This window comes from Oryctolagus cuniculus, chromosome 8, assembly GCF_051225735.1.
Source record: "Oryctolagus cuniculus isolate XC-2025 breed Fujian yellow rabbit chromosome 8, ASM5122573v1, whole genome shotgun sequence".
In the NCBI taxonomy this organism is placed as follows: domain Eukaryota; kingdom Metazoa; phylum Chordata; class Mammalia; order Lagomorpha; family Leporidae; genus Oryctolagus; species Oryctolagus cuniculus.
Genome location: NC_142874.1, coordinates 136,587,999 through 136,732,177, shown reverse-complemented (window position 1 = coordinate 136,732,177; position 144,179 = coordinate 136,587,999). Strand labels below are relative to the sequence as shown.

Sequence of the window (144,179 nt, the reverse complement as noted above, 5' to 3'; positions counted from 1 at the left end):
TTTGGGAAGCAGAAGCAAGAGATATCCCCAGGATGTAGAGTGATTTCATCATTCATATTTGCTTCCAGAAGAGATTCTTGAAGGTCTCAGCATTAAAACTAAGGTATATTTATTATAACCCCATTTTTAATTTGCATACCATTTTCAAAAGTATGTGCTCTGGAAACTAGGTCTGTGAGACATTTCTTTGAGAAAACTGTTCAATAATTACATAAATTTGAGAAAGAAAACAATACCATCATTGGATGTAAGAATTATTAAATAATCTACTATGCTGTTATAACATATACAGATTTGCTGTGTTTAAGCAATCAGCAGTTTCTAATTCAGTCATATATATGTCTGTATGTATGTGTGTTTGCTTTAAAAATTTCTAATGCCAGAGATCAGAAATGCGATATAAGGGCTGGCAGTCAGTGAAGTCTCTGTTGAAGATGCCTACATTCCATATCAGGGTGCTAGCTGGAGTTTGGAATACTCTACTTCTGTTCCAGCTTCCTGAGAATGCACCTGGGAATACAGTGGATGATGGCTGAAGTGCTGGGGTCCTTGCCATCCAGGTAGGAGACCCAGATATGGAGTTCTGGGCTCCTGACTTCTGACTGGCCCAGCCTTGTTGTTGAGGACATATGGGGCATGAACCAGAGGATCAGAGGATGGAAGAACCCTCTCTCTCTCCCCCCCACCATTCCCCCCCACCCTGTATATCCCTGCTACTCTGCCTTTCAAATAAATAAAAAATACTGTTCAAAAAGAAATGTGATACAAAGAGTGACAGTCTTCTGAGACAGCAGGATATGAGAAGGGAGAACAAAGGGGAAGGCAAACAATGGTGAGCCATGGGTTTGGGAACTGACCCAACCATAAACATTAATATTGGAGCGCCCCTGGCCATGCCAGGGAGTGTCCATGGGAAGCCACGCTTCCTGTGCTGATTAACGTTGGTTTTCCTGAGGGGAAGAGCACACAGCAGCCGAGAATCTGGAGATCAGTTTACTACTGTTTTCTGTCGGGTGGGAATAGACTCAGTGACTGTGAGTTATGAAAAGTCGGATCCTGGATTTTGCTCATGGTCCCCAATTCAGGGGGTTGAATCTGCGTGAATGAAGAGTGGCAGGAAGCTCTTCCTCCAGTTGGAAATCCAATCTGAGCCTCCAGATCTGGCACTAGATCTGCACTAGGCAGACTGAGAGGGCAGACCTGTGGACAGAGGCCTGGGACAAAGCCAAGGCAAACAAGAAAAGAAGGGAACCAAAGCAAAGGAAGAACAGGAAAGAGAGAAGACAGAAAGAGAGAAAGAAAGAAAATAACGTTTTCTTAAGCACTCAGCTTCTGCTGTTGAAAATGATGACTTTCAACATTATTGTCCCCATTAAAAATTTATGAGTCTGCAGAAGAGCTTGAAAACCATGAATTTCACTAACTTTCCTTCTGCATTAAATCCTAAAGCAAGGGCATCCTGTACAGACAACCACTGTGGCTGTTTGAATGGGGGGGTTAATGTTAAAAGGATTTAAAACAGGAACAAAACAACCAACAACATACATCAATATCAAAGTAGTTCTCTGCTAGATAAGGACTAGAGCTAAAGCACGTAATCCAACGCTAAATAAGTACTGTGGGAACAGTGGCTGTAATTGCAACGTATTCATCCTTGTTGGTGAGATTTTTGAATGAATTTTGACAGTAAACTTTGCCTTGGATCAAGGTTACATCCTCCTGATGATTTGCAATGTTGAGCTGATGACTGGAGGACATTTGTGTGCTGTGAGTAACACATCTGGATTGATGTATTTTGTCAGAAAATGGACACTCTTTTTTTTTTTTTGACAGGCAGAGTGGACAGTGAGAGAGAGAGAGAGAGAGAGAGAAAGGTCTTCCTTTTGCCGTTGGTTCACCCTCCAATGGCCACCGCGGCCGGCGCGCTGCTGCCAGCATACTGCACTGATCCGATGGCAGGAGCCAGGTACTTCTCCTGGTCTCCCATGGGGTGCAGGGCCCAAGCACTTGGGCCATCCTCCACTGCACTCCCTGGCCACAGCAGAGAGCTGGCCTGGAAGAGGGGCAACCGGGACAGAATCCGGCGCCCCGACCGGGACTAGAACCCGGTGTGCTGGTGCCGCAAGGCGGAGCATTAGCCTAGTGAGCCGCGGCACCGGCACTCTGTTCTTATAAAACAAAAGGACCCCCAGTGCTCACGCGTCTGGATGTGGTGATTTATATGTAAACATCATACTCAGAACCATCATTTTAAGCCAAATATCCACAATGTATGGTTAGTTATGCTTAGTTTATCAGCAATTTAAATTATCCTTTTGTAAAGAGAATACAACTGTGCCCAACTTCTCCTCAACTAAATGGAACCCAGGTGGCCCCTAAGAGGCAAAGAGTATGCTGGCTGGAGGTATAAGCCCTGTGATCGGAGAACTGTGGGTTCAAAACCTAACTCTGCTGTGCACCAGCTGTGTCTAATCCTCAACTCAATGTCTCACCTGCAAACAAGGATAAATAAGACTTAGTGTGGGGAATACCTGACGTTAGCAGTAAAGCATTTGCTGCAGTGTGACACACAGTAGGCTCACAGAGTCAACCATTGTTGTTCATCACTCCACTCTTATATGTATAGCCAGTCCACCAGGCTCTTCTTTAATTAAAAAAAAAATCATACTGTCTTTTCTGGCCATCTGCTACTATTTTCTAATTGTCATGGAGTTCTTCTTTCCTGTTGAGAGAGCAGCACTTGGTCTCTCCCGGATAGGCCATCCTCATTGGATCAGTAGCAGAAATTCACTGCCATTCTTGTGGGACATCATTTTCAGGGCCATACCTGAGTATCTGTAAGGACTCCTGTGGCAAGGAGTTAGGCCAAGGCTGGTGCTGATGGCACTTGTGTTACTGGTGTTGGCTTGTTTCTAGAACCATTCCCAATACCGCACTGGCTGCCCCTTCCTGGCACAGTTCTCTGTGATCACACAGCTGCCGGAGAGTGCAGGTTCTCCAAAAACCTCTTTGCTGAATTATCTTTCTCAAATGGTAGACACTGCACACTCTTTGTTTGCATTGTGGCCTCTCATTACTTCATTAGAATGATTGAAACTTGCCTTTTATAGTCTGGCTAGTATTTTTAAATCTTTTTTAAAAAAGGAGTCTTTCCCTTGCTTCAATCATTTAAAGAAAATCAGACAAAACAAATAAACCAGCAGGAATAGTTATATATAGCATTTCTAATGCATTCTGACAAGGAGAGGAGTGGCTACTGAAGACAGTGCCTAAGTTTACAATTTTTTGATTACATTTTTATTCTAGGGGGACCTATTCTTTGACCTTTAAACTAACGTAGGTCTTGGGACAATTAATCAAATGAAGAACAAAAATAGCCCAATAATTCAAGCTTTTGATAGGTACACAGCATTGCTGTTCTTATGAACTTAGAATTAGGATTCCCCACTTATATTTGATATTGTGTAGTTCTATGTTCATCACAGATGTTGTGTAGTTCTATGTGTAATGATTTGTCAGAAACAGTGATTCAGAAGTAGTTGTTCTAGCTGATGTATGTAAAACAAGAACCAATTTTCATCCCACAAAGCGATTCATGCAAGGAGAATACTTTTGTGTATGGAACGCTTGTTTATGTCAAAATGACCTCTAGATGAGAACTAAGTTTGTAGAGGTGTGAAGAGGTACTGAGCTATCCCAGTTTGATTAGAGTTAGACAGCCTCTCCTACCCCTATATCACCTAATTATACCACGTTTTAGAGGAGAAAAATCAAAGTAAAGAGAACATAGAGTATAAGGTTAAGATTCAAGTTGAGGGGCTGGCATCATGGCACAGTAGGTTAATCCTCCGCCTGCTGTGCCAGCATCCCTATGGGTGCCAGTTCTAGTCCCAGGGGCTCCTATTCCAATCCAGCTCTCTGCTGTGGCCTGGGAAAGCAGTAGAAGATGGCCCAAGCACTTGGGCCCCAGTACCCATGTGGGAGACCAGGAAGAAGCATCTGGCTCCTGGCTTCGGATTGGCACAGCTCTGGCCATTGTGGCCCTTGCGGCCATTTGAGGGGTGAACCAACGGAAGGAAGACTTTTCTCTCTGTCTCTTCCTCTGAATGTCTGTAACTCTAGCTCTCAAATAAATATATAAAATCTTTAAAAAAAAGATTCAAGTCGAGTTCAAAATCTGCTTCAGCGTTTACCAGCTAGATTATTTTGGAAAAACCACTTGATGTCTGTGATAATTTGGCTGCAAAGTATCTTCTGCTATTACTTTCCTTCTGTGTATGTGGCATTGAGGCATGGATCATAAAAAGACAGTATGTATTCCCTCAGCCCTTCACCGTGGCTCTGGCCTTTGAAATCGTTTGGCCTTGTAATCGTTGAGCTAGCCAACCTAATGGGTGGCTGTTTGGCACCTAAGAGCAGACCTCCCACCACATGTAGCAAGTGACCGCATGAAAGACAGGTGTCCCCAGCTGACAGCCAACTCCCCAAGAAGCAACACCCTCCTGGTTGAGGTAAAACAATAGAAGAGGTTGAAGGAGAATCTCTCAGCTGAACTCAGCCTCCATTACTGATTTTTTGAACAGCAAAATATATAAACAATTGTTATTTTAAATCACTAAATTGATCTAGTGAATCTGAAATTCAGTTACTCTATCTGTGAAATGGAGATCATTATACCTGCTCCAAAGACTGTTGGTGTTATGAGTGCTTCATTACGTAAGGAATGTTAAGAGCCCATCACCATGGCTGGCACACAGCAGGTGTCTAATTAATCTCAGTTCCCTTTACACCCCTCTCATCAACTCCACCATCCCTTTTCTCACCTTCCCTCCTTACAACTTTTTCCCTTGGATCAAAAAAGCAAATAGTCAACCTTTTGAATAATTTGATTGCCACATAGATGACTAAGGTGCCGAGAGTATGCAATTAAAATGATGAATGCTCAGCTCCCATTAAAATAACAGGCATGGTAAGTGCACCCGAACACATCTTGATTAAGCTTGATCCACGTGCTTTCTCACTGGCTGCAGACCAAATACTGAGTGGGGCTCTGCAAGGCTGACTGGCAGGTTCTGTGTTACCCAGGGAAGGATGATCCTGGAGGGGCTGGTTTCATTAAATGCCCTGCAATCACATTTGGTATTTCTGGATCTATTAATTATTGACCTTGAGTTTAGAGGACAGCTTTTATTTGAATAGGTAAGTATTATATGTTCTACATAACTTGGGTATGTTTTCAAAGTGAATCAACATTAGTTGATGCAAACAATCAATATGTATTGAGAACCTAGTATGTATCATGGCTAAGGAGATAGGATGGACACATAACTTGTCCCCAGGAATTCTATGTTCCATAATCGCTTTGCAAATGCAAGTCTCAAAAAACCCTGGGGATGCTGGGATCAATCTTTTGTTTGAAAGGAGAGACAGAAGTTCATTGATTCACCACTGGCTCAGTCTGGTTGTTAGATCAGTTATAACTATATAACAAAGGTCGAATGTAATTGGGCCTAATCTTCTTGGGACTAAATTGCAATGAAATTGAATAATACCTCCAGGGTCTGGATAATATGTATTGTCCAATGACTGTATTATGTTGATATCTGTTGTTAGACAATACATCTCTCTGCACTGCTGATTGCCTGATGTTTGGAATTTTCTCAGATGCCCTGAATCTTTTATTTATTTCCATTCATTTCTTTCTGTCGTCATTTATTTACTCATTCATCGATTTATCAAACACACATGCCTTCTGTGAGCCAGACACATGGTCCACACTCTAAGGAACTTCTGGTGTAGTGAATTAAGGCAGACACGCAGACGAGATACCAGAACAAATTGGTACATGATTTAGAGGTTTTACAGGGTACTCAGAGACAGCCACGGGAAGTCAAGGTGACTGTAACACAGGACGGCTTGTTTTGATCTGAGGCAGGCTCTTCTCTGCCTGAGAAAAGTTACCCTTGCTCCAGGAAGCACACGCTATCATCTTTTCCTTATTTCTATATTCCAATCATGTGGCACTCTGCCTGGGGTTCCTAATGTACCACTGTGTCCCCTGGAGGCTCCATTGTACCTCTGAAAGTATGAAACACTGCCAGACTTAGGAAGAAGACTCAAGCACAACCATAGAATTTGTTAGCTTTATTTTGTAAGAAATTCTGTCAGCAATACTCCCATTAGGGTTACAGGAGATGTTTATGTGAGTATTACCAGCATTTGTATCTAAGAGTGCTTATTGTCCTGAACGAAGGAAGCGAGTTACATTGATTTGTTATAACAAAGAGACACACACTGGGTGACTTAAAATTTATTTTCTCACAAGTCTGGTGTCTGCAGAGTTAACTTTCTCCTGAGGCCTCTGTCTTTGACTTGCAAACAGCTGGCTTCTTAGGTCTTTCCATTCCTGTTAGCTCTGTCCTAACCTCTTAAGGACATTGATCATGTTGGATGACACTGGACTCTAATGACTCTGTTGCCAAGCATAGTCACTTTAAGAGGTACTAGAGATTAGGAGAGGTCAACATACAAAATTGGGAAAATACAATCTGGCCTAAAACAGTACTTTCCACCCAAAGAATTCATTGAAACCTAACCATTCATGTGCAGCAAATACGTGTCATTTATTTTTACGTATTTGTAAAGTGCATGCATCTCTTTTAAAGCATAAGGACCTGTTATTTCATGGTAGTTGGTCTATATTTATATACAAATTTGATTGGTTCTGGTGGCTGAAATTTTAGAAGGTTCCAGGAAAAAAAATGAAATTATTCAAGCTACTCTGCGCTTCTGTGGATTCACTGGTTAAGTGTAGTATGAAGAGTTATGGTACAGATTTGAAAATAATTAGCTAAAAACTCTTTGCAGAGTTGTCACTTAGTTTCCTTTTTTTGTGTACTGTCAAGAGCACTTCATCTTCTCTTTTCTCTGCTTTATGAATTCTCCGTCTGATTTCTACTCTACTAATGCATCTGTTAGCTAACGTTATTTCTCTGCATGCATTTGTGTGTGTGTGTGCAATAGAGATTTTTATACACACACACACACACACACACACGGGGTGGGGAGAGAGAGAGAGAGAGACAGAGAGAGAGGGAGATGAACTTGAGTAGAGCAGAGAGAACACATTTGCTTGTGATTAACATATGTCAACTGTTGTTATCCGGCTGGAAATTCAGAGAGAATTATCAAAGGGAAGAAAAAAGAGGATTTATTCATTGAATTTACATACAGGATAAAGAATATTTGTGCGATGCCCTTTTAACATTTGATATTATGTTCACACACTACTATTTAGAAGAAACTAGCAGAACTGTAGTCAAAGGCAAAACTGATACAAATTCATCTCCTGTAGAGAGTTAGCTGTATCTTATATCACAAAGTAATAGAATATTAGAGAAACCATTATTTTAGATTGGGTACAGATACATGTCTATTCTTGAAACTGACCTCTTCTTACTATTATTATAGCTTTTAAAACAAATATGATATCATACATCGGATGTTTCATTATCAATTCAAACTGTTTTGAAAGACATTTATCTCTATTTTATAGTCCTATTCCCAATTTATTGACCATTCTTGTTATTGTTTTGCCCTCCAGAGAGCCTTGTGGATCCAAACTTCTTTCTTCTCATGCTTATTGCATTGGGTCATCTGATGTCATGGAATCATGAAATGGTCCTGTTCTCTATCTGGATCTATGATGTTTTAGACAAGGCAGCACCACTGTACATGAACTTTATTCAGGTAACATGACCTACACTGAAGAGAAGTTCTTTGAAAAGACTTCAGCAATGCCCTTATTTTGTATCTACATTGATACTTGTTTTTTTGTGTGTGTGCCTCCAAGAGTTTTCCTGGGAAAAGAAACAAAATTTCATGAATGTGATTTGCCACTTTTTCAGAGGATTATCAATTTTTTCTGCCTTTATCAGTTTCATTCTATTTATATATAATCAGTATTTTATACTTCAAAATACTTGTCAAGTTTTAATCATCATTTTATATTTCAAAATACCTTTCTAACCATAATTTGCAGCATCAAAAATGTGCTTTAATGTACACATTACTGTTGATATTTCCACATTAAATCGTATCTTTTTTTTCCATTGTTTAAGCCGCTCACATGTGGTCCTTTATTCTGGCAATCCTAGCAAACCAATATAGGTTCTTTCGACCCCAAATATCATCTTTTATTGGTCATTCAAACAACAAACAATCAAATTCTACAGCCCTCACATGATTTTTTTAACTTTTATTTAATGAATATAAATTTCCAAAGTACAGCTTATGGATTACAATGGCTCCCCCCCCATAACTTCCCTCACACCCACAACCCTCCCCTTTCCCACTCCGTCTCCCCTTCCATTCACATCAAGATTCATTTTCAATTCTCTTTATATACAGAAGATCAGTTTAGCATACATTAAGTAAAGATTTCAACAGTTTGTACCCACATAGAAACACAAAGTGAAAAATACTGTTTGAGTACTAGTTATAGCATTAAATCACAATGTACAGCACATTAAGGACAGAGATCCTACATGAGGAGTAAGTGCACAGTGACTCCTGTTGTTGACTTAACAAATTGACACTCTTGTTTATGGCATCAGTAACCTGCCTAGGCTCTTGTCATGAGTTGCCAAGGCTATGGAAGTCCCCTGAGTTCACTGACTCTGATGATATTTAGACAAGGCCATGGTCAAAGTGGAAGTTCTCTCCTCCCTTCAGAGAGAGGTACCTCCTTCTCTGATGACCTGTTCTTTCCACTGGGATCTCACTGGTGGAGATCTTTCATTTAGGTGTGTTTTTTTTTTCCCCAGAGTGTTTTGGCTTTCCACGCCTGAAGTACTCTCAGGGGCTTTTCAGCCAGATTCGCATGCCTTAAGGGCTGATTCTGAGGCCAGAGTGCTGTTTAGGACATCTGCCATTCTATGAGTCTGCTGTGTATCTTGCTTCCCATGTTGGATCGTTCTCTCCCTTTTTGATTCTATCAGCTAGTATCTGCAGGCACTAGTCTTGTTTATGTGATCCCTTTGGTTCTTAGTCCTATCATTATGATCAATTGTGAACAGAAATTGATCACCGGGACTAGTGAGATGGCATTGGTACATGCCACCTTGATGGGATTGAATTCGAATCCCCTGGTATGTTTCTAACTCTAACGTTTGAGGTAAGTCAGCTTGAGCATGTCTGGAATTACACATCTCTTCCCTCTCTTACTCCCACTCTTATATTTAACAGTGATCACTTTTCAGTTAAGTTTCAACACTTGAGAATAACTGTGTATTGATTACAGTATTCAACCAAAAGTATTAAGTAGAACAAATAAACAAAAAAAATACTAAGAGGGATAACGTATTAAGTCGTTCATCAACAGTCAGGGCAAGGGCTGATCAAGTCACCGTTTCTCACAGTGTTCATTTCACTTCAACAGGTTTCCTTTTTGGTGCTCGGTTAGTTGTCACTGATCAGGGAGAGCATACGATATTTGTCCCTTTGGGACTGGCTTATTTCACCCAGCATAATGTTTTCTAAATTCCTAACAGGGATCACTTTTCAGTTAAAATTTAAACACCTAAGAACAATTGTGTGTTAATTACAGAGTTCAGCCAATAGTACTAAAACAAAATACACCAAATAAATCGTATCTAAATGATGGTGCATCCTAAAAATCTGGCATTGCAATGACCTCGTCATTTCCTGGACTACAAGTACTCTCAACTTGGGCAATTGACTATGAACTTTTCTTGTAAATTGAGAGTAGGTTAAGTCCAAGCATCCTCAAGCCAAACAGTGGGTTACCAGCTTGACACGGACGTATTCCATTCAGAATTCTCACCTTAGAACTTCAGAATTGATGACTGAAACCTTCCCGTTTTTCACTTCAGTCATAAGAGGAGGGATTCAGTTGTTCATATAGCAGACATTTATTGGGATTCTTTTTTGTGTCAGGCACTATACAAGCTCTAGAGACACAATCATGAGTAAGACGTGGCACTGGGTTCAGACTAGTGAGAGGTACAGGAATGTAAGGGGCCTTACTCCGCACCTTCGCTAGGAGTCCTGCAGCCAGGCCGGCGATGGAACCATGTTTTGTAACCAGTATGACAATGATGTCACTGTTTGGAGTCCTCAGGACAGGATTCATCAAATTGAATACGCAATGGAAGCTGTTAAGCAAGGTTCAGCGACAGTTGGTCTGAAATCAAAAACCCAGGCAGTGTTGGTTGCATTGAAGAGGACACAGTCAGAGCTTGCAGGATACACAGCAGACTCATAGAATGGCAGATGTCCTAAATAGCACTCTGGCCTCAGAATCAGCCCTTAAGGCACGTGGATCTGGCTGAAAAACCCATGAGAGTATTACAGGCATGGAAAGCCAAAACACTCCGGCAAAAAAACAAAAAACAAAAAACAAACAAACAAAAAACCCTACATGAAAAATCTCCGCGAGTGAGATCCCAGTGAAAAGAACAGGTCATCAAAGAAGGAGGTATCCTTCTCTGAAGGGAGGAGAGAACTTCCACTTTGACTATGACCTTATCTAAATATGATCAGAGTTGGTGAACTCAAAAGGCTTCCATAGCCTTGGCGACTCATGACAAGAGCCTAGGGTGATTACTGATGAAATCCGGTCATTTGCAACAAAATGGAGGAATCTAGAAAACATTCTGCTGAGTGAAATAAGCCAGTCCCAAAGGGACAAATATCGTATGCTCTCCCTGATCAGTGACAACTAACCGAGCACCAAAAAGGAAACCTGTTGAAGTGAAATGAACACTGTGAGAAACGGTGACTTGATCAGCCCTTGCCCTGACTGTTGATGAACGACTTAATACGTTATCCCTCTTAGTATTTTTTTTGTTTATTTGTTCTACTTAATACTTTTGGTTGAATACTGTAATCAATACACAGTTATTCTCAAGTGTTGAAACTTAACTGAAAAGTGATCACTGTTAAATATAAGAGTGGGAGTAAGAGAGGGAAGAGATGTGTAATTCCAGACATGCTCAAGCTGACTTACCTCAAACGTTAGAGTTAGAAACATACCAGGGGATTCGAATTCAATCCCATCAAGGTGGCATGTACCAATGCCATCTCACTAGTCCCGGTGATCAATTTCTGTTCACAATTGATCATAATGATAGGACTAAGAACCAAAGGGATCACATAAACAAGACTAGTGCCTGCAGATACTAGCTGATAGAATCAAAAAGGGAGAGAACGATCCAACATGGGAAGCAAGATACACAGCAGACTCATAGAATGGCAGATGTCCTAAACAGCACTCTGGAGTTTACAATTTATGATGATGATGATGTATCTCCATTCCTGGAAGGTCTTGAATAAAGACCACAGAGGAAGGCACAGCCTGCTCTGCCTGCCGATGAACCTGCAGAGAAGGCTGATGAGCCATTGGAACACTGAGTGACAAAACAGTCTATATGTGTGTTTTCAAATATGTAAGAGTACAGGAACACATACTGATGAAAATAATCTATACTTTGAAGCAAAAGATGAAAGTGGTAGGAGTGTATGTTTAGGAATCAGACCAAATGTGAGTTTTTTCTGGGCAACCTCATTGAAAGCATTTAATGGGTGCATTTTTCTTTAAGGGGGTCTATATAATCATTTTGTAGACAGTGTAGGTATCTATACTAATGTTTTTATATGAAGAAAATAGTGTCTTTACAATTTTAAAGACAACTGTGAAATAAAATTATTTCACAGCCCAAAAAAAAAAAAAAAAAAAGGAAAGTAAGGGACAATCATTATGACGCACGTTAGTGCTCCTCCTCCCACCCATTTACTTTGAAATTCTTTTTTTTTATTTAATTTTTTGACAGACAGAGTGGACAGTGAGAGAGAGAGACAGAGAGAAAGGTCTTCCTTTGCCGTTGGTTCACCCTCCAATGGCTGCCACGGCCGGCGCACCGTGCTGATCTGATGGCAGGAGCCAGGTACTTATCCTGGTCTCCCATCGGGTGCAGGGCCCAAGGACTTGGGCCATCCACTACTGCACTCCCTGGCCACAGCAGAGAGCTGGCCTGGAAGAGGGGCAACTGGGACAGAATCCAGCACCCTGACCGGGACTAGAACCTGGTGTACCAGCGCCGCAAGGTGGAGGATTAGCCTAGTGAGCCGTGGTGCCGGCTTACTTTGAAATTCTAACCCCAATGCAATAATGCTAGGAGACAGGGTCTCTGGGGTGTGGACCTTGAACGAGGAACACTCATGGATGAGGTCAGAGCTCCTGTTGACATAGACAGCTCTCTGATCCTTTCTTCCTCTGCGTGAGAGCCAGAGTGGGCCCTTTCCAGATTCTAACTCTTCTAGCACCCTGTTCCTGTATTTTCTGGATCGGAACTGTGATAAGTACATTTATTTTTAAATAAGATGTGGAATATATGACACTTTTAATAGCAACCTAAACTGACCATCATGGAATATAAATTTTTTGATAGTAGAATACAGATATGCTCTATTACTAGGCATCCAATCTGGCCTAGGGGAAGAAAAGACTTTGGAACTGAAGAAGTGGTAGGAGGAAGTCTTTAGACAATAGAAACTCTTGTCCTTCAGGAATTTTATTTTAAAATATTTATTTATTTGAAAGGCAGAGTTACAGAGAGGCAGAGAGAGAGAGAGAGAGAGAGAGAGAGAGAGAGAGAGGTCTTCCATTGCTGATTCATTCCCCAGATGGTCGCAATGGCTAGAGCTGAGCCGATCCGACGCCAGGAGCCAGGAGCTCCTTCGGGTCTCCCACACGGGTGCAGGGGCCCAGGGACTTGGGCCATCCTCCACTGCTTTCCCAGGCCATAGCAGAGAGCTGGATTGGAAGTGGAGAATCTGGGACTTGACTGGCACCCATATGGGATGCCAGCGCTACAAGTGGCGGCTTTACCCACTAGGCCACAGTGCTGACCCCTCCTTCAGGAACTTTAATTTTGCCATCACACCTTCCTTACATTTGGCCACACAGGTCTTGATTGATCCTTGCTTTGTTATCCTTACCTCTTTGACTTTAACTAATAACACTTGTGATATACCGGCGTGACTTTCTTGATGTGATCTTTTAAATTAAGATTCATTTTCTGCACTAGTATTTCTAACTACTCTGGACCCACAGGATTCTGGTCATGCCACCAGCTTGTGGCCAATCCAGTAGGATTGCCTTGGTTTCGGAGTTACTCTTGTCTGGATTTTCCGTTTCTATATTACTTTAAGAATGCCAGCTTCTGTGGGTGGACATTTGACTAGCTAAGATCCTTACATCCTAGATCAAAGTACCTGAGTTCAATGCCTTACCCAGACTTTTGATCAACTTTCTGCTAATGCAGTCCCCATGAAGCAGTGGTGATGGCTCAAGTAGTTGTGTTCCTGCCACCAGTAGGAGATCTTGATAGAGTTCTGGGCTCCAGGCTTCAGCTCAAAGACCCTTATGTCCATCTGGAGAGTGAATCAGCAGATGAGTGCTCACTCTGTCCATCTGTTTCTCTCTCTCTGTTTCTCAAAAACAACAAAACAAAACAAAACAAAACAAAACAAAAAAGCAAACCTCAACAAACAACAACAATAAAACCCAGCTGTTGAGCTGCAGTAGGACAGTAGGCTAAAAGGAGGTAAAGCCAAAATTGCTGATGTCATTTTCTCTCCATCTAGGGAAAAGCAAAAAATTAGCAAAGGAAATGATTTGAAAAAATTAGATCCCTGTAACATCTAAAGTTCAAGCTTGCTGGGTGGTGACATCATATACAGGTAGCAGGAGGAGAGGACAATATATACTGGATTATAAATGTTATATTTTAGGCAAATTCAATGGAAGAGATGAGCTCAGACAGTATCTTTGATCTGGTCACTATGATGATGCAACTGATAACGGTTCACAAAATTTTAGAAATCTAGTACCTTGGGTTTTTGCTTAGGAACATATGCAATTCTAACAGTACTTGTGGCTGACCCAAACACTATCTCCTCCTAAGTTTTGGACAGAACTGAGGCCCTGATAAACTTGCTATATAAGGATCTGTTGTGATGAAGGCATGAGTTTATGATTAGACTCAAAGAAGTGGGTCAATGCTAGAATCTATCCCTAATACATGTCTTGTCTTCACTCCTTCTTCTCTACTCTCCCTAGTCTAGGCCAATCTTCCCTTTGGCTAACACTTACTTCCATTTTTGTCTTCAATCATTTTCTCTTTAATTCTCACCACAGTACTCAAAATGGTGTTTCTAAGAGTTAAACAGTGTCATGCCATTCCCTTGCTAGCTGCCATTTGTTATCCATTGCAGTTCTTTTTCTGGCCTTCAAGGCCCTGCATGGATTGCTCCCTGCTTCTCCGTATGACTCCATCTGGTATATTTATCCCAACACTTACTGCTTCAAGTTCTTTGGCCTCTTTTCAGCTTCTAGGGCAGACCAAGTTCTTTTTAGCATCAGGGTCTTTGAACGAATTGTTTCCTATGCCTAGAAGTAGTTTCTCCTTGATCGATCTTCACTTGTCTTTTTGCTCTTCTTCCTACTTTTGAAGTCAGTTAAAACGTCTCCTTCACAAAGCAGTCACCTGACACCTCTAAGAGTGTTGACCACTGAAGTTGGTCTCCTCCATCAGGTTGTACCCAAGCATTCTTTTGCTTTATAGCTTATCACATTTTGTGACTATTTTCCTTATGTGTTTGCTTTGTTCTGCCTGTTCAAGTATACTGTAAGTTTCATGAGAACATAGCCCTTGTCTATATTATTTTTAATGGATCCTCAGTGATGAGAACAGTACATTGTATGAATAAATATAAGTTGAAGAAATGGGTGAGTGAATATCACGTAGTCGATTCGTGTGTGTACGTGTTTTTTTTTCTTTGTGTTCCTTCTAAAAATTTATTTACAACAAAGAGTGTGTGTGTTTTAAGTAACAAGAATAAGATTATTTTATTTAAATTTATGTAAGATTTTGAAGTTGTACTTTACTACAAGGAATAAAAGGAGAGTTGGAATCATGATATTTGTCTGGTATGAGTAGGTGTTAAAGACATTTGACTTGACTTGATCACTGCCATTAATGAAGATCTTAATCTTGTAAAAATTCAGAAATCAGGAATAGTACCTTGGTCTTTTTATTATTATTATTTTTTTTTTTGACAGGCAGAGTGGACAGAGAGAGAGAGAAACAGAGAGAAAGGTCTTCCTTTGCCGTTGGTTCACCCTCCAATGGCCGCTGCGGCTGGCGTGCTGCGGCCTGCGCACCGTGCCTATCCAAAGGCAGGAGCCAGGTACTTATCCTGGTCTCCCATCGGGTGCAGGGCCCAAGCACTTGGGCCATCCTCTACTGCACTCCCGGGCCATAGCAGAGAGCTGGCCTGGAAGAGGGGCAACTGGGACAGAATCCAGTGCCCCGACTGGGACTAGAACCCGGTGTGCCGATGCTGCAAGGCGGGGGATTAGCCTAGTGAGCCGCGGTGCCGGCGTACCTTGGTCTTTTATCCCAGTGGTAAAAAATGCTAATTGTAATGCTGGAAATAGCAAGAGATATTAATTTAACAACCTGAAGCCTGAACAGAGGAAACATGTCAGTTCAGTTCCATTGCAAAAATAAACATCCACTTAGACTCACTCTCAAGGAGCCCCAGAACTATGTGGAAGGAATTGAGGAAAAGTATGGCCAGAGGCCACGGACCCACATTTGCAGTTTTGCTTTACTTATTTTTAAAGTTTTGTTTATGATCCTGGGGTACCATTTAGAAATGGTTTGCTGCCCAGGGCCCAGTGTGTTGCACACTTGGTCTGTGTTGTGGCGATGGGGGAGGTAGGGAGGCCAGGTAGGAGGTCCTAAGGTTAATTGGGGATGTATCTTGGAAGGGATTAAGATGGCTACCATGTGATCCCTTGGTAGTTTTCTTAAGAATGTTGTTACAAAGCCTGAGCCTGGCCCTGCCCAGTTCTCTCTTACTTTCTCTAAGGAGATGGAAACCCTTCCTTTGGCATATATCCGACCACTTGCAATTTGGTCCTTGTCAAAGTCTGTACAATTCTGTTTGAATGTTCAGCATTCCAAACTGTGAACTAAATAAACTTCTTTTCTTTCCTAAGTAGTGTGCTTCAAGTATTCCATTAAAAATGAGAAACTGAGTAATATTTCCCGTGATTGCTCTAGATTGATGTATGCTGTACATGCACAAGCATATAATCTGTAGGAGTATGTATCATACGAATATTACAAAAATGTTTGGTATCCCAAAATTTTCTCTTATTCTTGCAGTTATCTTTTACTGAATAAAGCTATTTCTGTATGCAGCACAATGAAAGGTAGAGATAGTAAAAGGGAATTAATATGATAAGTGCTGTGGTAGGGGAGCATCAGTCTGTTACAGGTGCACATGATATAGGCACACAGTCTCACCTGAAGACCAAGCAGAAGATGAATTTCAGAAGTTTTCATTTTTTTTTTTTTTGACAGGCAGAGTGGACCGTGAGAGAGACAAACAGAAAGAAAGGTCTTCCTTTGCCGTTGGTTCACCCTCCAATGGCCATCGCGGCTGGCGTGTTGCAGCCGGCGCACCGTGCCTATCCGAAGGCAGGAGCCAGGTGCTTCTCCTGGTCTCCCATGGGGTGCAGGGCCCAAGCACTTGGGCCATCCTCCACTGCACTCCCTGGCCACAGCAGAGAGCTGGCCTGGAAGAGGGGCAACTGGGACAGACTCCGGCGCCCCGACGGGGACTAGAACCCGGTGTGCCGGCGCCGCAAGGTGGAGGATTAGCCTAGTGAGCCGTGGCGCCGGCCCGACTTTCAGAAGTTTCATTTAGAATAAAATGAACTATTCTAGTTAATCCGCTTAGTGCTTTGGACCACGAATTGAGCCAAGCTCTTCTGAGCAGTTTTTCTTTGTGTGACATTGAGTAGGGTGATGAGGTGGCTGAGAGATCTCAATGCCCTCACTCACATGGTGGTAGTTGGCGCTTGCTCTTAGCTGGGAGCTCCCTGGGGCTGATAGCCAAGAGTCTTAATTTTCCATGTGGTCCTTCTCACATGTTGGCTTGTGCTTCCTTACAGCAAGGCAATCAGGTTTCCAAAAGAAGCATTATAAGCAGTAAAACAAGAAGCCATGCAGAACTTTGAAGACCTAGCTCCAGAGGTTATAGATCATCACCTCCAACATATTTTATAGTTCAAAACAGACTACGAGAACAGCCCATACTCAAACAGTTATGTTTCTACCTGTTGATGGGAGAAAGGCAAGGTCTTATTCTATAAAGAACATGTTAAATTGAAGATACTGCTATGAGCAATTTTGAAAACATAATCAACCAGATTTACCTTAAATCTCTTCGTATTTTTCTAGGTTTTTGGCCTTGAGTTTGGAACATAATTGAATCTCTACTCTTGATAATGACCTTTCACATCCTCAAAGTAAGTCATAAAGAAATTTATTTTTATTTTCTTTTTCAACTCTGCCCTTCCAGGAGAATTTGACTATGTCTTCTTTTTTTTAATGGAATGAGTTCTTTTTATTTTTGGAAGATATCCATTTTTATCTTCTTATTTAACACATTGTGTGGGATATCTGGTTTGGACATGTTGATCCATTCTAAACTTAAAATTATTTTTGTTTGTGGAAAATTTTAAAAATGTTAAAAATTTCTGATGATTTCTCAAGAGAGTTAGTTTAGTAACTGAATGTGAAAAGAAGTTACCTGCTTCATGAGTCTATTTCAGGAACACAGCATAAGTGTTCAAAATACATTTTTTTACATTGATGTGAAAATTACTTCTGACTAATGTCTAATTAATCTAAGACTTTATTTTTTTTGAAAGTTGGTTCTATTAAGTGTGAAATGCTTTGAGATTTCTCACATTAAAGGCTAGACTTCACATTTTATTCACTAGTTTGGTTTGAGTTTGATCAAGGAAGTGTTTTACTGGTATATGCAGATGATAAAAACCCTTAGAACTTACAAATCAGTGTAGCAGAAACACAGTTGTGTGCATGTTGTAGCGTGCAATGATTTCAACCTTTGGGTTCCTCTCCTTAGCCTTGCATTTACTATTTGCCATCATTTAATAAACATTATATGAGGGTACTTCAAAAAGATCATGTAAAATAAATTTAAAAGATAAGTTTGCTTTTTGGTGAAGAAATCTTTTGAAAATCTTTTGAAATCTATGCTTAATTTTTCCATAAGATACAATTTCCATATACTTTTTGAAGCCTCTTCCAAGACTTTACTTCACAGCAATTCTATGATAACAGGGCCATTTTATCCCCATTTTATGGGTGACTGAACAGAAACATAGAAAGAGTTGGCCCGGTGGCCAAGGTTATGTATCTTGCAGTTGATAGAACTTGAGACCAAAACCAGGGATTTTGATTTCAGAATCTGCCTTTTAACTTCTATGACTCATATCATATTATATCATATTCCTTCTTTTTAAAAAATATATTTAAGTTATACACATTTCATGTATACGGATTTAGGAACATATAGATACTTCCCACCCTCTGCTCCCTCCTGCCCAGGCTCCTGCCTTCTCTCTCTCTCTCTCTCTTTCTCTCTCATGTCAGAAATTCACCCATAAATTCAAGAGGCTAGTTCCAGGAATGAGGATATAACACTAGGGTACTAACACTAATGAATCTTGGAAGTACTGAATCATTTGTGTAATGAATCCCAGACTGAGTGATGAGACAGATATCACAAGGTTTGGGGGCTTAATGAGCTTCATCTCCAATGTGTTTAAGGACTTTCTCTTGTATATCTGTCATCCTTTCACAGCCCTGTTAAAACATCATTATTCTGCTTCTACTCCTACCCGCTGCCTGGCCAGAGGCTTTTCTTGCAGTTCAGTTTTTCGTACTCAGTGTGACTTCAAAGGAGTAGGATGATAAAGTAACTTAAGTCATATAAAAATACCATCCAGTAACAGACTATTAAAAATAGTGCAAATTGCATAGGACTGCAAACATGTTTTATCTTGAAAATTTATCTGGAACATTTGCTTAACTGGAACAATTTTGCATATTCACTTCCATCTGCCTATGAAATATTCCCTTGGATGAAACTTCTCCTTGTTCTGAATATTCAACATTAACTTTTCCCCTTGGCTCTTTAATAAATTCACATGTTTATTACAAATACAAATCAGGTACTTTATACTACCTGTGAATGTGTTTATTAGTCTTTTGTTTCATGCATTTTTTAGTTTAACCTGTCATTTACTCACATGTATTTAAATTTCAGATTAACAATTCATCTAAAAACAGTATCCAAAGCATTGCAACCAATATACTTAATTATTCTATACAATCTTTAAAAATTTTATTTATTTACTTATGAGAGAGAGAGAGAGAGAGAGAGAGAGAGAGAGAGTACTTGCATCCAGTGTACCCACAAATTACCACAATAACTGGAGCTGGGCCAGAAACTGGCAGCTGGGAAACGAATCCAGGTCTCCCATGTGTGTGGCAGGAATACAACTACTTGAGCCATCATTGTTGCTCCCCAGGATCTGCATTAGCAGGAATCTGGAGTCAGGAGCTGGAGTAGGGAATCAAACCCAGGCACTCTGATGTGCGGTGTGGGCATGTTAACTGTGTCTTAACTGCTAGGTTAAATGCACACTCCATTGACAACTACTAATGGTTTACTGTTTCAGAGTTGGAGTTGTGGTGTAGCATGTAAAGCCAATGCCTGTGGTGCTGGCATCCCTTGTGGGTGCTGGTTTGAGTTCTGATGGCTCCACTTCTGATCCACCTCCCTGCTAATGTGCCTGGGAAAACAGTGGAAAATGGTCCATGTGCTTGGGCCCATGTACCCACATGGCAGACCCGGATGAAGCTTCTGGCTCTTGGCTTCAGCCTGAGTAGTTGTGGCAATTTGGCGAGTGAACCGTGGATTGAAGCCCCCTCCCCCTATCTTACTATGGCTTTCTAATAAATAAAATAAATCTTTAAAAATAATTTAAAAAAATGTTTTACTGATTCTCTAAATGTGTGGGCTAGTATAACATGCTTTTAGGGCATTTTTGTTTGGCATTTTTTTTTTTGGTTGGGTTTAAGATTGAGTTTTAGTTTCTTATTTGTCTCCTTTAGTTTATGTGTGTGACATTAGGTCATGTTTGTCTCTCTTCTGAGGGAGATGTAGAAGAGCTTATTATTGTATATAAACAAACCTTCACTATTGTCTGACCTATATCCTGAAGTCAGAGTTGCCATTGTTCAAGGCAGCAGAAGCTTGGATCCCTAGTGAGCAGAGAGTTCCAGATTCTACTTCCATTGCTCAAAGACAATCCACTTGCTGTGTCCTGGCTCTCTCACCTATTCCCCCCTCAACCATGCTAGCTTTCACCTGCCCCTGTGCAAAGACTCGGATTTAACTGTTCACCGGATTAACTCAGGACTGTCTGCCCAACAATGCATTTTGGATGGGCTCTGATGCCACCCTATAGTTAGACATTTTTCTTGTCTTTGATTGTTGTGGGTTTGTCACAAACTCCCTTGTGCATAGTCCAGAATCTTAGAACCCTTGTCACCACCTCACATTCAGGAGCTGTTTACCTAGAAAGGAAGCAAACAAGCACCATGTCTAGTACTTGCACAACAGAGGCCACTGGGGCACTGTTATGGGTAAAAGTGCAGCAAAGAAAGGAGACCCCAGTTCTTTGTCTCATGTGAAAGAGGAATTTCCACGTGGACAAAGCAGTAAGCAAAGCAAGATTTATTTAAATCAGAAACTTCCTGCTACAACAGTCAAGAGAGGTGCTTTGAGAGAAGCAGAACCGAGAAACTGTGATAGTTGAGTCTTTTAGGCGCAGTTTTGAGGGAAACAAAACAAAAACTTAGAACAGCAGCTTATAATAAGTCAGATGGTGGGGGCCAAACCCATCAAAAGGCCGAATTTATAATCATGATAAAACAAAAAGCCACTAGAAAGTTGTGGTTGATAACCTCTCCTTTCTGTTCTCAACATAAACCAAAGCTCAGAGGGTAGAATCACTACTTCCTTGCTATTTTTATGATAAAAATGAAAGTTCAGGTGTGGGATTCATTGGGTTCATCTTGCTAAAGTAGCTTTCGGGTGCAGCAAACATTTTGCACTCTCTTAAAGGGAATCCCCCTTTTCCTCATTCCACCTGGTACCAGTCTAACTGCCTATTAGCACATCTCCCTCCTCATAGAACTATGTCCAAGAAACTTATTCAGTGGTTACAGTCAGGGGAGCAGAAATCTATAGATCTTTCCTCGGATCAGTATAAATCCATGCAGAGGCTTTGTGAGGACACAGAGCACCACAAAATCATGCTTCCTAGTTAGGAAAGGTTACTTGAAAGATTTGTCACTTGATGATATCAAGACAGTGACTAGCTGTAGCAAATATCTAAGCAGAAACTGTTTTGATTTCCAGGCATATTATATATTACAGGAACAGAATAGAGTTCATACAGAAACACAAGCATCTGGACGTGACCGAAATGTAAACTCCACTGTAGAACGTGGTGGGGAAATGACACGGCAAAGGCAATGATCAGATCATAAAAACCCTGTCTGCCATAGTGAAAACCATGGGCCTGTCTTGTATTCGTAGAAAACCATCACAGCCTTCACACTGGACATCATTTCCTCTTCTTCTGGAACCAGCATTATTATCTGGCTTTGAGTCTCCAGGCCTCTCTCATTTCCTGTCCATGGCGTTGAGCAGTGTTAGTTACACTCTGAGTCAGACTCATCATGCAGAATGGGCTGGGAAGGACAAACACCCTCATCCACAGTTCATCTTCAGCTCCCTCCCTTGCTTCTTCCCCCCGCTACACAGTAGTAGTAACAGGGGTTACCAAAGTACGTACTGTGCGGGATATGGAACAGTGGAGGAGTTGGGAGACAGTCACCATCCCCAGAGGGCTCAAAGACAAGCAGAACTCCCCAATACCTGGCTGGTGAGGGTGCGGCATATCCAACTTTTTCCCTACTATCTGCCAGAGTTGTAAGTTTCTTTTTTTTTCAACTTTTATTTAATAAATATAAATTTCCAAAGTACAACTTTTGGATTATAGCAGCTTTTCCCCCCATAACCTCCCTCTCACCCGCAACCATTCCCCTCCCACTCCTTCTCTCCCATCCCATTATTCATTAAGATTCATTTTCAATTATCCTTATAAACAGAAGATCAACTTAGTAAATACTGAGTAAAAATTTCAGCAGACTGGACTGACACAGACACACAAAGTATAGAGTACTGTTTGAGTAGTAGTTTTTTTTTTTTTTTTTTTTTTGACAGGCAGAGTGGACAGTGAGAGAGAAAGAGACAGAGAGAAAGGTCTTCCTTTTTGCCGGTGGTTCACCCTCCAATGGCCACCGTGGCTGGCACGCTGTGGCTGGCGCATCGTGCTGATCCGAAGCCAGGAGCCAGGTACTTATCCTGGTCTCCCATGGGGTGTAGGGCCCAAGCACTTGGGCCATCCTCCACTGCACTCCCTGGCCACAGCAGAGAGCTGGCCTGGAAGAGGGGCAACTGGGACAGAATCCGGCGCCCCGACCGGGACTAGAACCCGGTGTGCCGGCGCCACAAGGCAGAGGATTAGCCTAGTGAGCCGTGGCGCCGGCCGAGTAGTAGTTTTACTGTTAATTCGTATAGTACAACACATTAAGGACAGAGATCCTACAAGGGGAGCAGGTGCACAGTGACTCCCATTGTTGATTTAACAATTGACACTCTTGTTTATGGCATCAGTAATCACCCGAGGCTCTTGTCATGAGCTGCCAAGGCTATGGAAGCCTCTTGAGTTCACAAACTCTGATCTTATTTAGACAAGGCCATAGTCAAAGTGGAAGTTCTCTCCTCTATAAGTTTCTTTTGTTTTAGATGGCTAAACATGGATAGACCATCAACCTATATTTTTCTTCTAATTTTCTTCACCTTTTAATTTTCTAACATTTTTTATTGTTCAGTTTAATTAATCTTGTTATTCCTTCCGATATTCTGACAACATTGGAAATGCATCTTTCTTTATTTTCCTAGGAAAATAGGTGGTCCCAGGATATCAAAGTAGATCCTCTTGGAATCATTCCTCTTGTATCTCTGAGGCAATAATTTAATATTTATAATAGCAATTGGCTATGTATCCATACATTTTCTCATGTATGAGATTAATTCATTTGTTTATTATTTTAATTAATAGTACAAGAATTTTCACTGTGTATATAGGAAAAATTGGAGGTTCTCTATAACTGAGCAGGTTTTCCTTGTTCCCACTGGATGTTGACCCACAAACAGAAGATTTCAGTTTGTGTCTCTGTCTGTACTACACCTCCCCATGAGTCTAACAGTAATTTTGGAAGATGACTCTGGGAGAATGTGTACAACCTCCCCTCTGTGAACATGGAGCTGAAGCATCAGGGAAGGCAAAACAGGGGCTGCAGCAAAAAGCAGAAATAGTGAAAGGTCTTTGACCTTAACTGGCAATCTATTTGTTTCCTACATGACCTCCTATGTATACCTGGATAGCCAGTTTCTTGACACATGCATAAAACAGATTGGCTTTTTTTTTGCTGGGTTATTCTTCAGTGATCCATGGCCTAACACTGGGACACCATTAGGGCTGTCATTTGTAGTTTATTATTATCCAGGATAGAAGCACGATTGCTTTAATTGCAGAATAAAAGTGAGAGCTATGTATCAGATTCAGAACCTGTACATCCAAGTTGTATTGTATCTGTAGGGCGCTTGTTGTGAGCACCCAAAATATACCTCGTGGCTTATGTAATGGTAACAGTTGGACAATAATTCATGCACACAGAGCTTCTAGAATGTACTTAAACAGAAATCGCTTTGGGACTATAATTATAACTACTGGCCTTCCTGGCTTTCAGTTCACCTTGGGGTCATAATTTTATATTTTGAACATTTTCTTGGAAGAGTATTGCCCTGAATGGGTGTTCTTAACAGATTCTCTGTTGGACTTGGGTGAGTCTGGAGTGTGTCAGGAAAATGTTTCAACTTCATCTGCTTTCTGCTTGGTTCAGGAAGGCTTTTAATCTCTGGAAAGCTCACATTTTTAAAATGTGGGCTATATAAGCAGCTTCTATGAGAGAAAGAGAATACTATTGCTTTCTAAATATGAAAACAATATACAGTTTAGATACACTTGGCAGTTTTCCATCTCTGGAAAGTACTAATTATTACATGAATACTGCACTTATCCCAGGTTCAAAGCACAAAAAGATATAAGAATGTCATGCACAATGTTCTGAGTGTAGCCCCTAAAGAAAAAAAGGAACCTAATAGAAATCCTAAAGATAGCATTTTGGGGGTTCAAAACAATGACACTTACTTGTATGATGCAGATGTTGGAGACTGGACTTGGAATGTGAAGCCAGTTAAGCCTTCTTTTTGGGAGAATACCTGCTTTTGTTGCCAATGCAGTGTAATTCTACTTTTCCTGTTTCTTTGTTAGATGCTATGTGGTACTGATATCAATTTATTTAAAAAAGTCTTTTTACCTTATATCTTTGTACTTAGAATGCTAATCTTTAAATTTCAACTTTTCCCCCTTTGGGCATAGAAGCATTTCAAAAGGAAACCTCACTAGGGGTCTTCAAATTTGAATCCTTTTGATGGACTCAATAGATTCCTACCCCCCAACCATGATAGAGTTTTTGTCTACAGAAGCAAAATTCTTGGTAACAAGAGACATAGAATCCTGGAATATCAGAACTTGTAGGGAACTTGGCATTGGTCAAATTTCTGATCAAAGCTCTCACAAAAATGATTTATTTTGCAACCAAATGCACATACATAGATAAATCCTCACCCCCACCTCATACACAAATATCTGCATACATATAGATAAAACCAAAATGAGAATTTCAGGAAAAATTGTGTAGGCTTTGTGTGATATGCACAGGCAGGCATGTTCTCTTCACATCTAGTTCATTATGAAAATGTGGTGATTGCAACTCACCAAGCTCATCTTATCACCAGGACCAGCAACGTGGTTTGGAGGGCTTTAAGTAAAATGAAACTTTGGGGTCTCTTGTTTTAAAAATTATCAAGAATTTCCAGATGGCAACAGTAAATGATTAGCACACAGACTTCTGAGAAGGTGAAATTGTGCAGGTTGTGACTTGTGAGTCTAACATTGCTCATCACCTACAGATGAGGTGTGGCCAGTGGTTAGAAAGCACCACTCAATTTGTTGCATTTTCAGCTCCTTATATTTTGTATATATTGATCTTTTATCAGATACATAGTTTGCAAATATTTTCTCCCATTCTGTTGGTGTCTTCACTTTGTTAATGGTTTCCTTTTTTGTGCCGAAGCTTCTTTGCTCCATAGAGTCCCATTCGTCTATTTTTGCTTTTATTGTTTGTGCTTTGGGGGCCTTGTCCAAAAAAGTCTTTGCCTAGGCCAATGCCTGACAGTGCTTCCCATATGTTTTCTCCTGCTAGTTTCATAGTTTCTGCCCTGAATCTCAATTATAAATCCATTTTGAGTTGATTTTTGTGTAAAGTGCAAAGTAAGAGTCCTGATTTAGAATTCTGCATGTAGAAACCCAATTTTCCCAATGTCATTTGTTGAAGAAAATGTCCTTCCTCCAGAGTGTGTTTCTAGCACAGTGGAAAAATATTTGTTGGTGGCAGATGCATGGATTTATTTCTGGAGTTCTATTCTATTGGTTTGCATGTTTATTTTTATGTCAGTATCATGTTGTTTTGGCTGTTATAACCCAGTAGTATGTCTTGAAATTTAGTATTGTGATGCCTTTGGATTTTCATTATTGCTTTTGCTATTCAGTATCTTAAATGCTCCCATATGAATTTTGGGATTGTTTTTTCTAGTTGTCCTTGGGATTTTGATGAGGATTCCATTAAATTTGTAAATTGCTTTGGGCAATATGAACATTTTGATAATATTAATTCTTCCAATCCATGAACATGGGCAAAAGAAATCAATAGACAATTTTCAAAGGAAGAAATGCAAAAGGCCAATCGAGGCATGAAACAATGCTCAAGATCAGTAGCTCCCAGGGAATTGCAAATAAAAGCCACAATGAGGTATCTCCTCACTACAATTAGAAAGGCAGAATGAAAATTAGTAGAACCACTAAGGAAAACCGTATGTAGGTTCCGGTTCCTCAGAAAACTAAAAATGGATCCACCATATGACCCAGCTATCCCACTTCTGGGACTATATCCAAAGGAAGTAAGTGCGTGTATGAAAGAAATACCAGCATTCCCACATTTAGAGCAGCCAAAGTCACCATACATTGTCAACCTAGATGTCCATCAGCTGAAGACTCATAAAGAAAGTGTGGTATATATACACTCAGCCACAAAAAGAATGCAATCTTGATATTTGCAATAAAACGGATGGAACTGGAGATAATTATGCTGAGTGAAATAAGCTAGGCACAGAAAGACAAAATATTTTCTCTTTTTTGTGAAAGTTAATATACAGTTAAAAATTGTGTGAATGTCATATTATTTGGTATATATATATAGCTGTAAGTGTTGTCTTCACTGAATTTTACCATTTACATGACAATGTATTCTTTATTCACTTCATGATCATTGTCATGAACTCTACAGGATGTGATATTAATACCCCTGCTATCAAGAAAAATATTACATATGAACATGATATCTACATATGAAGTGAATATGGTGAAATTTTAAAAAATGTTAAATCTGAAAATATATCTAAAAATTATTTCTAGGAGCACAAAAGGAAAAAAAAAGTCATACTATATGCTGAAAATATGTATAATTATTATAAATAAAATATTCTTAATTTGAAAAAACACCACTTGAGAGCTACCTCCTTATTACACACTTGCAAACACTGAGACTCATTGAAATTGAGTTACTTTTTAAGGTCAAAAGAGAACTTAAACTGCAATGGAATGGCAGTTCACTGGCTTCTGTTCCTGTGTCCCACTGCTAATCAACTAGATTGCTCTCTGATAATGGAGTTATAAATATTCCAGTGTGTGTATATGTGTGTGTAGGCCAATCTCTTCCTCTGTTCTCAACTTTAAGAAAATTTAATTCAATTGTTGTCAAAAATATTTCTAATATTACTTCGTCTATTTTTTTTTTGACAGGCAGAGTGGACTGTGAGAGAGAGAGACAGAGAGAAAGGTCTTCCTTTTCTGTTGGTTCACCCCCAAATGGCTGCTGCAGCCGGAGCACTACGCTGATCCGAACCCAGGAGCCAGGTGCTTCTCCTGGTTTCCCACGCGGGTGCAGGGCCCAAGGACTTGGGCCATCCTCCACTGCACTCCCGGGTCACAGCAGAGAGCTGGACTGGAAGAGGAGCAACTGGGACAGAATCCAGCGCCCCCACCGGGATTAGAACCTGGGGTGCCAGTGCTATAGGCGGAGGATTAGCCTATTGAGCCGCGGCACCGGCCCACTTTGTCTATTTTTATGTGTAGGTAAAAGAGAATAATGGTTTTCTTTATTCAGGCTTTCTGAAACAGCAATTACTCTTATATCATATTGTGGTTCTTTCAAGTAATGAAGCTAAAGAAACAACCTAAAGCTCAGACTCTGGGCCAAAGAGCACAGTCTCAAGAAGGAGGGACAAGCGACTCCACGTGGAATGAGAGGAGATCCAGAGAACCGAGATGGAGGGGCCGGAGGAGGGAGCTCAGTCTTCTCACCTGTTAGTGTGAAGGGAAGAATGAGCATGCACCTGTGTGGGCATCTTCAACAGGTTCATGGAAAATGTGTGTTATGAAAACCCATGCATGGATGTAAAAGAAATTTTGTACTAAAGTACACTCCTTTCAGTTACTTATTTTTAATTTACTCTTTTATTAATATAAAGAGAATAGATTTAATGCAGTTAATAGACATGATTCTAAAAATATAATGATACTTCTCATCCTACCTCCTTCTCCCTTCCTTTCTTTCCTTTTTAATTTTGTGATAATATACACTTCTAATTTACTTTGTTGTCGAAATCTAATGTTCCAATGACTAGAGTTCAACAAGCAAAAAGTAGGAAGACCACTGTTTAGGAGGATCATCTTTTAATTTCATTTTTTACAATTTTTAAAAGTCTCTACATTATGACATTTTGTTCCTGAGATTATAGAGAAAGATTATACCTACAGTTTTTATTTCTACACATAAGTAACCCCCCTAGTCATCAAGTTGTTAGGATGGTGTGTTGGGAGTTAGGCAGAAGAGAAGGTTTAGAAAAGTTACCAGGTAAGCCTGCTCAGCCTCTGGGGGATCATGATTTCCTAAAGGATCAGCAACATTAGGAAGTTATGTGATGCATTCACAGCCACATACCTGTGAATCCAGACAAATTTAATAAAATCCATATTGAATGACAACAATATGTATTGTGTAAAAAAAGTTACTAATGATTAGCATTTAACTTACTAATATACTGAATCCAACAGATTATTTAAAAGCCAAATTGAGTCGGAACCTGTGGGGAACCGCAGGCTTGCCACCTGTGGGAACTTCCTCACTTTGCTGTTTGCATGGCCTGTTGTAACAACTTGTGCAAAACAAGTTAAGGAAGTGCTGGATGCTGAGAAAAACAAGTCAAGGAAGTGCTAACCACAGGATGTCCTGAAGACACACAAACAACCCCCATGGAGCAAGATGAACTTTCGACCTGAGGCACTATGTGCCCTTCGACTTGATTGGACTGTGCCTGCATGGACTGCCTGAGAACAGACTTGCCATTGGCTGGGAGCGTCCTGCTAGGGGAACCTAGGGTATATAATGGGGATAGTATTATGTAGAAAAGAAGAGGGTTTGGCTTCTTTTCTTTCGCCTTGCATCTGGATGAATAAAGTTCCATGAGAACCGAGTAAGCAGGATCGTGTCTTTACTACGCTGGACTCTCGCGGGCGAGCGTCCGGCAAGTGGTGCTGTGACTTGGATCTGGAGCGGTCGCTGGAAGAAGGTAAGAGAACTAAAAGCGTGCATGCACGGGAATCTAGGCGGGTAGAATAAAGCCTAGGACTAGACCGCGGTACCGTCGGTGAAGAAGGAAGAAAGAAAATGTATAGCCGCCAAAGCGGGCAATAAGAGACCCCTAATAGGCGGGGACTAGAACACCGGTAACAGGGCGGGAGTTTAAATGAACGCCCGTAACAGGCGGGAGTTGTGAATGAACGCCGGTAACAGGCGGGAGTTGTGAATGAAGGAGTTGTGAATGAACGCCGGTAACAGGCGGGAGTAGCGAATGAAGGCTGGTAACAGGGCGGGAGTTGTGAATGAACGCCGGATTCAAGGCGGAAGTTGTCTTTAGCAGTAATGGGTAACACTCTGTCCATGACGGTCTGTGTCTGCTGCTGAGCCGCTTATTAAAAACTGCGGGGACGCCTGTCAAGGATCAGGCACTGCGAGCAGACTCGGAACAGTTAGCACGCCTCCTGGATGAGGGGTCTGAAAGGCTAGAAGAGGTCCAAACAGAGTCCATAAGTGGAAGCCGTTGTGAGGAGAACGAAGAGGCTTCTAGTGAGGAAGGAGATGTGAGGGCGGGGGATACCGAGCCCCTTCCATCCGCACCTCCGTATCCGGGCTTGGGACCCTTGCACTATCAAGATAAGCCCGGTTGCCAGTGCAGATTTGCTAACTTATCAATAGAAAATGCATCAGCCTGGCAACCTCTCACATTGAGTAAATCTGTGGCTAGTGAGCATGATTCCTTACTCGAGGATGTGCCTATAGACAGAGGCCCCGCTATAATGAGAGACAGGACAGCCGCGGGGGGAACACGTGGCACCCCCCTGAATTGGGAGGAATATCATCAGGTAGGACAAGTCTTTCCTGTCATTTTGGATGGTCAGGGTAACCGAGGATGGACCCCTGTGGATCATAAGCTCTTAAAGGAGCTGCAGCAGGCTGTACAATTGTACGGGCCGCATGCAAATTTCACAAATCAGTTCTGGACAATATAGGGACTCAGGGGTTGGTCCCAGAGGACTGGAAAAATATAGCTAAGGCCATGCTCGGTGGAGGGGACTTTCTGCTCTGGCTGGTGGCCTGTAGAGAACAGGCCAGAAAGCAAGCAGTGGAGAATGCTGGAAACGGCCGAGCTCCCTGGAATGAGGACATGCTCAATGGGGAAGGAGCATTCAATGATGAACACCAGCAGGCAAGGTGCCCTAATGAAGTTTTGATGCAAGTTAGAGAATCGGCCCGAAGGGCCTGGAAAATAATTAAACAAAAAGGGGGAATAGGGGAATATGCGGTATCTTACAAGGATGCTTTAGCCCTTGCTTTATATACCATTAATTTTTTAAATAAAAAGAAAAATGGGAAAACTCCAGCCGAATTACATTCTCAACCTGCTGAAAAGGAATCAGTGCAGTGGATTATGTGGAAGGATTTACAGGATAACAAATGGAAAGGCCCGTTCCCTTTATTGAGAAGGGCACGGCGAGCTGTTTGTTTCTTTCCACAGGGAGCCACACAACCCATTTGGACACCTGAAAGGAGGATCCGGCTTCTCACAAAAAGCGATGACGAGCAGGAGCCCTCAAAGGAGCCCACAGAACCACTGGGGGACAACGCCTTGGATCATCACGAAACAGAGGACTACCAACGAGAGGAAGCAGTGAATGAGGCCCAAGGCCAACTTATAACAGAGAGCGAGTGAGAATTATGAAGAGACTGCTACTTGTGCCTTTGATAGTCTTGTTTTTAGCTTGTATTGGTGGTAATTTTGGAGTGATAATTGATTATGCATTGCTGATATTTGCGACTATTAATAACAGAACCAATAATGCTGTTTAGAGTATTTTGCTTTGTGATATTTAGCAATATTGTTAGGGGCCAGGATTATGGAGTGTATTGGGGCCTGCTTAGAGCCCTACCCGAGCCCAGATAGAAGTTTGCCCCCCCTTTTCTGTAATAGGAAGATTGATCTCTGGTACATGGTCAACTGTTAAAGAATGGGCAGCCATAGGAGGATTGTTTGTGCTGTTACTTTTAGGGTTCATTGTGATTGGCAGGGCTATTGCAGCCATTGTTTAGCGCCAGCAACGCACCAACTTGGTTGTACGTCAGGCCATGCTCGCAATGTATCATGCCGACCCTCATAAGGAAGTATGGCTCAGCATGATGGAGCGGTAGTCAATGACGGGTAATCACTGGAGAGCACACCTAGCAACCTAAGACAGAGCATGGGGCATGCTCCCAATGTCTCAATGACAAGTAAGCAGGTGATGCGTCTCCGGGAGCCTAAGACAGGCATGACTTCACGCCATACTACTAATAAAAAAAAGGGGAGATGTGGGGAACCGCAGGCTGGCCACCTGTGGGAACTTCCTCACTTTGCTGTTTGCATGGCCTGTTGTAACAACTTGTGCAAAACAAGTTAAGGAAGTGCTGGCTGCTGAGCAAAACAAGCCAAGGAAGTGCTAACCACAGGATGTCCTGAAGACACAAACAACCCCAACGGAGCAAGATGAACTTTCGACCTGAGACACTATGTGCCCTTCGACTTGATTGGACTGTGCCTGCATGGACTGCATGTGAACAGACTTGCCATTGGCTGGGAGCATCCTGCTAGGGGAACCTAGGGTATATAATGGGGATAGGATTGTGTAGGGGGGAGCTTGGCTTCTTTTCTTTCGCCTTGCATCTGGATGAATAAAGTTCCATGAGAACTGAGTAAGCAGCGATCGTGTCTTTACTACGCTGGACTTTCGCGGGCGAGCGTCTGGCAGGAACCAGTTAAACAAAATAAGGTTTTAAAAGTATGATTCTTAATCTGTGTCTATGAAGCTATTTGTGTATTCATTGGGGCAGTTGACTATTTTTGTATTTTGGCCTCTAAGTCAGTGATTAATTTAGCCAATACAAATTCTGTTTTCTCTAACTCATTGTTATTTTGAATAGGTCAAAAAAGGTGAAATGAACATAAATTAAAGATGAAAAGTGAATAATTAAAAAAATCCATTACAGTGGCATCTTAATGTTGTTTTTAAAAATTGAGACCCCAAGATTTTACCCTGTATAGTCAAATAAGAGAAAGGAACCTCCTTCTTTGATGACCCCTTCTTTCCACTGGGATCTCAGTCACAGAGATCTTTCATGTTGGTCATTTTTGTCACAGTGTCTTGGCTTTCCATGAATGAAATGCTCTCATGGAGTTTTTAGCCATATCCGAATGCCTTAAGGGCTGATTCTGAGGCCAGAGTGCTGTTTAGGGCGTTTGTCATACTATGAGTCTGTTATGTGGCTTACTTCCCATGTTGGATCATTCTCTCCTTTTTAATGATTTCAATCTTTTGAATATTCTGAGGCTTGATTGTGGCCTACTATGTGTTCTATCCTATAAAATGTTCCACAGGCTGATGAGAAGTATGTGTATCCTATAGCTGTTTGATGAAATGTCCTGTAAATGTCTGTTGAGTCCATTATCTCTAGAGTATGTTTCAGCTCTGATGTGTCTTCATTGATTTTTTTGTCTGGATGATCTGCCCATTAATGAGAGTGGGATGTTGAAGACATCCACTATTATTGTATTAGAGTCCATCTCTCCCTTTAGGTTTAATCATGCTTTCTCTATGTATCTGGCTGGTCTTGTGTTAGGTGTATATATATGTTTGATTATTATGTTTTCTTGCTGAATCAAACCTTTTAAATCAAAATATAATGTCCTTCTTTATCTCTTTTTACAGTTTTGAAATAAATATATGCTTCATTTGATACTAAGATAGCTCCACATGCTTGCTTTTTGGTTCCCTTTGCTTTTTTTTTTCCCGCCAATAGTTCACTATCAGTCTGTGTGTATCTTTGTGAAGTCAAATTCTTGTAGGCAGCATATAGTGGGGTCACAATTTTTAACCAACCTAAGTCTTTTGATCGATTAATTTAATTCATCTACATTTAAGGTTAGTATTGATAGATAAGAATAAAGACCTGTCATTCTGTTGATTAGATAAAGATTCTATCAGCTCTGTCAGTGAATCTGGTGGTGACAAGTGCTTCATGTTTATTTCTAATGCAGGACACCCTGCAGAATTTCTTGTAAGGCTGGTCTGGTGGAGAATTCTCTCAGCTTTTGTTTATCTGAAAAATACTTTATTTCTCCCTCACTTTTAAAGGCTAGCTTCCCTGGATATAATACTTTTGGTTAGAAGTTTTTCTTTTTTCTTTTAAGACCTTGAATATATCATCTCATTCTCTTCAGGCCTGTAGGGTTTTCATTGAGAAGCCTGATGTTACTCTAATTGGTTTTCCTTTATATGTAACTTGAGATTTTTCTCTTACTGTATTTAGCATTCTTTTCCTGTCTTTAATATTTGACACCTTGACAAAAATATGCCTTAGAGAAGACCTTTTCTAGTTGTCTGCTTGGAGTTCTTTGAGCTTCTTGTCTCTGGATGTCCATGTCTCTTTCAAGAATTGGGAAATTTTCAACTATTATTTCATTAATCAGATTCTCAATGCCTTTTTCCTTTTCTTTTCCTGCAGGAACACCTATAATACAAATACTTGATCATTTAGTGTTATCCCATGTTTTCATAGATTTTTTCATTTTTTAATTTATTTTCTTTTTATTTTTTCTGATCAGGTTATTTCAAAGTTATTGTCTTTGAGGTCATTGTCTTTGAGGTCAGTCATTCTTTCTTCTCTATGGCCTATATGCTGCTGTTAAAGCTCTCAAGTGTATTTTTTTATTTCACTGATTGAAGATTTCATCTCCAAAATTTCTATTTGATTCTTCTTAATGAGGTCTATCTCCTTAGTGATATTTTCATTCATTTCACTCATATTTCTTTATCTGTCTACCTCTATTCTCTTACATCTTATTGAGTTTCCTTAAAATCATTATTTTGAATTCTGTATCTGTCATTTCATAGATTTCCTGCAGTTCAGGATCTGATTCTGGAAGATTACTGTGTTCTTTTGGAAGTGTTGTGATACCTTGCTTCTTCATGTCTCCTGTGTCTATCGATGCTGTCCTATCTGTTGTACTTGTCTTATTGTAAAAGAGTTTATGGGTTAGTTGGAATGCAGTGTATCACTTGGCTTGTTGCTTTGGCTTTGGTTCTAGTTGGGACCAGGGATTAAGTGTCTGAGTGATGTTCTTTGTCTTCATCAGTTTCAGTCTATAAGTGACACAGCCATCTAGGTTGCTGCAGTTCATATGGACAGAATGTGGCTTGAGATGAATAAAGGTTTCCTTGGATCTGTATCTTTGGCCCACAGAGTTCGGTGTCAGTCTCCCTGGTGAATGTGATAGCCAGTGCCATGTTCTTGGTGCTGAGACAAAGGGTGGCTGCCCCCTGTCCACTGGCAAGCCTGAGTGATGCTGGGGTTTGTGGCACCAACTGCTGTGGCTTTAGAACTGTATGATATGGATGGACGTCCCCTCCTCATATCCTGCTAGCAGAGTCCACTTGGTGCTGCATCTTATAATACCAACAGCCGTGGTCCTAGGACTAGAGGCCATGAACTGGACTCTGTTCAAGTTCTACAAGGTGTACAGGAGATTTTACTCTTGTTTGAGTCCAGAGAGGTGCAATGCATGTAGGTTCTTCTCTATGTGGACTGGGTAGACTTCAATGATATGGAGAAATTTAGAATGAATTGTTACAGTCCTGTCTCAGGCTGGGAGCAGATTTTTACGTGCTTCTTTATTACCCTCCAGACGCTAAGGTAAACTGTGCTGACTCACATAGAGTATGCGAGCGTACCTTTGGGGCTAATGTCCCCAAACTCCCACAGCTGCAGGATGCAGCGGATCTGTGCAATGTCCTCACATGTTACCCTGACTCTGACTATGCTGCTGGTAGGAGCAGAATAGAGGTGCATTGCATGGCTTTTTGCTGCTGAATATGGTGCTCTGTGTGGGTAGGGAAGAGGAGCAAAGGAAAGCATCGTGGCTTCCCTGCTCCAAGCCTGGCAGTTGCTCAAACCCATTCAGCTCTCCAGGCTGAAGTAAAAGGCGGTGGGTGACTCTAGAATTCTCTCCCAGCTAGAACTGCAAGAGGCAGGGCATGGCAGTTTTTCCTACCTTGGGTGGTTAGATGGTGGCTCCCAGCTGGCAGCTGGCTGCACTGCGTGGCTGGCTGCAGTGGTGTCTCTGACTTCATTCCTTTGGTTGACCCCTCCAGGGTCTGCCTCCAGAGCTAACTCTGAATCTCACCAGAGTTGAGGACTTCCCAGCTCGATGCACTGCTGGCACTGTATGCTCTCTTGATGAAAACTGTTAACTTATTTCACCCCACTTAGTACTGCAGGGCCTAAGTAACAGATACTATTGAAATCAACTTATTTATAGTCTGTCTGTCTATCTATCTATCTATCAAATTTAATTTGTTGGTTCTAAAAAAATCTAGAACTCCTTTGGCAGAAACATACACTTGTGACTTCTTAACATGTATTCTTGAAACCAATAGTTAATTCCTCCTGAAAGATAAATTAAATTGTTCTGTGCTCTTCTCTGGCCCAAGATCAAGAGAAGATCCAAGTTAACATGTCTTTGGAAGTTTGATTCATTTTGATGCCCCTTTGCATGATCAACTTTTAGTGACACACAATCCTCAGGGTCTCTCTGTGGCAGTAATAAAATGTCAAGTAATCATGGGAAAAATGTCTTCTCCAAAGATCAGAGCAAAATGTAAACATAATGAATTGTTTCTTACCGACGGCTATCCTGAAACTTCAAAACAGTGATTAGTAATTGTTTCCTCTAACAGTTTGCAGATTAATATTGTGAGATATTCACTATATTAACTTTTTAATTAAATTCTGGTCATCTCTGATCATTTGTTTCAGTAATTTTAGTAATAGCAATCCCTTAAAAAGATCAATGGTGAACATAATTTAAGATGTAAATGACTACTTTCAATCTCTTGAACCATTTCTCAATAGTTTACTTAAATTAGAAAATAATTCAAGAGTTCTCATTGCCTTAATTAAAATTTAGATGAGTCAAAATATTTAGAACATCATTTCTTCAGTATATTAGTTATTAGAAATATTAAAATTTTATTATTAAAATTCTCTGGTGAAACAGATTTTTTTGATAGGATTTCAATGAGTCTTCAAAATGCTATTATTCATTGTTAATGTAAGGTGAGGGGGCAAGGAGTACACATTCCCCACATTGGCGTGAATATTTCAGAGAAAAGACCCCTCAGCTGACCAGTCTATAGAACACAGACCAGGAAAAGCTATCTAGAGGATGTTTGAGTTTCTGTTTACAAAAACACAAGACATAGCCATAAAATATAGAAAAAGTGTCAACTTTTTGTCAGGTTATAAAACAAAATGTGTTACCATAGGATGGAGCCATTTCATGTAAATTAGATGGTATTTGAGATATTTCAGATTTTAAGATGAAACCAAAATGAAAGCCCTCATTTTCTGCTAGGTTATGGAGTGATGGCTTATCGGACATTCTTTGTATGAACTTTACTTAGCATGGCAGATGAAAGTGGAAGCTCTGGTCATCTTAGTTCTGAAGAAATCATAAGCAACACTGGGAGACTAAGGGCCTGGGAGGGAATTATGTTGGACCCAAGGGAATGACTATCCTCTGGAGTCTACATGTTGAAACACATGGCCTTTAATCATTTGGTTGCAGTTGACTTTGATCTATCCCAAATAAGAACAAGATGATGCAAAAGGCATTTTTCCATAGAGGATGGAAAAGACAGGAGAACTTGGATGTGATTTGAGTGATAATATTATAAAAGGTAAGAATAGTAACATCTCACTTTTTCGAGTGCTATGTGCTTGGCTCTGTACTAAAGTGTTTTATGTAGTTCATTTCATAGAAACCTCAAATTTCAGTAAAATTTCTACTTCTAGTTTTAAATGAATAAGCTGAGCCCTGGAAAAGTTGTATGTCTTTCCCAGCTCTCACACCCGGTAAGTGAGACAGCCTGGACCTGAGTGCAAGAAGTGCTACCTCCAAGCCATTGCTATTAAACACTAGAGGGTTGCCCTGTATTTTGGGTTTTACCATACATTGCAAAAATTCTAGTAATAAAGTATGTCTTTGGCAAGTCTCTTCTTTATTAAAAAGAATACTTTGTGTTTTTGTGTGGGTGCAAACTGTTGAAATCTTTAATATATACTAAATTGATCTTCTGTGTATAAAGATAATTGAAATGAATCTTGATGAAGAATGGGATGGAAGAGGGATTGGGAGATGGGATGGTTACAGGTGGGAGGGTGGTTATGGGGGGAAAAGCCACTATAATCCAAAAATTGTACTTTGGAAATTTATATTTATTAAATAAAAGTTAAAAAAAGAGTCAGCACTGGCGAGGATGTGGGGAAAAAGGGACACTAACCCACTGTTGGTGGGAATGCAAACTGGTCAAGCCACTATGGAAATCAGTCTGGAGATTCCTCAGAAACCTGAATATAACCCTACCATTCGACCCAGCCATCCCACTCCTTGGAATTTACCCAAAGGAGTTTAAATTGATAAACAAAAAAGCGGTCTGCACCCTAATGTTTATTGCAGCACAATTCACAATAGCCAAGACCTGGAACCAACCTAAATGGCCATCAATGGTAGACTGGATAAAGAAATTATGGGATATGTATTCTTTAGAGTACTATACCGCAGTAAGAAACAACGAAATCCAGTCATTTGCAACAAAATGGAGGAATCTGGAACACATCATGCTGAGTGAAAGTAAGCCAGTCCCAAAGGGACAAATACCATATGTTCTCCCTGATCGGTGACAACTGACTGAACACCAAAAAGGAAACCTCCTGAAGTGAAATGGACACTATGAGAAATGGTGACTTGATCAGCATAGCCCTGACTGCTAATGGACAACTTAATACATTATCCCTCATAGTATTTTTTTTTTGTCTGTTCTACTTAATATGACTGGTTTAATTCTGTAATTATCACACAGTTATTCTTAAGTGTTGAAAATTAACTGAAATGTGATCCCTGTTAAACATAAGAGTGGGAATAAGAGAGGGAAGAGATGTATAATTTGGAACATGCTCGGGCTGACTTGCCCCAATTGGTAGAGTTGGAAACATACCAGGGGATTCCAATTCAATCCCATCAAGGTGGCATGTGCCAATGCCATCTCACTACTCCAAGTGATCAATTTCAGTTCACAATTGATCATAATGAAAGGACTAAGAGTCAAAGGGAGCACATAAACAAGTCTAGTACCTGCTAACACCAACCGATAGAATAAATAAAGGGGAGAGTGATCCAACATGGGAAGTGAGATACTCAGCAGACTCATAGAATGGCGGATGTCCTAAATAGCACTCTGGCCTCAGAATCAGCCCTAAAGGCATTCGGATCTGGCTGAAAAGCCCATGAGAGTATTTCAGGCATGGAAAGCCAAGACACTCTGGCAAAAAGATCTCTGTGAGTGAGATCCCAGTGGAAAGAACAGGTCTTCAAAGAGGGAGGTGCCTTTCTCTGAAGGGAGGAGAGAACCTCCACTTTGACTATGACCGTGTCTAAACAAGATAAGAGTCGGAGAACTCAAGGGGCTTCCATAGCCTTGGAAACTCATAACTGGTGCATAGGGAGATTACTGATGCCATAGACAGGAGTGTCAATTGGTAAAGTCAACAACAGAAGTCACTGTGCACTTACTCCTCATGTAGGATCTCTGTCCTTAACGTGCTGTACACTGAGGCTTAATGCTATAACGAGTACTCAAACAGCATATTTCACTTTGTGTTTCTATGGGGGTGCAAACGACTGAAATCTTTACTTAATGTACACTAAACTGATCTTCTGTAAAAAAAAAAAAAAAAAAAAAAGAAAGAAATTTTCAATTCCCAACTTGACTCTCACTGGGATTAAACATGACAATAGGTCTGATCTGATTTCATCATCATTTAAAAAAAAATCATCTATTATTTTTCACTTTATGTTTCTGTGTGGGAGCAAACTGTTGAAATACTTACTTAAGGTATACTAAGCTGATCTTCTGTATATTAAGATAATCGAAAATGAATCTTGATGTGAATGGAAGGGGAGAGGGAGTGGGAAAGGGGAGGGTTGTGGGTGGGAGGGACGGTATGGGGGGGGAAGCCATTGTAACCCATGAGTCGTACTTTGGAAATTTATATTCATTAAATAAAAGATAAAAAAAAAAAAAGAAAAAAGAAAAAAAAAAAGAGTCAGCACTATGGCTGAAGATTGCCAAGGTTCTTGGACACTTACTGTTTAGTAATTATCATCTGAATCAGGAATTTCCTTTTCACTTTCTTCCAAGTCATGACACTATAACTTGTGAACTTGTGTTTGTAAATGAGGTTTGGGGAGATAAAGGGTGGCAGATAAGCAGATACAAAATGAGGTCTCTGGAATAAAGCAGAGGTGAGTGGGGGAAAATTAAAAGGTATTTTTGATAACTTCTAGGATATCACAAAAGAACAAAAGGGAATAAAGGCTCTAACGCTGTTAAAGTAGAATGTGATTTTAAAATGAAGTCACGATGTCATAGGTGAGTCGTGTAGTCGAATCCGCGTGCACAGATGGCAGCAGAAAAATCTTCTGCCTTTGCTTCCCACAATCTCTCCCCGGACCAATCAGTTCCTGTGCTCCTGGGGACAGAATGCAACGGAGCTAATGGTGCTGAGATCATATGAGTTACCGCCAGTGATTCCTAATGGGTTCACAGCACAGCGCTCTTTGCTAATTTCTCATTTTCATTCTCACTGTCACAGTTCAGGCCCTTGTTACCTCTTGTCTGGACTACCAACTGGTCTCATTGACTTTGGTCTCACATCTCTGAAAATCACCCATGGAGTTTAAAGTTCTTAAAACTCCCTTTTTAGCATGTCACTTCCCCGATCAAAAGCCTCCAGTGGGTCCCTGTCACCTGCCAAAAGAAGAGCAGGCTTTATAGTCTGGCATCTGATAGTCTCTTGAACCGGTCACGACCCACCTGTCCTGCCTTATGCCCCCTATTAAGTCACAAATCTCCTTCATCCATTTCGACTGACAACTGCTATTCACCTAGGTTTTCTCACTCCATGTCACTTGCTTTTGCTTTGTGGTCCACCACAGTACCCTTCTCAATTCTTTGTCTCCCATTAGCATTCCAAATATGCATTCTTTAATGCCCATTACCATGCCTCTCTCTCGTAGAGCTCTCTGATCATTTCAACTGTGAGAGACTTTTCATCCTCTTACTTCATGAGCAAAAACGTGTGCTCTCTCTTGTATGCAGCTACCAAATCTTTCTCCAGATTATAGCTGGTGCTCATCTCTGCACTGAATTTGAAGTTACTGAGTATGGAAGCGCTCTCTCAGTCTTCTCTACACTCCTCAGGAACCAGCTCACGCTATAATATAAACTCCCAAAGTATCACTGCCATCAGATGAATGGTTCCCACCATTCCTGAGAAAGTCAGCCACAAAACCCTACATGCCCAATGCAAGCCTTTCAATGCTTCTTCTGCCCTAGTTTCTCTTCTAGGACCCTGCATTTATCTTCTGACATATAATAATTAAAAATAAGGTCTTAATTCATAGACTTATTTTGTTGAAGGTTAGATAGTATGTCTGCCTAGCATATCCCTATATCATCAGTACTAGCACAGTGCCTGGAACATGGAAATCATGTATTATCTCTGGAATGAATCAAGAAGTCCCTGACCAATCTGCTTCCCAAACACCTGAAATGATACCTATTCATTCATAGATATTTATTGGGCACTTACGATATTCAACACATCATTAAAGCTGGTGAAATGAATATTGACAGTAAGTTCCCCCATGTCCAAGATGGAAAACCTTGGTTCAAGCCAGTGTATTGACAAAATAAATTAAGATGCCTGTGTGATTTAGTTAGCACCATCACTCCCTGCTCTAGTTGGTCCATAAAGGAGTCACATGATCTCCCTAAGCCTGTTCTGTATTTCTGTAAAACCAATATGGCCTGTCCTATTTGGAAGGATTAGTTGATACCTTTAATTTGTATTTGATTTTTTTTTTTTTAGCTATCTGGAACCATTTCTTCCATGTAGTAGATTTAAAAACTGCTTATTTATTTTCATTGATTTGGAAGGTAGAGCCACACACACACACACACACACACACATACACACACACAGGTATTCCATCTGTTGGTTCACTCCTCAAATGCCTGCAACAGTTAAGGCTCAATCAAGCCAAAGCCAGGAGACTGGAACTCCATCTGGGTCTCCCACGAGGGCAGCAGGGGACCAAGCACTGAGCTGTCATGTTCTGCCTTCTAAATGCATTAGCAGGAAGTTAAGTAGGAATTAGAGAAGCCAGATCTCTAATTGGTCCTACAGTATGGGATGCAGATGTCACAATAAGTAGTTTAACCTCGTATACCACAGTGCCTTCCTCAGCCGGGAATCCACATGATTTAGTAAACAGTACAGAATGTAAAACCTTCAAAGACTTGAAGGTAGTATCTCCATATTTGAATGATCTGTTAGACTACTTTCAAAAGTTTCCCTGATGTCGTAGTACACATTTAATATTCAAGAGCTACAACATATAAATATTCCTTTGATTCAAAGCTCTAATGCTGTATCAGGTTAGATCAGTATATGCTGGGCTATGCACTATGAAAAACAATAATATAAAATTGTCTTTGGCTTTTATTAGGGTCAGATGAAAAATAGACCTATGTAGAAGATCATGTTTTTTTTCTTCTTCTTTTTAATAAAACAGCAATTGGGGACAACACTATGGCATAGTGGGTAAAGCTGTCACCTGCAGTGCCAGCATCCCATATGGGCACCGGTTCCAGCATCGGCTGCTCCACTTCTGATCCAGCTCTCTGCTATGGCCTGGGAAAGCAGTAGAAGATGGCCCAAGTCCCTGGGCCCCTGCAACTGCATGGGAGACCCAGAAGAAGCTCCTGGCTTCTGGCTTTGGATCAGCCCAGTTCCAGCCATTGTGGCTATTTGGGGAGTGAACCAGCGTATGGATGATCTCTCTCTCTCTCTCTCTCTCTCTCCCTCTCTCTCTCCCTCTCTCTTTCACTCTCTGTAACTCTGCCTTGAATAAATTAATAAATAAATCTTTAGAAAAACAATTACGAATATTAAGCATGGCTTATTCAGTATTTCTTGTATGAGGACTCATTTCAATGTATTTTTTTTTTCCTGAATGTAAGATTAAGTAAATTTTGTCTGGGGTCTGCACTGTGGCATAGTAGGTTAAGCCTCCACCTGTGGGGCTGGCACCTATATGGGAGTTGGTTTGAGTCCTGGCTGCTCCACTTCCAATCCAGCTCCCTGCTAATATGCCTGGGAAAGTACAAGAAGATGTCTCAAGTGCTTGTGCCCCTGCATCCATGTGGGAGATGAGGAAGAAGCTCCTGGCTTCAGATTGGCCTAGGTCCACCTGCTGCATGAGTGTGTTGTGGCAGAGTAGAGTAAGCTACTGCTGGGGTTGCTTGCCTTCTAAACCAGATTGCTGGGTAACAATCTTGGCTACTTTGCTTCTGGTCCAGCTCCCTGCTCATGAACCTGGGAGGCAGTGGATGATGGCTGCAGTGCTTGGGTTCCTGCCATCCTTGTTGGGGACTTGGATGGCGTTCATGCTCCTGGCTTCGGCCTGGCCCAGTCCTGGCTGCTGTGGACATTTGGAGAGAGAATCAGCAGATGGAAGATCTCCCTCTCTCCGTGTCACTCTGCCTTTCAAATAAAAAATAGATAAGTCAGAAAAAGAAGAAAAAGAAAAATAGCAAATTCAAAAAAGAAGATATATGACAAAATAAATGTAGCCCATAGAGCTATGTACAGCCCACTGTGCTTGCAGCAAGGACACATGATCATGCTACTGGTTTATGTGCTTACTATAGTACACTTGTTACGGTTATTTTGGAATGCACTCTTTGTACTTATTAAGGGAAAGGTTGCTGTTTGACAGTTTGAAGTGTTAGACTGACAGCAGCCTGGTGCACTAGTGTTTGCCACGTGTCTTCGTTGCACCAGGAGGCCACGTCAGGTGATGAAACTATATCATCTGGGTTTGTGTAACTGTACTCTGCGATGATGTTTTCACAATGTTGAAATCACCTAAGGCCACATTTCTCAGATCATCTCCATTGTGAAGTTACACATAACAATGTGTATTTGTAACTGGCAGGAAGGTCAAAGCTAAATTCTTTTGCTTAAGTAGTAACTTCCTTTGTCTTGGGTTTTATTCTAAAATTACTCCCCTTCTCTCTCCCTGCCCACTTATTGCCTAACTCATATTCTTCTGTGCTTTTGAAAATAGTTTTACTGTATTGATTACTCACATTGTGGTTAGAATCAATTATTTCTGGATGCAGTTAAGAGTATAAATAAATAATGCTTAAATAAATAATAGACATGTCTTTAGGCATCTATATTCTCTCTTGCAAACATTCATTGTGGGAGTTAATTGGAAATGGGACTAAATATTTACCTTGATTAATTAGTGTTCATTAAGTTCTGCTGGTATACTTTATAGAACCCATGCAGCTCCTGATGTCTGCCCCGACACAGCTTGAATGGTACTTTCAGTAAGATTGCATTAGGTTCTTCCTGTTCTTTAATGAGCACTATATATACAGATTAATTTTTGTTCCATATTCCATATTGTTCCTTCTGCTTTGAGATGAAAATGCAAATGCTTAAATAAATTAATTGAGAAGTTGTTTACCACCACTGTAACTCATATAGGTATTTTCATGTCTTCAGCTGAAATGCAATTTCTACTGCCTGACACAGGTAATGCTGTTTAATGAATCACAGCTGAGTTCACATTTAGCTCTGTTAAACTAAGGGAAAAATGAAATAAAAGTGCCTCCTTTTTTCACCTATATTGTTATAAAAAATGTGGTATGTGGGGGCTGCTCATGATTTAGCAAACAACCTCATTCTAGAAATAAATACCACTCCCTTCTGACACTGGAACAATTTTCTGCTTTTAGAAAGGAATGCTTGAGATGCAGACATGGCTAGTCATGAACCAAAATACAATCCTGGGGTTCTGGATACCAACACATATTCTGGCTAGACTATGTTTTATTTTTATTTTCTTTTTTCTTTTTGGATGCTCTGACTCATAAAATACTGTGTTTTTGCTATATTTCTTGGGTAGCATTCATCCAAACACTGTTCTGGGAAGAAGCACCAAGGAAGTGGGGATTCTGCTGAGAAGACAAAACGTTATATCTCAAATTTCTTAGTGAATCTTTCTATTGATGTTAAGGCTCTGAGAACTTCTGCAGGAAAAGAAATATCCAATTGTTAGTATTTTCCTATAATTATCATCCTGATTTATTATTCTTGTTGCAATTATTATTATTTTTACATTCCAAGAAGTACTCTTTGGTTGGAAATGTCCTAGGAATTCTTTCCCACCATCTGTGGTCTGATCTTAGACTGTTTCTTAGGGAGTCATGGATACAAGCACTAGAAAGATCTCTAGAGATGATGTAGCCCTGTGACTCTCTAACTGTGGAGTGCATTATATGGGCCCTTGGGAGGTTTGTTAGGCTCCACTCCTAGAGTTCTTAGTTCAGTAGACCCAAATTAGCAAGATGCAAGAAATAATAAAGGTGAGAGCAGAAATAAATGTACTAGAAAAAACAATCATCAAAACCAAATCCTGTGTTTTGTTTTTTAAAAATAAAAGCAGAATACACAAACTTAAGGCAGACTAACAAATACAATAAGAGAAAAAAATAAACATTGTAACCAATACCACAAAAATACAAGGTATCATAAGAAACTACCATGAACTACTATACCCTAACAGATTAGCAAACCTTTAAGACATGGATAAACTCTCGTAAACACACAATTCACTTCTGTATGTAAAGATAATTGAAAATGAATCTTGATGTGAATGGAATAGGAGAGGGAGCGGGAGATGGGAGGGGTGCGAGTGGGAGAGAAGTTATGGGGGCGGGAAGCCACTGTAATCCATAAACTGTACTTTGGAAATTTATATTTACTAAATAAAAGTTAAAAAAATAAAATTGAAATAGACCAATAACAAGCAAAAGATTGAAGCAGCAGTCGTTAAAGTCTACCATCAAAGAAAGTCCAAGACCTGATTACTTTACAGTTGAATTATACAAGAACATTGGAAGAACTAACTCCAGCACTCCTCAAATTATTCCCTAAAATGGAATAGGATGGAATTCAGCCAAACTCTTTTAATGAGACCCAAACCAAGCAGATACAACAAAAAAAGGAAACTACAGACCAATATCTTTGATGAACACATATACGAAAATTCTCAACAAAACATCAGCAAATTAAATCCAATAGCACATAAGATCATCCATCATGGTCAACATTTGTATTCTAATAAATTCTTAGGAGATTCTGGAGCTGCTGTTCTGGGATAATCCCTCAAAAACCACTCATGGAGTTCACACCTACCCCTCTTATAGTGTTTAAAACTTCCCAAACACTTTAAAATATCAATTTTCTCAAATACCCTTAATTACCTAGAGCACACCACATTTCTGTAAACTAGTAGGTTTGAGTACGTGGACCATGTGATCACTCATTAGCTCTAGAATTATTGCTGGAAAAAGCAGCAGCTTGCTCTCTCAGTAACCTCTGCCCCTGGCTGATGTAGCAGTTTAGTTATTTCATTGATGTGCTTTTTGAATGACTCTATGCTGGGCGCCTACTCTGGACTTAGACTCTTTCCAGATGCTGGGAATGGAGTAGCACATAAAACAAAATAAGGTTCACGTTTTAGAAGAGGAAAACAGAATGTAAATAAATGAACATATAGCTAGTGAGATCACTTCAAACAATGGCAAATGAAAAACAAAAATGAAATGATGGACGTTAGAGAGAATGCCTGTTAGGAATTAATAGATACCATGGTCAGAAAATGGCCTCTCAAAGGAACTCGTCTTTCTTTGTAGACTCTTCTCCTTTGGTCTTGGCCATATGATGTTGCTACTAGCTATTTCACTGCCAGCTTCCTTATTCCTCTGGACATTGACTCTGTCTTGGTTTGCCTTCCCCCAGGTCTGTTGCTGTGCTTAGGTCCGTGGATCAGAGGTGCTTCTGCCCCAAAGGATTTCTGCTCCATCACTTTTGTCACTCCTGGATACCACTTCCCTTACCAGTGCCTATTTTCTCCTCCAGCTTATTGACTCTATCAGTGAGATTAAATGCACAGTGAGGTCTGGCGCCATGGCTCATGAGGTTAATCCTCCGCCTGCAGCGCCGGCATTCCATATGGGTGCCGGGTTCTAGTTCCAGTTGCTCCTCTTCCAGTCCAGCTCTCTGCTGTGGCCCGGGAGTGCAGTGGAGGATGGCCCAAGTGCTTGGGCCCTGCACCCCATGGGAGACCAGGAGAAGCACCTGGCTCCTGGCTCCTGGCTCCTGGCTTTGGATTGGTGCAGTGCTGGCTGCAGCGGCCATTTGGGGAGTGAACCAACGGAAGGAAGACCTTTCTCTCTGTCTCTCTCTCTCTCTCTCACTGTCTGTAACTCTACCTGTCAATAAAATAAAATAAAATAAAATATGCCCAGTGAGTCACATTCCTTTCACAAACTAGTCTCAAGCAGCAATTCCTCAGCAAAGGAATATTACACCTTTTAAGGCAGAACTTTTCTGAAGTTCTCTATAAGAGAACATTCTAAAATAAAAGGGGCTGCATTTAGTTTCTTTGTAATTTCTCCTTCTGATTGTTCCCCTTGGAGTAATGTAGACCTAATTTAATTTGTCTGCATGTGATGACCCTTTAGCTATTTGATGACAGCCTCTATGTCCAACACATTGTCCAAGGGATTCTTATTTCTTAGACTCAAATTTCCTTGGCCTTTGAATCAATCATTACTCCTAAGGTATGGCTTTGAATCCCTTCTGTCTCTTGTTTTTTCTCCCCCATGTTCCCTTCACTTTGTCTTTAACTGGTTCTCCAGATGTGTTACTAATAACAGAGGACAAAGACATCCCTCTGAGTCTTCTCAGTCTACTTGCTATTCATTGATAGAAAAGTCTATACACATAAGGTTTTTCTGTTTCTTTATTTTTAAATTACTTATCTCACATCTTTACTCAAATTTAGTTAAATCAGTGACTCATCTCTACTTGGCCTTCTTATTTGTCCTGTCATCTGTGCTACAAGGAAATCATGCCCCTGCATTGCTGTGCTTATGTAGCACCTATGTTCTATCAGGAACTTTGTAAGGCTTTAAATATATTAGCTCAATTAATTCTCTAAAAACCATATGAGGCTGGAATTGCAATTAGCTCCACGGTGCAGTCACAGTGAGGTCAAGCTCTTTTCAAGTGGATCGCCTGGCTCCAGAGTTTGTCCTTTGGACCAATGCACTATAGTGCTCTTTAGCCCATTGCAATCAAGTACAGGATCTATTTTTACCCCTGTGAAAATTCCTGTCATTAAATTTATTTCACTCTGTCAAATATTTCAAGATTCTTTTGTGTTCCTGGCTGTGTCATCCAATGTATTCAATATCCCTAATAAGTTCAAGACTTCCATAATTATAAAATCAATCCATTAAAGTATTTCATCTACTATCTATATATCTAGCTATCTATCATCTATCTACTATCTATCATCCATTTCACCAACTCATTACTAAATGTCGCATCATCTATCATCTTTTCACATGTTCTGAGAGCCACCTGCTAGTAAGACTTCATATATGTTAAATGTGTGTTTTCTATGGCTTCCCTTCTGACTCCTTTTTTTCATGCTCTAGTGAACATAATTGAGTTGCATGGGGACTGGCAGAAGATGCTTTGGATCTTCTACAAAGGCCAAATAACACCTTGGATGATAAATGGCAAGTTCTATGAAGTTGTAGACAACAGTCACAGAATCTGAGAGAAGCTGGACAATTAAAATCAGTGGAAGTCATTGACATTAAGGCCATCATCAACATATTTGTAGTTTGCAGGGATTTGACCAGATTTGGAAGCATCTGACCAGCAACTGTGTAGCTAGAACAAATGGTAGCTAGAGGCATGGTGTGAATCTAGGAGATTAGCAGAAAATCTAAAAGTTATTGCCATTTTATGATGCTGCGGTGCAGCATCCTGAGAAGGCTGCCACAGGGATCTGAAAGGGTTTATCCAGGTAGCAAAGAGCACAGCACTGTTCTGAAAAAGAAATGGACATGCTTCACGATACATCCATTTTGTAGCATTTGGCTAAATCAAGTCAACAACTGTTGGCTTCTTTAGCTTTCCGTTGAGTCAATTATCAACATACCAATGAATTTTGGATTTCCATAGGATTTAAAGATGACAGCTAGGCAGTATTTTTAACTAAATCAGAAAACTGATAGTGGGAGACAATAAATACAGAAAACAGTTATTTGTCTTTCTTACTATCCTATCCATAGGGAAAGGCTGCACAAAAGAGGCACTATTGACTTTTAGGGCTGGATAATTCTTTGTTGTGAGACTGTCCTGTGCTTTTAGAATGTTTTGTAGAATGTTAGTCTGGTTTGTACTCATTAGCTTCCAGTAACATCTTTTAAGTTGTGATATCTGGAGTGAACATTTGGTGCAATGGTTAAAACACTGCTTGGAACACACATGTCCATATTGGAGTGCCTGGGTTTGAATCTCATCCTTCCTCCTCTTCCTCCTTCACCTCTTCCTCCTCCTCCTCTTCTCCTCCTTCTTTCTCTTCTTCTTTTTCTTCAGATTTACTTATTTATCTGCTTTGTAAAGGAAACATGTTCTACAGACTTCTAAGGAAGGGTAACACATATCAGTGACCTGAATTCTGATATTAGTGTTGTTGTTAGACAGACTTGTCTTTTTTTCCTCCATTCATCAGATGAGTTCCATCTTCTAGTAATCCTGTTATTCCAGGTGAAAGAAACTTTGGCAATAAAGTCAGATCAAGCAAAAATTCAGCAACCCTATCTATTTTTGTTGACTATTAATCTTGCATTGAAGGAAAGAAAGATTTCAAAAGTGGGTTAAGTGCTATATGTTTTGGAAAACATTTTTGGTTCATAACCAAGGAACAAGCAGCTTTCTAGGCAGAGGGAAAAATGGCTCCTACACTGATCCTTTCTTCTTCCACTTCCTTACTGTTTATGCCCAAGTACGGAGAGAGTATTTTGATTTCTTGTTATAATCCAGAATTCATCAGCAGGTATTTGGTTGCCTGAAATTGTGGTTGAGGACAGGACAATCTTGGAATCCTGTTAATTGGAGGCAAGTGACAGCAATGTGATTGATGTGTACATTAGTACAATCCAGCCCCTTTGGAAGTGGCTTAGGTGGGACATAGGTTCAGTATCAGGAGAAGCAACAGAATCCAGCACATTTGAGATGTCTTGTTTGCAGAAACTTTTATACTGGTGTTCTTTTACCTTTAAATCCTAATTTTCTTTTTTGGTAGAGTGGAAGAATAGTTAAAGCTGTTTGCAGTTTGGCCACAATTGCCTTTGGAAACACAGTAGCTGGAGGACAAAGTGTATATGCAGCTTGGAATGTATGCTTTTAGTGGGCAAACAAAAAAATCACATCAACAATGCAGTTAGAATAAACTCTCGGGTGAATACATTGCATGCAAGTGGAGAGAAAGCATTTTTTTTCTTGTGAGTTTTGTGACACATGTCAATGTGAAGCCTATACGAGTGAGATTGTTTTCCACAGTTTCAGTATATGAATGTCAAACTTGAAGCTTTTTTTATTGCAAGAGTTGGCTCCACCATATTAAATAAATCTTGCATGGATTATGACATTCATTCCTTAGCCTAAGAGTTCATTTGGAAGGAGGTGAGCTTTTGTTCTGTACCTGAGTCTTAGCTTGCATGTTACACACACACTTTCCTAAGTACATGCCAAGGTGAGCTTCATTTCACTGTGACCTTTTAAAATTCTTCAGCATAATGACTAGCTCTGACATGAATAAGTATGCTGGGGAAAAAAAAAAAACACCACCACCAACAAACTTCAACAAACCTATTCTCATGCTTCATTTACATTATTCCCAGGGCACAAATAGTAAGATATTAAAACTGGGTAAGACTGTCAAATGAGATTCACTCACCTGACAGTTCTGTCACTTTAAATTGCTTTGTTGTTTATGCCACGGCTGCAATTGCGGCCCTGGTACTTGTTAATTGCTTAGTCAATGCAATTGTATCACAACAAATTTATCAGGGTTTTAAGAGAAGAGCTGTCTCTCGCTTCAATATGAAATTACTGTGATGGACTGAAGGTGATTATTATCATCAAATGTGACAAGCACAAAATAAAAATTCTAGTTTTAAATCCCTCTGCAGTAAAGCCACAATAAAATTCTATTTGAAACCCTTTGATAAAGGAATGAACATTATGTGAGCAGATGACCGTTGCATCTCACCGAATGAAATATGTATGGAGTAACTGAGCAACGTAGAATACTTTAAATGTTGGCTGTTAAAGACAAAGAAGCATACTGTGCTTATTTGGATGTGATTTCTGAACATATGAGTGTGTGTTTGTGTGGTCATGTTGGGTGCATGTTTGCAGGGTGTTGGCATTGGGTTCAGGGCACTGAAGTTCCCAACAGGGCCTGGCAATGGAGGTGGCATGCCCAGTATGCTGAATTCAGCTTTTGTCATATACAAACTCTTTTGATACTTGTTTAACTTTGTTTACATGATCTTTTTTTTTTTTCATTTAAAATTAATCCTAAAGTATTCATACCTTTTTCAGATAGTAGAACTCAGTGGAAAGAGCATCAGATTTTATATAAAAACTGAATTCAGGGAGCAGGTCTTGCAGTGTAGTGGGTTAAGTCATTGTGTAGGAGGCCTGCATCCCATATCAGAGTGCTGGTTCGAATCCTGGCTACTCTGTTTCTGATCTGGTTTCCTGCTAATGCTCTTGGAAAGCAGCAGATGATGGCTCCAGTACTTGAATTCTTGCCATCCATGTGGGAAACCTGGATGGAATCTCTGGTTCCTGGCATTAGCCTGGCCCAGCTCTGGCTGTGGCTGTCATTTGGTGAATAAACCAGCAGATGGAATATCTCTGTCTCTCTGCCTTTCAAATATATAAATAAGTCTTTAAAAATTTCCTCTGATATCATTGTTCCACCCTTCTCACTCCATTTCCTACAAATCTGACCTTTTCTGAAATATCCACGTTATTCACAGATGTATTTAGATTGACCCAAGCCACAGAGCTCACCATCATCTTTCATTTCTTGCTCTCTACCACATTTGCAGATCTCCATCAAATTTTTTCTATTCCACAGTGATCACCTAATAATCCCTCTCTGTGTCCCTTCTTATCTCTAGTTCAGGTGCACATATTATCTCTTCTTTCCTAAATTGGTTTCCTGATATTCAAACTTCGCTTCCAACCCCACCTCCATATTGCAACATGCAAGGAAAATCCATGGCACCGTTAGGTGACACAGATGCAACATCACAATTTAAATCTGATCATGTTACTCTCTGGGATTAAATCTACCAGTGGATTGCTATTTATCCACAAGGTGCAATCCAATACGTTATCGTAGAATGGCAGGTTCTTCTTGATTCTGGCTTATTCTAGCCATTGTTTGCATTATCTTCCTTCTCCAACACCCTCAGTCATTCCCAAGTTTACAAAGAATCACCTACTTATTGTTACTTGAGCTGGTTATTGCACTCCCTAACATACCTTATGTATGTTTCCTCTCTTCTCTTTGTATAACTGTTAAATGGGGATTCCCTTTGGGAATTCACAATACTCTGTTTTACTGGATTATATTTAGGTGTTTTACCCACTGTTTTCTAATGTACCTTGAAGACCTAGTCAGCATTTACCAGCATCAGCTGATGTTTATTAAGCATTTATTATGTGGCTGGTTGACATGGTTCTGTATTTTCATTTAACTTTCATGATTAACATGTATGGTTTGTGGCATTCCTATCCACATTTTAAAAAACCTGACAAAGTGGGGCTGGCGCCCTGGCGCAGTAGGTTAATCCTCCTCCTGCTGCGCCGGCATACCATATGGGGGGCTGGTTCTAGTCCCGGCTGCCCCTCTTCTAATCCAGCTCTCTGCTGTGGCCTGGGAAAGCAGTAGAAGAAGCCCAAGTGCTTGGACCCCTTCCCCCGCCACGTGGGGGACTGGGAGGAAGCACCTGGCTCCTGGCTTCAGATCGGCACAGCTCCGGCCTTCGCGGCCATCTGGGGAGTGAACCAGTGGATGGAAGACCTCTCTCTGTCTCTCCCTCTAACTGTCTGTAACTCTACCTCTCAATTAAATAAATAAAATCTTTAAAAAAACCTGACAAAATGAAACCCAAAAGGGACTAGTAACTTGCCCACAATGAGGCACAAACTGGAAACAGTGATATTAGGATCTGAACCAGGTGATTTTGTGCCAGACCTTTGAACTGTATTCTTGCATTATGTATTTGAGCCACTGGGAGCTATTTATGTGGATGTATCTTTGTGGAACTCCTTGTACATGCTCTTCATGTTCTTACTCCCTGGGCCTAGGATAGGGCTGGTCTTGGAATGGACATTCAGTGCTTATGTGCTGGATAAATGAGTAGGAATTAGTCACAGGTTCACTCTCTACTTTTCGTATCATTGAAAAAATTCATTCAAATTCATTCAGCCTTCTTTAGAGTGAAGTTGTTCCTGATATGTGCAATTGGAATTATAATATCCACCAACCTATTTCACACTGCTGAGAAATGAGTAAGATAATAAAAATAAACGTGTTTGAAAACAGTCATACAAATGAATAGGAATAACATGTTTTTATGAGTAACGATTCAATAAATTGAACATGTAAAGTTCCACAATGTACAAGAACCTATTATAGGTGCTCTTGGAGATAGAAAATGAGTGCAATATAGTTCTTACCGTTCAGGTGCTCAGAATCAGGAATTACCACACAGTAAATTATAAATGTGTTTTCCAATTACACAATCTCAACAGAACCTGCGGATTCCTTAGCCAAGAACATATCAGAAAATAATTGGATTCATTCACTCATTCATCCTTTTATTCATTAAACAAATATTAACTAAGCCCACATTGTGATGGCGACTCTCCTAGGTCCTGGAAATTCAGTAGTGAGGAAGTTAGACAAAGCTTCTGCTATGTGACGAGGAGGGGCTACAGGTATAAACATTCACACTGTAGGAAGAAAGGGTGTTAAATGACAGTGAGAAAGTAGTTAGAACTATTTTAATTAGGTTGGCTTCTCTTTGAGAGATTTATTAATATTAAAATTTTAAGGTAAACATCCTTAGACTATAATACAGTATCCCGTAAACATGAAGAAAATTCAGTAAGATGCAATAGATACTGGCAGGCATCTGCCAGCATCCACCTCGAGTCTTTCTACCATTTCCGTGCTCAGCAGTTTGAATTGAAATGGCCAATGTGTATATGTAGGGTTGCTGCAGCATCCGTTTTCGGCTCTCACCTTAGGCCAGACATACCTGGCCACCGATGTCCCGCTCCCAAGGCAACCTTTAGTCAACAGCATGAGTGTGGGGGTATGAATACTTCAGACCCCCTCCCTAGATCAAGATAATTCTAAAGCACCTGGTTTGCACCATTTCCTAGGTGGAGCACTTTCACTGCCCACGGTGGCAGCTGCCTCAGCAGTGTGCCTTTTCTTTGCATCAGGTGGTCAAGCTGACATGAAGCAGCAGTGTCCTGGTGGCTGCTGTCAGCTTGCCTCACTTCCATGTATTTGGATGGTAGGGAGAATGTGAACATATGAACCCAGATGAATTTAGAGCTGCTTATTATGTAGACAGATGGTAAGATCAACCTGATATCCAATCCCCATGCCTCTGGCCACATCATAGGACAACTTAGAACCAGAGAATCGGCCCAGTTCTGGCTGTTGTGGCCATCTGGGGCATGAACCAGCAGATGGAATCCAGGAGCCAGGAGTTCCTTCCAGGTCTCGCATGCTGGTGCAGGGGCTCAAGCATTTGGGCCATCTTCTACTGCTTTCCCAGCCATAGCAGAGAGCTGGGTTGCAAGAGGAGCAGCTGGGACTAGAACCAGCACCTATATGGGATGCCAGTGCTGCAGGGAGAGGCTTAGCCCACTATGCCACAGTGCCTGTCCCAAGCATCTCCCTAATAAATTAAAAGAATAAAATAACATGAAGGAATGTTAAGAACATGTAAGTCCTTAGATATATGTGCCCAGATGTGCAGAAAAATGCTCATATTTTTACCCTCATACCTGTTTATCTTCCAGATTTTTCTATTCCATTTAATGGTTCTAATTTCTCTCTGAATACTGGATCACATAAACAAGACTAGTATCTGCGAATACTAACAGATAGAATAAAAAAGGGAGAGAATGATCCAACATGGGAAGTGGCATACACAACAGACTCTTAGAATGGCAGATGTCCTAAACAGCACTCTGGCCTCAGAATCAGCCCTTAAGGCACTCGGATCTGGCTGAAGAGCCCATGAGAGTATTTCTGGCATGGAAAGACAAGACAGTCTGGCAAAACAAAAACAAAAACAAAACAAAAACAAAAACAAACACAAAAACAAACACAAAAAACAAAAAACAAAAAAACCCAAAAAACTAAATTTAAGATCTCTGCAAGTGAGATACCAGTAGAAAGAAGGAGGTACCTTTCTCTGAAGGGAGGAAAGAACTTCCACTTTGACTATGACCTTGTCTAAATAAGATTGAAGTCTGTGAACTCAAGAGGCTTCGATAGCCTTGGAAACTCATGACTAGAGCCTAGGGAAATTTCTGACGCCATAAACAAGAGTGTCAAATTGTTAAGTCAACAACAGGAGTCACTGTGTACTTACTCCTCATGTGGGATCTGTCCTTAATGTGTTGTCCTATATGAAGTAATGCTATAACTAGTACTGAAACAGTATTTTATACTTTGTGTTTCTGTGTGGGTGCAAACTGATGAAATCTTTACTTAATATATACCAAAGTGATCTTCTGTATATAAAGATAATTGAAAATGAATCTTGATGTGAATGGAATGGGAGAGGGAGTAGGAGATGGGAGGGTTGCAGGTGGGAGGGAAGTTATGGGGGGGAAGCCATTGTAATCCATAAACTGTACTTTGGAAAATTATATTTACTAAATAAAAGTTGAAAAAAAAAAGAACCAGAGAAGCCAGAGGATAGAACACATGAGAAGAGAGTCACCTTATATTGAGGAACCAACCCGAAAAAAGAGCAGGCAGTTTTATGATTTGCAGCTGTGCACAAAGGAAATGGAAGGTGGAAATTCCTACTCTCTCACCAGAACCACTGGCTTCATAGCAGCCTTCTACAAGGTAAGGTCCCTCCTGTAAGTCAAGGAAGTGTGGAAAGTAATCATATGCTAGCTCCTTACAAGGCTGCTTAGTTGGTATGATCCAGAGAGGACCACAGGGGGCTCCGCTGTCTTGGGTTGAACCTTGATTGTGCTTTGCTTGTGTGGCCAATGAGTAGGCCTGCAGGGTCACCCCCAGCACTGTGGAGGGGCCATTTTCTTATTGACTGTCACTCCCCTGGCCCACTGCTTTACTTCCTCATGATGCCTCCGAAATAGCTTCCCTGTATTCAGTGTTTAACTGTGGACCAGCTTTCAAGCAGGACAGAGGACCCAGCCAAGGCACCAAATTACAGCTACCCCATCTATAAGAGAGGTGAGCTTGCAGAACTGTCCAAATGATTTCGTTAGGTTACAGTTCTGGGCCTGGGCACAGAGATTACAAGATTCACCTTGATTTCAGATGTGGAATGAGTCTCTCTTGGAAAGAGGAAAAAAAAAGAACAAAAATATATGTTTTGTGAGAGACATCCCTATTTATTTTCTGAAAGAAGTAAATAGATGTTGAATAGAAAATTTTGATATTTAGGTTTAAATATGAGTGATCAGAGGAGTTTGTATCATTTTACAGCAAAGATAAAGCAAATGCCTGCAAGTATCAGTGTAAACATTTATGATGCAGACATTTAAAAAAAAGACTGTATATGTAAAGTTGGAGCAGAGCTTTTGAAAATCTATGATATGAACAGATAGGCTTGTTCTTAGCAGGATATGTTTTTTCCCAGCACTGTCAATGCCTGCTGTGCACAGGAGGATTGGGAAGTGGGGATCTTGCATGTAAACATTATAGGGAATTCAAATTCAAGCACAAAGATTTTACATCTCCCAAGAGTTCCAGTGTTTGAACCTAAGAACTTCTGTCTTCAGAGATTCTGCTCTTTGTATTTTACTCTACTTCATCCTACTATAGTCTGTATTTGTAACAGCAACTACTAATGATAGCCAACATTTGTTGCACATTTACTTCATGCTAGACACAGTTCCAAGTGCTTTACGAAAATCAACTCCTTTAATTCCCATACCAATTTATGCTGAGGGCTTATTGTTCTCATTTCTTCATTTTAGGAACCTGGAGCTTGTGAGACAAAGTTCGTTGCCCAAGGTTAAACATCTAACAAATTGTGGAGACAGTCTGTAAATCCACAGGTTGATGGAGACTTTGATGTTCAACACTACCTTAATATTTTACCAGATTTTTTTCTGAAGTGTTAAAAGTACAATTTAGAAACCAAGTTTGATAGTTGGAGAAATTCTTTCTGTAGGGTACATGTAAAAATGCTTTAAAGTCAGAGCTATGTGTAAAAAATCAGAGGTCAAGATCATCTGAAACAGCTTTATTTAATATGTGGATGTCTATATGCAGACATCTTATTATTTGAGAATTGACCTCAAAGAAGTTGTACCTGCTTGATTTTGAAAAATCATGTTGACTCAGGAACAATGAAAACTAATTTTCAAATGAACCATTTTTCCTTGAGCTCAAAAGAGAATTACTAAAAACACAACTGTTTTTGAAGTCAGAAGCGTGTTACCTGAGTGTTCAAAATATTAATCTGTAATATATGTTTGAGTTCAAAATTGTTAATTATAAAATCGCTAGAATCGATTATTTAAAAATGTTGGATGAAACCAAATTTTGTCTGGTCTTTCTCTGATTAAGATTACTAATTTAAATGTGTAGATTTCTACACTTAAATACCAATGTCATCCACATCAAATGATAGTCATGATTCAGAATGGCTGTGGTAGGGAGACGAAGGCCAGCTGTGGGTATTAGATCATGATAAAACAGGTATAGACAATAAAGAGAATAAAGAGAAAAAGATTATCTTAGCATTCAGTTTGACTGAACCCAATAACCTGATTAACTCAGAAACATTCTCCTTGAGAGTATACTAAGGCTATTGGAGCAGAGCTTCCAGGTGCCAGTATGCAAGATTTAGGGCTGAACATTAGCTTACCCAATTTTCCTGGCTCCACTTTAACACCTGTGATCCTTAGGAGCCTTATTCCCCAGGGAGTAATATATCGCTGGTTTGGGACATATTGAGACAACTATTTTAGTATCACTTAATTCATCATAAAAATAGACTAAGGCTAGAAGGAAGAAGCAGATGGGCTGAATCCAACTTGTGATAAAAGGGAAAGAAACTCAGCAAGGATAAACTTAGAAAAAGATCTTTGACTTCTGAGTACTAATGCTGATTGCCAGATTTAATGTGACATAATAGGTAGAGGAACACAGTAAGTGATCAGTCTGACGTTACCCTCTGATTTGATACTAATTGTTCTCTATTGCTCCGGAGGAGCCAAAAGGCTCCTATGGATCCTATTGTGAAATAGAAACAGAGTTTTGTATCTATGGCTTCTCAGTAACAAACAATAGACATAAATTCTAGCTAATTTTAGCAGGTTATAAATTTATTAAGGAAACATCAGGAGGCTCTTAGCATAGGTGGCAGGAAGGGAAAGCCAGACTAAGTGTTTGAAAGCAGAACCTACAGCAAGCCATGTCTGTGCTGGTCTGATGATGCAACTGTTGCTGCCTTTATTGAGGTCAAAGTGCTACAGCTCAAACTCTGCCAGCATCTCAAGCTTAGAACAATTTTTGATGCTGCCAACTAGAGACTCTTGTACCATAAGCTTCCAAACTGAAGTCTATTGTGGATGCATGTGATTAACTGAGTCTATATCCGGTGTTTACAGTTAGCTTCAAGGGAATCAGAGGGCTGGGCATTTGGTCTTGCAGTTAAGATGCCCATTAAGACACCTATGCTCCACATCACAGTGACCGAGTTTGATTCCCAGTTCCAGCTCCTGACTCCAGCTTCCTGCTACTGCAGACCCTGGAAAAGAAAGGTGATCCTTTGAGTAACTGGGCCCTGCCAACCATGTGGGAGTCCTGGATTGAGTTCTTAGCTCTATGATTTGGCCCAGGCCAGCCCATTCCCAGCTGCTGTGGGCCTGTGCAGGAGAGAACCAGGAGATGTGAGCTGACTCTCTCTGTCTCCCTCTGAAATAATAATAGTAATAATAATTCTTAAAATGACCTAGTGAATGTCTTATACTTTTTTCATTTCAGTATGGGAACCCATTACCCTGCTAAGGAGACTCACAGCACATTCACACACCCCAAACAGGATAGATATTTAGGTGCTAACTTGCCAAGAACAATGAGGCTAATCTAATCCATGACATTTTTATGTAAAGGCCTCTTGAAGAGCTCTATAAGAAAATCAAGTTAAGTAGTCTATAAATTTGCTCCAAGATTCTGATTTATAGTATAACACTATTGCTCAAATAATGGATCTCTCAGAGATGTTGACAAGATCTTGAAATCTTGAATTTAAATCCCTACACTTATTCATACATAAGTGACTATCTGTAAGTCTATCAGCAGAGAAGGAGATGTCTGGAGTTAAGAATAGTTTGCACTCAGACTTCATGCCACTGTGAACATGAGGAAGAACCAAATGCTAAGACTAATTTTTTTTTAGAAAGACAAGAGATGATCTGTTTTCTCCACATATTTTGTCCACAAAATTTCTAGATTTCTTTCTTTTTTCCAAAAGAAACCATTTATTTAATGAGTACACATTTCATAAGTACAACTTTAGGGATATGGTGATTCTTCCCACCATCCCCACCATCCCATCCCCACTCCCACCCCACCTCCTCCTCTCTCTCCCATTCCCAGACACATTCTGCATTAAGATCCATTTTCAATTAACTTTATACACAGAAGACCAACTCTATACAAAAACAATTTGCACACACACAAATAACACACACACACACTGTTTGAGAACAAGTTTTACAATTAATTCTCATAATACAACACATTGAGGACAGAGGTCCTGCATGAGAAGTAAGTACACAGTGACTCTGATAGTTAATTTAACAATTAACACTCTAATGTATGATGTCAGAGCTCTTGACATGACTTGCCAAGGCTATGAAAGCCTTTTGAATCCACAAACTCCTTCAGTATTTAGACAAGGCCATAAGCAAAGTGGAAGTTCTCTCCTCCCTTCATAGAAAAGTATATCCTTCATTGATGGCCCTTTCTTTCCACTGGGGTCTCACTCACAGAGATCTTTCATGTAGGACATTTTTTTTTTTTTAATTTTTGCCACGATGTCTCAGCTTTGTCTGAAATGATATCGTAGGCTCTTGAGCCAGGCAAGAATGCATTAAGGGCTGATTCTGAGGTCAGTGTGCTATTTAAAGTGATTGTCATTCTATGAGTCTGCTGTGTGGACTGCTTCCGATCTTGGAACATTCTCTCCTTTTTAATTCTACTAATATTGCTAGACACTTGATCTTGTTTATATGGTCCCTTTAACAGTTAATCCTATCTATATTATCACTTTAACACTTAATATGAAAACTTTGACACTTAAGATAGCATTTTTACCACCAAGTTTAGTGGGATTTAGGCCTCATGGCACGTTTTTAAACTGTATCCTTAGAAGTAAGTCCATAGGTATGCAGGCAGAACTATACAGCATTACAGTTACAAACTTCATCCACCCTCTCTTATTCTCGCTCTTGTTTTTTACTAAGATCTATTTTCAATTGACTTTACATACATGTGGTTAACTCTATGTTAAGTGAAGAGTTCAACAAATAGTATGAGGGAAAAAAAAAAACATGTTCCTTGACACAAGACAAAGGCTGTTTAAATCATTGCTATTCAAGATTTAATTTCACTTCTACAGATTTCTTTTTTAGGTGCTCTATTATTTATCACAGAACAGGGAGAACATATGGTATTTGTCCCTTTGGGAATGGCTTATTTCACTAAGTGTGATGTTTTCCGTATTCATCCATTTTTTTTTTTTTTGCAAATGACCAGATTTCATTTTGTTTTACTGCTGTGCAGTATTCCCATAGAGTACATATCCCATAATTTCTTTATGCAGTCTTCAGCTGATGTGCATTTAGGTTAATTATATGTCTTAGCTATTATGAAATGATCTACAATAAACATGGGTGTGCAGATAACTCTTTTATATGCTGATTTACTTTCCCTTGGGTAAATTCCCAGGAATGGGATGGGCTAGGTCATATGGTAGGTCTATATTCAGATTTCTGAGGTATCTCCAAACTCTCTTTCGTGGTGGTTTTTCGAGTTTACAGTTCCATCAACAGTGGATTAGGGTACCTTTTCCCCCACATCCTTGCCAGCATTTGTTGTTTGTTGATTTCTGTATGAAAGCCATTCTAGCTGGGGTGAGATAAAACCTCATTGTGGTTTTGATTTGCATTTCCCTGATGACTAGCGACACTTAACAATTTTTTATGAGTCTCTTGGCTGTTTGGATTTCCTCTTTTAAGAAAAATGTCTAAGTCCTTTGTCCATTTCTTCACTGGGTTGTTTGTTTTGTTGTTGTAGAGTTTCTTATATATTTATATATTCTGGTTATTAATCCTATATCATTTAAATAGTTTGCAAATAATTTCTCCTGTTCTTTCAGTTGCCTCTTCACTTTCCTGAATGTTTCTTTTCTAGTACAGAAGCTTCTCAATTTGATGTAATCTCATTTGTTAATTTTGGCTTTGATTGCTTACTCTGGGGTCTTTTCCAAGAACTCTTTGCTTGTGCCAATGTCATGCATTGGGTTTCCTCAATGCTCTCTAATAATTTGATAGTATCAGGTCATAAATTTAGATCTTTAATCCATTTTGAATGGATTTTTATGTAAGGTATAAAGTAGGGGTCCTGCTTCATACTTCTGTATGTGGAAATCCAATTTTCCCAGCACCATTTGTTGAAGAGACTGTTTTGCTCCAGGGATTGGTTTTAGCTCCTTGGTCAAATATAAGTTGGCTGTAGATGTTTGGATTGATTTCTGGTGTTTTTATTCTGTTCTATTGGTCCACCCATCTGTTTTTATTCTAGTACCAAGTTGTTTTGATTATAACAGCCTGGTATTATGACTTGAAATCTGGTATTGTGATGCCTCCATCTTTGTATTTGCTTTATAAAATTGGCTTAGCTATTTGAGGTCGCCTCCATATGAATTTCAGCTTCATTTTTTTTCTTTTTTTATTATTTTTTATTTTTTTAAACTTTTATTTAATGAATATAAATTTCCAAAGTACGACTTATGGATTACAATGGTTTCCCCCCATACCGTCCCTCCCACCCACAACCCTCCCCTTTCCCACTCCCTCTCCCCTTCCATTCACATCAAGATTCATTTTCGATTATCTTAATATACAGAAGATCAGCTTAGTATACATTAAGTAAGGATTTCCACAGTTTGCTCCCACACAGAAACATAAAGTGAAAAATAATAGATGAATTTTTTAAGTGATGATGAAATCAGATCAGACCTATTGTCATGTTTAATTCCAGTGAGAGTCAAGTTGGGAATTGATAATTTCTTTCTTTTTTTTTTTACAGAAGATCAGTTTAGTATGCATTAAGTAAAGATTTCAACAGTTTGCACCCCCATAGAAACACAAAGTGAAATATATTGTTTGAGTACTCGTTATAGCATTAAATCTCAATGCACAGCACATTAAGGACAGAGATCCTACATGAGGAGTAAGTGCACAGTGACTCCTGTTGTTGACTTTACCAATTGACACTCCTGTCTATGACATCAGTAATCTCCCTATGCTCCAGTCATGAGTTTCCAAGGCTATGGAAGCCCTCTGAGTTCTCCGATTCTTATCTTGTTTAGACAAGGTCATAGTCAAAGTGGAGGTTCTCTCCTCCCTTCAGAGAAAGTTACCTCCTTCTTTGAAGACCTGTTCTTTCCACTGGGATCTCACTCACAGAGATCTTTTGCCAGAGTGTCTTGGCTTTCCATGCCTGAAATACTCTCATGGGCTTTTCAGCCAGATCTGAATGCCTTTAGGGCTGATTCTGAGGCCAGAGTGCTGGTTAGGACATCTGCCATTCTATGAGTCTGTTGAGTATCTCACTTCCCATGTTGGATCACTCTCCCCTTTATTTATTCTATCGGTTGGTGTTAGCAGGTACTAGACTTGTTTATGTGCTCCCTTTGACTCTTAGTCCTTTCATTATGATCAATTGTGAACTGAAATTGATCACTTGGAATAGTGAGATGGCATTGGTACATGCCACCTTGATGGGATTGAATCGGAGTCCCCTGGTATGTTTCCAACTCTACCATTTGCTGGTTTAATTCTGTAATTAATACACAGTTATTCTTAAGGGTTGAAAATTAACTGAAATGTGATCCCTGTTAAACATAAGAGTGGGAATAAGAGAGGGAAGAGATGTATAATTTGGGACATGCTCAAGCTGACTTGCCCCAAATGGTAGAGCTTCATTTTTTTTCTATACCTGAGAAGGACGTCTGGTATTTTAATTGGTATCACATTGAAACTGTAAATTGCTTTTGGAAGAATGGACATTTTGATGATATTTATTATTCCAATCCATGAACATGTAAGATTTTTCCATTTTTTGTATCTTCTATTTCTTTTTTCAATGTTTTGTAATTCTCATCATAGAGATCTTTGGCATCCTTGGATAAATATATGCTAACATATTTGATTTCTTTGTAGCTATTGTGAATGGGATTGATCTTAGAAGTTCTTTCTCAGCCATGGCATTGTCTGTGCATGCAAAGGCTATTGATTTTTATGTATTAATTTTATATCCTGCTATTTTATCAAACTCTTCTATGAATCCAGTAGTCACTTGGCAGAGTCTTTTGGATACCCTGTATATAGAATCATGTCATCTGCAAATAGGGATAGTTTGACATCATCTTTCTCAATTTGAATCCCTTTGATTTTTTTTTTTTGCCTAATGGCTCTGAATAAAACTTCCAATACTTTAATGAGCAGCAGTGGTGAGAGTGGGCATCCTTGTTTGGTTCTGTATCTCAGCGGGAATGCTTCCAAGTTTTCCCCATTCAATATGATGCTGGCTGTGGGTTTGTCATAAATTGCTTTGGTTTTGTTGAGCAATGTTCTTTCTATACCCAATTTGCTTAGAGTTTTCATCATGAAATGGTGTTGTATTTTATCAAATGGCTTCTCTGCATCTATTGAGATAATCATATGTTTTTTGCTCCTCAATGTGTTAATGTGATGCATCACATTGACTGGTGAATGTTGAACCATCCCTGCATACCAGGCATAACTCCCACTTGGTGCAGTGAATGATCTTTCTGATGTGTTGTTGGATTTGATTGGCTAGAATTTTGTTGAGGATTTTTGTGTCTGTGTTCATTAGGTAAATAGGTCTGTAGTTCTCTTTCTCTGTTGTGTCTTTCTGGGTTTAGGAATTAAGGTGATGCTGGCTTCATAGAAAGAACTTGGGAGGATTTCCTCCTTTTCAATTGTTTTGAGAAACATGAGAGAAATTGGAATTAGTTCTTCTTCAGAGGTCTGGTAGAATTCAGCAATGAAGCCATCTGGTCCTGGGCTTTTCTTTGTTGGGAGGGCCTTTATTATTGATTCAATTTCCATCATGGTAATGGGTCTGTATAGGTTTTCTATTTTTCATGGCTCAAATTAGGTGGTTAGTATGTCTCCAGGACTCTATCCATTTCTTCTAAGTTTTCCAGTTTGTTGGCATACAGCTCTTTGTATTGATTTCTGATGATTATTTTTATTTTAATTATGTCTATTGTTACATTTCCTTTTTCATCTCTAATTTTATTTATTTGGGTCTTCTCCCTTTTTTTGGATAGTTGGGCTAATGGTGTGTCAATTTTGTTTATTTTCTCAAAAAAACCAGCTTGTTGTTTTTGTATTTTTTGTTTCAATTTTGTTTATTTCTTCTCTAATTTTAATTATTTCTTTTCTCCTACTATCTTTGGGTTTGGTTTGCTGTTGTTTTTCCAGATCCTTGAGATGCAATGATAGCTCATTTATTTGGCACCTTTCCAATTTTTTGATGTAGGCACCAATCACTATAAACTTTCCTTTTAACACTTCTTTTGATGTATCCCATATGTTTTGATATGTTGTATTGTCATCTTCATTTATTTTCTGAAATATTTTGATTTCTCTTTTGATATCTTTCTTGTTCAGTCTTCATGTGTTTACATGTGTTCTAGAGATTCCCGAGTTGCTAATTTCCAGCTTCATTGCATTGTGGTCTGAGAAAATGCATGATAGAATTTCAAACTTTTTCAATTTGCTGAGACTTGATTTATGGCCTAGAATGTAGTCAATCCTAGAAAAAATTTCATACACTGGTGAGAAGAATGTGTATTTTGCAACTGTAGGATGAAAAGTCGTATAGATATCTGTTAGGTCCATTTGGTCTACAGTATCAATTAACTCTACTGTTTCCTTGATGATTTATGTCTGGTTGATCTATCTATTGCTGAAAGTGGAGTATTGAAATCCCTCATTACTATTGTGTTTGACTCTGTGTCTTCCTTTAGATCCAATGACATTTCTTAAAATAGTCAAGTGCCCTGTAATTAAGTACATACATGTTTATAATAGTTACATCTTCCTGTTGAATTGATCCCTTAATCATTACATGGTGCCATTGTTTGTCTTTTTTAACAGTTCTTGTGTTTACATCTGTTTTGTTTGATATTAGGATGGCTACACCAACTCTTTTTTGGTTTCTATTAGCATGGAATATCTTTTTCCATCCTTTCTCTTTCAGTCTGTGTGCATCTTTGTTGGTGAGATGTATTTCTTGTAGGCAGTAAATAGATAGGGTTTTTTTAAAAATCCATTTAGCCATTCTATGTCTTTTAACTGGAGAATTAAGACCATTTACATTCAAGGTGACTATTGATAAGTAACGACTCTGCCCTGCCATTTTTCCATATACATTGCTATTTTTTACTTTGGGTTTCTTTTTACTTTTACTGGGAGATTTCCTTCCTTTACCTTCTTCCATAGTGATCGCCATGTTTCTGTGTTTCTTTGTGAAGTACATCCTTAAGCATTTTCTGCCAGGCTGGCTGGCTGGATGGTGACAAATTGTTTTAATTTCTATTTGTCATGGAAGGTCTTTATTTCACCATCATTCATAAATAAGAGCTTTGTGGGCCATAGTATTCTGGGTTTACAGTTTTTCTCTCTCTTAAGACTTGAAATATATCTCACCATTTTCTCCTAGCCTGTAGGGTTTCTGATGAGAAGTCCACTGTGAGTCTAATGGGAGATCATCTGAAAATAATCTGGCATTTCTCCTGTGCATTTTTAGAATCTTTTGTGTTTTACTGTGGAGAGTTTGATTACAATGTGTCGTGGTGAAGATCTTTTCTGGTCATAGCTATTAGGAGTTCTATGTGCTTCCTGTACTTGGATGCCCCTTTCTTTCTCCAAATTGGGAAATTTTTTCTGTTATTGTTTCACTAAAAAGGCCTTCTAATCCTTTCTGTCTTTCCACACCTCCAGGAACTCCTATAACCCATATGTTGGGTCATTTGATAGTATTCTGTAGATTTGCAACATTGTTTTTTAGTTTTCTAATTTCTTCTTGTGTTTGTATAATTTCCTATGGTTTGTATTCTAATCCATATATTTCTTCTGTTTCACCAATTCTGTTGTTAAGGCTTTCTACTGCATTTTCTATTTGTTCTATTGGATTCTTCATTTCCAAGATTTCATTTTAATTTCTCTTTAAGATCTTAATTTTGTGGGAGAAATGTTTCTTTTGTGTCATATAGGGTTTTCATTAGTTTGTGCATTTGCTTCTGATTACTTCTAAGTAATCCTATGATCATTTTTTGAATTCCATTTCTGGCATTTCTTCAATCTCATAATCTTCACAATCTAGTATTGAAGTGTTTTGTTCTTTTGGAGGCATCATGGTGGCTTTTCTCTTTAACTATGTGTGGATTAGTGGAGTGTCTACTTTCAGGAAATACTTAGAGGCATGTGGTGGGTGTGGCCAAGGAGCTCTGTTCACCTTTGTTTGAGCTGAAACACCCAGTTTTGGCTTGGTAAATCTCTCTCTCTCTCTCTCTCTCTCTCTCTTTTTTTTCATCAGATGGGACGTTTGTTCTTGTCTGTTGTCATAGACTAAGTTGAACTTTTCTTCTTGAAGGAGACCAGTGCCTGGGTGCTAGCCCCAGTGGGTGTATTACTTATCTGCTCTGTGACAAGGACCACACAAAGGATCTGTGCAGCCCTTAGTGTAAGCTCAGTTTCCTCAGCAATGTCCCTCACTAGGTAACCAGCCCCAATCTTGTGGAGACTTCCACAGTGACTGCACAAAGTCCCAGCCACACTCTGAGTCCTCCCATGCTGCCTCAGTGTTTTCACATTCTCAGCACAAAAGGCTCCCATAGTCACGAGCACCCAGCTCCCTGTCTGTTTTCCCCATCACACTCAGGTGTCCCTGCTTGGCTGGGTGCTGGGTGCAGACAGGAGCTGGTGCAGCTATTATGTATGTCCAAAATGCCACTTGCACTCTGTCGGCTTGTTATAGGATGCTATTGCAGGGTGATCAGGGAGAGATAGAAAATGTGCTCCTCTCCTCCTACCTTTTTTTTCTCCTCTAGTTTGGCAGATGCATTATCCCCCATTGGGCTTCAAGCCAGATTCCCTCTACACTCTTCCTACAGCTTTTTCACCAGTGGCTTGGCTGCTGCAGTCTGGTCTCACCTCACTCTTCAATGCTGGTGTGGAGACTCTCAGGTGCTGGGGTCCTGTGTTGCATACATCCATACCCTCCACACAAGCGCACTGAGTCGCTCCAATTTGCATAGAGTTTTCTCTTCTGTTTTCTCCCTAACTCTTCCCTGAGACTGTGCTTTTTCCACTTTTTAAACTATCTTCTCCTAGACTAGAGCAACAAGCTCCCTTCCTCCTCCACCATCTTAATCCAGTCTCCTCTAGGTTTCTTATAACTTTATAATTCTAAAATGTTCTGAAATCAATAAAAATAAAAGATTACCTTGACCAGGGGCTTGAAATTTCCCTATTCCTGGAGTATATCTGATCTGGTAGAAAATTTCTATGCCATAAAATTCCCTTTTCATTATATGCAATGTTTGAAGTAACACAAATATCATCTCAAAGCTTACTCTCCAACTAGGAGCAATTCTTATTTTTTAAGTGCTATGTATTTTCATTACATTGATAGAGGGAAAAGCACATTAATGAAATTTGTGCAAAATGGCAGTGAGATTAACATTGGTGATGCTTCTTTATATGCTTCCTGTGCTTTCAAGTTTTAAAGAGGATTCACATACAACTGAAGATGGGGACTTAGTGGTAAAGAATACTAAGTTTTAAACCAGCTTATTTGCATCTCTGGACCTTTAATTTAACAGTTGTTCTATTTAATTTATTTAAATTCTCTGACATTCTTTTCTCGTCTGTAAAAGTGAGGACGATGATATTGTTCAATAAGGATTGTGGTGATTAAATGAGAAAATTAAAGCAGTAGCACATTGCATGAGCATGGACATTTGGTGTACTCAACCATGATGGTGGTTATTTCTATTTTTAGATGAGATTCCTGCTGCAAAAGAAGTAAAAATAATATGAAAGTATATAGATTTTCCCTAAAAGTAATATGCAGCATTACTTGGAGTATCTATGTTTTTAATCTAAAAGGATAGTTTAGTCATTTTATTGATTTAATTAATTTATAAAATTTGGATTAACATGAAATGCATCTATATTTTATGGGGTATAATGCTATATTTCACAGATATACACAATGTAAAATGTGTATTAGGTTAATAACCTCCACTTCCTGTATTGAAGGCTACAGTTGCCCTACTGTCCTGTAGAATAACAGCAATTCGTTACCTTCAGCAGACTGATGGGTCACCAGACATCAGGATCACTATCAAGAAGTGGAGTTAAGGTTAAATAAACCATGTTGAGGCAGGGAATTATGGGGCAGAAGCGGTCAGATGTAAACAGTATAATGAGTACAGCTACTTAATAATTGCCCAAAGTTGAGGGCCTGGGCCAGTTGAGCTCCCGTTTGATGTTGCATGACACTGATATGACACAAGAGTGTTGAAATCCTCACTTCAAAAATTTGGTAAACAGAGCAGCCTGCCAGCTACTTTAGAAAATGACACTGCTTAGTAATGTCAGCATTAAAGGCCGTAGGTGCTGGGTTGAAAAGAACTTAGAACCTTCTGTGAGCTTGTGTGCACGTGTGTGTGTAAGTGTGTGTGTGTCTCTGTGTGTGTGTGTGTGAAAGAAGAGAGAGAGAGAGAGAAAATGAGGGAGAGAGAAACAATGACAATTTAAAGACACCACATTTCACAACAGGATACTTGTTTTGAAAATCATTCCTTTGCTTATTAGATGTAATCTTGGGTATAGTATTTTGCCTCCTTCATCATTATGATTCTTATTAATAAAATAAGACTTATTTGGGGGAGTGAACCAACAGAAGGATGATCTTCCTCTCTGTCTCTCTCTCTCACTGTCAATAACTCTGTCAAATAAAAAAAATAAGACTTCTCAGTAAGACTGCATAAGAGTTATCTGTATTTAATTGTTAATTGAAATCACCTAGAACAGTCCCCTTAACTAGTAGGTTTTGAGTAAATGTTGGATCTTTAAGTGTTATATCATTATATATACTTCATACATCTTCTTTGGTCAGTTTCTTTCTTTTCTTTTTTTAAAGATTTATTTATTTATTTGAAAGAGTTACAAAGTGAGAAAGAGAGAGAGGGAGAGAAAGATCTTCTATCTGCTGGTTCACTCCCTCAAATGGCCCCATCAGCCATGGCTGAGCCAGGCTGAAGCCAGGAGCCAGGAGCTTCATTCAGGTTTCCCACATGGGTGCAAAGGCTCAGGCACTTGGGTCATCCTCTGCAGAATTCTCTGGAGTATTAGCAGGGGGCTGAATCAGAAGTGGAGCTGCTGGGACTCAAACTGACACCCACATGAAATGCCAGCACAATAGGCTGTGGCATAACCAGCTGCTCCACATCGCTGACCCTTGGTTACTTTCTGTGACAAATGGGCACCTAAATAGTTTGAGTATTGGGGCTGGCGCTGTGGCACTGCTGGTTAATTCCCTGGCCTGAAGTGCCAGCATCTCATCTTCCCATTCAGCTCTCTGCTATAGCCTGGAAAAGCAGCAGAAGATGGCCCAGGTCCATGGGCCTCTGTACCCACATGGGAGACGAGACCAGGAAGAAGCTCCTGGCTCCTGGCTGTGAATACACGCAGCTCTGGCCGTTGCGGCCAGTTGGGGTGTGAACCATCAGATGGAAGGTCTCTCTTTCTCTCGCTGTCTCTCCTCTCTCTGTGTAACTCTGACTTTCAAATAAATAGATAAATATTTAAAAAAAGAGAGTTTGAGTAACACCTAGTTATTGGCATACATTTTAGCATTTTATTGAACTTTTTTCCCCCAGTACTTAAAGCATTCTAAAAGTCAACAGATATTTTCAGGAAATCCACCAAATACTTTCAAATGGACTGAGTTTCTGCACTTCTCATTGGCCATTTATCCTAATACCCACATCTTGTTATATTTCAGCTCTCCTTGGAAAACCATTAAAAATTCTCAGCATCATTTTTCCTGGGCCCTATGAAATGTGGTTGTGTTATTTATGTGTGCTGTGTTTCACAAAGTAGAGGGCAATGGAGGCTCTAGACATTCATTCCCCAACTGGTAGAAATAAGTAAAAAAAGTGTGGTTCAAGTAAATTCAAGTAAATTACTGAATAGAACAAAAATCAATGCATCTCTTATCAAATTCCATTATCTCAGGCCTCTGAGTATCAGGATGGAGACATCTGAAACATTTGGGCCACTCAAGTGAAGGACAAAATGGCTCTTTGTTGCTGTGCCCATGCTGAGGACTCTCTCGTTAACTAATATTAGGTGTCAGACGCTGTTTAGAGTTGAAGTCCTGTGATTTCTTCAATTGTTCATGTGGGAGAGCCCGATAAGAACTCAACTCCTGATGACAGAGCTTGTTTCCCCGGCTGTTTCAGTCAAGAGAGAACAGATGAAAACCTGATAAAGTCCAGGAAATTAAGAACACAGCTAACCTGAATTTTGTTCAACTTTAGTGGAACTTTTAGAAAAATAAAAATAAAATAAAAATAAAAATAAAAACACAAAACAAAAATGGCTCTTCTTCTGAGAAGGTTAGTAGCTTACTTATTTTTTATTCTGCACTATAGATATTTATTCTCATATGGAATTGAAACCTATATAGTTATTTTCTTTAGAGACCTGAAGATTTTCTATAATACAAAACTCTTAGTCAATCACAGCTAATGCCCCAAGCAAACAGAGGGGAAAGTTTTTAGTTCTTACTTGTTTCCTGTGAGATTTTGAAATACAACTTCAAAGTATTAATTACAGTCAAGTTTGATGAAACCAAAGGGCAAACCATTGTGTTGATTCAATTTCATAAGGGACTGAAGTTTCAGTGAGAATTTAATTAATTTCCTTTCTTCTGCAGGTTTAGTTACTTAGACTGCATACTAGTAGCATGAGTTGATTCTCTCTCTCTCTCTCTCTCTCTCTCTCTCTGTGTGTGTCTTTCTCTCTTAATTTTCCTCTCTTTCTCTCTCTTCCATTGAATGAATTTTGCAAAGTTGCCTCGGAGAATTTCCAAATTAAATAGAAGAGATGTGGACTGGAAGTTTTTGACAAGCAAAGCTCTCTTAACTACAGAAATTGTAGCTGGATCAACACAAATTTCCCAGAGCCCATGGGAAATAATTCAAAAGCACACACTTGGCCAAGAGTGGCTCAGGAACATTGTCTTCATAAGAAGCACAGCACATTATGCTCACTTCCCATCTCACTGTTAATTCTTTGCTACCTTAGGCAAGTCATATGGGAGAAGAGCTTTAATAGCCAAATAGATGTGTGCCCTTCCTTTCCCAAGTTGTCCAAGGGCATATTTCACTGCTTGCATCATTCTGTTTACTAAAAAAATTCAATATCTGTGCTTCTGCCCAATTTACGTTATATTTGGAACCAGAGTTTAGTGAATCTATTTGCTACACTCATTTTAATTTTTGTTTGATATCTGGATGCCTAACTGTATGCACTTGTAATTTTGAGTCCATAATCTTGTAATATAATGTGTTATATTGGGGTCTGTTATTCTTCTTCCTAAGTAGTGTATTATTTTTTTTCTTTGTATGATTTGGAATTCTCTAAAATTAACAAAATACATGTTGTTTTTATGGTGAAGGGATATTGTCGCTCCCCCTCTTCGTGGAGGAACGACACAGGACCCTGCGCTGTTCTTCTGTCTGCTCGGCCCTCCCCGGGTTTGCTGCTGGTTCTTCCCGGGTTGGCTACTATCCCTTCCACCTCCGTGGAAGGGCAGTTCCCCCTGGCCACATTCCCCACTTCCGCAGGGGAGCGGCACACCACCGGCCGGCTCTCTTCGGGGGCTGCACAGGTGTTCCTTCAGCTAGATGTTCCCCTTAGATGTTCCTGGTGCATGCCGTCTCTCTCCTCCTTTATAGTCCTCCTCTGCCAATCCCAACTCGGCTGCCCACACGCCGAGTACGCTGCTCTCCTCCAATCAGGAGCAAGTCCTACAGTTTATTGGTTGAACTGGAGGCAGCTGTGCGGAAGCTGTTTACTTCTCTCCCAGCGCCATATTGTGGGAGAGCAGATGCATAGAATAAGTCTTAATTCCAGTAACTCAGTCCAGTCCGGGCTGCTCCCCACAGATATAAACTTTCTTTGGTTTCTGAAAGTCAAGGGTGACCCCTGTCTTAGTTGGTTCTAGCTGTTACTAACAAAATATCTCGAAACAGTTACCTTATAAACAGGAGAAATTGGAGGGTGAACCAATGGTAAAGGAAGGCCTTTCTCTATGTCTCTCTGTCTCTGTCTCTCTGTCTCTCTCTCTCACTGTCCACTCTGCCTCTCAAAAAAGAAAAAAAAAAAACAAGAGAAATTTATTGTTAAAGTGCTGGAGACTGAGAAGTTCAGGATTGTAGACAAAAAAAGTGATGGAACTTTTTCTCCCATTCATGGGATTGGAGCCTTCCTGATGCAGACACCTCTGGAAGATCTCCCCTGTGAATACACTTGGAAGGGTGCACATGTTCACACTGAAGGAGCCCGTTTCCACAGGACCTAGGGACTGCTGCTTTCCTGCAAGCTCTCCCTTCACAATCTGGCCCTTCCCAGGATCTCCATGACCAGCTAATGCCCGTAACTCTCAAATTCAGATCCCAAACACTTTCTTGGTAGGGAAAGCACTTATACCTAAAGTTCAAAACTGCATGAGAGCATCTGCATTCCCCATCTATTCTAGCATAGCCGCCATGACTGCTCAGCCTGTCTAACTCTGTTTAGTTGGTAAAACATCACCAGCCTTGAACTGAACACAAAAGACTCAGTTTTTCCTTGTTCTTCCACCTCTTTGTCTGGTGATCATCTTAGAGTCTGATTTTTAAATCATTTTCATCACCTCTCTCTTTCTTCCTTTCCTACTGTCTTTGTTCTCAAACTATCACCTCTTAGTCCATAGTCCTGTCAAGAGGGATACACACACACTTGTGGGCGGTCCCTGGAAGTCAGGGAAGACTGTTTTAGAGGTTCTATGTATTTATTACATAAAAATAAATATTTAATTAAAAATTTTATTTTGGAGTGGGTGTTGCAATGCAGTAGTTTAAAACTCAATTTGGGATGTCTGCGTCCCATATTTAGTGCCTGGTTTGAGTTTGGCTACTTTGTGCTCCTGATCCAGCTTCCTGCTGATGCACCTGGTAGGCAGCAGATGTCCAAACACTTAGTTCCCTGTCACCTATTTGGGAGACCTGGATGAAGTTCCTGGCTCCTGGCTTCTACCTGGCTTAGTCCTGGCTGTTGCAGGCATCTCTCTGTCATTTGATTAATAAATCCTAAAAACATTTTTCTGTACGATCTTTACAACCTATACTTTTATATGAGTATTTCAGAACACATATACATGTAAGGGGGGATGCATGATCAGTTTTTTACCAACAAGAATTTATTATCAAAAGCATTTGGAGACCAGTGATGATTGATGGAACCTGCCACATAGGTGCCTTGTCTCTGTACTTACATTTTTCAAACCATTTTTCAATGCTCTTAAAAACACTGCAGATACAACTGGATGAAATCAGATTATTTTAACAAGACAAACTATCTCCTTTATTATTTACTCTAAATCTGCTTTTCTAGTTTCATTTTTCACCATTTCCCCCATCATACATCCTTTGTTCTGGGCCAAGTAAGCATGAGCGTTCTGCCGGATACTTACCTGCTCCATAACCTGCTGTCTGGTTGTGTGGCTGGAGCCGTTTCCCCCTCACCCTGCACACTCCTGCTCCTGAAGACCCTCATCAAGATCAGCTGCTCCTGAAGCTTGGCTTGCCTTTTTTGGCCGTTAGTCACATCCTTTCTGGTATAAATGAAGAAATCTGTGCCCAGTGCTGTTCTATAGGAATGGATGCCTTGTAGTATCTCTTAGGATGTGCTCTCTTCTTGCTGTATCTTTTTTTTTTTTTGACAGGCAGAGTGGACAGTGAGAGAGACAGAGAGAAAGGTCTTCCTTTGCCGTTGGTTCACCCTCCAATGGCCGCCGCAGCTGGTGCGCTGCGGCTGGCACACCGCGCTGATCCGATGGCAGGAGCCAGGTACTTATCCTGGTCTCCCATGGGGTGCAGGGCCCAAGGACTTGGGCCATCCTCCACTGCACTCCCTGGCCACAGCAGAGAGCTGGCCTGGAAGAGGGGCAACCAGGAGAGAATCCGGCGCCCCGACCGGAACTAGAACCCGGTGTGCCAGTGCTGCAATGTGGAGGATTAGCCTATTGAGCCACGGCGCCGGCCTATTGCTGTATCTTCAGAGTTCACCTCACTCATTCTTTACTACCCACAAAGCCTAGTTCAGAGGTTTTCGTGTAATATAATTAATAAATTCTTCTTAGTGTGTATGTTAACTTCATGGAAAATAACAAGAGCTACAGTTACAAATACAGAGATATTTGATTTCTTATTATTAAATTATTATTATTAAAAAGTTCCCTTGCTTTTGATTTGTCAGCTAAGAGTCAAGAAATTATATCAGTGAAATGACTGGTACCAGATTAAGACAAGAACACTTTTCCAGATGAGTAAGACAGAGGTTTTCTATTTCCAGGATAATTTTGGAGCATGTTGTTCGCATTTTCATGGAGACGTTGATCCACACAGAATAAAACATATGTGGTAACTTATCAAATGCTTTCTCTGCGTCTATTGAGTTTAAATAAACTGGTGCCCTGTAATTAGTTGCATATACATTGAAAATCGTTATATCTTCCTGTTGAATTGATCCCTTAATCATTGTATAGTGCCCCTCTTTGTCTCTCATAACAGTTTTTATGTTAAAGTTTATTTTGTCTGATATTAAGATGGCTACACCTGCTCTTTTTTCATTTCTGTTAGCATGGTATATCTTTTTCCAGCCTTTCACTTTCAGTCTGCATGTATCTTTGTTGGAAACATGGGTTTCTTGTAAGCAGTAAATAGCTGGGTTTTGTTCCTTAACCCAATCAGCCAATCTGTGTCTTTTAACGCGACAGTTCAGGCCATTAACGTTCAATGTGACTATTGATAAGTAGTAACTTTGCCCTGCCATTTCCCACAACACCCTTTCATGAGGAAAGCTCTAAGAAAACTGGGTTTGGAAGGAACATTCCTCAATACAATCAAAGCAATTTATGTAAAACTCATGGCCAATATCCTATTGAATGGGGAAAAGTTGGAAGCATTTCCACTGAGATCTGGTACTAGACAGGGATGCCCACTCTCACCACTGCTATTCAACATAGTTCTGGAAGTGTTAGCCAGAGTTATTAGGCAAGAAAAAGAAATTAAAAGGATACAAATTGGGAAGAAATAACTTAAACTATCCCTCTTTGCAGATGATATGATTCTTTTTTTAGAGGATCCAAAGAATTCTACTAAGAGACTATTGGAACTCATAGAAGAGTTGGGCAAAGTAGTAGGATATAAAATCAATGCACAAAAATCAACAGCCTTTGTATACACAGGCAATGCCATGGCTGAGAAAGAACTTCTAAGATCAATCCCATTCACAATAGCTACAAAAACAATCAAATACCTTGGAATAAACTTAACCAAGGACGTTAAAGATCTCTACGATGAAAATTACAAACCTTAAAGAAAGAAATAGAAGAGTATACCAAAAAATGGAAAAATCTTCCATGCTCATGGATTGGAAGAATCAACATCATCAAAATGTCCATTCTCCCAAAAGCAATTTATACATTCAATGCAATACCAATCAAAATATCAAAGACCTTCTTCTCAGATCTAGAAAAAATGATGCTGAAATTCATATGGAGAGGCAGGAGACCTCGAATAGCTAAGCAATCTTGTACAACAAAAACAAAGCCGGAGGCATCACAATACCAGATTTCAGGACATACTATAGGGTAGTTGTTATCAAAACAGCATGGTACTGGTACAGAAACAGATGGATAGACCAATGGAACAGAATTGAAACACCAGAAATCAATTCAAACATCTACAGCCAACTTAGATTTGATCAAGGATCCAAAACCAATCCCTGGAATGAGGACAGTCTATTCAATAAATGGTGCTGGGAAAATTGGATTTCCACATGCAGAATCATGAAGCAAGACCCCTACCTTTCACCTTACAGAAAAATTCACTCAATATGGATTAAAGACTTAAATCTATGAACTGATACCATCAAATTATTAGAGAACATCGGAGAAACCCTGCAAGATATAGGTACCGGCAAAGACTTCTTGGAAAAGACCCTGGGAGCACAGGCAGTCAAAGCCAAAATTAACAGTTGGGATTGCATTAAATTGAGGTCCACTGAACTGATGTAGGAACAGTTTCTGTAGGGGCAACATACTGTCCAAGCATTTTCTAAGTGTTCGGTCTCAGCTCTTCAGTTGATTCCAACTTGTGTGTTCAATTACAATACCCACACTTTGAGTCAATGATGCCAACTTCATATAGACACGAGTACTCAGCACATACAAGAACATTAAGGGTGCCAAGCATAAAATTCATCATTTATCTTAAAACTTAGGCCTAAAAATTATTATTTCAACATTAGAAGCAATGTTCAAACTACCCTCAACTTCCTGCTTCACCTAGATTCACATTCATAGCCTCAAGTTTAAATACTGCAGGGAATGGTTTGACAAGCATAAAAAGTCTTATCACAAGATATTACTTCCTGCAGTGTACTAAGTCTTAGATATAAAATATCTGAAAAATCATCAAGTAACTTACCAAGTTACTGGCAAAAGTCATTGAAAAATTAGGGAGGAGCATGTTGGTTTGTACTTCAAATATCTTAATCATATCAAAATATACATATAACAGTTCTGTGTAATTTTCTTATGTGCGTAGACTTCATCAATGGATTCAAGTTACAGAATGGCTACCCTACTGCCAAGACCTTTCTCATGCTATCTCTTTATTATCAATCAGTCCTATGCTTCTTCCCCAATATCCCCAGCTCCTAGCAACCTCTTACATGTTCTTAATCTCATTTTTTTATTGCAGGAATTTTATAGAAATGGAATCATATATTGTACAATCTTTTAAAACTGACTTTTTCACATAGTATAAGGTTCTTGAGATCCATGCAAATAGTTGCATGCATAAAAAAGTTTGTTCCTTTTTAGTTGGAAGAGTATTCCACGCTATAATCAATCCATAGGTTTTTTTTTTTTTTTTACCACTCACTTATTGCAAGACATTTTGCTTTTTTTCTATTTTTGGCTATTTCCTATATATTCCTAAATATATCAGTAGTTACTATTCCTCAAGCTAACATGTGAGACTTTTAAAGGTCTGTTTCCCTTGACTTATTTTTTTGCCTTGACTGTGGTCTCCATTATGTTTTCATGGCTCAACGCTCACCTGCCTCTTTTTATCTATCTATCTGTCTATCTATCTATCTATCTATCTGCCTGTCTATCTATCTATCTATCTATCTATCATCTATCTATCTATTTTACAGAATTACTTTGTTTAATTGATGAAACAGAATTCCAAGTTAACTTCTAATGAGATCATTTGGATATTATCAAACTGTTTTATATGCTTTCCTATCTATTTTATAATTCTGTGTTCATCACTGTATTTTACATTTTTCCCTGTATTTCTTTTTGCTATAAATCTCACATTTTTGTTTACATTTATCACAAAGAAACAGACTGAGGATATTTTATAGGGGGCTATTCATTTTGGTAATAATGATATCACTATTTCAAGTTATGTTCTTAAGTTCAGTAAGATTTTTGAATCTTAATTAAGTTTTAGTTTTATAGTAAAGCATTTAAAAGCAGTTTTATTGAAGTTGCAATTCATAAATTACTTGGAACCATTTCCTGAACTCCAAGGCAGAGGTAATTGTTCCATCTCCCACAAACTACATAAATGTGTTTATTAAGAATCTGATTATTTTTATGATATTGATTAAATAGTGATATATGTGTGTATGAGTATATATATATATATATATATATGGTATGATATGACAGCCCTAAAATGATATACATGGAGGTGGCAAAAGAATCTTACCAATTTCTTTGTTTTTCACATTGTGTAACTCTGGCACATGCTCAATAAATTTTTATTGAATAAATAACTAGTTAATTAAACACATCCATTAGTGCATGAAAATTGGATTTGTTTTCATTTCCCATAGTATCTTAAATAGTATCTTGGACATCATATGCACTTGAGAAACGTAAGAGAAGTCACTGAGATATTTCACGGGAATCCCTTTAATTTAATTATTGATGAAACCCTACCTGCAATGCTTGTTCCTTGAGCCTTTTATCTACACACAGAGGCAACAGAAAAAACATTGAGCTTAAAATCAATTTTAGTCCTGGCACAAAATTTTTTTTCTTGTTATGATTTTGGACAACTCACTTTTACCTTTCCTACCCTCAGTACCTTCATCTGTTAAATGCAGGTCAGACCCACTGTGCACACCTCCCAGGCTGACCTGAGAGAGTTGCTCAATTTGCAAGTATTTTGTTATTTGCAAACAAAATAGGAGTCCTGTACAGACATATAAAAATAGTCGACTATGGTGAGTCCCCCAAGATCCTCTCTGTCCATTTAAATAATAATTTGAAAAAAAATTACCTTTTATGGTAGTCAAACCAGTTAGAAATGTAGGGAAACTATAGTTAATGTCTAAAATTAAATGTTACTTATGAAAACACAAAGGTATTTAAAAAAAGTTTAAATTGCTAAAAAATTTGTTCTAATTTGTGACTCTGTGTTATGAGAAAGTATTATGAAAATTGTTAGTACATACATAATTTTTGAGCCAGAAGTGACAATGAGGTCCTTACATATTTTACTATATTTTTCACTGGAAGACAACAGTGTTCATAAATTCCAGATTCATAGTTGGAGTTGGTGATAATTAAGTTTTTGTCAAGGCATAAATTCAATATCACTAGTCCAGCACTTGACTGTGTCACTTTCTCTGGCAATTTTGGCACTTTATTGGCATTTTCCCAAAGTTGTCTTTGTCACTAAAGCATCCCTCAATACTTTAACTCAGCAAATTGTATTCACTAATTATTTTAATATTAAAATTTAATGGAATTTTAAAAATTCATGCAAAATTTGGAAGCCCATGTCTAAGTGTGAGGCTCCCTATGGATTTCTGAATGGCTATACCCAAGTACAGGGCAAAGACCAATCAGCAAGCCACGTCAGTTTGCATCTAAGATACTCATTTAAGTTAGAATTTTACACAACTGCCTTTGAACTATTTGCTATGTGAGTATCCATCTATTATTAGAAATTACATTTGAAGATTATCATTTAGCAATTTTGGTGAATCATATTCTAGAGTGAAGTAGTTGAATACTCTCTCCTAAGAAGTTTAAGTGGATATTTTGTAAAAGCTTCCCTCTTTTTATAAAAAGGTCTTAGTGTGTACCACGGTGTTCAGTAAATTAGCTTGTTAATATAATTGACTACTAGTACAGAAATTGCAAGTATGCTTTTGAAAATAATTAGTTTTAAATATTTAACAATATTTAAATTTGTTTGGGGGATGCATTATAACTCTAGTCAAGGCCAATTTGAATATTCAGTTAGCATTTATTGGACAACTACTGCATGTTTCTATAATAAAGGCATACTGAAAATACCATGTGGGATCCAAGAATATATCTCATAAATTGCTTTAAAAATCAACATTGAAATAGAATAATGAAAGGTAGGAAGTAATATGAAAGAAAATGGGTCAGATAAAATACTAAGATTGTTTAGAAAGAATGCAAAATTATATTTTGTCCCCCAGTGACTGGGAGACATTCCATGAGAAGATACTTTAACTAGTCCGAACAAGAACTCATGAAAACTGAAGAGAAAAAACTGACTAGCTGTAGCACAATATTAACACAATTAAATGGGAGGAAAACAATGGAGTGGAATTTGGGAATTGATGGAAGTGTTTTCTTGAGTGTTGGCAATGGGCAGATACTTGCTAAAGGAAAGTACTTTTTATTAAATACATTAATAACCTCAACCCAATTATAGGACTATGAATTTATAAAGCTAATTAATGGAAGAGTAATTAATAAAAAATAGAGGTAATTTTCCCTTTGGGAAAAGATTTATCAGAGGTCTCTTTAAAAAGCATCCAAGTACACTAAAAATTTTATTTATTTATAAGGCAGATACTTATATAAAGTGCATCAGAGAATACATTTTCTTTTTTGGAAAATTAGGTCACTGATGCAACTTGCATTAAAGGAGCTCCACCTTTTCAACTAATTTGTGTTCATGCAAATACAAAGTCCATGTCAATACCTTGGTGATCAGCATCATCCTATTGTGTCTATAGCAAAACCTTGAGTCAGAATCACAGCACTCAACAGGAAGGATCCACTCTGAGAATATAAGATTTTACCAAAAATAGAAGGAAAACAACAGCAATAAAAACAATGATAATAGAATCAGCTCTATGTTTTACAATTTCAAAGAGAGTTTTGTGTAGTAGGAACATATGACTTTGAAGTCACATAATTGGCTTTCCATTATTCCTATACATCTTACAACTGACATTTTTGAGCTTCAGTTACCTTGACTGGAATAGAGCTATTCATGCCGACTTTCCATGATTATTGTATAGATTGAATTTGGTAACATGAAAATAAATAAAGTAGAGGAATAACAAATGTTAATTTTCCTTGTCCACTCCTCAAACACATTATCTTGTAAGAACCCTGAGAAGTAGAAATGATTCATTTCTCCACTATGCAGTTACTTAAATGAGCCTTTCATTGGTCTAGGAGGGGGACACAGCAGAAAATAAAACTTATAAAAATAGTGCCTTTACCAAGATTTTAATAATGGAGAGTTGGGAGAAAACCAATAGATAAAAAGAGACAGACAATGCATACTGATCTTTTCCCCTGGAATTTCAGTAACACACCCAGCATATGTGTCAATTTGTATTGGCTTGCTTAACTCTTTTTTTAAACAAGGGATTCCCTTCTGATGTACATATTTATTCTTTTTTTTTAAACTTTTATTTAATGAATATAAATTTCCAAAGTATGACTTATGGATTACAATGGCTTCCCCCCCATACCGTCCTTCCCACCCACATATTTATTCTATTCTTGTATTAGTCAGGATTTTCCAAAATAATAGGTGATCTCCTCTCTCCCTCCCTCCCTTCCTCCCCTACCCCCCCACTAACACACAAGCAAGCTGCAGTTAAAATCTATAGGCAGTTGAAAGGCAAAATTTTTTCTTCCTTAGAGGACTTCAGTCTTCTTCTTCTTCTTTTTTTTTTTTTTTTTTTTTTTTTTTTTTTTTTTTTGGTAAGGACTTTAACTTATTGGATGCTGTCCACTCACATTATGGAGGGATAACATGCTTTATTCAAAATCTGATTTGAATTATTTAAAATGTTAGGCTCATCAAAAAAAAAAAAATACCTTCACAGTGACATTCAGACTAGGGTTTCAACAAATATCTGGATACTGAGCTGAAAGATAATATTAATTATCACAAGCCGTTAGGTTGGGAATTTTTTTCGACAATTAAGTATATCTTCCATTTGATTTTAGTAAATTGCTGAAGCTCAAAATTTAATAGGTGAAGATTTGTAAAGTTACAAAATCATGTAATCTCAAGACAGAGTATTAGTGAACTATGTAGCAATATATATATATATATATATAGCAATTTTAAAAGACACTTCTCTCTCTCTCTATATATATATATATGAATTTTAAAAGATAGTTCTCTCTCTCTCCATATATATATATATATATATATAAATTTTAAAATACACGTCAATGCTAAAAAAAGAAGAAAATTGTATGTGTACTAATTTCTTTTAAATTTTTTTTTGTTTTTATTTTTGACAGGCAGAGTGGACAGTGAGAGAGAGAGACAGAGAGAAAGGTCTTCCTCTTCTGTTGGTTCACCCCCCCCCCCCAATGGCTGCTGCGGCTGGCTGGCACGCTGCGGCCGGCGCACTGCGCTGATCTGAAGACAGGAGCCAGGTGCTTCCTTTTGGTCTCCCATTCGGGTGCAGAGCCCAAGGACTTGGGCCATCCTCCACTGCACTCCTGGGGCACAGCAGAGAGCTGGACTGGAAGAGGAGCAACCGGGACAGAATCCGGTGCCCTGACCGGGACTAGAACCCTGGGTGCCAGCGCCTCAGGCAGAAGATTAGCCTATTGAGCCATATGTGTACTAATTTAAACATACTGTGTCTTTATTTTTTATTTAATTTTTAATTTTTTTAAAGATTTATTTATTTGAAAGTCAGAGTTACACAGAGAAAAGGAGAGGGAGAGAGAGAGGGAGAGGGAGAGAGAGAGAGGTCTTCCAGTTGGCAGGAACCAAGGACTTGGGCCATCTTCTACTGCTTTCCCAGGCCATAGCAGAGAGCTGGATGGGAAGTGGAGCAACTGGGACTAGAACCAGCATCCATACGGGATGCTGGCTCTTCAGGCCAGGGCTTTAACCCACTGTGCCACAGCGCCAGCCTCAACATACTGTCTTTAAAAGTATGATTTCTGCTAAATGAAATTAGTGAGACCCAGAAAGACAAACATCACACATTTTCTCTTATTTGTAGAAGTTAATAGAGATACAAATTTTATGGATGTCATTTCATTTGGTATTTTGTTGTAAGTATTGCTTCACTGAATCATACCACATAAATGAGAATATACTCTTCTTTCCCCATGTTATGATCATTGTCATGCATCCCTCACTCTGATATTAATAGCTTGTTTTGAAGAAAAAATGGCATACCTTAGTACATGTATACTATGAAGTGAATGTGACAAAATTATTTCAAAAATTATAGTAATTATTCAAATTTATTTATTTATTTGCCACCACACAGTTATAGTTAGTTTATTTTTTTCTTTTCTTTATTTAGTAAATATAAATTTTCAAAGTACAGTTTATGGATTACAGTGGCCCCCCCCATAATTTCCCTCCCACTCGCACCCCTCCCATCTCCCACTCCCTCTCCCATTCCATTCACATCAATATTCATTTTCAATTATCTTTATATACAGAAGATGAATTCAGTATATATTAAGTAAAGCTTTCATCAGTTTGCAGCCACAGAGAAACACAAAGTTTAAAATACTGTTTAAGTACTAGTTATAGCATTACTTCACATTGGACAACACATTAAGGACAGATCCCACATGAGAAGTAAGTACACAGTGACTCCTGTTGTTGACTTAACAATTTGACACTCTTATTTATGGCGTCAGTAATCTCCCTAGGCTCTAGTCATGAGTTGCCAAGTCTATGGAAGCCTTTTGGGTTCGACTTCAATCTTATTCCTACAGGGTAATAGTCAAAGTGGAAGTTCTCTCCTCCCTTCAGAGAAAGGTACCTCCTTCTTTGATGGCCCCATTCTTTCCACTGGGATCTCACTTGCAGAGATCTTCCATTTAGTTTTGTTTTTTTTTTTTTTTTTTTTTTTTTTTTTTTTTTTTTTCCAGAGTGTCTTGTCTTTCCATGCCAGAAATACTCTCATGGGCTCTTCAGCCATATCTGATTGCCTTAAGGGTTGATGCTGAGGTCAGAGTGCTAATTATTCAAATTTTTTTTAAAAAATATGATTCCTGTATGATTTCACTAGATACTTGTTTCAGACTATGGTAAGAATTTTATACCCTGCTAAGATGGATACTGTTGAAAGGCGTTTGTTCTCAACTCTCCAAGGACTCCAGAAATACAGCACTGTGGATACAGAGCAATAGAGCTTCTCTTCAGAAGAAAAAGAAATACAGGATTGGAAAAACAAATTTTGATCTTAAAAGGAATCCAGCTAACATTAAAAAAGGTGATGATCCCAGTCATCTGGGCCTGAAACCACTCTCCATGAGTGGCATTACAAATTATTTTTTTACAATTTATTTTGTTTGGAAGAGACAAAATAGTTAAAAAGGTTGAAGGCAAATAATAGCTGGTTGTCGCTCTCCCTCTTCGTGGAGGAACGACACTAAACCCTGCCTAGGCTTCATATCCAAGTCACGGCACCATTATGTCGCTCCCCGTCTTCGTGGAGGAACGACACAGGACCCTGCGTTGTTCTTTTGTCTGCTCGGCCCTTCCCGGGTTTGCTGCTGGTTCTTCCGGGTTGGCTACCGACCCTTCCACCTCCGTGGAAGGGCGGTTCCCCCTAGCCACTTTCCCCACTTCCGTGGGGGAGCGGCACACCACCGGCCGGCTCTCTCGGGGGCTGCACAGGTGTTCCTTCAGATAGATGTTCCTCTTAGATGTTCCCCGGTGCATGTTGTCTCTCTCCTCCTTTATAGTCCTCTTCCACCAATCCCAACTCTGCTACCCACACGCCGAGTACGCTGCTCTCCTCCAATCAGGAGCAGGTCCTACAGTTTATTGGTTGAACTGGAGGCAGCTGTGTAGAAGCTGTTACTCCCTTCTCAGCACCATATTGTGGGAGAGCAGATGCATAGAATAAGTCTTAATTCCAGTAACTTAGTCTAGTCCGAGTTACTCCCAGTTGCTCCCCACAGCCTGTGTTCTGACTGATCATATTAAGATGAAGTTTCCATGTCTGATTGTTTTTCACTGTTCAGTCGCTATTGTATGTGGTGATTTTCCCTTATGAGTTTCTTTTTTAAAAATTTATTTATTTGGAAGGCAGAACTAGAGAGATGATAGAGATAGAGATAGAGATAGAGATAGAGATAGAGATAGAGATAGATAAGAGAGAGAGAGAGAGAGAGAAGGAGAGAGAGAGAGAGAGAGAGAGATCTTCCATATGCTGATTCACTCCCCAAAGGCTGACAACCAGGAGCCAGGAATGGCATCTGTGTCTCTCAAGTGAGTAGCAGGGAGCCTGAGCACTTGGGCCACTTTCTACTGCTTTTCCCTGGCCATTAGCAGGGAGCTGGGGCAGAAACGGGTGCCATACGGGATGCCTGCTAACTTCCTAACCTTTCTTGGTGCAGCTTTCTAAACGCACCAATAGTGAAACAATGAGGGTGAAAATAAAAGAATTTCTTTATATTTTTCTAACATTTTCTTAATGTTAAAGGGAGCTTTTAGAACAACTTTAATGAAGGGCTTTTTAGCTTGGTGCCAGCAGGGTCTGTGGTTCTGACCCCCAGGGCAGTTCATTCTGCTCAGCTTCCTAAGCAACTATTGCTATTGAGGGGATGGCCTAGGGTCAGTGACATTGCAGGTAAAACCATAGATTTCCACTTAGAGACACCACCTATTCTGTACTAGCCTCCTGTTCAGACTGGCTCTTCTAGTCCAGACTCATAATGGGAGTCAAGGGGGTGTCTTCCTTAAGGAGGTTCAGGCCTCCTTATAATGTCTTTTCCAGTGCCCTTGGATAGATCTGGGCCTCACATACATCTGGCCAAGCCTTAAAGCCTACCCATTTATTATCCAACCCCAAAAGCCCCTCCTGTCTCTTCCTATTTGCCTTTAAATGAGCTTAAAAAAAGTGCTTAGAGTAACAGCTAACTGGGAAAGTCCTGCACATATTTGGACAGGTGCGCTCACAGAAGAATTAAAGAAGCTATATCTTAAAGGGAATGCAAAAAAATCCAAAATATAGATGGTTTATTGATCTGATTCCTTCCCCAACATGATACTCTGGTCTTCTGCATTAACTAACACACTTAACTTCCTAGCAGAATATAGCTACCAGGCCTCCACGGAATAAGCATATCCAGTCCCACCAGAAAGTTATTTAGCTCTTGTCCTCACCCCTGGGGAGAGAAGACCAGCCACAGAGAGGATACAGGCCATGCAGCAAATTCCTACTTCTGCAACCTTAAGACAGTCCCAGCATTTCCCTAATAGGTTGCAAATTCCTAGATACAGGAAAATAGCAAAGTTCCTAAATCAGGCTCTCAACAGCAAGCCAAAAGAGTCCCCTCCTTTGGGGAAACAGAAAATACTGCTTTTATCCACTGAAGGTCTGCCATGTCTAGGGGCCCTACAATAGGATTGCTAAACCCCATCCTTCAAAACAGGCTGGCCCTATACCTACTAATTGCTGCCCAAGAAAGTGTCTGCCCCCCAAAAAATGTTTTTGGGTCACAACAGATAGGTACAAAATCATGTTCATAATTTCTTTGATGAGGCCAGACAACTCCAGGACCAGGTTAAACAAAGCTAAAATATCTGGCCTAATGTCTGGTCACGGAAATCCTGGTCATTACCCATCCTTGGTGACAATCTGCCTCTGTAGACTATTGTGTTGCAATGCCCTTGTTTGGCTCTAACAGAATACAAGCCATCCAGCTCCAGATGCTTCCAGCCTACCCCATCAGACAAGATGACCAGTCCTCTGCAGCGAGTAGGACAATCTTTTCCAAGGCCACCCTCCAACACCATAGGAAGCTATCAAGAGATGAAAATTCATAACCAGCTCTACAGCCATTTGTGAGCTCTGAAGATGGACCATCATCCATTCTCTCCCCATAAGATTATGGGAACCTTCTCTGGACGGGGCCAATACTAGGTAGGAAGTTACTTAACGATTTGAGACCACTTAGCTTTGGGTTTGATATGATAGAATATGACAGTCTAAGCATTCCTTCTTTAAAACTTGCTTTCTTTATCACAGACACTCATAGGCTCACAACAAGGGAAAAGAGAGGGGAGACGGAAAAGGAGAAAAAGGTAGGGAGTAATAAAATTTAGGATAAATTAGAGGCTTTTGATACTTATTGATACTATCAGATCCTTCTCACTCCACTTGAGACCATGGAGATTTTATATATATATATATATATATATATAATATACATATGTATTATATATATATAATTTCATGGGAAATGGAGTTAAAAGATAGATATTGACCTTCATGCAAAGAGAAATTTTGAAATCATGCATAGTTTTTTCATAATATGAATATTTTGAAAACCCCTCATATGTGTGTTTATATGCATATATATTAATTTTAATTTAAGTTTAAAACCTGGATTTATCTCACATAAATGTTCACAGTCTTTATCTATACAAGGTTATAGAAGTGAGAAGGCAGGGCATATATTTTAGACTAATCTATTTTAGAGCACTCTTAAATTGTATTCAATGTAACAGTTTTATTAAATTCCTTGATTTAAAGTATTACTGAATTATCCTGTGATGTACAATTCTCAGGTGAAGAGACAAAAATCCCATCAAGCTGAGGAGATGGGAATCTAATTCCACAGAACAAAATGTGCTTTTAATAAACTGTGACAAGACAGGCCAGGAAAAGAAAAACGCTTCAGAGGCAAAAGATCTGGGTCTCAGACTAATGAAAGTATTCAATTCACGTGTCACAGGCAAACAAAACAAAGAAGAACACGGCTAGTGGGCAGTGCCCTTTCGCATATACATCTTCCCTGCCCCACAACACACACCTGAGAGAGCAATGAATCCTGGAAAGTATTTACCTGAGGAAGAAATGCAGCAAGCCTGTTAAAAGAATGCACTTTCAATGCAATTTTCCAAGGAAACCACCCCATGGGATTGACTTCACCCAACACAGAACAAAGTACTGTTGGATGCAGGTCACATCTATTTGTATCCAGGCACAGATAAACACAGCACAGAGAAGAGTTGGTTGTGGGATACCTATGGCTTTTAAATTCTGATGCCGTTTAAAACTTAAATTATAAATTATATATCCTGATTATAAGTAATGTATACATTTACAGAAATATGGAAGCATTATAGAAAAGTTAAATTCCTTGAAAATAGAATTAAGGAAAATAAAGAACTCGCATTATTGACTACTACTAACATTTTTGTGGGTTCACTCTGTATATGCTCTTCATATATTTTGCTGGAAATTGTTTGCATAATTGAATTAATACCTTTATATAATTTTGTCACTTTCCACAACTTACTGATACACAAGCTTAAATCACATTTATGAAACAGTTTTAAATGAGTGCTTAAAACTCTAATAAGTGTGTATTCCTCATGACATAACTGTATTTTATTCATGGACATTTGAAATTTTTTTTGCATGAGACATCTTTTTCCATGTGACATTTTCTGTAATTCACTATATTTTCTTTTTTTAGAAAGACTTATTTATTTGAAAGGCAGAGAGACAGAGAGAAAGAGGCAGAAGCAGAGAGAGAGAGAGAGAGAGAGAGAGAGAGAGAGAGAGGAGAGAGAGAGGTCTTCCTCCATGGTTCAATCGCCAAAATGATTGCAATGTTCAGAGCTGTGCCGATCTGAAACCAGAAGCCAGGAGCTTCTTTCAGGTCTCCCATGTGGGTACATGGGCCCAAAAGCTTGGGCCATCTTCTACTGCTTTCCCAGGCACATTAGCAGGGAGCTGGATTAGAAGTGGAGCAGCCAGGACTTGAAACGATGCCTATATGGGATGCTGGTACTGCAGGCACTGGCTTTACTGGCTTCGGATCAGTGCAGCTCCGGCTGTTGCAGCCATCTGGGAAGTGAACTGGTGGATGGAAGACCCCTCTCTCTGTCTTTCCCTCTCTCTGTAACTCTGTCTTTCAAATAAACGCTATGGTGCTGGCCCAAATATTTTCTTAGGTTAAATTATATGGACAATAGTTTCAAAACCAAGGGCGAAGAACATTTTGAAGTCTGCCATTACCAGTTACTTTCCAAAAGTTCTACACTAATTTATAAACCATATGGGGGTCACCAGTACCATGGGATTGAGCTAACATTAATTAAAATTTCAGTTTATAAATATTTTGTATATTTTTAAAGAAACCATTATTTCATTTTCATTTATTATTGTTTATACTAACCTTGACAATTTTATATGTATAATACATATATTTTTCAACTTGTCAACTCTTACTGTTATAATCTTTCTTTTAATGTGTTACTCTTTTTGCTACTTTTTGGGCTTTTCATTTAGTAAGGCTCATCACTTTTGTCTCTTACATTTTTTTCTTTCCTATTTATTTAGTGTTCCTTCTTTGTCTTTGAGAAATATATTATTCTAACCATCCAAATATTTATTTTTTGTCTATATTTTGGAAGTTAAAATTCAAGAGTGCTCTTTCAGTTTCCAACAAGATTTGTTTCTATTCCCTCTCACACTAACAACAATGCTGTTGTCGCTGATTGCATATATATACATATATATATATATATATATAGAGAGAGAGAGAGAGAGAGAGCTCTCTATCTAGTACTGTTCGAAGTGCTTGCCATATTAAATCATTTGAACTCCACAAGAAATCAGTGAGACTGAGATCTGGTACCAGACAGGGATGCCCACTCTCACCACTGCTATTCAACATAGTTCTGGAAGTTTAAGCCAGAGCCATCAGGCAAGAAAAAGAAATTACAGGGATACAAATTGGGAAGGAAGAAGTCAAACTATCCCTCTTTGCAGACGATATGATTCTTTATTTAGAGGATCCAAAGAACTCTACTAAGAGACTATTGGATCTTATTCTGACAGGGTCATAGTCAAAGTGGAAGTTCTCTCCTCCCTTCAGAAAAAGGTACCTCCTTCTTTGATGGCCCCATTCTTTCCACTGGGATCTCACTTGCAGAGATCTTCCATTTAGGTCTTCTTTTCTTTTCTTTTTTTTTTTCCCCAGGGTGTCTTGGCTTTCCATGCCTAAAATACTCTCATGGGCCCTTCAGCCATATCCGAATGCCTTAAGGGCTGACTCTTAGGCCAGAGTGCTATTTAGGACATCTGCCATTCTATGGGTCTACTGTGTATCTCGCTTCCCATGATGGATCGTTCTCTCCATTTTTGATTCTATCAGTTAGTATTTGAAGACACTAGTCTTGTTTATGTAATCCCTTTGACATTTAGTCCTATCATTATGATCAATTGTGAACTGAAATTGATCACTGGGACTAGTGAAATGGCATTGGTACACGCCACCTTGATGGGATTGTATTGGAATCCCCTGGCATGATTCTAACTCCACCATTTGGGGCAAGTCAGCTTGAGCATGTCCCAAATTGTACAGCTATTCGCTATCTTATTTCCACTCTTATATTTAACAGGGATAACTTTTCAGTTAAAATTTAAACATCTAAGAATAATTGTGTGTTAATCACAGAGTTCAACCAATAGTATAAGAACAAAACAAAGAGAAAATACTAAAATGGATGAAGTATTACATTATACATCAACAGTCAGGACAAGAGCTGATCAAGTCACTGTTTCTCATAGTGTCCATTTCACTTCAACAGGTTTCCCCTTTGGTGCTCAGTTAGTTGTTTCCGATCAGGGAGAACATATGATATTTGTCCCTTTGAGATTGGCTTAATTCACTCAGCATAAAGTTTTTCAGATTCCTCCATCTTGTTGCAAATGACCGGATTCTTGAACTCACAAGGTTTCCATAGCCTTGGCAACTCATGACTAGAGCCTAGGGAGATTACTGATGCCATAATCAAGAGTGTCAAATTGATAAGTCAACAACAGGAGTCACTGTGTACTTACTTCTCATGTGGGATCTGTCCTTAATGTGTTGTCCAATGTGAAGTAATGCTATAACTAGTACTGAAACAGTATTTTACACTTTGTGTTTCCCTTTGGGTGCAGACTGATGAAATCTTTACTAAATATATACTGAATTGATCTTCTGTATATAAAGATAATTGAAAATGAATCTTGATGTGAATGGAATGGGAGAGGGAGTGGGAGATGGAAGGGATGTGAGTGGGAAGGAAATTGTGTGTGGGGGAAACCATTGTAATCCATAAACTGTACTTTGAAAATTTATATTTCCTAAATAAAAAATAAATTAAAAAGAGACTATTGGAACTCATAGAAGAGTTGGGCAAAGTAGCAGGTTATAAAAACAATGCACAAAAATCAACAGCCTTTTTATACACAGGCAATGCCATGGCTGAGGAAGAACTTCTAAGATCAATCCCATTCACAATAGCTACAAAAACAATCAAATACCTTGGAATAAACTTAACTAAGGACATTAAAGATCTCTACGATGAAAATTACAAAACCTTAAAGAAAGAAATAGAAGAGGATACCAAAAAATGGAAAAATCTTCCACGCTCATGGATTGGAAGAATCAATATCATCAAAATGTCCATTCTCCCAAAAGCAATTTATACATTCAATGCAATACCAATCAGGATACTGAAGACCTTCTTCTCAGATCTAGAAAAAATGATGCTGAAATTCATATGGAGAGGCAGGAGACCTCGAATAGCTAAAGCAATCTTGTACAACAAAAACAAAGCCGGAGGCATCACAATACCAGATTTCAGGACATACTACAGGGCAGTTATAATCAAAACAGCATGGTACTGGTACAGAAACAGATGGATAGACCAATGGAACAGAATTGAAACACCAGAAATCAATTCAAACATCTACAGCCAACTTAGATTTGGTCAAGGATCCAAAACCAATCCCTGGAGTAAGGACAGTCTATTCAATAAATGGTGCTGGGAAAATTGGATTTCCACGTGCAGAATCATGAAGCAAGACCCCTACCTTTCACCTTACAGAAAAATTCACTCAATATAGATTAAAGACTTAAATCTATGATCTGACACCATCAAATTATTAGAGAGCATTGGAAAAACCCTGCAAGTTATAGGTACTGGCAATGACTTCTTGGAAAACACCCCAGAAACACAGGCAGTCAAAGCCAAAATTAACATTTGGAAATGCATCAAATTGAGAAGTTTCTGTACTGCAAAAGAAAGACAGGAAAGTGAAGAGGCAACCGACAGAATGGGAAAATATTTGCAAACTATGCAACAGATAAAGGGTTGATAAGCAGAATCTACGAAGAGATCAAGAAACTCCACAACATCAAAACAAATAACCCACTTAAGAGATGGGCCAAGGACCTCAATAGACATTTTTCAAAAGAGGAAATCCAAATGGCCAACAGACACATGAAAAAATGTTCAAGATCACTAGCAATCAGGGAAATGCAAATCAAAGTCACAATGAGGTTCCACCTCACCCCGGAGAGAATGACTCACATTCAGAAATCTACCAACCATAGATGCTGCTGAGGATGTGGGGAAAAAGGGACATTAACCCACTGTTGATGGGAATGCAAATTGGTAAAGCCACTATGGAAGTCAGTCTGGAGATTCCTCAGAAACCTGAATATAACCCTACCATTCAACCCAGCCATCCCACTCCTAGGAATTTACCCAAAGGAAACGAAAGTGGCATCATGCTGAGTGAATTAAGCCAGTGCCAAAGGGACAAATATCATATGTTCTCCCTGATCGGCGACAACTACTGAGCACCAAAGGGGAAACTTGTTGAAGTGAAATGGACACTATGAGAAACAGTGACTTGATCAGCTCTTGTCCTGAAGGTTGATGTACAATGTAATACTTTATCCATTTTAGTATTTTCTTGTTCTAGTACCATTGGTTGAACTCTGTAATTAACACACAATTATTCTTAGGTGTTTAAATTTTACCTGAAAAGTGATCCCTGTTAGGAATTTGGAAAACATTATGCTGAGTGAAATAAACCAATCCCAAAGGGACAAATACCACTTGTTCTCCTTGATAGGTGACAACTAACTGAGCACCAAAAAGGAAACCTGTTAAAGTGAAATGAACACTATGAGAAATGGTGACTTGATCAGCCCTTGCCCTGACTGTTGATGAACAACTTAATACGTTATCCCTCTTAGTATTTTTTTTGTTTGTTCTACTTAATACTCTTGGTTGAATACTGTAATCAATACATAATTCTTCTTAATTGCTGAAACTTAACTGAAAAGTGATCCCTGTTAAATATAAGAGTGGGGATAAGAGAGGGAAGAGATGTGCAATTTGGGACATGCTCAAGCTGACTTACCTCAAGCGGTAGAGTTAGAAACATACCAGGGGATTCCAATTCAATCCCATCAAGGTGGCATGTACCAATGCCATTTCACTAGTCCCAGTGATCAATTTCTGTTCACAATTGATTATAATGATAGGACTAAGAACCAAAGGGATCACATAAACAAGACTAGTGTCTGCAAATACTAGCTGATAAAATAAAAAAGGGAGAGAACGATCCAACATGGGAAGCAAGATACACAGCAGATTCATAGAATGGCAGATGTCCTAAACAGCACTCTGGCCTCAGAATCAGCCTTTAAGGCATGCGAATCTGGCTGAAAAGCCCCTGAGAGTATTTCAGGCATGGAAAGCCAAGACACTCCGGGGGAAAAACAAAAAACAAAAAACAAAAAACAAAAAACAAAAAAAAAAACCTAAATGAAAGATCTCTGCGAGTGAGATCCCAGTGGAAAGAATGGGTTTCTTGGTATCCTCTTCTATTTCTTTCTTTAAGGTTTTGTAATTTTCATCGTAGAGATTCTTAACGTCCTTGGGTAAGTTTATTCCAAGGTATTTGATTGTTTTTGTAGCTATTGTGAATGGGATTGATCTTAGAAGTTCTTTGTCAGCCGTGGCATTGCCTGTGTATACAAAGGCTGTTGATTTTTGTGCATTGATTTTATATCCTGCTACTTTGCCCAACTCTTCTATGAGTTCCAATAATCTCTTAGTAGAGTTCTTTGGGTCCCCTAAGAAAAGAATCATATCATCTGCAAAGAGGGATAGTTTGAGTTCTTCCTTCCCAATTTGTATCCCTTTAATTCCTTTTTCTTGCCTAATAGTTCTGGCTAGATCTTCCAGAACTGTATTGAATAGCAGTGGTGAGGGTGGGCATCCCTGTCTGGTACCAGATCTCAGTGGAAATGCTTCCAGCTTTTCCCCATTCAATAGGATGTTGGCTGTGGGTTTTTCATAGATTGCTTTGATTGTATTGAGGAATGTTCCTTCCATACCCAGTTTGCTTAGAGTTTTCATCATGAAAGGGTGTTGTATTTTATCAAATGCTTTCTCGGAGTCTATTGAGATAATCATATGGTTTTTCTTCTGCAGTCTGTTAATGTGGTGTATCACATTGATTGTTTTGCACACATTAAACCATCCCTGCATACCAGGGATATATTTGTAATGTGATTTAGCCAGAAAAGTCCTGCTACTCATTTCCTTTGTTTATTTTGATGATATTTTTTCTAGCCTTGATGGCTAAACAATTTGCTTCATAGATCTATGCCTAGATATATTTGCCTTTTTAAAAAAGTATGTTTCTAATAAGCAGCATACAGCTCCATTTGTTTAAAATTTGGATTTCATCTTTGGTATTAACACAAAATATTTGTCCATTTTATGAGATACAATGCAATATTTTAGGAGATATATATATATATATATATATATATAGCATATAGGAATCATATAAACATACCAGTTCATAAATCCTTACATTTCCTTCATCTTGGACTACAGCTACCTTCTGTTCTGTGTATCACCATAGTCCATCATATGTACCTGACTGTAGTTTGGTTCCTGTGAGAAATTAGCCCTCATTTTTCCACCCTTCTCAGCTTCTAATAATCATGATTTTAGATTCATATTGAATAATACACACACACACACACACACACTTCCTTATATGTGGTTTGTCTTTCTGTGTCTGGCTTATTTAACATAATAATTCCAGTTTCACCTTTTTTGTAACGTTTGAACTTCACTCTTTTTTATGGCTGAATAATATTTTGTTGTGTTAATATACCACATTTTCTTCATCCATTCTTCCTTTGGATATCTGTGTTGATTTCATATCTTGGATCTTGTAAATAGTGTTGCAATTAACACAGGAGTGCAAGAATCTCTTTCACATGCTGTTTTAATTTCCATGGGGTATGCTTCCAGAAGTGGGAAGCTGGATTATATGGTAGACCTATTTTTAATTTTTTGAAGAACCTCAATACTATTTTCTATAAATGGTTGAGAAAGAAATAAAAAGCACACAAATAGTAAAATAATGAGTCAAATTATCCCTGTGTTCATTTATCCGTTTTTGCAGATGTTACTCCCTATATCATGGAACAAATAAAGACTCCTTTAAGAGGCTATATTGAAACTATTAAATGAATTCACAAAAGTTGCAGGACACAAAGTCAACATATAATAATCATTAATATTTTATACATAAACATTGAATTCTCCAAGAAAGAATTTATAAGAGTAACTCCATTCACAATAGCCAAAATTTTAAATACATTAAGGTAAATTTAACCAAGGAGAAAGACCTCTGCAATGAGAATTACAAAACACTAATGAAAAAACTGCTACCATAAAATAATTGAAGGACCTCCTATATTCATTGTTTGGAAGAATTAATATTAAAATATCCATATAACCCAAAGCAATGTACAGATTGAGTGTAATCTCAATTAAAATATTAATGATGTTCTTCAGAGAAGATTCCCAAAAAGCAATCTGAAAAATTCTTATGGAAATACCAAACTCCCTAAATTGCCAAAGTAATTTTATATAATAACACCAAAACTAGAAGCCTCATGTCTTGTGTTTCAAGACCTGTTCCAGAGATATTGTAATCAAAATAGCATGAGCCTCCCATAAAAATTGACACAATAACTGGTGGAACAGAACAGAAGTCCCAGAAATAAAGCCACACCTCTACAGGCAACATAACTTTGACAAAGGCACTAAGAACATTCCTCAGAGTAAGGGCTATCTGTTCAATAAATGATGCAGGGAAAACTGGATTTCCTGGTGCAGAATTTTGAACCAAGTCCCCTACCTCTTGGTCTGCAAAAATCAACTAAAAATGGATCAAATAGATACATGTAGGACCTGAAACTCCAGTTTTTAAGTCAGAGGCTCAGCAAAGTATGTGATGTGCCCAAGATCACCATATTGGTGAAAAGTAGTATCGGCATTTTATCCCAGGAGCCTCTGCCTACACCACATTTCTAATTTCCTAATCACCACATTCCTCATTTCCTCCAGTAATGTGGAAAATATCATGGACTCAGTTTTGCTGATCATTGTAATGTTTTTTCAAAACACACCCAAAGTGCAAATTTTGTAATTGGAGCATAACACCCTATATTTTAACTAGATGAAAACCACAATACTTTTCACTTCCTGACACATCTGCCCACTCAGTCCCTGATCTTTCCTGATCTGTATTTTGCTAATCAGTTTAATCATTGAGCACCTGAGTCTTGTAGGCAACGAGAGTTGGTTTTAACCCTCAGTTTTGAGACAACTTCATCTGTAAAATGAGAGTTAAAGAGGCCAGACACCAAAGTGGAAGTTACAGTGTGAGTCTTATGCTAGCCCATGGGTGGCATTTAAAAATATTGGGCTATGGATGGAAGCTGGTGACACAGGCCCAAGGAAAGTCAATTCCTTGGGGAGTGAGAATCCTTCTTTGAAAGAATCCCCCACACTTCTGGGATTCAGTCTTACCTAGACACTTATGGACAATTTGTGGCTTAGTCTAGCAGAAGTTTATTTTCAAGAGTGGGATATGTTATTCAGTTATTTTGGGAATAAATGAATTTGACCCTAAAGTAAACATGATCGTGATTTTAAGCAGATCTGGTAGGATGTTGAAAATATTTTGATACAAGAGGAAGGTGTAAAAGTAAATAAAATCTGAGAAATTGTTTAAGAAATTTTGGTTTTTAGGGTGCAAGCAGCACTACTTTTGAGGTCTTCAAGAATCTATCTATGATTATGAAAAAAGAAGAGGTTGGCTTTCTCCCCTTCTTCCCTGCCCCAATTTGTGCCAGATACTGGTTTCTGATGGAGCCAGCCCTAAGCAGCAGCTTTGCCAGTGTAAGTCCACCCATAGGAGTAGTGATGCCTCCCAGTGTTCAGTGCATCAGCCAGAGCGAGGCAACGGAGGGGATGATGGCACCTGTAAGAACAGTGGGAGAGCAAGTGACTGCAAGTACCGCTGATGACGGCCTCGTATCTGTTTGCCAAGTGAGGCGATGGTGGCACCTACGTCATCTGCAGAGCTCCTGGTGCCCTGCAGAGTAATAGCAGAGCTGCAATGCATGGGTTTATGAATAGGTACTTACGATATCCTCCTCAAATTGACTCTAATCACAGTACTCTACACCTCAATAAATGGCAATTTCATCTTCCTAGTTATTTGTGTCCAGATCCGCTCAGTCTCTTTCTCATACCACATCTATTCCACTGGAGAATTCTATCAACTCAACTTTCACTTTGATCTTCAATCCAAACATTCTCACTGCTTCACTGCTACCATCTGGGCTGGACCTGTCACCTTTCCTCAGCATTATAGCAGGGGCTGCTCTCTGATCTCCTCACTTCTATCTTGCCCTCCAATAGGGGATTCTCAACACGGCAGCCTGAATGAGCCTTGGTAAATGAAAATTAGCTCCTGTCCCTCCAAATGGCTCCCAGTTTCACCCAGTCTGAAAGGTGAAGTGCTTACCATATGTTCTAAGATAATAAACACGATCTGCCTTCTCTCCATGATCTCTGAGACATCACTAATGAGGATAAACATAAATATATAATATTTAATATCATGGTAATATGCAACATATAGCATAATGTGTAACATCTCATAGGATTTTTGAGACTATTATGTAATTTTTTTGACAGGCAGAGTGGACAGTGAGAGAGAGAGACAGAGAGAAAGGTCTTCCTTTGCTGTTGGTTCACCCTCCAATGGCAGCCGCGGCTGGCACACTGCACTGATCTGAAGCCAGGAGCCAGGTGCTTCTCCTGGTCTCCTATGCGGATGCAGGGCCCAAGGACCTGGGCCATCCTCCACTGCACTCCTGGGCCACAGCAGAAAGCTGGACTGGAAGAGGGGCAACTGGGACAGAATCTGGTGCTCCGACCAGGGCTAGAACCTGGTGTGCCAGTGCCGCAAGGCGGAGGATTAGCCTATTGAGCCGCGGTGCTGGCCTATTACGTAAATTAATATGTGTAAAAGTCCTACAGGAGAATGCCTGTTGCATAGTACAAGCTTAATTGGTTCTATCTGAACTTATTAATGTGTTAGTATTATGAAGGAAGGTAGAAGCATGGGGATTAATGCATCCTTAACTTAGGAATGATGAGATTGCAGCCCATAAGGCTGACCGATTTCCTTAGTCATTGCTTAGAGGTGACAGAGCAGAGATTCAACCCTACATCCCTAGACTGTCTCAAGTTATGCAGTCTCTTCCCAACAAAACACTTAACATGCAGTGTCATTCACTGTGGAAATCGGTCTTCTCTAATACATTTTTATTAAAATTTTCCTAAATAAAGGGTGTTTAAAAAGTTCAAAATTTCATATCACACAGTGTTTCTTCCAGTTATGTAACTGTTGACCTATGCTCATATATTTGTAAATAAATGGTTCCATGTGTCTCAAAATTAAGATTTGTTGAGCAATTTATAGAATTAACTTCCTCAAGCTCACTAATACAAGGCCAAGAAAATAAACAACTACTACACAGCAATAAGGATGAGCCTTCCATCTGTTAGCTCACTTCTCAACTGCCTGCAATGGCTCAGGGAGGTCTGAGCCAAGATCAGAGGCTCAGAACTCTATCTGTGTTTCCCATATGGGTAGTGGATGACTGTCCATCTTCCTCTGCCTTCCCAGGCACATTATAGGGAGCTGGATCAGAATTGGAGCAGCTGGGACTTGAGTTGGTGCTCTGCTATGGGGTTCTGGTATCACTGGCCATGGCTTACCCCATTGTATGACAATACTGATCCCCAAGGATGAATGTTAAAGCATCCTGTTTGCACTCTCGTGAATATTGATTTAAAGCTATTGATCCATATTCTAATTTCTCATATTTTGAAATCAAGTGGTCTTTCTTTCTCTTTGTTTCCCCATAAGAGTGTGCGTCTTTTGGAGTTTGAGGTTCACATTTGTTTATATTACAGCACTTTATTTATCACAACTAATTCATCTGCTTGACATTAAAAATTGCATCTCACAAAAGCATAGTCATTTTTTCCACAGGGTGACATTCACTTGAGTGAAAAACACTAACTCAGCTCAAGATCTGTGTCCCAACCAATAAGACCAAGATTTATATACTTTTTCTTGCCAAGATTGCTTCTTGACTGATAGAAATTAGAACGAAACACTACTAGCAAATGGAACCAAAATGATCAGCTCCATGTAAGAAACGCTTAGGAGAAAGTCTATTTAGAAAGCCCATTTCATTTATCTGTATACCTCTGAGTGTGCTACAGTATTATATAGGCATTTGCATTAATCTGAAAATATTGGTGCACTGGTGAACAAGTACTGCAGTGTCCTTTTACTCTGCGGTTGTAAATTTGCTAGACTCAATGACCAGTCTATCAGGGACAACGATCATGTTAGTTAAGTGAATGAGTGTGTCTCAGGGGATGAGTGGTTGCATTGTTTTTCACCTAGAGCTTCTCAAATGAGCATAAATATCAAACTTCAGAGGCCTTTACTGGCTGCTGCGATTGCCAGTGCAGAGGCCCAGGATGTAGCGTAGATACAAGAAGGAACAGAAGCACAGCCCCATGCTGTCTTCTTCCACAGCTCCCCAGGGACAATGCGTTTGCATTAGGTGATGCCTGCTCTCAGTCCGATGTAAATGGCACATGAGAATCCCCATCTCCAGAATGGAAAATGTTACAGAGAGGTTTTGGTTGAGATTTTGGCTCCTGTTTTAGGCTCTGAGCAATGAACATGGGAGATTTGGTGATTTTCAGGGATCAGAAAGAAATATTTCCGGCTGGCGCCACGGCTCACTAAGCTAATCCTCCGCCTGCGGCGCCAGCACCCCAGGTTCTAGTCCCGGTCGGGGCACTGGATTCTGTCCCGGTTGCTCCTCTTCCAGGCCAGCTCTCTGCTGTGGCCCAGGAGTGCAGTGGAGGATGGCCCAAGTCCTTGGGCCCTGCACCCGCATGGGAGACCAGGAGGAAGCACCTGGCTCCTGGCTTCGGATAGGCACACGCACCGGCTGCACCGCGCCGGCTACTTAGGGAGTGAACCAACGGAAAAAGGAAGACCTTTCTCTCTCTCTCTCTCTCTCTCTCTCTCTCTCTTTCTTTCTTTCTTTTTTTTTTTTTTTTTTGACAGGCAGAGTGGATAGTGTGAGGAGAGAGAGAGAGAAAGATCTTCCTTTTGCTGTTGGTTCACCCTCCAATGGCCACCGCGGCCAGCGTGCTGCGGCCGGTGCACCATGCTGATCTGAAGCCAGGAGCCGGGTGCTTCTCCTGGTCTCCCATGGGGTGCAGGGCCCAAGGACATGGGCCATCCTCCACTGCACTCCCGGGCCATAGCAGAGAGCTGGCCTGGAAGAGGGGCAACCAGAACAGAATCTGGTGCCCCGATCGGGACTAGAACCTGTTGTGCTGGTGCCGCAAGGCGGAGGATTAGCCTAGTGAGCCAAGGCACTGGCCCTCTCTCTCACCTTCTAACTCTGCCTGAAAAGAAAGAAAGAAAGAAAAAAGGAAAGGAAAGGAAAGGAAAGGAAAGGAAAGGAAAGGAAAGGAAAGGAAAGGAGCGGAGCGGAGCCCAGGGAGATCCCTTGGAGAGATACAACTTTATAAATTCAAAGTACTCACTTTTTTGCAATTTCTTTTAAAGATTTATTTTATTTATTTGAAAGATAGGGTTACAGAGAGAGGTAGAGCCAGAGAGAGAGGTCTTCCATTCCACTGGTTCACTCCCTAAATGACCACAATGGCCAGAGCTGAGCTGATCTGAAGCCAGGAGCCAGGAGCTTCTTCTTCTGGGTCTCCCACATGGGTGCAGGGGCCCAAGGACTTGGGCCATCTTCCACTGCTTTTGCAGGCCACAGCAGAGAGCTGCATTGGAAGAGAACCTGCGCCCAAATGGGATGCCGGCGCTATAGGCTGGGGCTTTAACCCACTGTGCCACGGCACCTGTCCCACAAAGTACTCACTTTTATGTTCTTTCTTTTTGTTAAACACATGGGACCTTGTGCAAAACTTAACTTTCCTCATTAGTTGCTTATTCTCTGCCAGCATTTCCTCTAAAGTATTAAATATTCCTTTTTGCCATTATTTTCTCCATTCGGTTGTGAGACATCTCCACACCATTATCTCTAACTAACTTCTTTTCATGTCTAAACTCTTAAATACTGGAGAATTTATCATATATCCTTAGTTATTATCAATTATTTTCCATACCTTCCAAGTCTTGGTCTCTACCCATATTCTTCATTTACTGTGATTTTTAAATGTATTCCTAACTGCCAAAAAGTGTAAAAAATTTCCAACCAACAATTTTGAAGGTTAAAAATTTATACCATCTCTCATTAGGGGAGCCAAGTAGAAAAACGATCTCTGAGGAAAATTCCAGCTTTTTGATTTTATGGTTTTAGATAATCAGTTCCTTGAAGTTTCTTGAAGTATGTGCCCACTTGACTACAGTGATTAAAATCAGTTGACTTCCATCACTTGGGGAATGAGGTGACATTAAAAAGGAGGCCGTGGTGCACACAGAATCTTCTGCTACATCAATTTCACATTGAAGCAATGTGACAGGTACTTTCACTGGGACTGCCAGGTACTCGCAGGGTAGAATGTGCCCTAAATGTGCAATAGATGGGATTGGAAAAACTTTGTAACTCTCTATATGAAAACCATAGTCAACTCATTTATAAGAACGATTTTATATACGTGGAGGGTTTTTCAACTCATTTATAAGAACGATTTTATATACGTGGAGGGTTTTGTAAAATTCCAAGGCAGACACAGTCAGGGGGTCAGTGACAAGCTCAGCTGTCATTTTTCTATCATCTTCAGGTAGATTTTCTTTTGTCATACAGTTGGGAGAGTCATCCTTGAAAGTTTTGTTGAAGTTAAATACACATATACACACACAAATGCATGCATACATACATACACACATACGCAAGTTAGTAGTGTGTGCTATCTAGGACCTAGAATCCTAAAGGCCTGATGCTGCCTTTTAACTAGTGCTCCTCAGTTTTGTGGCTCTTGAGTGACAAAAGCAGGCTGGGCCACATGACTTATTGCTCTCAAGTTTAATCTTCTTTCTTAAAGGAGGTCATCAGATTGCTTGATTTATCTACTGTATGAAGTGTTTTACTGCTTTCTTACCTTCCTGATTCCATGTGTTGTCCTGGGATTTTATATTTCAAAGTGGGTCAGTGTTGTGGCATAGCAGGTAAAGCTGCTGTCTGCAACACCAGCATACCACATGGGGGTCGGTTTGAATACCGGATGTTCCACTTCCAATCTAGCTGCCTGTTAATGTGCTTGGGAATGCAGCAGAGGATAGCCCAAGCACTTGGGCCCTATCTACATGTGAGACCTGGATGAAGCTCCTGGCTTTGGCCTGGTCCAACTCCAGCCATTGCAGCTATTTAGGGAATGTGAATCCAGAGTATGGAAAATTCTCTCTCTCTTTTCCTGAGTCTCTCTCCCCTTCTGTTTCCATAGCTCTGCCTTTCAAATAAATAAAATAAATCCTTAAAATAAAATAAAAACTAAAAATATTTCAATGGTGTTGAAAAAACTAGGTCTAGGATATGACATTAGCAAGAGGAAGATTGCAAAGACATTTGCGCTAATATATCCAGAGGTGGCTAGACCCTTTCTCTGAGGACCAGCCCCTAAGCCCTGTCTTCCTGGAGAAGTAATAGCATCCAAGAGACTAACTTCTATGAAGAGCAGTTCAAAAGCTCCTTATTTGGTAGTGTGGCCCAACAAAATATCAAATCTGACCTATTCCTCAGATTTCTTCCCTTCCATGTAGGTATGTTGAGTGTGGGAGTAGGAGAGGAGAGTTGGAATCATTCTTTACCTACTTTGTTCTGGAACTAGATTGAAAAAAGGTGAGCTAGCAGACAAAGATATTTATAGAAGTAAAGACAAGTCCTGGATTGTCTTTCTTAAAATCTTCACTGCGTTTCTTCTGTCAACAGGTGCAAGACACATCAAATCTCCAGTCCCATTGAATAATACAGACTCTGGCAAAACAAGAAGGAATCGACATAAAAGCCAGTGAACCTTCAGAGAAACCGAAATTAAATTAAAAGGTAGGAGATACTGCTTAAGCTAATGTGAAATATTCAGTAACAAGGCATAGAATTTGTCTTTTTTTTTTACCTTTGTTGAAACTGACCAAATTTAACTTGTGAAACAAATTTCTCAGAATATTTGCAGCCCTTGGGATTCCCGGGATTTGATCTTTTTTTTTTTTATTTTTATTTTTTGACAGGCAGAGTGGACAGTGAGAGAGAGAGAGACAGAGAGAAAGGACTTCCTTTTGCCGATGGTTCGTCCTCCAATGGCCGCTGTGGCCTGCACGCTGCGGCTGGTGCACCACAATGATCCGATAGCAAGAGCCAGGTACTTATCCTGGTCTCCCATGGGGGGCAGGGCCCAAGGACTTGGGCCATCCTCCACTGCACTCCCTGGCCACAGCAGAGAGCTGGCCTGGAAGAGGGGCAACCGGGACAGAATCTGGCGCCCTGACTGGGACTAGAACCCAGTGTGCCGGCACCGCAAGTCAGAGGATTAGCCTAGTGAGCCGCGGCGCCGGCCAGGATTTGATCTTAAGAACTAATGATAAACAGTGACTTGATCAGCTCTTGAGCTGACTGTTGATGTACAATGTAATACCTTATCCATTTTAGTATTTTTTCTTTGTTTTGTTCTACTACTATTGGTTGAACTATGTAATTAACACACAATTATTATTAGGTGTTTACATTTTAACTGAAAAGTTATCCCTGTTAAATATAAGAGTGGAAATAAGAGAGGGAGGAGATGTACAATTTGGGACATGCTCAAGCTGACTTGCCCCAAATGGTGGGGATAGAATCGTGCCAGGGGATCCCAATACAATCCCATCAAGGTGGCATGTACCAATGCCATTTCACTAGTCCAAGTGATCAATTTCAGTTCACAATTGATCACACTGATAGGTCTAAGAGTCAAAGGGATCACACAAACAAGACTAGTGTCTGCTAATACTAACTGAAAGAATCAAAAAGGGAGAGAATGATCCATCATGGGAAGCAGGTTACACAGCAGACTCATAGAATGGCAGATGTCCTAAATAGCACTCTGGCCTCAGAATCAGCCCTTAAGGCATTCGGATCTGGCTGAAGAGTCCATGAGAGTATTTTAGGCATGTAAAGCCAAGACACTCTGCAAACAAAACAAAACAAAACAAAACAAAACAAAACAAACAAAACTAAAAGAAAGATCTCTGCGAGTGAGATCCCAGTTGAAGGAATGGGGCCATCAAAGAAGAGGTACCTTTCTCTGAAGGGAGGAGAGAACTTCCACCTTGACTATGACCCTGTTGGAATAAGATTGAAGTTGGCGAACTCAAAAGGTTTCCATAGCTTTGGCAACTCATGACTAGAGCCTAGGGAGATTACTGACGCCATAAATAAGAGTGTCAAATTGTTAAGTCAACAACAGGAGTCACTGTGTACTTACTTCTCATGTGGGATCTGTCCTTAATGTGTTGTCCAATGTGAAGTAATGCTATAACTAGTACTTAAACAGTATTTTACACTTTGTGTTTCTGTGTAGGTGCAAACTGATGAAATCTTTACTTAATATATACTAAATCAATCTTCTGTATATAAAGATAATTCAAAATAAAAAATAAATAAAACAAAACAAAAAAAGAACTAATGATGAAACCAGAGCTGGAGATATTGTTATTAATGATTTGATTCATTAAGAGAATCTGAGGAAGCCCAGTTTCCCATTTTAATATTGGAAAAGCTTTTTTCTCAGGTTTATAACACTAAACAATTGCTGCTAACTTAGTGGACACTGTTTCATTTTCTAAAGGGACATAGTAATTCTTCCTTACTGAATCTTCTTAAAAAAATGGGGCTGGTGCTGTGGCACAGGGGGATTAATCCCTATCATATTGCGGGTTCAAGTCCTGGCTGCTTCACTTCTGATCCAGCTTCCTAATAATGCAGCTGGGGAAAAAAAAGCGGAGTTTGACTAAGTGCTTGAGCCCTGCCACCCACGTGGGGACCTGGATGGAGTTCTTGCTATAGGGCTTTGGCCTGGCCTGACCTGGCTGCTGCAGCCATTTGTGGAGTGAATTAGTGAATGGAAGATTCTCTCTTTTTCTCTTTCTCTGTCTTCATCTCCCCATCTCTGTTCTTTCAAATAAATAAATCTTTTTAAAATAAAAATTAATAAAGAACTGACTTAGAACCTCCATCCACTATTCTAACTGGGACTATGTAATCATAGTAAACTGCTTTACTTAATACTTCTGATTTGTTCTTTTTCTGGGACATATTTGAAATTCCAAAGCATCTATTTTCTTAAAGGTCAACTTTCTGTATGTCAACATCACAGTTCTACCTGTTCTTCAGCTTCCCCTTAGGAGACTTCCGAGGGGTGGATGGTAGAAACCCCCTGATGGACACACTGTTCAACTTTTCCTCGTGGCATTTGAAATTCTGCTATCAAGGTGGACTACACTGCTGTGCTGTGTCCTCTCGGCTTGCCATAGAACGGCATTCACCACTTGGCATGTGATGGTTGCACTGCTGGCCTCTGGGAAATATTGCAAGGAGGCCATGGCTCACTGTGAGTTCCCCAGGCTCTCCTTCCTTCTTCCTGGGAACACTGCTGGGCCCCCTGTCTGAGCCTCCCTGTCAGTCAGATGGGTTCTTGTCAGTGCAATGTGGACACCGTGATGCACTTCTAGATCTGATCCATAGCAATCTTCAGGCCCTTTCACACCCTTATCTGTCAATCACATTTACAGGATCCTGTGGAGGTACAGGGAGACAGAGCAGCTGAAGTGCTGAGTGTGAGGAATAAAGTTCCCCCACCAAACCTACTAGGCAGTGGCATAAGTTAGAAGTAGATGGTTTCTGTGTTGAGACAAGAAGAGTTTGAGATGATTTGTTAAGGGTCGGTTTACTCCAACAAAAGTAGAGGCAGAATTGTTAAGATCATAATTGAAAATGAATCTTGATGTGAATGGGATGGGAGAGGGAGTAGGAGATGGGATGGTTGCAAGTGGGTGGGAGGTTATGGGGGGAAAAAGCCACTAAAATTCAAAAGTTGTACTTTGGAAATTTAAATTTATTAAATAAAAGTTAAAAAAAGACCATGTCTCTGAGAATGAAATCACTTACTGACTGATTATGAACAGATTTTTGGTTCTCTCTATTCCTTGATTTCTTCATATACAAAAGGTAACCAAAATAATAATATCTTATAAGGTTATCACTAGGATTAAAAGAAGATGTGTAAAAGATTAAAATGAATGCGTGTGTAGTGTTAAGAACAATTCCTGACATGTCGTAGACACTTAGTGTTTGTTAGTGACTATTACTGTCATTGAAAGACATACTTAAGTGAAAACCTTTAAAAATTTTTTTTGGGGGGTTGGTAAAAGATGATCAAATTTTACTTTCCCTTCTGCGCTGTTTCTTTCCCAAAAGGTTTTTAATCAGCAAAGATGCTGGCTATGCAGTGAGACAGTGCCAGGTGAGCAACGTGCAAGGAGCAAAGACTGCACTGCGGAAAGCCGCGGGTCAGAGCCATCCATAAAACGATGCGGTCAACAACTGAATCCAACAAATATGACATGAAGTGTCTTACAGGCAAAAACATGTATAAGTCAGGAGTGAGAAAGGAAAAAAGTCATTAAGATATACTTCGTGTTAGTTTTTTGGGGGGTGAGGAGACATGATGGGATAAAGCTTCTATTTATGAAGCTGGTTTGCAGAGTTTCATAGGGATGGCGGTAAGATGGGCAGAAGGGCTAGATCAGGGCAGCTCGTCAGCTTTGGCTCCAGAGAATTCAGCATGTCATCATCATGGAGGGTAAAGATAGAGCTCTAAAAATGGGAGCATAGCATACAAGTTTTGAGGTGGGCATTTATAGCCTAATGGTTCAGACTCCAGTTAAATGGTTAAGATGCCAGCATCCAGTGTTGGAGTGCCTGGATTTGATTCCTGGTTCCAGCTCCTGACTCCAGCTGACTGTGAATTTAGATCATGGGAGACAGCAATGATGGCTCAAGAAGTTGGGTCCCTAGTACCTACATGGGAACCCTGGTTTGAGTTCCCAGGTCCTGGGTTTGGCTGGGCTCTGACACGGTCCTGTCCTGGCTGTTGTAAGCATTTGGGGAGAAAACCATCCAATGAAGCCTGACTATCTGTTTCTCTTTCTGCCTCTCAAATTAAATAAATTAAAAAAAAATCTGGGACCAGTGTTGTGATGCAGTAAGCTATCAACCCGGCCTGAAGCTCCGGCATCACATATTGGTGCTGGTTCAAGTCCTGGCTGCTCCACTTCCCATCCAGCTCTCTGCTATGGCCTGGGAAAGCAGTAGAAGATGGCCCAAGTGTTTGCGCCCCTGCACCCATGTGGGAGACCCTGAAGAAGCTTCTGGTTCTTGGCTTTGGATCAGCGTGGTTCTGGCCAATTGTGGCCAATTGGGGAATTAACCATCGGATGGAAGACCTCTCTCTCTCTTTCTCTCTCTCTGCCTCTCTTCTCTCTGTGTAACTCTGACTTTCAAGTAAAATAAATAAATCTTTAAAAAATTAAGTCTTACTACTAAATTATTCTGGAGAAACAGGCATAAAATGGGAGTGTCCTGGCAAATTTGATGCTTTAGGGTAGGTTTCTCCAGAGCAACACAACGAGCTATGGGTCCACTTGTTCATCTAGGTGCCCAGCCATCTACTGAGACTGGTTTACTTGAAGCTCACCTGATTGTGAAGGCTGGCAAGTCCAAAATCTGCAGAATGGACCAGGAGGGACGGATGCTGCTTTTCAAGACTTAAGACAGTATGCTGGCAGAGTTTCCCTTCTCTTTGGGGAGGCCAGAGTCTTAAAGGCTTTGACTGATTGGATGAGGCTCATCAGAATTATGGTGGGCAGTCTGCTTATTCAGTCTACAGATTTAAGTGTTAATCTTACCTGAAATATACCTTCACAGCAACATGCATCTGGTGTTTGACCAGACATATCTATTTTTTCTGAAATATTGGCACATCGACCTCCTCTGGGTTCTCATTCCCTCACAACAATAAGTAAACACCAGCTGTCTACTTAGCACAGGGTGTGCCCTCACTGCTCTCCCAAATTCCCACATTGTCCCATTTTGCTATTTCTTGGCCCCCACCCCAATTCTCATTTATTCGCATGTGTTGCCTGGATCTGGTAGGCATTTCAGTTTTTAAATCTTGGCCATAATGCTTGTGTGTAGTGAGGTCATGTTGTAAAACCCCTTTAATATGTTGCTTTATAATTAAACCAAAGATACTGATATTAACAAAATCATCTCAAACTACTTCAGCCGCCCCAGGGACAGCATAGCAAAGTTGGGTGTGGGTCCATTTCCCTAACACAGGTACTTGGGATTACTTAGGATAAGCAACCTTCTCAGGCAAGCCCCTCACTTACCTGGGAGATTTTACAATAAGAGCAATAATAGGGAAGCCTATCTTTGTTGTGCTTGTTGTTCAAGGAAACGACTTACACGTTTACATCATTTGTAGCTATAACTTATATAGCAATTTTGATGGAATATATAGTCGAAGTGCTAAGATAAGTCATATGGGAAAACAGAAGTGTTGACTAGTTCTCTTTAGAATTGTCTTTCAGTGTTTCTTTTTTTATTCTAATGGAGACCTTTATCAGGGAGGTGAATGGAAACACATCTGTGTGTAATGGCAAAAATATGGCTTTTAAGGTTTTGACAGCCTAAAATTTCTTAATAATGAGATTCACAATTGATCTGTGATGCATTTCCTTGGCCATGTGTGTGAGCAAATATGAACTATAGTCTATGGGCCACTGCTTTCTATGACCCCATTCTGAAACCCTTTTAAGAAGATTCTTTTGGGTTGTCAGAAAATATAAAGCACCTTAGAAATGCACATATGAGAATCTGTTCATGATATTAGCAATTCAGTTGAGCTAAATGTACCACTTTCCACCTGTCAAAAGCTTTTATGGGAGGATGCCTCATATGGGAGATAGTCCCAAAGTCTGGAGCAATGGCGCTACTCCTGTTTCCTATTTGCTATTTTTCTGATATTTTGGAATTTAGTATAAAATTCACCTCTCTAAAAGCTTGATTGATTGACTTCCGACAAAGTAGGAGGGCAGCAGTTTTAGGGGGTTGTGGCTGAGTCTACAGGAAGCTCTGTCTCTCTGGATATTGGCTGAAGACTCACTGACATTGAGTTGTGTGAATAGACCTACACTTAGCTTTTATGTTCTTAGATTAAGGATGAAAGGAAAGAGAGGAGGTGTACTTAATGTGTCTATTAAAAGAACAAATGGCCCAGTGTCCAGTACTCAGCTTGATCTCAGGGCTAGGTCTGATTGGCACAGGAAAGGAGTCATTCTATACTGGCTTCAGTAAGGTGATGACTGAAAATAATGTCAGAGATGTTTGGTACATTGTGGTGTTGCAGGGGAAGATACCCGGTCAGGACAATAATAGTGGACTTGCAGCCTTATGGTACCAAGTCATGGCTGATGATCAGGAGAGATCTCCTTGGGAGGGATGTATTTGTGTGTGTGTGTGTATGTATGTGAGCAGAGGGGAACACTTTTCAAGAAACCAAATTTATGGAAATAAGTAAAATACAGAGTAGGATCAGAATTATGTAGGTTCTACAAGACTAATCTTTTTAACAAAAAATAAACCAAATGGACTTTATTTATTTATTTTGAAAGGCAGAGTTACCAGGTCTCCCACGAGGGTGGCAGGGGCTTAAGGATTTGGACCATCTTGTGCTGCGTTCACAGGCACATTAGTAGGCATGTGGCTCAGAAGTTGAGTAGCCGGAACTTGAACAGGCACCCATATTGGATGCCAGTATTATGGGTGGTGGCTCAACCTACTGTGCCACAATGACAGCCACAAGGCCACTCTTAAATTCACAGAACTAACTTGGATACCTAAAAAATCTAATTTGTCAGTAGTATGCTCCATTCTAGACACTGACTGCAAGCAGCTACGAATTAATGAATGTCTTGGGATCACGTAGCACATGACAAGAATTTTTTCCCAAAATAACAATGCTTTCCTGTTTATAAAAAGTCTTTCCTTTTATAAATTGACTCATTAGGCTATGTATGGTGACCTTTTCCTCTTCCTGACTATGGTTTTATGGGTATTAACAAATATATATAAAATGAGCTAATGGAACCAAATTCCCTGGTCTTTCTCCTTTTTAGCAAATCCACTCCCCACCCCCACCTTTTTAATCACAAACAAAACAGTTATCCAGATTTCCTGAAATACAAACAACTTCTTAGTTGAGAGAAATAACATGGGCAGTGGGTTGATCACCTAGGATTCCTTTGCCTTGACTCTTTTGGATAATAAGTGAGATTCTTCTGCATTTTTAGTCCAGGCTGGTCATGGTTCTATGAGTAATTTAACCATTAATGAACCCAGTCACTGCTCTTCAGGGAGTGAGTAATGCCTGAATTGTAACTAGAGTGTAAATGAAGCTTTCCTAGAGCTTTGCAAGTCTCTGCTCAAACAACCATAAATATCTCTTGGTAAATTCATAAGGCTTCCCATGGGTAGGTGTCTGGTGTTAGATGCTCTGTGTCTCCGTAAGCTATTTAGGACTTATCAGAACATGCCTTTTACTCCTGCTCCAGCACTTGGCAGTTAATAAGCCTTCCACAGATATCAAAAACCACTCGTGACCCCTCCATGGAGGGAACCCTCCCTCAGTGTGGTCTCCACTGGCTTAACTGGCACAGAAATTCTTTTTTTTTAATGACAAAAAAGTAACAAAATTGTTTGAAACATTATTTCTCTTATCTCCTCCTTCTCCCTCCTCTCCTCCTTCCCTTGCTTTTTTTCAGAAAACTTTTCAACTGTCCACAAAGTGAGGTGATGTCATATCCTAAGAATACAACAAGCAAAATGCGAAACACAAAGGAAAATACAAAATGCAAAGACAATACAAAAGAAAAGTTGTGTGAAGTTGTAGATTGGGATTAATGAACACACTGTGGAGTTCAGGTGATTATTTCTCTCTTCTTTGGGAGACTGAGACTCTCTTCTTTGGGAGACAGAGAGAAAGGTCTTCCTTTGCTGTTGGTTCACCTTCAATGGCCACTGCGGCCGCCGCGCTGTGGCCGGCGCAGCACTGCGCTGATCCGATGGCAGGAGCCAGGTACTTATCCTGGTCTCCCATGAGTGCAGGGCCCAAGTACTTGGGCCATCCTCCACTGAACTCCCTGGCCACAGCAGAGAGCTGGCCTGCAAGAGGGGCAACCAGGACAGACTCCGGCACCCCGACCGGGACTAGAACCCGGTGTACCGGCGCCGCTAGGCGGAGGATTAGCCTAGTGAGCTGCAGCGCCTGCCAAATTTCTTAAATTCTAAGATAAACTTTTTTTCCCCAAGGAGAAGAACACTTGAAAAAATAGATAGTTGGGGTAAGCATTGTGGCACAGTCGGCTAAGCTGCCACCTAGCAACTAGATACACTTAGTAGTTTACATTCTATTGAATATTAATTATTGTAGATTCTGCTTATCTTCTCACAGTTACATGCAGATAAAATGGTTCTGCTAACAATAATAGTTGCAAATGTACATATACTTGCATCCCATATTAGAGTGCTTGAGTTTAGTTTCCATCTTGGTTTCCTGTGCAGCTTCCTCATGATGGGTCTGGGATGTAGCAGCAGATGGCACAAATACTTGGATCCCTACCACCCATTGGGAGATCTGGTGGGGTTCCTGGCTCCTGGCTCCAGCCTGATGCAGTCCTGGGTGTTGTGGGCATTTGAAGAGTGAACGAGGAGATGGGAGATCTTGCTTTGTTTCTCCATTACTCTCTATTTCTCTCACTCTCTGTCACTCAACCTTTCAAGTAAAAAAATTGAAATGTATCTGTTTACAAACAAACAAGTATTTCCTAACTATATTATGCTTCAGTGATTTTGGTTAAGGAGCAGTTATGTTAGTGTATTGTGCTTGCAGATAACAGTGTTTTTGTTCTGTAAAAGCATTTTGCTGTACATTAATTGCTCAAAAATAAAAGTTTTAACCAGGGCCTTAAATATATGTCCAAACTTTTAAGGCCTCCTATTTCAGAAATTAGTATTCTATTGGATTTTTTAAAGATATGTTTATTTAAAAGGCAAAGTTACGGGGCAGGGGTGGGAGAGAAAGAGATAGAGAGAGAGAAATCTTCCATCCACTGGTTCACTTCTCAAATGGCCACAACAGCCAGGGCTGGGGAGCTGGGTGGGGCTGAAGCCAGGAGCCAGGAGTTTCTGTTAGGCCTCCCACATGGTAGCAGGGGACCAAGTACCCAGGCCATCTCCTGATGCTTTCCCAGGCACACCAGCAGGGAGCTAAATTGGAAGTGGGGCAGTTGGGACTGAAACAGGTACCGATTTGGGATGCTGGCATGCATTGCAGACTGCAGCTTAACCTGCAATGCCACAAGGTCAGCCCCTGAATATTTTAAAAAAATATTCATTTTATTTATCTGATAAACAGAGTTACAAAGAGAGAAAGGAAGAGATAGAGACAGAGGGATCTTCTATTTGCTGGTTCACTTCCAAAACCTCTTCAATGTCTGGGACTGGGCCAAGGTGAAGCTAAGAGCCAGGAGATTCCTCTGGTTCTTCCTTGTGGGTGCAGGGGCCCAAGCACTTGGGCAGTCTTCCACTGCTTTTCCAGGCACATTCTCAGGGAGCTGGAATGGAAGTAGAGCAGTGAGTAGTCAAACTGGCAGTTATATGGGATGCCAGTGTTGAAGGCCATCTTAACCTGCTACGCCACAATGCTGGCCCCTCTATTGACTATTAATCACTGTAGATATTGCTTATCTCCTCAGAATTACACATAGACTAGAATAGTTCCAGTAACAATAATAGTTGTGAATGTGCATTTCACTTTACTCAACTCAGGAAGGGGAGACACAATCATCTGTGCAAGAAATATGAGCTGAATTAGAAGAAATGAGAACTAGGAGGAATCGTCCTCTAAGAAGTTAAATTGGAAATCTAACTACCATGGGAAGATGCTGAACTAATCTCCATAATATTTGTGTTTCAGACATCTATCTGGGAAGGAGAAAATAGGGAGAACTTTGCATTATGCTATATTTTTGTGAATGATGACTATTCCAGAAGGGACTTGTACTAGCTACAGGTACTACTAATAAAACCATAATAATAATGATTTCAATTTTCCAAAGTAGAGATTGAGTTCATATACTCCCATAAAGTGAAGTCCTCCACAGATATTATACAGAGAGCATGCAATAAACAGATTTTTATGGGTATGAGCAGCATTTCATGCACTTGCTATATTCTCCCTCAGACTAGTCACAAGATGGAGCCCCAGGGTCTTGTTTAACCTGATCCAAATCTGCACTTCCTGTGGCTGCCCCTTAAGCTTTGTCCAAAACGGGGTCCCTCTTCTCTCCTTGGATCCTTGTCTCAGCAATTGGTCCTACCCTGTGCCTGTTCCTTTCAAGTCTAACTTTGCCTTTGCCTTTCCACCGATCATATTAGCATTTGGAACCTATTCCTCAGTCAAATTATTTTCTATGTTTTGATTTTCTAGCTATATTCCCCATTCAATACAATTGGAGAATTTATTGGAATTAAAAATATAACTATGCCATACCTTTCAGTCATGACCTGGTTCATTCATCCAGGAAATATTTGTTGTGCTCAAGATACGTTCTACTCTGAGTGCTAGCGATAGAGTTGTGAACAAAAGGATGATATTTTCATGTTCTAAATATCTTGCTCTGAGGAGGTATAGACAATAAATAAACATACATGTAAATACATATACATAAATGTAAATAAATATCAGAAGATCCAGTATGGACAAATGCCATATAGGAAAATTAGATGGGGTCATACAGCAGGGGGACTTTCAAAGGAATGGGCCACACTGAATGGATGGAACAGGAAAGGCTTCCTTGATGAGACGATGCTGCCAGCTATGTGCCTACATTGTGCACGTGAAGGTCAGGGGAAAGAAGTGGTCAAAGCGATGACCTTGAACCAGGAATGAAAAAGTGTTTGATAAATGGAAGACAGTAGTGCGGATGGAGCACACTGAGCCAGGGAGGGGTAACAGGAGGTGATGTCAAGGTCAGAGTAAAAGGAAGGGGTCAGGTTGTTTGGGACCTCAAAGGCCAAGGCTGTAATTAGGACCTCAGTCCTCTGTCACTGTTCCCTCTGACTTCTTCAGCTACTTGTACAGCAAGATTCCTTGTATTGCTTTGAGTGTGCTTTGGCCCAGTCTGTAAGGGCTTCAACTTGGTGCTGAGTCATTTCCAACAGAAATCATTTTCTCACCCCGAAGGCCTGATAAAGGACTCTGTGATGCTTTGTGTATTTTGTTTCATAGCCTCACGGCACTGAAATGCTGAATTATTCACTTATCCCCTCATTCCTTCACTTATTGATTTTTAAAACAATATTTAACTTTTTATTTTACACTTGAAACGAGGGGTTGGGGGAGAAACAAAGAGAGAGAGAGAGAGTATTCACTCCCCAATTGTCTGCGACGGGGGGGGGGGGGGGGGGGGGGGCAGGGAACTCAATCCAGGTCTCCCACCTGGGTGGCAGGTTACCAAGTATTTGAGCCATCCCTGCTGCCTCCTAGGGGACACGTTAACAGGAAGCAGGAATTGGGAGCAGAGTGGGGCTCAGAGGGAAGCACTCCAAGGTGGTATGCTAGCACCCCATAGGTGGTTTAACCTCTGTGCCAAAAGTTTACCTGTCCCCATTTGTTGATTTTTAACTGAATTTTTGTTCTACCAATTAAGTTGTGAACTTCTTAAAGACACACATTGCATCTCAGTTCCTGTGGATTGCTAGCACCTAGCACCTAGCATAGCACTAGGTATCAAGTAAGCTTTCAATAAATATTGGTTGAAATAGAAATAAGCAAATGATGAAGAGTTGCAGTGCAAGTGACAACTGAACTGAGCTTCAGCTGATGGCCATAACTGGTTTCACTCTAGAATCGTTTTCAGTGGTTGCAGGAATAAAGTATCTCCAGCTTCCTTATCACCCTTCAGTGCAAATCCACACAGACTTTGCCACTCAAAACTGGTTCCAATCACAGCCCTGCCTCAGAGCACATTTACCCCAACCTTCAAAAACTCTGTCCTCAGGATCTGCTATCTGTCCTTTCGTACTGTACCTTGTCACACTTTCTGGTCCTCTACAGTCTTTCTGTAATTTCTATACTTTGTTTTCCACCATGGCCTAGGGCAGCTCTGATCTATGTTTCATGGCTTAAGTCAAGCATCACTAGGATGAAAACTCCCATGGGTTAACCAAGAGTGTCTTGTGAAGAGTGAATTATTTTTCCTTCTGTGCTCCGCAGTCCTCTGTCTGTATCCCACAACAGCACCTGCTATTTCACTGTCCACAAAATCATTACAGGGAATTGTGATTATTTATGCCTGTGTCCTCCCACTAAGATTCAGATATCATTGAAGTCACTACAAATCCCAACCTCTTATGTTCTATGTACAGATAAATAATTGTCACACACAATTTTAGCTTCAGTGCTTAGGTTAATATGTGCACAAATTTGATGTCCCATAAATGTTGGTTGAATAAAACAAATGTGACTGAAATCAAATCAGGAATTTGGGAGTAGCTGATTTATTTTTTGACCCTGAGATAGATACTTTCCCTTGTACTTGAAGATGCTCCCACGGATCTCATTTTTTTTTTTTAATTATCATGTGTCTTGAGCATCTCCAGATAGGTGCCTTTCTCTTGTGGTCATTTCAGTATCTCACCACGTGAGCAATGTGCTTCCCCTACGTGGAACTGTTAAACGCCTATCCTTCCTCCAAAGATTTATCCGTTTTATCATTTTTTTTTGACAGGCAGAGTGGACAGTGAGAGAGAGAGACAGAGAGAAAGGTCTTCCTTTGCCGTTGGTTCACCCTCCAATGGCCGCCACGGCTGGCGCGCTGCACTGATCCGAAGGCAGGAGCCAGGTACTTATCCTGGTCTCCCATGGGGTGTAGGGCCCAAGCACTTGGCCCATCCTCCACTGCACTCCCGGGCCACAGCAGAGAGCTGGCCTGGAAGAGGAGCAACCGGGACAGAATCCGGTGCCCCGACCACGACTAGAACCTGGGGTGCCAGCACCACAGGCAGAGGATTAGCCTATTGAGCCGCGGCGCCAGCCCGTTTTATCATTTTTAACACTTGGAGCAATAATATAAATTTATCACTGCACAGCTAATTTACCTACAATCATGTTTAGCCACCCACCATGAAATCATACACAAAGTGTAATATTAGTTAGCTGTAATTTCATTTTTTCTTCTTTGAAATTCTGCCTGCCATGAAGTATATGCTTTTGAATGTTCTAATTTTGCAAGTATTCCTACCTTTTTATCATTTTCAGATAGGTAAGTGGTTGGATCAATCTGGATTTAAACTCATAGTGTGGATTTTAAGACCCAGTTCCAGATATTTCAAACTGTTCATAGGGGAGTTGATAATATTTCCCTACCCAATTAAGAATAACTGGTTCTGTGTCTCAGTCATGCTGTTATAATCACTTGCTCTTTTAGTTTTCCCTCTTCTTTTCCCTCATGTCCGCTTTTCTTCATTTCTTTCATCATTTTGTATATCACTTCAGGGGGTTATGCATCCCTCTAAATCACTGTTTCCAATTATTATATAACCAAGACTTCCCTGTCCAACCAGCACAGTCCAAAAGTTCTTGGACACCCCACCCTCAATTTGTTTATGAAGTCTCTACCACAAATCTCCAATTTGTTGAAACTTTATATTGTGTTTATATAAAATCCATTTTATTGTGTTGTTTCATAAAGTTACTATTTCCTTCTGAAGTATTCTCTACATTCATTGCATTCAGCCCTCTCCTTGCGTGTATGCTCGCTGTGCAGTTTTGATAAACTTGATTTACCTTTTATTTAACTGCCACCCTCACCGTATTTCTAGTTAGGTGGTGTGATGTAAATCCAAATGTTTTTTTTTTTTTTTCACTATTTGTTCAATGCACACCTGCAGAATGCTCTCACAGTTCTAGGTACTAGAGTACAAATTAAATAAAGCCAACAAGAGACTCTGAGGTCCTGGAATATACATTCTAGTGGAAAAAGATAGAAACAAATACAATGCATAGACATTCAGAGTATGACACTTACAGGAAATGAAATATTGAGTGCTGAGGGTGCACCATCGTGGGACAGGGACAGACTGGGCTGCTGTCTTAAGGTGGCCAGGAAGGTCTCACATAGAATGTGGCATTGGGTGGAGACCTGCTGGGGAGAAGGGTGAGTCAAGCAAGTGATTGGCAGGAGAGGTGGAGGCTCAGAGAATACCAGATGCAAAGACCCTGGAGCCATTATTCTGGCAAAGCAGGAGGCAGGTCGATGCAGCCAAAACGGGTTGGGGGATGGTAAAAGGAGATAAGGTCCTTTGCATTGTGGGGCAACCTTGTCTTCTATGAATCTTTTATTGTTTTATGTGATTTTTACTATCTTCTATGATGCTGCCATTTTAAAATAAAATATTCGTTTTTTAAAATTTATTTGAAAGGCAGTTACACACACACACACACACAGAAATCTTCCATCTGCCAGTTCACTCCCCAGATGGCCACAATAGCCAGGGCTGGGCTTGGCCAAAGCCAGGAACCCAGAGCTTCTTTCATGTCTCCCAAGTGGGTGCAGGGGCCCAAGAATTGGGTCGTCTGCTGCTGTTTTCCCAGGCACATTAGCAGAGAGCTAGAGTGGACGTGGAGCAGCTGGACTCTAACTGGTGCCCATGTGGGATGCCGGCATCACAGTTAGAGGCTTAGCCTGCTACGCCACCGTGCTGGATCCTATAATGCTGCCTTTAATGTGAGAGGGCTGGGGATCCAGTGAAAGGTTCTGAGCAAGCTAGTGGCACTAATGGATCTGCGCTGCCTCTGCACCAGTGTGGCAATTTTAACAATAGATCACAGGATGCAAAAGTGGAGGGAAGATGGAAGTTTGGGAGGCTTTTCCAATAATCCAGGTGAAGTCTAGAAGAGAGTGTTAGCGAAGAATTTGCTAAAAGTGGTCAGATTTTGGTTACATCTTGAAGGAAGAGCTTACTTGATGTGCTAATGCATTGGCTATGAAGTCTGCAAAAAGTGCAGAGGCAAGGCTTTAATTGTTGGGCCTTAAGCAATGGGGGAAATGGTACTGCCGTTGACTGAGATTTGGAAGATTTTGCCATAGAGAAGAAGCTGTTCCGGCAATGTGACATTTGGGATGCTCCTGATACGTTTAGGTGGATTTGAGTGTTAATTCCAGGGAATAGATCTTAGCTAGGGAAATATAAGTTTAGGAGATGTCAGGGCAATGGAGATGAGTTTGTTAAGGAAGTGGACATAGATTGTAAGAAAAGGAGATCGGTTACATTAAAAGGGAATCACCTATACTAAAAAGTCACAGGGATGGGAGATCCGTGAAGGCAGTGAGGCCAGTGCAGCATGGGAGGGTGCAGTTTTCCTTGAAGCCCACTGAAGAAAGTTTTTTGAAAGAGGAGAAAAGGATTAGCTGTGTCAAATGCTGTTGACAAAACAAATAGAATGAGGGTTGAGAATTTGCCTTAGGATTACTGATATGGAGATCACTGGTGACCTGGACAATAGCACTTTCCGTAAAGAAGTATTTATGATGAACAGGAGAAGAAATCAAAACAGTAATATTACATAACTCAAGATATTTTGCTGCAAAAGAGGGTAGAAGAGGAAGCAAAGAGGTAGAGTATGAAATTATGTGACATAATTAAAGCAAGGAGATTCTACAAAATGTGTGCTTATAGGAATAATCCACTAATAAGAGAGCTAGATACTGGAAGAGAGAGGGAGAGAAAACGAGGGACAATGCACTTGAATGGGTTGGAAGGGATGGGATGCAGAACACAGTTAGGATGTGTTACAACAGCAGCACACACCTAGTAGAGGGTAGCAGCCAGGAGAGACAAACAGATTAGCTAGAGGTCAGGGAGGGCTTCTTCTGGGAGGGTGGTTGGGCTGAACTTTGAATGAGTAAGATTGTTCCAGCAGGACAGCCCTTCTGCAAGGCATGCAGTGAAGACAGGAGTGAGGATAGCACAGGGGAAGCTGGAAGGTGATGGGGCCGAAGAGCTGAAGAGAAGCCAGGTGAAGACACACCTTGTGTGCAATTGGGAGTCTCTGGAGGAACTTAAGCAGAAGAACGCACGGTGTATTGCATTCAATGTTGCAATATCATGTTAGTCATAGTGTGAGTGATGGGAAGAAGTTCAGGTGAGAGACGTGGAGGAGTGACCTAGTAGTGCCTCGGGGGGATGTAGGGGGATAGTTCAATTTCATGTCTGAAGATGAATGAATATGACTAAATACAACCAAATAGCCAATTAAATAACTAATACATATGGAAAGTGATGACAAAGGGCAGAATCTAGGGTAATTCTAGATTCCTGGCTTCCATGACAAATAGATGTAGAGGACAGGTAAAGTAGAGGTTGTTGGGGGATTTGTCTGGTTTAGCTTTGTGTATGAGTGTAGAGGATATCATAAAAAGGACTTGGGAGACACCACAGTGAGTGTGGTCACCACAGGGCAGATAGCTTCTTCTTAACCTTGGAATTGAAATCTGGCCTAGAGGTAGACTTGGACATCAGAGGTGTATTTATCATGGTCAAAGTTTGGAAATAAAAGAGATATCTTGATGGAGCCATAAGAAAAAGAGAAGGGGATAAGCTCCTGATACTGCTAGGAACATGTGAGCAAAGCACCATTTTTGAAGAACTATTACCCAAGGTAGTAATTTTTGTCAGTCAGTCAACTGGTTCCCGATCTCTAAGGATTTAATTAGTTCAGGTTCTAGAGTATATACTTACTGAGATACACATAGATTTTGCAACATACCCGGTAACATTGTATTTAAAGAATACTGTCTTAGTGGAAGCGCCCGTGTGATTCTTCTTCAGCGAAAACAACTGTGCAGCCTAGACATCTTCCACTTGTCTGACAGGTGCATGGCACTTTACCAGCAGTCCAAAAGTTATGCAGACTTTGAAAAATACATTCATTTTGCAGTCTTCAGCTTTCTGCTATATCACAATTCTTACCAATTTAATGCTGCATCCTTAGATTCTTCAAAATGAAAGAGTTAACACATTCCGTAGAGAAAAAAAGCAGAAGCTTTGCGAAACTTTCTGCTCCTTCCATCATGGTGACAGGAGCTCCCCTGACGCCCCACAGGCAGGACTGGAGCCACTGTGGAACCAAGATTAGTCCTCATGCTTACAGCTTGGGATTCCTCTGCTAATCTCTTTCTTTTCAGAAAATCCACATTTTGGTATGACCCTAGTCTGGGCCTACTCTGTATAAATAGGATTTTCCTTTTATTATTTTAGCTGATCTTAAGAAAATAGTGGCTTCATGGGATGCCAACACAGTGGGGACATGGGCTCTCATTCCGAAAAGTAACAAGGAAATGGAGTTGAGCATAACCTCGTCCCGCATCGGCTGCCTTCATTGGCTCTTCTTCGCTTACTCTCCTGCTCCAGGCCGGCTGGCAGTGTCACCCAGGAGACTGCGAATTTAAGCCTGGAGGCTTTTGTTTGGTGAATCTCTGTTGCTACCCAGGAACTCTACCTCCAGTCTTCCCTTCCTCAGCTCCCCTGCCTTCTCTCTCTTTGTGAGTCATTTCTAGTGCTCCCCAAGTCCAGGCTTGCTTTGGGACACAAACCTGACCCAATATGAGGAGAAGGGTCACAGCCTTTGTGAGCTGGAAGAAAATTCTAGATGGCATTGTTGAGCTACCTCCTTTCATAGATGAAGGAACAGGGCCCAGGAAGTGAAGGAGGGCCTTGGGCCACACTGCCTGTTTAATGGAAGACTTTTTAGAAAGTATTTAAACTATTCATATAAAGCATATAAAAATGGCAAAGGATTTCAATAATGCACAAAAGGAATATAGCTGTTTTTCTTTTTGCTTTTAACTAATATATAAAAATAACACATGTTTGGGGCCGGCACTGTGGTGTAGCAGGTGAGGATACTTCTTGCAGTGCTGGCATCCCATATGGGCACTGGTTCAAGTCCTAACTGCTCCTCTTCAAATATAGCTCTCTGGTATGGTCTGGGAAAGCAGTGGAAGATGACCCAAGTGCATAGACTCCTGAACCCATGTGGGAGACCAGAAGAAGCTTCTGGATTGGGGCTTTGGATTGGCTCAGCTCCAGCCATTGCGGCCATTTGGGAAATGTACCAGCAGATGGAAGAATTCTCTCCAAACTCACCCCGCCCCACCTCTTCCCCTCTGTAACTCTGCCTTTCAAATAAACAAATAAATCTCTAAAAAATATTATATATGTTCATGTGGTACTGTGTGAGACTTTGATGCATGTATGCATTGTTAACATTCCAGACTTAGCATCCACATTTCCTAAATTTCAGCCCAGTGTTCTGTATACAGGTCAACCTAAGCAAAACCATGATTGTATGCTCTGCATATTAGATGGTTCCTGGTGGCCACTCTCCTTTCTTCCTTAAATTCCACTTTTCTGCTATTTTTTTCTTTTCATTTTAATAAAAAACACTTTATTTATTTGAAAGGCACAGCGACACACACACACACAGACACACACACACACACACACAGAGAGAGAGAAAGAGGGAGAAACTCCTATCTGCTTGTTTGCTTCCCAAATGCTCCTAACAGACAGGGCTGGATCAGGCAGAAGTCAAGAGCCCAGAAGTCCAACCTGGTCTCCCACGTGGATGGCAGGGAACCAAGAACTTGAGCCATCTTCTGCTGCTTTCCTAGGCACATTAACAGGCAGTTGCATCAGAAGCAGAGCAGTTGGGCTTCCAACCTGATACGGGCTGCCAGACTCCCAACTCTCAGCTTGATCTACTGCATTGCAGCACTGACCCTGCCTCCCTTTTTCTGGAAGAGGCAAGATGCACACAATATTTTTTTCATATTTTCTCCAAGGCGTTTTAGTGGTGTGAGCTCTGCTCCTGAGCATGTACCACTCCTGACCCTTCTACCCTCAAGCTAAACACATACAGGGGGTAGAAGCCGTCAGAAGCAGCCTCTATGAGGCTGGGTGTAGAGACAAGAACCTACTGCCCTCATTCGGAGATGATTGCATGTGATGCTTTGTAGAAGTGCTTTGCAAAAGCAACAAACACACATGCTATCAGTTCATTATTTTTCCCTAAATGTAAGCATTCAGAAATGTAATCCTGGAAGCATCTCTTTTGCAATTTCTTTCCTAAAATAGCTGACATTTAGCCATTGCATAACATCATAGCAGAGATGTTAAGAGTCAAAATACTAGGTCAGGTCCTGGTTCTGCTTGAAGATGTGTGGACTTGCACAGGTCAAGTAGCTTCTCAATTTACCTTCTCATCCCCAAGCTGGCACTGACAGCCATGCTGCCTCCATTCTAGACCGCTGATGTGGAACCTGGAGTGGTGCACACAAAGACAATGAGCTTCAAGCAAGAAAACCATCAATGGCATTGGTTTCAGCACAAAAGAATGCGATTTTAGTTAAAGGCGACCAAAATTAAATACTCTAACATAGCGTCTCTTGTCCTGTACATCAAAAGCAGCTTTTCCATGCATTTTCAAAAAAACCTAGAATATTTTTTTAAAAAATGTAAACTGATATCCTGTCAGCAAGGACGAGTTAAGTGGAACTCTTTACAGAAAGGGATACAAAATTTGACACAAAAGTGAATATTTATTGACAATGAGAAAAATCATGAGTTAAACATTTTTTAAGTTAAAAAATCAGAAACATTATCAAATCCCAAAAAATGATATTGTGGTTTTAATAATTACCAGCTGCAACAAGACTTACATTTTTAAACTACAGTCTTTTTTTTTTCTGCATACTTTTTGATCACCTCATCATTCAACAATAGGTTTGCAATATCAGTTACTATGACGATAACAGTGTGTGGATAGACCGTCCTCCTGCATAGTCTATGGTGATTTCTTTTTTGTTATTGGCAGAGAACACGGGACTTCATACACAGATGCCCCCGCAGTGTGCAGCGCTTTCCATGGCTCTGTGCCCTACAAACACAGGAAAGCCAACACACCTGTTCCTTGTGACTTCCACCAAAATAGCATAGAGGTGGGCAGTTAGTGTGTCATTTAGGATGCCCATGTCCCACACTGGAGTACATGGGCTCAATTCCCAGCTCTCGCTCCTGACTCCAGTTTGTTGCTAATGAAGAGTCTTGGAGGCAGCAGTCATGAATCAACTAATTGTCTTCCTGCCACCTATGTTCCAGATGCCAGCTTGAGTTCTGGTCCATCCTTGTCCACTGTGGACATTTGGGGAATGAATTTTAACTAGGGATCTCTCTCTCTCTTCTCTCTCTCTCTCTCTCCCCCTATGTCTCCCCTCTCCCTTTCAAATGATTTAAAAAATAGTATACAGCGTATTTGTAACTATATATACTGCATTACCATGTATATCCCTGACAGAAAAGAAATTCCATTTTGACTAGACATCAATGAAAATTGATGCTTAATGCATCTGATACATGGAAGAATTATTTTCAGACCAGCTCCTGGCTTTGTGCATTTCAAGCTTTGCTCTTCCTCCTCTATCAATATACCTCTGATGTCCAAAGTTTCAGGTTCTTTCTCTGTCTCTCAAATCAATATTCAAATAAATGAAAATAAAGACATCTTAGGACATTGAGTAGATGTCATATTTGGACCTGCATTTTAGGGTTATCTCAGCAGATCAGATAGAAAAGTTGCTGGTAGAGGGTTTCCTAGAAACCATTCCTGCTGCAGGTCAATTAATAATAACTTCAACATGCAGATAAATAAGTACTACCTGAATTAACCCAAAAAACCCAAATGAAGCCTCATTAGCTAAATCCCAGAATCACCTGGGAATTTCCATTGCCATTAAACCAGGAGAAGTGGGTGTGGAAGAAAAGTTGGCATAGAGAGAGAAAGCAATTTTAACCAGTGGGGAACACAACATGTTAATCAAGAAAATTGTTCAAAATCATGTGGTTGTATGAATGCATTGCTGGTGCCCCTTCCTGAGAAAGGGCTTATGAGAATGAAGATCCTGAAGCTTGCAGGTGTTTGGCTTCTCAGGGACTCTTCAGGGACCCTGCATCCCCTGGGGTAGAGTCCCCAACTATAGGGCATCATCCTTAGCAACCGGCTGGATTAGCATCCTAACTCTGCCATAAGAAATATCTGCAAAACTTGGTGGCTTAAAACAACATGTATTTATTCTCCCATGGTTGTAGAGACCCGAAGACTGAAATGAGGGGTCTAAGGAGTATGCAGAGCCTCACTCCCTTAGAAATCTCTGTGAGAGAAACCTTCCTGTTTTGTCATGTCCAGGGTTCTGGGCACTCTGGTTTATGGCTGCAGAACTCCAGTGTCTGCCTCCTTTCCCATTCCACCCCATCTTCTGTGTCTGTCTTGTGTCTCTCGTAAGGTTGCTTGTCATTTATGTCTGCCCCACTAGATAGCTCAGGGTGAGATCATCCCTAGGTCCTTGGGCATACCTGCAAAATCCCCTTTTTCTTTTTCTTTTTATTTTTTAAATATTTATTTATTTTGGGGCTGCTGCCATGGCTCACTTGGTTAATCCTCCGCCTGCGGCACCGGCATCCCATATGGGCACTGGGTTCTAGTCCCGGTGCTCCTTTTCCAGGCCAGCTCTCTGCTGTGGCCTGGGAAGGCAGTAGAGGAAGGCCCAAGTGCTTGGGCCCCTGCACCCACATGGGAGAGCAGGAGGAAGCACCTGGCTCCTGGCTTTAGATCAGTGTAGCTCAGCTGTATCGGCCATTTGGGGGGTAAGCCAATGAAAAGAAGACCTTTCTCTCTGTCTCTCTCTCTCACTATCTGTCAAATAAAAAAAAATATTTATTTTTATTTGAAAGTCAGAGTTACACAGAGAGAGGAGAGGCAAAGAGAGAGACAGAAAGGTCTTCCTTCCAGTGGTTCACTCCCCAGTTGGCCGCAACGGTCGGAGCTGCACAGATCCAAAGCCAGGAGCCAGGAGCTGCTTCCGGGTCTCCCACGTGAGTGCAGGGGCCCAAAGACTTGAGCCATCTTCTACTGCTTTCCCAGGCCATAGCAGAGAGCTGGATCAGAAGTGAGCAGCTGGGTCTCAAACTGGCACCCATTTGGGATGCCAGCGCTTCAGGCCAGGGAGTTAACCCACTGTGCCACAGTGCCAGCCCCCAAAATCCCATTTTCTTTTTCTTTTTTTTTTTTTTTTGACAGGCAGAGTTAGACAGTGAAAGAGACAGACAGAGAGAAAGGTCTTCCTTCCGTTAGTTCACTCCCCAAATGGCCAGTATGGCCGGCGCTGGGCCGATCCGAAGCCAGGAGTCAGGTGCTTCCTCCCAGTCTCCCATGCAGGTGCAGGGCCCAAGCACTTGGGCCATCCTCCACTGCCTTCCCGGGCCACAGCAGAGAGCTGGACTGGAAAAGGAGCAACCAGGACAGAATCCAGCGCCCCAACCGGGACTAGAACCTGGGGTGCTGGCGCACAGGCGGAGGATTAGCCTAGTGAGCCACAGCGCTGGCCTCTCCTTTTCCAAGTTAGATTATATTCACAGCTACTGGGAGTTAGGACATGGCTCCCTTTTAAGGGGCCACACCCTTAACCTACTCCACTGCCACTAACACATATCACTTAGGAATAATCAGAATACAATTCCTAACTAACTTACTTAGTGTGGAAGCCCACTGTTTATTTATTCTCATATTATCCCTGCAGTTTCCTACAAGTTCAAACTCATCTCTTTTCCAGATTTGAAGCCAGGGAGGCTTCCAAAAGCAATTATGAGTATTTTTGTACCCAACTCTCCTAACTCATTGAAAGTAGAAGCAAACTATTTTTACAGGGAGTTTGCCATGATCTATGTGTTAAAGGAACACAGGGCAGCTTAGAAAACCCAGGGCATATCAGAAGAGCTAATGCAATGACAAAAGACAATAGGCACATGACCAGCCAGTGGCTTTGTGGAATGTATGTTTTCATTTGATAGAATGCAGTCCCTCTGTGGAAACATTTATTAGTAGGAGATGTAAGTGCAGATGTGTTCTCTAATAGATGTTATGGGGTAGTACTATCTGTCTGATTCCACAGAATCTGTGACTTAAGGCTACACTAAAACAAGTTTATGGGATCTGCAGTCGAGCTCAGTGGCAAGATTACAGTCAAATCTCGGGATATATTACCAGGATGTGGACACCCATGAAAAATAACAATTGCAGAATATTGTTAGGATGTGCACTGAAACCTTCCCTTCTGACACCCCCTGAGCAATTCATCTGCAGCGTGTTTTGCTGGATCAATCTCCAGAGCCAGGTAGAAAGGTAGAATGAGGATTAGGTGTGGGCAGGAGCGATAAAGCAGCCAGGAGCTCCTCAGTGCACGGCGTTCATTAACACTGTGCTAATTGGCAACTATGGATATCACATCCTGGTAAAGCACTTGCTCACCAAAGTCTCCCCATTGTTCCTTTGTTAATTTTTGAAGATGTTCGCAGACTATTTCCTCCATAATAGTCAAGCTTTAAAATATAAGCATGCTGTGTAATCATTGGTAACTTGAGTGTGCAGTAAATGAGATTTGAATGAAAGGTGCAGGAATCTTAGAGCAGGTGGAATTATAAAGTCCTTGCCTTTAGTTTTCTTTACTCTCAGATTTTGCAGCTATGCTGCATTATCTAAAATACTATTAGGAATTCATCACTTTGATTTTTAATAAGATCATATTCTTAGTCCTATCCTTAAGGTTGTATAGTGCTGGATAGCAAAACAGTTCTTAGGACTGACCTTATTTTTCATTCTTTTTTTATCCAAATATTTATGGAGCTCCTAATACATGCAAGGTACTGCTCCTAATTTCATTTGGGTAAAATATATTTGAACAAATTTATATGTTTTGAGTAATAAGCATTTATGACATAGGGAAAAAGAAAAAAATATTCATTTGCATTTATTCATTAAATATTTATTAATTGCCTCCTGTATATTGGGTACTATATGGAGGCTACAACTCCACAAAGAAAAAATATGTGCTGTTAACCAACTTACTCTCTCAGATTGGAGAGAGAGGAAGACAGTCTACTTATAAGGTACTGTTTGGCAAGTCCTGCCAGGAAGTGTGCACAGTGATAGGAGTGTACAGAAAACATTATCAGAATCAGCCCTCATGGAGAGGACTCTTGGCACCAGGATTAAGATGCCACTGGGAACACCACATCACATATTGACGTGCCTGTGTTTGAGTCCAAGCTCTGCTGCTGACTCCAACTCCTCGCTAATGTGTATTCTGGGATGCAGCAGGTGATGGCTTAAGTAGTTGGGCACCTGTCACCTTGATAGAATTTCAGCCCTTGGCTTTGGCTTAGCCCAGCCCCATATGTTGTGGGCACCTGGGGAGTGAACCAGCGGATGGAAGACCTGGGTCTATTTGTTTCTGTCTCTTCGCCTTTTAAATAAATTTTTAAAAATTGTAAAAATAGATTCAACTTAAAAAATCAGCCTGTAAATCAAAGATGTCTTCTTGGAAGAAGTGATTTTAAGGTAAATTCAGAAGCCTGAGATCCTTGAAGGAGTGGACAGAGGACCTGGGCTGTGGGAGTCACCCAGGGCAAGGCACAGAAGTTTCACAACATATTAGCATGTTGAATACCCTTCATGCAGTACATTTCATAATTAATTTCCATAGCGCTTTCTTACACAAATCTCATGAAATTGGCTTGGTGAAGTGAAAGCATACTATTTGCTGCCAATAGAGATAATTAACAGTTGAAGATGGAGTGATAAATAGGAACAACTTTCTGTGTGATGTAACAGGAGTATGGATGAGAATTAGCTCTGAAAGCCACACACTTTGTGAACCTCACAATTTCTCCTTATATTCTGTAGTCAGACAGTGATGTCGGCGTCACCGTACAATGAACTTTCAAAAAGATGCACACATCAATGCACATAGCTCAATGAAATTGAGAAATTGAGAAATTTTGTCTGCTAAATGGGCAATGTTGGCCGAAAAACAAATAGAATGAGTTTTCTTAATGGTGTTTTTCAGAGGAGCAAGTTTTTCTTAGCATCATTTCTGGAAATATATTTGGTAGAAGAGAGAGGAAGATCGAATTGTGTTGTGAACCTGAGATTGGAATGTATAAAAAATAATCCTAGCATTGTATGTGAAATGCACAAATATGAGAAAATATAATTGTAGGGAGATCATAACAACATTTTTCTGTAAAACATGGCGTGACATGAAAGGATGAAACGGAGAAATGACAGAGAGTGCTCAGATGGATTCACATTTGCATGTGAGCACTCAGTTGGCCTCTGTCGGAGAAGATTGTCTAATAACTGCTGTAGAGAAGTTTGGAGCTCCCGTAGCAACTGTCATTTATGACCACTTACTTCACAGGACTTTGGGGAGGTGCAATAAATAAAAGAGAATTTCACCCTGCTATAGAGCCTGGTAAAATTAGGTGCTTTAATAGGTTAAGTGAGTCAGTGCTAAATCAATACCAAAATAGATGATTTGGGTTCACAGGCTGGTCAGCCAAGTTGATTTCCCAGGCATGGATCTCCCTACAAGGAAAGCAATTAGTATGCTTACTGAATCGGGGTGGGGGGTTACGTTTATAGGCAAGAAGGATCGTGAAAATAGATTTCTTGGGTTACAGATTCTGCCTGCATTTAAGTCCAAACAGCATCAACACAATACTTTGTTCAAAGCAAAGTAATGTTGAGCTCCTCATCACTGAATTGGAGAAATCATACAATGCTATATTAATGCTATTGTAAAATTCTGAGAGAGTCATAAAGGGATGCCATGCCAAATTCTTCAGTCAATCATAGAATTATCTTGGACCATTAGGATGCATCCAATTTTGTAGGTCATAGGATTTAAAGGATTCTTCCCTGCTTTAATTCAACTGTATTTTACAATCACCTTCAGACCAATCAAGTTGGATTTGAACTAAAAGCCTCCATACAAACAGAAATGAATGTCTTGTGCTTGGAAAATAATGAACAAATAACACAGGATCATATCCTGTTGTTGCCTTGATGTAACAGAGGCAGTGGCTTAGAGCTGGTAGCCTTGTGTGACTACCAAGGCAGAAAAGAGGAGAGGGCAGTCTAAGAAGCATGGACCATATTTACAAAGACCCTAGGTGTGGATGGGCCCTGGAGTATATGTGAGAGGGAGATAGAGGCAATGAGACAGGTGCACTGGTGCATGGCATGGCCAAGGGTGGATTTTATCCTAGAGATGATGGAACCCTGAAGGACTTTTAGCATGTGTGTGATTTTTTTTTATTTTTTGACTGGCAGAGTGGACAGTGACAGAGAGAGAGACAGAGAGAAAGGTCTTCCTTTGCCATTGGTTCATCCTCCAATGGCCGCCGCAGCCGGTGCACTGTGGCCGGCGCACCACGCTGATCGATGGCAGGAGCCAGGTGCTTCTCCTGGTCTCCCATGGGGTGCAGGGCCCAAGGACTTGGGCCATCCTCCACTGCACTCCCGGGCCATAGCAGAGAGCTGGCCTGGAAGAGGGGCAACCGGGACAGAATCTGGCGCCCCGACCTGGACTAGAACCCGGTGTGCCGGCACCTCAATGCAGAGGATTAGGCTAGTGAGCTGCGGCACCAGCTTGCATGCGTGTGATTATGGGATCTGTCAGATCCATCCATGTTTTCTGCCTCTGAGGATGATGTGGATCAAGTTTCAATGAAACAACTAATGCCTGCCAAACACGGCCAACCAGATGCATCAGGAGTTTCATAATCCTAATTCAAACTACACAAATCTTCATTGAGGTTTTCACTAATAAACACAAACCTATAGAAAAAGTGAGAATTGCAATGGTTAATTCTCTTGTGCAACCTTATAGAGGCAACCAAAATACTATTGTGGAGATTGGAATTCTGATCCACTGGATCCAGATTTGTTCAGGCTTTTTGCAGAAGGTCATAAGTTCTCCAACCAGATACTCAAGAGGCACAGTGCTCAGCTGTGACCTTGTATGACCTTAGACGTTAACTCCTTTTTATCAGTGGAGGAGAATGGAGTCACATAACCTTTATCTGTTTTACTTTATGCAATGTCAATGGAGAAAACGAGTATTATTTTAGAAGCTGAATGGTGTTAGATAACATTCCTGCAATAAAATCCTCCTGTGCAATAGCACAGGAGACCATTCTCTACAGAATTTATAGATAAATGTTGATAGAGAAGAACAAACGGCAAAGAGGAGCTGAGACAATTTGAAAGGATAAGGTCATGTTTCTAGGAAACGCCAAGCACTTGTAAAGTTTACAAAAATGTGTGGAAATGGTAAATGTGAAATTCAGACTATGTGCCTGTTACCTCCAGGGATGCCCTATCCCTGGACAGTGGGGAACTCCTGCACTAGTTCTTTATCTTCCAGCCATTACTAAAGTTTGTATTTTATTTTTCATATTTAAAAGTCTCTAATTTTATGACATGATATTCTTCTCTTCTTTTTTTGAGGATTTATTTAATTTATGTTGAAGGAGTTACACAGGCACATGCACACGCACACACACACACAGATAATTTTTCTTTTGTCCATTGGTTCACTCCCACAATGGCCATAGACACAGTGGCCAGCCCTGGACCAAGCTGAATCCAGGAGCCAGGAGCTTTAACTGGGTCTCCCACGTAGGTGCAGCGGACCAATATGGGATGCCGCTGTAGCAGGTGGTTTTACCAGTGACACCACAATGACAGTCCTCCCTGTCTTTTTTTTTTTTTAGATTTATTTATTTACTGGAAAGGTAGAGCAAGTGAAAAAGAGGGAGAGAGAGAGGGAGGGCTGGTGGGAGGAAAGGGAGGTGGAGAGAATGAGAGAGAGAGAGAGAGAGAGAGAGAGAGAGAGAGAGAGAAAATTTGTTCAGGAGGAAGCCAGAAGCCAGAATTTCCATCCTGGTCTCCAACTAAGGTAACCAGGGCCCATGTACTTGGGCCATTGTCCACTGGCTTCCCAGGCACATTAGCAGAAGATTGGATCAGAAGTGGAACAATCAAATCTCAAACCAGTACTCTAATATAGGATGCCAGCATCCCAAGTTGTGCTGTGACTCTGCAGCACCACAACACCATCCTCCCATGTTTGTTTTCATTGCATATTAATATTTATCTTACTATGTGATTAATGTCACAATTTGTTATTGTCTATCCCGTTTACAAGAATAGAAGCTTAAAAAGGTCAGATATATATGCACTTTTTGATTTCTGATTAATTCCTAGTAATGGTAAGGTTCCTAACATGTAGTATTTGGGAAATACTTTAACATACCTTTTAAATAAACTGGTGCCCTGTAATTAGGTGCATATGCATGGAGAATCATTACATCTGCCTGTTGAATTGATCCCTTAATCATATAGTGCCCCTCTTTGTCTCTCTTAACAGTTTTTGTGGTAAAGTTTATGTTTTCCGATATTAAGATGGCTACACCCGCTCTTTTTTCATTTCTGTTGGCATGGAATATCTTTTTCCAACCTTTCACTTTCAGTCTGCATGCATCTTTGTTGGAAAGATGTGTTTCTTATAAGCAGCAAATAGCTGGGTTTTGTTCCTTAATCCATTCAGCCAGTCTGTGTCTTTTAACTGGAGAGTTGATGTCATTAACGTTCAATGTGACTATTGATAAGTAGTAACTTTGCCCTGCCATTTCCCAAAGATATTTTCTAATATATGCTTTGAACTTCCTGTCATCTTTTGCTGTGAGGTTTCCTTCCTTTACCTTCTTTCATATTGATGACCGTGTTTCTGTATTTCTGTTTGTAACACATCTTTAAGCATCTTTTGCAGGGCTGGATGAGTGGCAACAAATTCTTTCAATTTCTGTTTGCTATGAAAAGTCTTTATTTCACCTTCATGCACAAATGAGAGCTTGGCAGGATATAATATTCTGGGCTGGCAGTTTTTCTCTCTTAGTACCTGGGCTATATCTCGCCATTCCCTCCTAGCTTGTAGGGTTTCTGATGAGAAGTCTGCTGTGAGTCTGATTGGAGATCCTCTGAGAGTAATCTGACGTTTCTCTCTTGCACATTTTAGGATCTTTTCTTTATGTTTCACTGTGGAGAGTTTAATTACAACGTGTCGTGGTGAGGATCTCTTTTGGTCATGATTACTAGGGGTTCTATGAGCTTCCTGTACTAGGATGTCTCTGTCCTTCTCCAAAGCTGGGAAGTTCTCTGCTAATATCTCACTAAAAAGGCCTTCTAATCCTTTCTCCCTCTCCATGCCTTCAGGAACTCCTAGAACCTGAATGTTGTTTTTTTTAATAGTATCCTGCAGATTCCCAACAATATTTTTAGATTTCTAATTTCCTCTTCTTTTCTTTGGTTTGACTGTATACCTTCCTGTACTCTGTCTTCTAAGTCCAATATTCTCTCTTCTGTTTCACTTGTTCTGTTTTTAAGGCTCTCTAATGAGTTTTTCATATGATTGATTCTTCATTTCAATTTGATTTCTCTTCACTATCACACTTTCCTGTTCTACTAGTTTCTTCATTTCATTTTGATTCTTCCTTATGATTTCATTTTCATGAAAGAGTTTTTCTATCCTGTCCATTAAGGATTTCTGTAGTTCAAGAATTTGTTTTTGAAAAATTCTAGATGTTCGTATTATAAAGTTTTTGAAATCTGTATCTTGCATTTCTTCCATCTCATCATCTTCATGACCTTGAATTGGGGTGTCTTGTTCATTTGGAGGTGTCATAATGTCTCCCTTGTTCTTGTTTCCTCGGTTTCTGTGTTTGTTGCTTGGCATTGTGGAAATATTCTTTTGTTTCTTCTTCCCTTGCTGTTGTGTTTTTTCTTGTTATGCTATGCCTGTGGACTGTCTGCTTTTGATGGACCCTTAGAGGCCTGTCATGGGTGTGCCCAGAGAGCTTTGTTTGGTTCTTCAGGGTTCAGAGTGTGCCAAAGGTGACACACCCAGGTTAGGCGTGGTATCTCTCTCTCTCTCTCTCTCTCGTTCTTTTCTTTTCTTTATTCAGAAGGGAAGTAATTCCGCACAGCTGAGCAGAATTGAAGGCACTCAGTGTCTGATCTCTGGATCCTGTGGGTATAATATTCATCTGCTCTGTCCCAAGGACCACACAAAGGATCTGTCTTGTTGTCAGTGTAAGCTCAATTTGTTGAGCATATGAATGAATGAAAATAGTAACCTAGGAGACCAGAAAGTAAGACTTACTATGAGGCCACGAGATCAAGGAAATGCGATCTGGTCATAAAGATACATACCGGGTCCAAGAAATGGAATGTAAGGCCTAGAAACAGACTCCTGCTTCCATGGCAAGTAGATAAACACCTTGCTCCTTCAGTGGGAAAATGGGCCACTTAGTATATGGTGCTGTGAGCATCAGTTGTATGTCTGAAAAAAAAGTTTATTTCATATTACTCCAACTTGAGTTCTAAGGGAATAATACAGCTGCATGCAAATAAAAAAACTGCAAAATTCTAGCAAAATTTATATTCATGACCCAAAGTAAAGGAAGAAGTTTTAGTTAAGACACAATGAGCAAAATTAGTAGTAAAAAGTGATAAATGTAATAATATTGAATTTGAAAAAATCTCTATTCATCAAAAGTCACCAAGAACAAAAATGAAAAAAGCTACAAAATGTTTAAAGATACTTGCAGCATGTATAGCTGGCATAAATTTGGAATCAAACAGCACTCTGGCCTCAGAATCAGCCCTTAAGGCATTTGGATTTGGCTAAGAAGCCCATGAGAGTATTTCAGGCATTGAAAGCCAAGACACTGGCAAAAAAAACCCAAACAAACAAACAAACAAAACAAACAAACAAAAACAAAACAAAAAAAAACACCCTAAATGAAAGATGAAAGATCTCTGTGAGTGAGATCCAAGTGGAAAGAACGACCATCAAAGAAGGAGGTACCTTTCTCTGAAGGGAGGAGAGAACTTCTGCTTTGACTATGACCTTGTCTAAATAAGACTGGAGTTGGTGAACTCAAAAGGCTTCCATAGCCTTGGCAACTCATGACAAGAGCCTAGGGTGATTACTGACGTCATAAACAACAGTGTCAATTGTTAAATTAACAACAGGAGTCATTGTGTGCATTTTCTCCCCATGTAGGATCTCTATCCTTCATGTATTGTACTATGTGAATCAATGGTATAACTAGTACTCAAACAGCACTTTACACTTTGTATTTCTGTGTCGGTGCAAACTGTTGAAATCTTTACTTAATATATACTAAATTGATCTTCTGTATATAAAGATAATTGAAAATGAATCTTGGCTGGTGCCGTGGCTCACTAGGCTTTTCCTCCTCCTGCAGCGCCAGCACCCGGGTTCTAGTCCCGGTTGGGGTGCTGGATTCTGTCCTGGTTGTTCCTCTTCCAGTCCAGCTCTCTGCTGTGGCCCAGGAAGGCAGTGGAGAATGGCCCAAGTGCTTGGGCCCTGCACCAGCATGGGAGACCAGGAGGAAGCACCTGGCTCCTGGCTTTGGATAGGTGCAGCATGCCGGCCTCAACGTGCTGGCCATAGCAGCCACTTAGGGGGTGAACCAATGGAAAAAGGAAGACCTTTCTCTCTGTCTCTCTGTCTCTCTGTCTCTCTGTCTCTCTCTCTCACTGTCTAACTCTGCCTGTCCAAAAAAAAAAAAAAAATAAAGAATCTTGATGTGAATGGGATGGGAGAGGAAGCAGGAGATGTGAGGGTTGTGGGTGGGAGGGAAGTTTTTTGGGGAAAATGCCACTGTAATCCAAAAGCTGTACTTTGGAAATTTATATTTATTAAATAAAAGTTAAAAAAAGAATATAATTTTTGAAAACTACACATTAGAGAGAAAAACGAGACCGTCTCAGAAATAATATCCCAATGACAACAACACTTTCTAGAAGAGGAAATATGTCAGATGGCTGTCCTCACCATTAATGGCCAGGGAGAGGCAAATTGAAGCTGCAATCATGCTGTTTCATGGCCACCAGGTTGACAAGTCTGAGGGTATCAGTGCTGGCAAAGATACAGAGTATAACTAAAGCTCAAATTATACTATTGATGTAAACTAAACTGTTTTAAAGGAAATTTTGGAGTTACCAATATTATATTGATATTGGGTTATATTAAATAAAATATCAAATGCAGATAAAGATACACACCCTATTCTTCTTGTGGATGTAGCCCATTGGAACAAATTTTACAGCCGTTTTGATGTTAGGCTTGCTTTTGCGTTTTGAACGAAATGGGAATGGAAGAGATAGCTTTCAGAGCCATTGCACAGTGCTCCATGCAATCTCGTGCTCTGGTCCCGGGGCCCTGTAAGATGGTGGCGACGTGGAGTCAGCATGAAAGCGAAGCACTCTGAACATGAGCCTATAGCAGAACGGCAGCCTCTCTGGAGCATCATTTAGGCAGCAGGTTGTGCCAGAATGAGTCCTCGGCTGTAGTGTGTTACGCTGCTGTGATTTTAGATGTATTATTCATCAAGGAGTCAGTAGTTTAACTTGACTGAGAGGAATCAGACGTTCTTTAGGCACCCTATAAAAATGCTCGTACATGCACATAGGAGGTGTGCAGTAAGATATTTTGAATAGCAAACACTTTTAAAAGATGTATTTATTTATTTGAGAGGGAGAGTTTTAGACAGAGAGAGATCTTCCATCCACTGGTTCACTCCCCAAATGATTGTGGAGTCAGAGCAGGGTTGATCAGAATCTAGAGCCAGGAGCCTCTTCTGGGTCTCCCACATGGGGTGTAGGGGCCCATGCACTTGGGCCATCTTCCATTGCTTTCCCAGGCCTAAACAGAAAGCTGGATCAGAAGAGGAACTGCTGTAACACAAACCAGTGCCCAAATCTGATTCTGGTGCTGCAGGTGGAAGCTTAACCTAATACACCACAGTGCAGCCCCGAATAGCAAGTATTTTTAATGGAGCTCTTTTATTTTATATTATAGTTTGTTTTATTTTAAAGGCAGCAAGACAGAGAAAGATCTCCCATTCTCTCACTCCCCAAACACAAACAACATCTCCAGGCTAAAGCCAGGAGCTGGGAACTCAGCTGGTCTTTTCCATGAGCGACAGGGATCTAAGCATTTGAGTCATGACTGGTTTCTTCCTGAGATGTGCTTTAGCAGGAAGCTGGAATGGAAAGTGAACAGGGACCCAAACCCAGGCACCCTGACATGAGATGCAGGGTTCCCAGGTGGTGGTTTGACATGAGAGGTCCGCTCAACAGAATTTTAAATAGCAAAACTTTAGAAAGAACCTAAAAGTCCACAAAAAGAAGGAGGTGCATATCATGGTATGGACACACCATGGAGTGAAGCAGTGAGAGCTAATAAATTGGAGTCACATAAATCCATAAGGATGAAATTTAAAAGCAAAATATGAATCAAAAACATAAGTCGAGAACATACATGAATATTGTAGTAGCCATTCTACTATCTGTTTGTATCTAACTATATTAAGATCATGTGAACACATATATCACTATCACGTTATATATTTATGGATATTTACTGTAAAATTATGAGGAGATGCATGGAGGTATTAAACACAAAGTTCAAGAGAGTGACCATACCTGTGAAGGAAGAGAAATGTGACTTAGGAGGAATTTACCAAAGGCATCAATCACAGTGAGGATATTTTATTTCTGAAGCTTGAGAACTGTATTATTGTCCTTGACTTTTGAATCTCTTAGTTCTCCTAACTTGTAAAGACTATCAACAAAAAACCAAATTTGCAAGCAACTATGGACTATCTTCAAGACTCAGTTCTGTACTATGGACTGTTGAAAAAGGGAAGAAATATTAGAAAATAAATGCATCCAAAACAAGAAAGGCCCAAGTAGAGTTAAAGATATTCTTTAGAAATGTCTTATGAAAAGTACTTAATTGGATCATAAACAAAGAGTTAGATTCTTGTCATCAGTGATGAGCCAACCAAAATGCAGTATCAGTATTTCCAAGAATGCCAGTGGGTCAGATCCAATAAAGCCTTTCTCTCAAAAAATTGGATGTTTCATAATGTGAATAAGCCATCAGATATATCCTAATGGGAGGAATAATTTCTGGACTTCCTTATACATATGTAAAGTGTTAGGATGGGTTTAGTTTTCAAGACTTGGGCATGCACTCTTGATTTTCTTTTTAGTGTTTAAAGTTTCAGAAGAAATGCATCTTTATTCCCAACATTCTGAACTGGATATATATGGAAGTACTTCAAAAAGTTCATGGAAAATGAAATTAAAATATGTTTGTTTTGGTGTAAGAAAGTGAAATTCATGGATATGGGGTCATCTGAAACAGTTAATGGAAAATGCATGTTATGAAAAAAAATCAGGGATGGATTTCAAAATGTTTCTGCACTAGAATAAATATGTTTTCATTCCACTTTTATCACAAACTTTTTGAAATAACTTGTATGAAGACGAAATCCTAACAAGCTGTCGAATGGATGCCTGCAGTTTGGCAACCAGCAGGCTTGACAAACAGAGAGACAGCAGAGTGGGTGGAATGACAGCAAGAAATGTTGAACTTGGAGTTAGGAATTTAAGCCAGGTATTGGTGCTGATTTCACTGGTCTCAGAATGGTGAGCAAATGATCTCATTTATCTGTATAAAATTCCTTCTCCAACACAATGAGGAATTAAGACTAAATATTTTCTATGACCATTTCCTGTCTTGAGGATGGTCTAAATCAGGCATTCTCATGCTAATCCTTCCTACTTAAGAGAGAGCAACTCAATAAAACGTAGTTCTTTCTGAGCAAAGCTGATGGACAGCTGACTTTGTTGATAGTGGACTCAGTTACTTTCTTTTTCTCTTTTTTAAAGATTTATTTATGTATTTGAAAGAGAAAGAGAGGGAGGGAGAGACAGAGCGAGAGAGAGAGATGGGAACCAGGAGTGGAGAGACCCTTCATCTGCTGGCTCATTCCCCAAATGGCCGCAACAGCTAGGGCTGGGCTAGGCTGAAGCCAGCCAGGATCCCGGACTTTGCTTTAAAAGTGAGGGATCCTAAGAGGAGGAGCCGAGACTTAAAAAAAAATAGAGTTTTTTGGTTGCCTTCACATGTAATAGAATATTTTAAATTTTTTTTTCCATTTTACAGTCCTTGAAAATTTTTTGTGATGCATTTTCCTCCATCAAAACTGTACCATCAGGATATTTTTCTGATTGCTCCCAATAGACCATGGGCTAAAAGTAGACAAAGCTTTCTGTCTGTTACATTCATGTTACATTCTCAGAGTCCAGAAAAGTACTTGTCACAAACAAGAATATTCCATAACTATGTATTGAATGAATGAATAGATTACAAACGCAGAGACTTCAGCATCAGGAGAGTTTCAGGTAGTCATAGTTGAACATTTATTTATTTATTTGAAAGGCAGAATGAGGGGAGGGGGAAAGAAAAAGAGAGAGAGGGAGAGAAAGGGAGCTATCTTCCATCCACTGGTCCTTGCTCCAAAACCTGTAGCAGCCAGGCTTGGGCCGGGCTGGAACCAGGGACTGGGAACTCCATACTGGTCTACTGTGTGTGGGTCATCATCTGGTGCCTCCCAGGCACGTTAGCAGGGAGCTGAGTTGGGACTGGAATGGGACTAGGTCCTAGGACAGAGGTGTATCTGGGATACAGATGTCTACAGCGGTGGCTTAGCACACTGTGCCACAATGTCCACTCCTAGACATATCTGCTTGCAGTTTGGAAGGAAGACCTTTTGGAGAACAGGAATTGGAGTTTTGCTTTGTTTTTCTAACTCACAGGATGTTAATCAGGCCTGGAGAAGAACATATCCTTTGGGGAGCAGTTTTTTTCTAAATTTGAATGTTTTGTAAACCTCATCTAGCATTATCTTAAAGTTGTCATAAAAGATGGATTCCATCTCATGATATTATTTCAGGAGGGGATTATTATAACAATATTTAAATAGAAGGTGAATTTCCACAAGGATTCTAATACAATTCAAAAGTAGCAAACACAAAGGATCCTTAATCTGTTCAGTATAAAACAAAGTAGCAACACATCACAAATATCCAGGCCCCTACTTCAAATGAACACCTAATTACCAATGTTTATATATTATTCCAAGTTCTCATTCATCTTAATCCAGACCACTATTTAATCATGATGGATGGTGATAGCGGCAGCATTTGTGGTGCAGGCTTTGATCGCCTATGATTCCTCTATAAAATTATTATGATGAATAACACTTGTCAATGATTTTTGAATGAGACAAATCCAAAACTAATTTGCTATCTACAATCCAGATGTAATTGGCTCTGTATCATAAATCTTCCATGAAAATATTCTTTGGTTCCATTCTGTCAACAAACAAAAGTATTCTTCATAGTTTCGCTCCCCAAGAAAAACAATAGAGCATAATTAGAAGGGAAGCGAGAAAGTGCATAGTTGACTTGAATACAAAAACCAGAAAGCGTCTCGGTCAAATTGGCTGCACAAATGGATCTCTGTTATCAGAATCATTATAAATTGTATCTCTCCAGTTTTTGTCCAAGGACTCAATACTTTAAGATAACCATAAAATATTTTACCTTCACACTAAATTTGAAAATTAAGCAATGCTTAAAGAGTGTTGCAGAATTTGAAAATGACTTATGCCTTATCTATTTTGAAATAGACGGGAGTTCAGTTACAAAATATTGAAGGAAGAAAAGGTGAAATTTAGTAAAGCAGTACAATGAACATACAATTATTAATTTTTTGTTTTATTTTCTGGCAGGAGCCTTAGTGATTAATCAACCATGACATCAACAAAGCATAGACTATGGTCTCAAGCCACATGGGCTGGAAAACATCATACTAAGGCTTCCTGACAGCAGCACTAGCTCTGAAGAGTATGCAAGTACGCATGTATGTGTCCACATGCACAATCACATGTAGCATGTGAAATGGATAGCCTTGTCTGAAAAGGGAAATAGTGAGGAATACTGCTTGAGGATGTGAATAAATCCTGCCATTCCATTTTTTTAAAAAGATGTAAAATGATTATTTTTCATTGGTGTGTCAGTAACCTTTTCTGCCTATGTAAGAAACAAAGCACTCTTTATTATGAGAATTTCCAGAATGATAAAATATATCTATATACTCAAAACCTGGGTATATGGAATGGGCATCTTGACCAATCAGCACTCACAAAGTATAACCATCTGCCTTCTCAGCAGAGCAGCAAATCTCTGGAATGAAATGTGCCCAAGCACAAATCTCATTTCTTTCCCCACAGTACATTCCCTCGCACTGTTTTTCATCTAATCCATGCTTGCAAACTAACCTCACATAATAACACTATTAATAATGCTTAGCACTTACATAGTGCATTCTGTCTTCAAACTACCAAACATCCATGAAATTATTAATGCGCACTGAAAAACCTCAGCAAGAGTATAAAATTTCAACTTCTTTTAAGAGAAACAAAAATATTTTATTAGTAATTTTTGATGATATATTTAACCTGTTTTTTTAAAAATATTTTTTGCTTGTCATAGAAGAGGGATAATGTTCATTGTGGGAAGTATATGAGCCTGTAACTGCTAATACAGATGATTAAATGCTGGAGTTGAAGCCGAGGCTTTTGATAACTGACAGAGCCATTTATGACCTTGTATACTACTCCACTGTGGGACATTAGGCCTTAAATAACATCAACCATGCGCTTTTATTGAAAAGATAAGACAGAAAAAGAAAATGCCCTTTCAGATGTGGGAAAATGCACATAAAGAACCCCATGGAAATGTCATAAATACACATGAATAAAATTATATTTGTTATTGTTCTTTAATAAATTTGGGAGTAGGGTGTCTCTTGGAAGCTGGGTAGTTTTCAGACAGAAAACATAAAGGAGTAATTCTTCTATCTGTAGGCCCAGAAACTGCACGTGTCTCTCATGGTTTTGGTGCCCACTGCCGTACCAGTGGCTCCTGCGACCTACAAAGCGACTTGGTACTTGTGCTGCAATTCTGCTTTTATTGAACAAGGTGTCTTTTTTTTAACTTTAATTTAATAAATATAAATTTCCAAAGTACAGTTTATGAATTACAATGGCTTCCCCCCCATAAGTTCTTTTTTTTTATTTAATAAATCTGAATTTACAAAGTGCAACTTTTGTATTGTTGTGGCTCCCCCCCCAACCTCCCTCCCTCCCGCGGCACTCCCCTCCCCCACTCCCTCTCCCATCCTGCCCTTCACTGAGTTTCATTTTCAATCACCTTCATATACAGAAGATCAACTTAGTATACACTAAGCAAGGATTTCAACAGGCTGTACTCACACAACAGCACAAGGTATAGGGCATTGTTCGACTAGTAGTGTTGTTTTTAAGTTTCATAGTAAAACACATTAAGGACAGAGATCCTACGTGGGGAGCCTGTACTCAGTGACTCCCGTTGTTGATTTAGCAATTGGCACTCTTATTTATGATGTCAGTAATCACCCGAGGCTCTTGCTATGAGCTGTCTAGGCTATGGAAGCCCCTTGAGTTCACTGACTCTGAACTTGTTTAGTCAAGGCCATATCACAGTGGAGGTTCCTTCCTCCCTTCAGAGAAAGGCGCCTCCCTCCTTGATGGCCTGTTCCTTCTGCTGGGGTCTTGTTCACCAGGATCTTTCATTTAGATTGTTTTTTTTTGCCACCGTGTCATGGCTTCCCATGCCTGTGAGACTCTCATGGACCTTTTAGCCAGATCTGAATGTCCCAAGGGTTGATTCTGAGGCAGGAGTGCTGTTTTGGGCATTTGCCATTCTATGAGTCTGCTGTGTGTCCTGCTTCCCCCGCAGGATCATACTCTCCCTTTTAATTCTATCCTTCATTGTTTGCTTACACTGGTCTTATTTGTGAAATCTCTTCGACACTTACTCTATCTTTTTGATTGGTTGTGTATTTACATTTATCACTTTACCAAGTACACTGGCATTGCTATCTGCCTCCTTGGTAAGATTGAGCTGAAATCCCCTGGCACATTTCTAGTTCCACCATTGGAGGTAAGTCCGAGTGAGCATGTGCCGACCTATATATCTCCTCCTTCTCTTATTCCCACTGCTATGTTTAACAGAGATCACTTTTCTGTTAATTTTAAACACCTAAGAATGATTGTGCATTGATTACAGAGTTCAACCAGTGGTCTTACGTAGAACAAACAGAGCAACAACAACAACAACAAAAATACTAAATGGAATAAAATAGTAAGTTGTTCCTCAACAGAACAAGATGTCCTTAATTGGCAATTTGTCAAAATCACACTGAACAATACCAAAGGGTGGACAATATCATACAAATGTTGACACTGTTAGAGGCATTGAGTGTGTGATATGGCTGGAATGGTGCCAAGAAGTGAAAGAAAACCACATGCATTGCTTTGCATAGATCCACAGAATGCAAAGATCATTGCTGCTCAGGTTGCTACTTAAAATATGGTTCATCAGATTCTTAATCCTTGTCATATTTTCCCTGACTGTTAACTGTTTACTACTGAATTGCATTCCTTGGGTAAAATATGAAGAGGTCCAGAAGTAAGATTGATAGTAGAATGTGAATAAAACACTTACAGGAAGTAAGTGACATAAGCAGCTATGGAGTAGAAACATGTTTCCACTTCTATTACTACTACTGCTGTTACTATTCAGTTCTCTATGCATATTGAGTTATTTGCTTCTCGCCCCCAGCCTACCAAGAAAATTCCATTATTATTCTTATTTTAAAGTTGAAGAGGCTGAGATTTAAAGACTTTAGTATGCTCCTGGGTGGAAGAGCCAAGTTCTAAACCCAGTGCCTATGATTCCAGAAGTCCTACATTTATTATCATGCCATGTCTCAGCAACCAGTGATCCAAGCCCATAGCTACCACTTACTGACAGTTGCTTTACTTTACAGGGACTCAATAATTACAAAAATCTTATATACTAACTTCAAATACATGAAGTCCAAGAAAATCAGGAGCAAATAACTTATATTCCTGCTGTCTGATTCTAAAATCTGTTCTTGTGCTAAATATATATAAGCAGTTTTGTCACGTCAACTTTGGAAGGCACTCCTACAGTTTTGAGTACAGATTTTGTATTTTCAAACACATTGAGGAAAAGGTAAATGATTTGCTGAAAGTTCCGGGATGAGAGGGTATTACAGCCTAGGTGAAAATCCCTTTATTTTTGCTCTAAAACGATCTCTTCTGGGGCTGGTGCTGTGGCTTAGCGGGTCAAGCCGCTCCCTTCAGTGCTGGCATCTCATATGAACACCAGTTCAAGTCCTGGCTGCTCCACTTCTGAACCAGCTCTCTGCTATGGCCTGGAAAGCCATAGAAGATGGCCCAAGTCCTTGGGCCTGTACACCTGCATGGGAGACCTGGAGGAAGCTCCTGTCTCCTGGCTTCAGATTGACGCAGCTCTGGCCATTGCAGCCACCTGGAGAGTGAAGCAGTGGATGGAATGACCTCTCTCTCTCTCTATCTCTGCCAATCTGTAACTCTGTCTTTCAAATAAATAAATCATTTTTTAAAGGCTATCTTTTCTCTGTGTGTGGTAACATTACTCCTCAATACCTAAAAGAGGAAATGTTCCTGGAGACAAAGCAATAAATGTTTGAGATGCTCTAAAACCTGTTATCTTTTACATTGAGTCACATAAAAATTTTACTGCTTTAAATGACAAGGAATTAATGATTAACATCCAATGTGTCAAAATCTCACAGCTGTTCCTAATGGTTTGAATAGATAATTAAAGATTTGTCAAGTAACTGATATGCATTATTACATTTAGATGTTAGGAGCTCACATTTTTTGAGTGCTTACCATGTTCTAGGCACTCTCTTAACACTATCTTTGGAGTAATCATATTACACAGGGACAATAGATTCACATTTACAGAATGGGAAACTGAGGCACAGGGAGGTTAAGTAAGCTGATCAATGTCACTCAGTGGGGTTGAAGTTGGAGCCAATAACCTTAACTATCTGACTTCAGTGAGAAGTTTCACATCATCTTGTCTGAAACTGCCTCTTGAATACATTTATGATTTTAAGTAGATTTTGGAAATTTAATACCAATGGGACCCTTGGTCCCAAAGAAAGTTGCAAAGTATTACAGAGAGATAATACATATTGAAAGAACTATCTAGAAAGAAGATTTAGATGGTCTGGGAGTAGCATCATATAGGGCACTTCTTCTACTTAATTTGGTCAATGTTATTTGATAATGGATGAATATTTCTCTAACTAGGAACAATGGCACTGTCTAGAGTAACATCAGATTATTCCAGTATATCTCTCTATGGTAGAATACACACCTCCACAAATGATTTTCTTTCTCCTAATGCAGATTTTCTTGATATTGTAAAATCATTTCTTCTACTTCTGTGCAATATCTAAATTATAAGAATCACTGGTGTGCATGATTAATGATTATCATAGACAGATAAAGTGAAAACCATTTTAATTTATATAGGCCCTTTCATTGCAAAGTGTCTCACTGGTCTTCTGTTTACAAATAAGCAGGAAAATGTTCAAGATGTACATTGATTGCATGGACAGACATACAAAAGTCATTGAGATTCAAAGTACAATCAACCACGTTCTACAGATAATTTGCAGGTGGCTCTGTTTCACAGTACAAATGTC

At 40.0% G+C, this 144,179-nt stretch overlaps 1 long non-coding RNA gene across 2 annotated transcripts; it reads left to right on the top strand.

Annotated features, from left to right (window-relative positions):
- The first annotated feature begins 28,768 nt into the window (after positions 1 to 28,768).
- LOC149125174 (uncharacterized) lies at positions 28,769 to 105,513 on the top strand. 2 transcript variants are annotated; one of them, XR_016212589.1, is made up of 3 exons: positions 28,769 to 28,923; positions 102,436 to 102,549; positions 104,872 to 105,513. It is a non-coding gene; the product is annotated as an uncharacterized LOC149125174 (long non-coding RNA). The 2 variants fall into 2 exon arrangements; XR_016212590.1 differs by lacking the exon at positions 28,769 to 28,923 and adding an exon at positions 55,072 to 55,194.
- The last annotated feature ends 38,666 nt before the right edge of the window (positions 105,514 to 144,179 follow it).